The sequence below is a fragment of the Quercus robur genome, chromosome 12, assembly GCF_932294415.1.
Source record: "Quercus robur chromosome 12, dhQueRobu3.1, whole genome shotgun sequence".
NCBI classification, from domain to species: Eukaryota; Viridiplantae; Streptophyta; class Magnoliopsida; order Fagales; family Fagaceae; genus Quercus; species Quercus robur.
In genome coordinates, this window is record NC_065545.1 from 33,340,789 (window position 1) to 33,484,967 (window position 144,179).

The following is a 144,179-nucleotide window of genomic DNA, read 5'->3' on the forward strand; positions in this document are numbered from 1 at the left end:
CCAGAAAAAAAAAAAAAAAAATGCCGCTGTTTGACTAAACTTCCTATGTAATCAAAAGACAAAGGTACAATTCTCAACAAAACTGGAGCAAAAGGAGCAGTCATAGCCTAGCTCATGCTGCCTTGACTGGCTTGGTGTGTGGCTTTTCCATCCACCATTTTGGTAGACCCTATGGCCAGTTTCTTCATTCCGTCCAGCATTACCAGGAGTTCGATTTGAGAAATCACCTCGCCTCTCAAAGTCATTTCTCCCATAGCCCCGGCCTCCGCTAAAATTCCCACTACTAAAGTTTCCACAGCCCCTAAAGCTATCATTTCAATAACCAGCCCGTCCTGAAAACCTCCCTCTGTCATTGTTAGCTGCAAGAAACAGCAGACCATGAATTCCAACTATATGAAAAAAACAGCACAAAGGTAGCCATGGCCCATCCAGCAGGCACTCAAAGACTCCAGACTCTCATCACATTAAATAACCGAATCCATGAGACAAAAACACATAAGTTACTTCACAACATTAAGTTAACATGCATACCACACATATCCACAAAGTACGAAAAGTTAATCATGACAGCCATACAAAAAACAGAGGATGAAGTTTTGTGTGTCCTCGCTTGGTGAAAAATGTGAGAATGAAGCTTAGACTGTACAATGGTAGTTTAGACTGGTAAGTTATTGTTGATTAAAAGGTTAATCCCCAATATACAAGATAACAACAAATTAGGTGGCGAAGAATATAAAACAGAAAAGCCAATACCTCAATAGCACTTTGCATCAAACTGGCAGATTCGAATTCCACAAAACCAAAACATGTCCCCTGTTGCTGGATAGAAGATAGCAAAATAAAAAACATGTGAACATCATTATAAATAAGAAATCTAAATGGAGTTAACGAGGTTAAATATGAAACATACCTTGCTACTTCTAACTTGAATACCATTATGCTTAATAGGCCCAAAATTGTTGAAAACCGCTTCAAGTTGTTCAACAGTTGCATTCATAGGCAGATATGGTACAAATATGGCATGAGTCTTAGTCAGTTCATTATTTTCTATGCTTTGTTGTCATAGAGCATAATGCAAAGAGTCAAGAATGAATACTAATTCAACAAAATGAAATATCTACTACTAAAGTTCAGTGCAATGTATCTTCGTTGTGCTGTTGCCCTGTTTAAAGAAATATCTACTACTTTTAGGAATATTAGCAAGTCCAGTTGGTACAGCTCCAGAAATTTTATTTTAGGAGAGGTAACTGTGAGTACCAAAATAATCAACAGTCAGAACCTCATACATGTAGCTAAGATAATATTCTAATATATGATTTACAATGATGAGCAACGTTCTTATCAACCACACGCACACGCACACGGGGAGGGAGGGAGAGAAGCAATACTTGCAAGATTTCCAAGTTAGTCAAATTTGCAAGCTGTGCTGGTATTCCTCCCGTTAAATAGCTATTATTTAAATAACTACATTACGGATTCACAAGGAGAATTATTAAAAATTATCATTTCACTGAAGCCCATAGTTGATTAACTCAGACCCTTGGATTATTTTAGCTAATGCTTTGGTTAGTGTAAAATATAAACAACAGCCTTTAATCCAAGGAACAAAGTGCAAACATGGCCTCGAAGGGAATCAAACATTGAATTCATATCAGATCTGCTACTTTAAATTCTAACAAGGAATCTTGGATCTCAAACATATATCATAAACTAGTATACAATAATTTCATCACAAAATATCATAATGCCACACATAAACAAAACCCCCCGAAAAAAACCCAGATCTGAAAATCATAAACCCTAACTCATATCAAACAACCAATGTCAAAATCATCAAAAAATAAAAAATAAATCTCACACTACCAAATCAACACCGAAAAACCCATATGAAAAATGATAAAAAAAATCAAATATGTGTAAAACTTATGATTCATAAAAAATAAAACCTGAAACTTTGAGGTGTTTTTCTAGCAAGTAGTAGAACTCGAACCTAAGAAAAACTAGAGATGGGTTAGAGATGAAGAAAAACGAAAAGAAAAGGAGAAATCTAATCTAAAAAGGCAGAAAAGTACCTGGTTTTGCCGCCGATGGGCGGCGCCGGTGGAAGTTGGAGCTGGCCGGTGGTGCCTTGGACCTTGGAGCCGGAGGTGGCTGGTTTTTTGGAGAGAAATATGAGAGGGAGAGTTTAAGCACAAAAGTAATTGCGGGAGTGATAAGTATTAGGGTGTGAGAGAGTGAGCAAATGTAAAATGTTTTACCAAAATTTTAAGTGTAAAATCTTTTACATAAATTTGCTTAGATTGATTTAGTTGACTGAAAATATTTTACTGCAAAACAAACACCATAAAATTGGAAAATATTTTTCTGAAAATATTTTACATCGAAACAAACGGAGCGTTAGTAATGCTTGGATTTCACATGACCCAAAATTTAATCTGAGTTGACAATTAAATTGGATGTCAGTAATGTGACTGATATGATAACATGATAGGGGTTAAGATTAATGTAAAGAATAGGTAGAATAAGATTACCCTGGAAGAAATTTTTATGTTTATTATATCCACTCACATATTATTTTAATGATTATTCATTTGATAAATCATTGTTCAATTGGCTAACCCATTACTAAATTTGATACTATTATCATTGGTAAGGGTAGGAGCAATGACAGAATCTTTGTCGGGTAAGTGAATGAGGGGGAGACTTTGGTAGGAAGATGTAGTATCTGGGTGACTGCTAAAGCAGGGCATGTGAGTTTGAGGTAAATCAACTAATATAGTTTTTAGTTAGTGTTGTTGTGAGTGCCTATTGAAAGAAAACTCTTATTATCAGCTCTCTCTTGAAGGGCATGTGTAAATTTAATGGTGTGTGATGGATGAGATATCAACATTTGTTGTTCTTTCTAAGTTAGACCTTTCTTCTCCATGATTTATGTGCTCCAGGCTTGAGCCCATGGATGGGAATGGTTGGATTATTTCTTGTTGGTGAAAGCTATTTGTACTTGGTTTTCATTGCTTGGAGGAGGAAACATGGAGTAGATTTGAAAATGATCATTGGTGTTCTGTGCGTGAGGAAGTTGTGAATTGTATGTTATTTTCAGGGTGTAGAATCTTCAATTGAAGTGATTGCCAAATGATTTATTAATACTGAATTTTTAGATTGAAATATCCAAGGAATATGTGAGATCTTAGCAGATGTTTTAGTTTACTACATCCCCCCTGGCTCTTTTATGTCTTTGTCTGCTTAGAATTTCATGAGTGAAATATTCTTTTTCTTACGCTTAAATTGTTTCAGACATGAAATGAGCTGAGAGATGAAGCAAATATCTAGTTTTTGTTTTAGACCTATATATTAATCAATTCTAAACAAATTTTTTAATTAATGTCTATGTTTGGTCATGATATTATACTCTTTTGAGTGAAATCTTATGTCTCTTTGCTGTTGTATTTTAGGTTCTCAATATTTAATTGTCTGTATGCCCAATCCAAGTATATATTATATGAGGGACAAAAATCTGTTTGCATGCATCAGATATATGAACTAATTTATTGTTTGTTTCTGGCTTTTAGAGCTTTTATAGGAGGTGCATTGCAGGAGGCTTTCAGTTGTACGGATGCTCATGGATCCTTTCTTCCAGATGTTTCAGATGAAAAGTTTCTGTGTTCCCATGTTTCTCTCTATAATAAAATGTCATTGTCATATTTATTAAAAGAATAAAGGATTGTTGTCACTGAAACATAGCCATCTCTTCACGTTGTTATGCCTGTTTTCAGTAGGACTTGCAGTTAATGTGTGTTGTAACTTATCTTCAGAGATTAGTGTTGATTTAAATTTGGTATATCAACTTAGAAGCTTGTTTCCCTGAACACTTTTTGATCTCCTGCAAGAAAGGCAACAAGGAATCTTTGCATGTGAGATTTTGGTTGCTCCAATTTCGTTATGTATCATTGTGCACTATGCAATTTCAAATTTCAATGAAGATTGTCAAATTGCTTTTCTTTTTCTTTTTTAATTTTATAAAAAGGTTTATGCCCTATAAAAGTATAAATTATAAAGGCAAAAGGCAAGTCCTGAGTCATTTTATGATCTTGGTTTTTATCCATTGTTCAATTCTGTATTCAGAAAAGGAGAAAAGAACATAAATCCATAGGCCAATGCTATAGCTTTTAATAATCTCAGTCTTAGATATACATTTCATTTTCATCATTGGTGGGGGAAAGTTTTTCGGTCTAAGATTCACCACATTTAGAACACATTTTGGATAGCCATTGGATCAAAAGAATGATTATCATCCATAATATGCTACTGCAAACTTTCATTTAGGAATGGCTGTCAATGAAGCCTTCTGTCAACAACTCGAGGCCATTACATTCCCACTTCTATTCACTATAGTGATTATGAAGTTTACACAGAACCGCATACTCGTTAATTCTTACCAGATTGTCATAATTGCATGGTTCATAACCATTTCAACTAGTTCAAAGCTTGCCAATGTTCAGGAAGTATTCCGATGTGATATAGGAAGGGTGGGGATTGGATACTAGTGGAATGGACTGGAACCATTAGGGGCTTATCATGTGTAGTGTGCCTCTACAACGATAAATTACCTTCACTACGAGGACTCTTAAGGTGTTGTGTGACCAAGTTTATCTTTCGACGACCCATCAGATAGTTGGGACTGCTTGTGTAAACAGGATTTGTCTCGGGCGGGCTCTCACTTAGACGGATGGTTTTTGTTGGTATCTAGAAGACCACAAGCTGTGGCTATTGGCCTTGTACTGTAAGCTAAGCTGTTCACCTTGTAGGATGGTTTTTCTTACCGTATGGAGCCATCATCGTGTATCCAGCATGTGTCCGGGGGCACGTACTATGAACAACATGTGGTCTAACCAACCCCAAGCCCTCCTTGGAGGGCTCACGACGATGTTCCTTTCCCCTTCCGGACCATGTTCCATTTCTAGAACAATCACTGCCTTCTTGTCTTATTGCATAAATACTGGATATAACCAAGAAAGATTTAGGGGCAAGCTATCCCTGGTGTACTGGTTTTTGAATAAAAATGCTAGAGAGAGAGAGAGAGAGGGGGAGGGAATTTCCAAGAAACCTTTATTATTTTGGCATGGCGCTTCAATCAGTGGTCATGTCTGGGAATTTTATAAGTTTGAAGAAATGATTAGTGTTGAAAATTGAGTAAAGTTATCAACAGTTGTGCGTGATTTGCGGAGGTCACTTTGAAGATAAAGTTAGTGTGGAAACTCACTGGAAACCACCACATGGTAACTTTTGTGGAAAGATTTTAGGACTCTTTTTTTTCCTCTATTTCTATTCGCCAATTCCAATCACAATGTACAATAATCTAACGAAAAAGCCTTGTTTTCAACATAGAATTTATTAACGTGCTCTTTTTAAGGCATATATTAGTAAAAAAAAATATTAAAAATTTTTTTATAGAAATTTTAAAAAGCTGACAAATTTTTTTGTTAATTTTTTTTTAAATTTTTAAACTTTTTAAAAATGAATGGTTAATGTGTACTCTAAGAATATTCATCAACCAGATCCAACTATTAACATTATGAGAGTGACAAAAGTAAAAGAAAGGGGGTCATTGGCGCAACTCCTAATAAATTTATGAGGCATTTGTTCTTTTTAGGTTACTTTTTGGCCAGCTAGAAAAGTTTCTTCTTAAGTTTTTATATTGTTTTTTACCAATATAATTTTTTTTTCATTACCATTACTTTTTGGGAAAAAATTATATATATATATATATATAAATAAATTTACTAACGTATGCTCTTAGGGTATATATGTAAATTATTTTATAAATTTTTTTTATGAAAAACGAAAAAGTAATTCACTGCTTTGACTAATTTTTTCAATTTTTCATATAATGCAAAATTGACCCTCTAAGTTTCTTCAGATTTCATTTCAATACTCAATTTTGCTTTTGTTCATTTCAATCCTTTAATTTTCAAGTTTATTCAATTAAGACTTTTTCATCAACTGTTGTTATATGTTGTGGTTAATTTTTTAATTTTATAAATTTTTCTTCCAATTTTTTAAATTAAAAAAATTCAATTAATGATTAAAAAATATTTTTCAAATTTTTTTTTAAAAAAAAAAATTTAACAAAAGTTAACGAAAATGCCTTAATTGAATAAATCTGAAACTTAGAAAATTGAAATTAAACGAAAGTAAAATTAGAGGACTAAAATAAAATTTGAAGATAATTAAAAAGTCAATTTTACATTTTAACCAAAATTAAATGATCTTAAAATTATAATAATCAACTCGATTCAGTTTGGTACAATTACAACCTGTCTTACAAAACCCAAGAATACCGGGTTGTTCTCTACATACCGCGTTGAGAAGGGGGTGTTTGGTAGAGGAGTTTGAGTAATGTTGTTTGAGTGTTTTTGATATACATGTGGGTGAAAAAGTGTGAAAATATGTGTAATGTTATTTAAAATACTCAAAAGTGTGTTCAAACGCACTTACCAAACAAGGCCTCATGAAAATTACTAACCCGAATTTCTTTTTTCCCCCAAACAGTGCTAATGTCAGAGAATCTCAGTCCACCAAAGCATTGTGTTGTGTTAATTTCAAAGAGAGACTGAGAGAGAGTAGATTAGCATAACTTTTGAGGAGAACACTGTAGTTGTGGAAATTTCCAACCAATCCAATTCTTTGCCCCACCAAACACTCAGAGAGAGGGAGAAGACAAACAAGTTTGGCATGGTGTAGGAAATTTCCAACCCTTCTTTTGACGTTTGAGGAGCAAGTTGCAGATCACGTACATGTAGGAAATTTCCCAGAAACCTTCGTTAGAGCATAAAAAAGGATAAACAACTTCTTATCATATTGCTCTGTGACCGGTTTTTTTCTTTTTGCTGAATATTGTAACCCATTCATTATAAAGTTCTTTTTACATTGCTTTTCATAAGCTTTTTAAGTGAATTTTAAATTACTTTTTGACTAGATATAAAGGTTTTTATTTTACATTACTTTTTGACTAGCAATAACGATTTACATCATTTAATAAAGAATTAAATAAATCTTAACTCAAACTCAACTCGGGTTTCATATAAGATAGAAAATTAAATGATCTTAGAATTTTAATAATCAGCTTGATTCAGTTTAGCACAATTACAACCTATCTCACAAAACCCAAGAATACTTTATTATTGCCCATGTTATTCAAACAAATTTAAACATATTTTGAGGAGGACCTGAGTTTTAGAGGGTGTTTGGTATTATTGATTAAAAAATAGCTTTCACTGCCTTCTCTCTAGGATGGCCTCATATTTCACGATAGTGTTTTGTTTCTTAATCTTCGGATTTCTACTCGTGAAGACAAAGCTTGTGTGAAATTTTAGTCTTGTTAGTTACGGCCATTGCATGGCATTGACTTGCACCACACCTTGCTTGCAGTGTTATGGTAAATAAAGGAATGAGGTTTAGTTCGATAAAAAGAAAGCCAAAACCACTCGGAAGGAAGCCACAAAACCACAAAGTGAATCCCCCAACCTCCTCAAAGCCTCCACTGAAGTCTGATTGTAAGAAATTTTATGTATCAAAAGGAAGGGATGTCTACTCACTATTGGACGTGTGACAATTGACAACCTCACGTCCCCAATAAGTTGAGGGAAGTTACATGTGGGTGATTGTAAAATAATAACACATGTCTGTTATGAATATCTTATGCACACCACTTTTGTACATAAATCGTGACTTGAAAGTGTATGTATACAATGTGTGTAAGAGATATTTCCCTTGTAAAATAATAGCACACATATATGTTACAAATATCTTACACACAACACTTTTGCACATAAATCGTGACTTGAAAATGCATGTGTATCATGTGTAAAAGATATTTCCCTCATAAAATAGCATATAATGCATGACAGTTGTATCCATGAAATCCTTAATTGCGAGGGTCATGTCATTCTGCTGATTGATTGTTAATCCAAAATTACTTTAATTAGGTTGATAATGGAAATGGGCCTTTCTACATTTATTTAGTAAGACTGTTTTGTCCGAGAGGAGCCTTTTAGGTTAGCAAGGGCTTCTTTGTTGTACCTAGCATAGAGCGTGACAAGGTCAATAATTACAGTAAACTTTGCAATGGTGAATGTTTGTAAGTCAAAAGGTTTGATTGGCAATGAGCCGCTATCTATATCGGGTTTATGGGCCTACTGACCTATCTAAGCTTGGTCATGGGCTCATGATCATGGGTCCCTCACACACATGACCAAATTAATCTTATATAAATGAATGTATCCTAATCGATGATAACTGAAACAAGTGTTGTTCTTATTTTTTATATTTTATTTGGATAGAAAATCCATCAATGTGAATCACATGGAGTATTTTTTTGGCACTAAAAAGTTAATGGAAAAAAAAAAATTCATAAAGATGCCATGGTTTTATGAGTCCCTCATACTAAAATTCTTATCGTTATTCATGTGACATGTCTTTTAATATCCAAATAAGTTTTAAACATAATTTACATGATTTTTTATTACTTTTAATTAGTTCATAATCTCCCCTAAAAAAAAAAAAAGTTCATAATCACTCATCGCAAGAGCAAATTGAAACACTTTAAAAAGTAAAAAAATAAAAAAATAAAAATAAAAAAAAAAGTAAAAAGAAAAAATTCTTAAATTTTTTTAGAAGTCTAGGACATACTATTTGAAAACACCCCTGGGAGAATTATGTAACTTATCTAATCATTATAACTGAAGTTTGCAATCTAACACAAATGGTGATAAGCCATAAAGGGTCGAATTCAAATCCTTCAATTATTGAAATATTATTCTGCTTTACGGCCATTGCAAAAGAAGAATTAAATGACACCAGAAAGAGAATTGCGGGATGCCAAGTGGTTGGACTTGGATCTAGTTCATTTTATCTTCTTTTTTTTTTTGAGAAAATAGTTCATCTTGATGGGCATGTTATGTCATTAGAGACTGTCAAGGTGTAGATCATTTTTGTCTATTGTCATTAATTAATGTTGACTAGCCAGTTATATTAACTTGATTGGAATTAGACTAAGCGTGCATTTGGGAGTTGATTATTAGTTGGTTTATTGCTTCTTCTTTTTTGGGTATTATTTGTGAGTCTCACAATATTATTTGTGGTTATCATATGACTATTTTCAAATGGCTTTTTCCTTTTGTCTATAAAAAAGTACATGGTAAATTTTCATAAATTAAAGGCTATAAAAAAATAATTTTACGAGGAAAACCAACCCATAAATTAAACTCAAATAGACTTCTCACACCCTCATTTCATTCTCTGAATTTATTTGCTATAGGACTCTTTACAACCACTAACTATGATACTCCCTTTAAAATAATAACTTGGATGATAAATAATTGTTCAAAAACAATCAAGATAACAATGAAAGCAACAAATAAAATTTCAGTGAATAAACAAGATACTTGATAGCTTAGAGGCACGTTAAAATCGCTTTCTTCAAGATAATACTTTTCCCCAGTCAAAGTTGCTAAAGGGTTATAGTTCTATGATCGAACTAAGCCAATAATTCTTTGTATTGGAACTTGAGAATTCTTGTGAATTTCTATTACGGTGAAAAATTATATAAAGTATTGAAAATGGAATAATAACTATTTATATACAATGTGGTGTGGCACTTTAATAGGCACCTTTGTAGAGTCACATTGGTTGATTCAACACTAAAGATAATTAAAAAGACTTTTACTATCGTTTGAGACAACAAAATTGTTTTTCTACAAAATTTTGCAAAAAACCTTCCTTACAAAATTTTAACCAACATATTTTTTTTAACCTTGATAAGGTTTTTTTTTTTTTTTTTTTTTTTTTTTTTTTAATTTGATGAAATTACCTTGATAAGCTAATGAATATAAAGTATAAACTTTAATTTATTGTTTAAATTTAGATAAGTAGACAAACTGTCACAAACAAACTAATCAATCCCGTCTACTATCACTCTATCTTGGACTCATCCAATTCAGCATTGTCAACCTCGCCTCACATGGGAACTTAACATAGATTTCTAACAAGTGAATATATAGGAAGGGTAAGAAGTTGGTAGACTTCTGGATAGGTTATTAACATCGAGCATCTATGGTGTTTACGTAGAGTGGCTAAGGTTGGTAGATGCTGGCGAATGGTAGTGAGCTTGCCTTAAAGCAATGGAGTTGAATGCCTGGGAACACAACTCAAGGCTAGAGGTTTAGTGATGTTTTGTGGAATTGGATTGGAGAGTTTTTCAATAATATTGATTGATTTGAGCCTGAGGTCAACCAATCTCCTGGAAGGATAGAGAGGCTGAGCGGGGGAAGAGACGGAGAGAAAATTATGGAAAATGCCAACGGATACTCTTCCTAATCCTACCCAATCAAATTGATTGTTAAGATGAGCATCCTCATCAACTCCTAAACCTAAGGCAATGACACCACTACTCCTAAATTTAACCAAACTACCCTCATTTGAAAACATCAATCGTTATCAACTTAATCACATTACTACCATAAAACTTAACCACTACTCCTAAACTTAAGCATTGATAAGTTAACATCAACTATTATGAACTTTTGAACTTAATCACATTATTATCATAAAACTTAAATCACTACTACTAAACTTAAAGCAAACCATTAGCATAAGAAAGCACGTATTGTGTGCCTGAGAAAGAGAGCGACACAGAAATGGTGGCAGACAGGTGGTTAAATTTCCACAAGAAGAAGAAGAAGAAGAAGAAGAAGATTGGCAAGCATTTATTATTAAAAGAAAAATGTAAATGTCATTATTATAAATTGTAAATCAAGCTTAAAAGCTTAAATACAAGGCTCGAAGGATTTCCAATAACACAGAGTGGGTGTTACTGTTACCATCTATATATATATCCCATCCCCCCCATCATGTTCCCATTTACAGTAACATTGAGAATACCCAAATAGGGGAGAGGTAAAAGGAGAGAGACGGAGACACAGAGCCTTTGCCCTCAACAGCCAGCCAGAGTAGAAGAAGCTCAGCTCAAGCACCAATGACGTGGACTCGCTTGGCTAGCTATGCCTCTCTCTCTCATTATATTTGTTCCCCATTTCAACTTTAGCCAGCTGCTCCAACCATAATCCATCTCATCTATGTTTGCTCCGTTCCCGTTCTCTTGAACCTCTGGAAGGCCTAGCGTCCTCCTCCCACTCCACAGGTGGAGGCGGTGACGGCTCGTACCTCGAAGGCTTCCTCTTGAAATGCCTATCATCGTCACTGGACTCATAATCTACAGCACTACTACTCTTCCTTCCACTGCCGCTAGTCACAGAAGCTGCTACTTTTGTAGACCCGGATTTATAGTCATCATGATGATGATACCCATTTGCCAATGCCTTGGAGGACGCAGGGACACCGGGGGCTTCTGTTGAGGAGGAGGAGGACAGCTTTCTCTTCTTGTTCGCTTCTTCTGCAGGGAAGCTTATGCGGGAGAACACGCTAGCCTTTTGTTTACGCTCCGCAGCGGCGGCGGCAGCAGCAGCCGCAGCCGCAGCTGAAGTTTCAGAAGAGGGTGGTTGTGGCGGTCTGGCGGAGGAAGACTCAGAACGGTGGCGTTGGTGGTTGCGGTGGTCATGGTCGTGGTAGTCGTAGTCACGATCACGGTCGCGATCATAGTCACGGTCACGATCGTATTCATGATGGTGCTCTGAAGATTTCCTCTTGGCCGGGCGTGGAGCGTCTGGGGATCTCTCGGAACGGTGACGCTGGGGATGGTGCTCCGCGTTTGATACAGGGTGAGGAGGAATAGGCTTCTGCACCAACCAAGTAAACGGCACACATCAATATTTTCATTGTTTTTTTAATTCTTAAAAAGACTCTTGTTGACACTAGTGCGCGCAATAAATAAAATTATAAAACTACTAGATCCATTTATTTTTCCTTTTTTTTAGGCCTCAGGTCTCCAACACGTGTGTCATTAAATAACAATATAAATAGATAAAAGGGTTTTTTTTCCCCCCTTTTTTCAAAAGGCAGACCTCAGTAAAATTTTAGATGCAACAACAGTGTATGAACAATGTTTTCTTTTAAATGCAAATATCCCCTCCAAAAAAAAAAGTGCAAATATATTTTTCGGGGCTTAAATCCTGCAGGGTGGTTCTGACTTAAATTAGATGAATGGTACAAATCCAATACCAGATTTTTTTTTTTTTTTTTTTTGAGAATAAGGTCAGTAATCTTTATAAGTTCAAAACCAGAATAATTTTTCACGTGATATAACATGTCATGATGAGTGTTGACAGGTATATAGTGATGAAAGTTACTTAAAAAATAAACCCATAAAAAATAAGAATTTTATTAACACGAGTTAAGGTAGGTTTAATATTTTATTAAAAAATATTTTTATACATTTAAAAAAAAATTCAAATTGCGCACAAGCATTAAAAAAAAAAAAAAAAAAGCACACAAGCACATTCCTCAATCTATGCTCTTAGAGCACTCTTAATAAAAAAAAATTTTAAAAAAAAACCCCTAAAATTAATATTACATTAATCACAACTTGCCACTTTTGTCATGAAAACATTTGTAATTTTTTCTATCTCACAAGAAAATTAAATCTTAATTGACAAAAAAGATATTCCTCAAATACCATCCACTCGATTAAAATAATCTATGAACACAAATAAATGAAAAAATTTATATTTTAAACCCTACAGTTTAGGGAACATGAAATAAATTGGATATCAAATTAAGTCCCTCATCATTACACTCAACTGGACTAAAGTTTTTGATACTGTATAAAACCTCATTAGTTAATTAATTACTTTTGAAACTATATAATTTAATAAAGTGTTTAAAATACAATTTTCCCTCATTAATTTCATTTCATTATCTCATGAGCTAATTTCCAGTTCCTGGAGGAAAAAATTTCAACGCTTTCTGATTAAAAAAAAAACAAATGCTTGGAACGAAAATGAAAAGTAAGTTAAGGCAGGGGAATAGTGCCACCCTGCCACAGAACCAAGGCATATCATCCATCCTACTCTTCCACACCGAACTCAGTTAAACAACAAAATATAAAAATGGAACAATATGAGTTCAGAATCCATTACCACCATCAATTATTATAATTATCAAAATCTCATCTTCAGAGGAAATGCAAATACCATTGGAAGAACGAAAATAATTTTTACTTTACCCAGCTTGAACTGGTACCATTCATCCACAAAGTCAAATTTCAAAGCCTATTGCATTAAAAAATCCTCATGATAAATATTATTTAATATAAACAAATTCATGTCTTATTACTAATATTATTACTATTAATTTGGGTGCACATACAGGTAGAACAAACCTCAAAACCAATGCACAAGTCAAGCATGATCTTAAGCAAGATACAGAATCAGAAAGACTTGGTTCTGTGCAATTACCAATGCTTAAGGGCCAAAGGAACTTAACAGTATTGTCAATGTCCCCAGAATGATTTTTAAGTATTTAGTTATTCAGCCAAAAAAAAAAGTATTTCAATATAATAGCAAATGAAAAAAGAAAAACTAAACCACTGCAAAAGATTATATGGTGGGAGAGTAGGTGACTAAATTCTGATTCCTGGCAGGATAAGTTGAAATGAATTCCCTCATGTCAACGATAGACTCAGGATTTTAAGCCAACGGAGGCTGGAGTATAAAGAAGAAGAAAAAAAAACTCCAAATAGGATTATAAATACTCAAAATCATTATTTCTAAATACATTAAGATGCAATCATTTACCTACAAAAACACAAACAAAATAATGTTTTTTTTTTTTTTTTTAATACTAAGCTAACTATGATTTAAAAAAAAAAATTAGAGCATTCATAATGGTGGTACTAAAATTTTTAGTTTTTACAACATCACTTTACAATACACCCAATATCAATTTTTTTTAATTACTTCATTTAAAATAATATAAACAACTCATTAAAATAATAAAAGAAGCAAGAGAATTTGAGTTTTTTAATTAAAGGAAGAGATATAATTTTAATAAAATATTGTATTTTATTTTTTACAACTTGCTTCATTTAAGTTATATTTATACCAGTTTACTTTAATTGCAAAAAATTTAGCTTTAACTTCTCCAATAATACATAATTTTTTAGTTCTTTGGTAGTAAAATATATATATATATATATATTTTTTTGCTAAAATACAATCACTATTGTAAATGTTTTTATTAAGTTTTTGGATTGAATGGTTGCTAGTTGAGTGAGGCTAGTTAGACTTACTGAGAAAAAAGAGTGCCTAAGGTTTTTGAAGGTGCCCATTACATAAAAGAAATATATTATAACTATAACTATAACTATGTATATATATATATATATATATAAAATAAAATAATTTGACCCAGGGGGGCCGAGCCCCCTTGGGCCCCACCTGGGTCCGTCCTCATGAACACTACAGGACCGAACACATGTACAGTGACTACAGTCATGCAAGTCTACAAAGCTTCGACTTTCGACCATTTTTCCTCAATATCCACTTTAGACCCATTTGATTGCCAGACGGAAAGAAAGACAAAAACTTGAAAATGTTCTTGCCCGCTTTTCCCATGATATCTCCCAAAATTAGATGGAGCATCACAAGAAAATATATATTAAAAAAAAAAAAAAAAAAAAAAAAAAAAAACCTATATCTGCAGAACAAAACAGTCTCTCTTCCTTTCCTTGTGAAAAAAGAAAAAGGCAAAAATTGCCAAATTGGTGATTTCTTGCCAAAATGTTGCCGGTGGTGACCGTGGAAAGTACTGGCTGCAGTACAAAAATAATAAGCACAAACAGAAAATAGGAAAATAGAAAAGACATACAGATTTCAACTTCATTGATTGAACATCACCAAAATCCCGATCTTTGGAAAACTCCCTGCTCAAGATAGAGAAAATCATTAGACAAATAATAACTCTAGTTTTGTGGTATAAAAAAATATTTAAAAAGCAAGAATTACCATGTAGTGCAAACAACAAAAGAACATAATGAGGAGAGCGAGGGAATTGAATGATTAAACAGTTGTACCAAATGATTTAAAAAGATAACCAACTAGAATTATTGAGGAAGTCCACTAATAGGCATGGTTCAACTCCCCACTTATTTATAAAGCATAATTTATAAACATCCATTGTATCCCAACACTTGAGAAATATTTTGATACATCTTACTAACAGTTTTTCTTTTATAATTCAATAGTTGGGGGATTTGAAACCTATACGTCTCCATTAAAAACACTACGAAGTGTCAGTTGAGCTACAAGACTCTTGACATGGTTTCTTACTAACAATAAAAAGAGAATTTATGAAAAAAATTAAACAAAATGTTCTAGACCACTAAATTGACTTCTCCATTACCAACCAAAATATTTTTAAAATAAATTTTTTTTTTTTTAAAAAAACCCATGCATGGGCATGTGCACACACATATACACGTTTTTTTTTTTTTTTTTTATTAATAAGTTTGATTTACACATAACATGTTATATATTACACATGTTATGAGCAATATACAACGTGAATCACATGGTACTAGGTAGTAGGTACCATACTAACCTTTCAGGAAAAAAAAAAAAAAAAAAAAAGGAAAAGGTACTATACTAACCAGCACACACATGGAAATTATGTGCAACATGCAACATGAATTGCAATCCAATCACCATTAAAATTTCAAAACAAAACACAGCCATAAGATCAAACAAGATTTGTAACCATATCATGTTATAAAAGATACAGATGCACCGTATATCGAAAGGAGTATAAAATTTTCTGTTTACCTTTCACCTCGTCTCTCATTTTCACGTTTCCTCTTCAAATCAGCTTTTCGTGCTTCAAATTCCTCTCTGCTCATGATTGGAGGTGGAACATTCATACCCATACTGAAATCTGCAAGATCCCTACATATGTCCAAAAAATTTATAACATTAAGCTTACTGGGCAGACAAACAGGCATTGCACAACAAAAGTCACATGACCACCTTACTATTAGACACTAAACCACCCCCACATAGAGAGAGAGAGAGAGAGAGAACTAGATTTACAAAGGACACAGCTCATAAATACCTTTGAGGTGGAACAGGAGGGAACATATAGCCCTGTGCAGCAAATGGGTCCTGAGGAGGAATTCCTCCAAAAGGCATGTCAAAGGGGCCTAGTCCATAACCTGAATAAGGCATGGCACCAGGATAATGTGCCATATACCCATCCATACCAGGCTGCATGCCGTTCCAATATGGATTAAAGGCAGAGGGAGCAAAAGGCATCATATAATTCTCAGCTGCAAAGTCTTGAGAGGGTTTCCACTGCAAATCTACAAGGCAAATATGAATAAATAAGCCTAATACCATTAAGGGGTGGCAACAGTCCTATTACAATTTTTAATATTAAGGATATTTATATCAAAATACATTAAGATAAACCCTATTCTCAAAAGAATTTTCATCTAAGCATTAAGAAAAAAGCCAAAGAAGAGCACAAAAATACCATTTGTAGGCACACGGACTTTCTTCTTTTTCTTTTTCTTTCCTGAAAAATTAAAAAGTGTGAGATAGATCATCCAGAAACCTCATTAAGACAACCAACAAATAAGATATAGGACATGTTAATAGTTTCTACGATACTTCTTTTAATAATGCTTATAAGGTTTCAGTGTCTTATGACAAAAATTAACAGCTCCTAATGATACCACCAAAAAAAAAAAAAAAAAAAAAAAAAAAAAAAAAAAAAGAGAGAAATCCATGGGCTAAAGTATCTAAGATTCTAAGCAGCAGTGGACTCAATATGCATTGGGAGTGGACAAAAATACCATTAGAAAATACATTACCAGCATCACTGACAGCCAACCTCTGCTGCACTTCTTCCTCAGCCAAGGGGGCACTCCCCTGTGATGCTGCTGGTTCTTTCACACTCATTGACTCGTGTGTTGCTTCAGAGATATCAGTTGTTTTTGCAGTCCTTGCTCGCTCTGCTGTCTGTTGTGGGAGAATAGCAGCAGCCTTTCCCTCAACTGCAGTATCCTGTATCTTTGGGGTCTCTTCATTAATGGTTGATCGCTTTTGTTCACCCTTTGATGCAGCAGATAAAGTTGGGGATGGAATTCTGGGCTGTGGACAACGAGCAGACTCCATATCTGAATGTTAAAAGTCAAAAAGTCATTAATAAAATGTATTATATGACACAATTATGATTAATATAAAGGCTATTAACTAAAACACATACCTTGAACTTGAAAAGTACTTCCAGCATTTTCAGCACTGCTGTTACCAGCCTCCAATATCCGATTGATTGTATCCCTAAGTGTCTTATTTGGCAGAAGATCATCTGCAAGTATATTTGTTGCCCCACATATACACATTGACTTCGAGATTATGTGGTCCCTGATACCTGAGTAAAATTATACAAACAAAAATTTCAAAGACATGGCAGTTTAAGAACAAGGAGCAGTGAAGTGGTTGAAAGGGTGCTAAAATCACTGATGGATGAAGACAAGCAGATGAAACCATAGTACTGAAGTAAAGATTCTAATTATGTTCTAATGCTGGCAAAAAATAACTGCATTTAAAGGTTTTTTTTTTTTTTTTTTAATAAGTAAAAAGAGAGGATAATAATATTATAACTGCATTTAAAGGTTTAAAACATACATCTATCACAGAAGCTCTGAAAACAGCACTTGCTTGTCAGCACAGCATCTTTCATTACGTCCTTGCACAATGGGCAGTGGAGCTCTGGTGGTAGCTCACCAACAGAACGTGTGGATGGTAACCCTTCAATTTCTCTCTCAAAAGCAGCCCTGTTTTCAATTTAAATGTTATGATGAATTTTCAAGCCTACAATTAACAGTATGGATAGCCACTGTAAAAAACTTCGAATCATATCAGCTTACTCATTTGGTCTCAAGACAGCTACAGCACCACTTGGCAATGCATATGAGCCATCTGGGGTTGCCATCAGCATGGACTTCGGTATACCAGTTGGTGGCTTCACCTTTTTGATGTCAAAATTTGGATCACCGTTTGTAGGGCAGTGCTGAATGAAGTGCCCTGAACACAAAAAGTTTCACATAGTGAGCCTTTTTTTGCCACAAAGATAGACCTCTCAGCAAGTAATTTTATAAATAAAAAAGGGTGGAAAGACGAAAAAGGAGGAGGAAAAAGGCATAAAACCATGAACATACCAGGCACCTTGCACCTGTGACATACATAGCCCTGAGGAGGAGTTTTGCGCTCAAATCCTGCTCGACCTCAAAAAGAGATTAACAAATTTCAGCTTATCACAGAAATATATATTAGTAATGGTTGATGTGAAATATAAAACTAAATGCGGTATACGGACTCACCAAATCCACGCCCACCCATTCTACCTCCCATACCCCCCCTTCCAAAACCTCTACCATGGGCAAAGCCATCAGGACCTTGACTGCACCATCCAATACAAATTATGAATATATGTTTCCCACATTAGTGATTTAACATCATATAACACAACAAAAAGCAGAAAGCATCTCACCGTTGCCAGTCCAAGGCAGGAGTATCAATTAGAGCTTTAATCTTGCTGTCCTCATCAGCTTTGTTAGTTGGGAGAGCTTCCGGAACTGGATTGTTTGACTGAACAGGGAGAACTTCAGGGATTGCATACAAATCATTTCCAAACTCATCCCATTCCGAGTCTTCAGGCTGTAAAGTCAAATTAAACACATTATTACTTAGATGCATTACATCTAAGACAAAAGTCAAAGTTCAATAATAATGTGATTAAACCCAAGGGTAAGCTTACATATTTCATGGTAGAAGCATTAGAAACTGGAAAGCTACTCTTTTCTGGTTCAGGGTCATCCATCTTACTTTCCACCTTTGGTCTGCAAAACAAAACGCAGTCCAACTCAACCACACTTTCAGAGGTTGCTTCACTTTAAAAAGGGCATAATGAAGGAAGAAATCTGTTGCTGCACATATCACCACCATGATACGGCCTTGGTAGGAATATGACAATAACAGCCCATATCATGCTTGTGAGCCTCATGCTGCTAGCTCAGATTTTATAATTGGCTATTCCATAAAATAACTAAACTGAATCAAATGCAACTATGCAGCCAAAGATATTAAAGGTTTGAGATAGTACTCTTGTTCAGTAACAATTGTCATACGAGGCCGTCCAGGAACACGACGAATTAAAACTGAGGTATTTTTAGGTATCAACATTGCTTCATCAAGATACTCTGAAATTCAAAAACAGAGAAACAGACCGACTGTAAAATACAGCTAATAGATATTAATCCATGAAACCAAACATACACAAGTTATCAAAATAGAATTCCCCCAACTCGGGGGATCTCTTCTTCCTAAAAGTATGCCTAAACATTCATCTAACTCCAACAATAATCTCACAATCCATCACCTATCAAGGTTCATGAACCAAATCCCCTTACAATTCAATGACAATTCGAAAATTCACCAATACACAAATTATGTCTTTATATATGCCAGGGCACGAGGAAGCACATGTCAATGGCATTGTAACAGTGCAACCCCAACCCTTTATAATTTCCTTTGGGTAAGTAATTAAAAAAAAGAATTTAAATGAAATTTAACCATTCACAGCATTAGACACCAATAATTATCAAGTGGAGAAGAAAGCCCCAAATGAAAACTATGATCCCAAAATTAATTGAAAAAAAAAAAAAAAAAAAGCACTCTCATCTCACCGCCCAAAACCCAAATTTTGTTGGAATATTGAAAAGGAATTAATTAATTAAGTAATGTCTAAGAATCAGAACCAACCTTCATTGGTCTGGGCATTTGTGACCACAAGGTCGAAATCAGTGCCCCTGCCCAAATGCTTGGATTCAAATATTTTTTCTTTCAAAGTACCAACTGAGAGGAAAGGACCATCCATGGGAATTGAATCATAATCTTTTGCACTCTTAAATTTATAATACACCGCCATGCTATTTTTCTTCAAAAAAATATAACAATAATACCAAGAATAAGAACAAGTAATAAAGCCCTACTAAAGAGCAATAACCAAAGGCCTTAAAAATAAAAGGGCCTGATATTTAACTTGAACAAAATCAAACAGTACAAAATCCAAGCTTTTTTTTGTTTTTGTGTTTTTTTTTCTATGACTCAAATAAGATGAACAATTCGAACCACAGAAGGAGAGCTCTTTAATTCTTCTTCGTGCGCCGCTGATCACAGAAATCTCTTCGCGATCAAAATCTTCAAACAAAAAGTGTAAAATCAGATAGCGTCTGAACGAGAAAAATCAGATCGCAGTGATTATTCTTCTCTTCCGATTGCCACAGTTGCCGTGGAATTACACAGATCTCAGCAAAAATCGAAGAATCCCCCTTATCTTCAAGGCGAAGCAAAAGCCGGTTCTTTGAATAGTGAGAAAACCTCACAAACCCTAATTCTTCCACAATAGGTCCGATGAGGGATGCATCAGAATGAAACGAGACCCGATCAGAGGAGCGAGATCTCCGATTAGCCGAACGTGTCTTCAAAATCGCGTACTCGAAGAAAGCGTCTGAAATCGAAACCTTTCAGAGAATCGCCGGAAAAAAATCGAGGGCTTGCGAGAGAAGATACGTATATGAGAATTCTTCGATGAATCGCAAGCCCTAGATCGAGTATATAGAAGCCGAAGATTGAAGATCACGATGTGGAGCTAGGGTTAGGGTTTGAGAAACATGGAGAGGAGATGAGAGGAGAGGAGAGAAGAGAGACAGCGAGAGCAAAAGGAGAACTAAAGAGAAAAACAGGTGAATTTGGAATTTGGTAGATTTTTTTGTTTTTTCCTGTGTGAGAGTTTTAGTCATCTGTTACCGATGTGGAAAGAGTTGGGAAGTAAATATAGAGATCGATCGGATTGGGGTTTTCGGCCTTTCTTTCCTTGCTCACGAGTGGCTGCGATGCTGCGTCCACACGCTTTTAACAAGCGCGTCTAAAACAGTTGCGCTGTCAACTTACGCTATGTTTCGCAATTCGACTACTGCTCGGAGTCGGACTAGTCCAATTAAAATAAATAAATAAATCATGTTTTTAGAAACATTAAAATCGTGTTTTATATCCTTTCAAAAATCGTGTTTTATATATATAAAATAAAATAAGTTGCTAGGTTCTCTAATATTTTGAACAATAATAATTATTTTGCAAATTTTGCCATCTAATCTCTTTAGTTTAATTCCCTACCAAAAAAAAAAAAATCTTTAGTTTAAGACACAATCTTTTTTTTTTCTTTTTTTGTACAATTTGCTAATGTGATAAATAATGATTGGAGAATCAATTCCAAATCGACTCGTCATTGATACCATTTTATTATAAACCAATTATAACAATGTATGTTAGCAGTTGTCCAAAATTTGTCAATATTTTTTTTTTTTTGAAAAATAAAATGGCTCTATGATTCTTTTTAGTAACTACTAGGTGTAAAGATATTGCAATATAAATTGTTAATACTTGCAATACAAAATAATATTGATATCTCAAAATATTATTTACAATCACCAAAATATAAATAAAAAAACACCAAGAGAAAAATAATATAAATTAAAATTTATTGAGTTTTCAAATTAATGTATTAAAAATATTAGAATTTTATTATGTAGGATACTATGCTAATAAAATAAACAAATCTGTGCATAGAACTTTAAAAATCTTATCTATAACTATGGTGGCGGGCCCAAAGAAAAACTGGTGAATTGGGCCTGGACCTTCAATTTATTTGTCATTCGGTGATGTTCTTGGCCACATTGGGAGATCCCAAAAATAGTTGGCTACTACGATGGATCGAGCCTTTAAGCTAATCCTTGTTGGTCCACTAGAGGTCGAGTAGAGGATATTATCCTCTTGTCGAGCTCACCCTTCTAGGTCTCGAGTTGGGCCTCAATTCCCTAGTGTTTTAATCTCTCCTTTCTCTCGTGCTTCACACCCCAATTTTTCCAACCCCTCTCACCTTGACCTCCTTTCCCTTTTATACTCTCTCATTGGTGGAGTCCTCATGATGAAAGAATCGCTCACCAGTGTGTGGGACCTACTGAATCAGGGGTTCAAATGGTTATCTAGATTTGTGACATTGTTCCCGCCTATCAAATTAATTATCAACGATGGAACCCATCCTTCTAATGTTGGGAGATTGCTTGGTAACTGTGCCTGACATCAATTTAGGTGCTCGGGCGCATGTTAGTCTTCGGATGGGGCCATAGGTCTGAACGTCGGGCCTTTTCATAGCTTGCTCATCCTCGAGCCGAGTGTATTCTCTATAATGGGCCTCTCAACATCTTCGGCCCAACTCTGGAATGGGCCAAAGACCTATACCACTACAATAGCTATATTTTTATTTATTTATTCTATATTTGTATAATAATTTAAAATTAAAGTCTTTGACATTTTGATAACTTCTAATATTGTCATATAAACTTTTAAAAATCTAAAATTTTTTTTTTTTGGTCATCATCCTAATATATTTCTTTTAACAATACTAAATTATGTAAGTTTAAGCTAATTATAACTCACCATCTTTTGTATAAAGCAACCAACAATAAACAAATTCTAACGAACTTGGATTAATATTCTCTAAACAAATTCTAATTAAATTAGGTATGTTCATTTATAATTTTTTTTTCAATTTTTCTTTTTATTTATTAGTCCCTATTAATTTAATCTCTCTCTCTCTCTCTCTCTCTCTCTCTCTCTCTCTCTCTCTCTCTCTCTCTCTCTCTCTCTCTCTCTCTCTCTCTATATATATATATATATATATATTAATAGGTAAAGCTTAGAGAAAGTTCAATTAGAACTTGAATTTTTTTTTTTTTTTTTTTTTTTTGAGAAACAAAAACACACATACACACAAAGAAGAGAGAAAGAAGTTATAACACAAAGACACATCACAAACTCCACTCAAAAGCCATTGTAACTTTTAAGAGAGTGTGGAGCAAGTTATACTACATACAACACACTCTCTTAAGTAATGTAGGACAATTATCTTTTTTTTTTTTTTTTTGAGAAACAAACTCACACAAGGGAGAGGAAAAGAAGTTCTAATACAAAGACACATCATAAACTCCACTCAAAAGCCATGTTGCAAAATTGGATTCTAATTAGAACTTAAAATTAGAATCCAATTTTGCACCATGTGTCTAAATTTATGTGGGGCCACACCATAATTATCCACATAAGTTTTTTAATTTTTGTGTCAAGTGAGTTAATGAGTGCAAAATACTAAGAATCTAATATTAATGAACTATAAAATTTAAATTTATAAAAAATAAAAAATAAAAAAAACCAATCACATATACTCAATAAAAATCACTGCACAGCAAAAATCACTACATATTCTATCTTATTAAAAATTAGAAAAAAAAAATTATCATAAGTAGTGTAGGGACACGATTCTCAATCGGCCCAACAATGACGTTGGGCTCGCACGTGAAGGATCCCTCACAATAAGATTTGTAGAGAGTGGGCTTAAAAGGCTAGCGTCTGGTCACGGGGCGTTGGTCCAAACCGGACTTTAGGGAAACTCAGATAAGAAAAGGCTTCAGCCTGGATATCCAAGCCCTACAACTTTGTAACTTGAGGGATTGGACTCCTCGGATCATGTCCGAGGAGCACTAATGTCTTTCTCCGGTTACCCGGCGGGGGGTTTTTCGTGGTGGTGTACATATATTGTCCGGTCATTCTTATCCCTGGAGTTTTTCCCAGGAAGTGAGATGGGGGGATCCCTTTCTGATTAGTTTATCTTCTATTTTATACTAGCCTACGTTCGTTATCCCTCGTCCACGTGTAGGGTCAACTTTTCCAGGACTGATATTTGTCCCGTCAGTCTAATCCCGGAATTGTGGGGATGGTTAATAAAGCCTAAGAATCAGGTTCTGTCAGGTGTAGAGTCTTATCAGTGAAGGGTATTAAGGACAACTTCCCTGAGATATTTTCTGATCCTTAAAGTTTGCTCGTATACCACTTTCATCAATGAGACTTTGGTCTGCCGAGGACTAAGCTGTCCTCGGCTGTATCTCCGGGCCATTTTGTGCTTCTTATTTTGAGCTTGGGCCATGGCCTTCTTCGGCTTGGGCCTGTGGACTCCCCATGAGCAAGGCGGGTCGGGCCCATAAATCATTGGGCCCCACAATAGCCCCTCAAAACCCTGCTGTCCAATATCTTGGTTGGAAAGGTGGGTTTTGGTAATACCGAGCCTTTATTATGGCTCATTTATTTCAGCCCTTGACCGACGCTGGTGGCTCTTCACCTCCCCAGGGAATGTGCCGGCCTACAAGACGTTTCCCTCAATTTGCGCTCTACGCGTTTATGCCGTTTGGTTATCCGAAGCATGCCCTTAATATCTTTCTTTTACGAGACCTCCCAAATTCAACGGTTTTGATGGCGTGGGGGAATGAAACGGGCGTATCCATGTTTGCAGATCTCCTTGGAGATCTGCAAACACTAAGTACTCTCCTCTTCGTCCCCTATATAAAGAGAGAAGACAAAAGCTGATTTTCTCATACCTGAGTCCCTTAGATTCCTCCCAGAGTCCACTTCCTCTCTCTGGTTATACCTTATCCGATAATACGTTCAGCACAGTTGTCAGCCATGAATAAACCATCCCATTCCCAAAAACACCATGTCTTAATAAAGCTCGAGATGGCTCGGTCAGGGTAAGGATGGCGGAGACTCAAGATTTGTCTCCCCTTCCTTTTAGCCAAAATCCGAAGCAGGGACTAGTCACATCTCACTTTCGGTGTGACTGAGTCAAAGCCATCCATTATCACCACCACCCGCTCTCTCATGAGCATATCTAACATGGCCCCAGTGTGTTAGGAGTCAGGGTTGGGGCATGGACTAAATGCCCCTGCTTCTTCCTCTCTTCGTTCACTGGCGCCACCCTTTACCTCTCTTTCTTTCTTCTCACCTTTTCCCTCTTCTTCTCCTCATTCTTACTCATGTCCTCCATCTTCTTCATTCATCTCCTCCATCTTCCTCATTCATCTCCTCCATCCTCTTCTTCCTTTGCGCTCCTTGATGACAAGAGCTTGCTGAAGTGCTTCCATGTGTTCCAATTCTTCTTCCTTCTCCTTCATCTTTTTCTAAAGAAGGTTCTTCTCCTGATATGAGCAGTACTGAGGCAGAGATTGGAGAGACTTTGAAGGCGAGTTTGAAAGACATCTGACTGTTTATTTATCTGTATTGCGGATGCTATTGTTGCTTTGGCAATTCATTTTTGTATAAGCTTGTTTAAGCCCTTCTTTGTACGTTGTAGTGATTTTTCATATTAATAAAAGTTGCTGTTACTTTACTTCGCATGTTCTGTTTTTATGTTTTTACAAGTTTACAAGCGCTGCTCGGCACAATAATATAGCATTTGAATCAATGACAACTAAGGCTAAAATATTTGCTAATAAAAAGATGTCATCATAACTTTAATAAAATTATTTGACATAGCAATGCCGACCAGTGAGGGACGAAACTCACCTTAAAATTAGCCGAGATGGGGACTAAGTGCTCGATACGGTATAGGAAGTAACTACCCGAGGACATGTCACCCGCCAAATGAGCAGTTTCCTTAAGCTAATGAACATTGGGTCATTTCGCCATCTTCTTAACACACTGGCCTTAACCTTTTACAGTATTTAAGCCGAGAACCCTCCCCATCCGAGTAGTTAGTTTCCTCATAGCTTGAGTCCGAGGACCATGCAAGTCTTAGGTTCTGTCCAAAACTTATGTTTTTTCTTTTGTGTACTTGGTTTCCCCATAGGCTTGAGTCCGAGGATCATGCAAGTCCTAGGTTCTGTCCAAAACTTATGTTTTTTCTTTTGTGTACTTGGTTTCCCCATAGGCTTGAGTCCGAGGACCATGCAAGTCCTAGGTTCTGTCCAAAACTTATTATTATTATTATTATTATTATTTTTTGTGTACTTGGTTTCCCCATAGGTTTGAGTTCGAGGACCATGCAAGTCCTAGGTTCTGTCCAAAACTTTTTGAGTTCAGATTCTCCCTTTCTTCAGATATTTCACGAGGCGCCGAGCAGGGGTTGTCCTCGGCAACAGCTATTTCTTGGCGTGGGCTATAGCCCCTGGGCCCTCATGCAGAGCGGGCCTGGGCCGCGAAATCACTAAGCCCACGAATTAAGAGGTATCTCCACAACCTTTGGCCACGTGGTACTCTCCGACGTCCCAATGTTCGAGGTGCGCCTTTACGAGGCTTCTTTAATCTTGTGGTTGCAGTTGACGTTGGAAGTTGAGCCAGAGTCATTTTGTCTGTAGCGTTCCTTGGGATGCTGCGAGAATTAAATGCCACCACCTTACCTTTTAAATAAATAGGAGAGAAAGGTGTTTTTCCTTCGCATAAGTCCTTCAGTTTCCTCCCTTAGTATATCATGTTTGAGGCGAGGGTTGAGGAAAAAGAATTCTTTCCGCCACGGAGGCGCCGTGTCCTCCTGAGACTCAAAGTAGTGAGGTACGGGCACAAGAAGCATAAACTCAAGAGAATACTCCGCTTCGACAGAGGGGAAAGGGTGTTTCTCCCCCTTTTAGTCAAAATCCGAAGCATGTTCTGTTCATGCCTGAATTTTGGTGTGTCAGAAGAAAGATTCTCCGCCATCAGCGCCTCTGCCTTGTGGCAGGCAAATATTTAGAGAAAACCCCTCAACTTCCGGCTCCCTGCACCTTTCCTTCAGCGGTGTCAGGCTCAAGTTGGGTTCTCTCTGCACTCTAAAGCTTCGAGGTTGCGGGCCCCAGGCTGGGTTCTTTTGCTGCCTGAGTTATGGGCATGTAAAAGCACTGAGGAAGAACGAGGTCTTGAAGCAGTAGCCAACCTCTTTTCTGTGCCACCTCCTCGGCTTTGTTTTATATATTTTTTCTTGTATCTTCCTATTCAGTTACGTAGTGAGCTTTAACATAAGCTGATTCCAGCTTTTCATTGTACGCTGTACTATTTCTTTGTTTTAGTAAAAATAGAAATTTATTTACATGTTTTGAGTACTGATCTTTTGGCAACACTACTTTGTGAATGGGTGTGCTTCATGGGTGTGTTTCTTCAAGAATATTTAGAGCAAGATACCTTGAAACATAATCTAACTAGCTCTAATTTACCAATACTACCAGGCATTATATCGATAATTCATAGTAAATCAAACTTAGGAAACTAACCGGGGTAACAGTTGAATATGCTGTGATAAGCGCGTGAATACCGTCCAAGACTGATAATCTCTAAATAATCCATGCGAGCAGTCGACTGGGAAGTAGGGAACTTCGATTGTGCTTTTGTGTACTTGGTTTCCCCATAGGCTTGAGTCCGAGGACCATGCAAGTCCTTGGTTCTGTCCAAAACTTGTAAGATTTCTTTTTTGTACTTGGTTTCCCCATAGGCTTGGGTCCGAGGACCATATAAGGCCTTGGTTCTGTCCAGAACTTGTAAGATATCTTTTTTGTACTTGGTTTCCCCATAGGCTTGGGTCCGAGGACCATACAAGGCCTTGGTTCTGTCCAGAACTTGTAAGATATCTTTTTTGTACTTGGTTTCCCCATAGGCTTGGGTCTGAGGACCATACAAGGCCTTGGTTCTGTCCAGAACTTGTAAGATATCTTTTTTGTACTTGGTTTCCCCATAGGCTTGGGTCCGAGGACCATACAAGGCCTTGGTTCTGTCCAGAACTTGTAAGATATCTTTTTTGTACTTGGTTTCCCCATAGGCTTGGGTCCGAGGACCATACAAGGCCTTGGTTCTGTCCAGAACTTGTAAGATATCTTTTTTGTACTTGGTTTCCCCATAGGCTTGGGTCCGAGGACCATACAAGGCCTTGGTTCTGTCCAGAACTTGTAAGATATCTTTTTAAGTAATTTTTTCTCTATATTTATTTATTTTTCGAAGGTTAACCCCTAGGCCAGGGAAGGGAGAATTGGCTTGGGGCCGGAAGCCCCTAGAGCTGCCCGCGCCGTTAGCAGTGCAAGGCGTAGCCCCTAGCAGAAACTTATGTCAGAGCAACAACTGCACGTCGCCGGAGATGGGAAAAACTCGCGAATCTCTGCTTGCTAGAGAGTTGACTCATGCGCCACCCGTGCCAACGCGCAAGCCTTCCCACAGACGGCGCCAATTGTAGGGACACGATTCTCAATCGGCCCAACAATGACGTTGGGCTCGCACGTGAAGGATCCCTCACAATAAGATTTGTAGAGAGTGGGCTTAAAAGGCTAGCGTCTGGTCACGGGGCGTTGGTCCAAACCGGACTTTAGGGAAACTCAGATAAGAAAAGGCTTCAGCCTGGATATCCAAGCCCTACAACTTTGTAACTTGAAGGATTGGACTCCTCGGATCATGTCCGAGGAGCACTAATGTCTTTCTCCGGTTACCCGGCGGTGGGTTTTTCGTGGTGGTGTACATATATTGTCCGGTCATTCTCATCCCTGGAGTTTTTCCCAGGAAGTGAGATGGGGGGATCCCTTTCTGATTAGTTTATCTTCTATTTTATACTAGCCTACGTTCGTTATCCCTCGTCCACGTGTAGGGTCAACTTTTCCAGGACTGATATTTGTCCCGTCAGTCTAATCCCGGAATTGTGGGGATGGTTAATAAAGCCTAAGAATCAGGTGCTGTCAGGTGTAGAGTCTTATCAGTGAAGGGTATTAAGGACAACTTCCCTGAGATATTTTCTGATCCTTAAAGTTTGCTCGTATACCACTTTCATCAATGAGACTTTGGGTCTGCCGAGGACCAAGCTGTCCTCGGCTGTATCTCCGGGCCATTTTGTGCTTCTTATTTTGAGCTTGGGCCATGGCCTTCTTCGGCTTGGGCCTGTGGACTCCCCATGAGCAAGGCGGGCCGGGCCCATAAATCATTGGGCCCCACAAGTAGTATTAAATTTATGTAAGAATTTTAATATATGACTAATTTCATTTACTTTTAAAAAAAAATAATTTGACTAATTATTTATATTTTTATGAAAAAAATTTGTGTTTAATTTTAAATGTATTTATACATATGCATGTGTTACATGCTGTAGGGTTAAGAGCCTAAAGTGTATATTGGGCCTCGGGCTTGGTCCAAGGACACGAATGGTTCGAGAAGGAATAAATAGCTATGGATAATTCCAGTTTAAAGCCTCATAAGTGGGGAATGAGTGGAAGGTGGTTTGAGGAGAAACATCTCCACGGATAAACTAGGAACAACTCCAGTATGTATCATGATAATTAAGGTGACCTTCCAGGAAGCTCCAGCGACAGGAACGTGCATCATAAATGTACCAGGGTGATGGGAACTCAAAAATATCTAAGGGAAAGTTGTTACCACCGCATTAAACGCACTACAACTACTCTTTTAGTCGCATTTATGTGGAGAAGACCCCTGAACAGTGCTACCTTGGCAATCACAACTTAGAGAAAGTCAAAGAGGGTGTCTGATGGGACAGGTACTCAAGTAAGGGCTCAAATGATCAACAAATGTAGGATTAAGATGGTCCAAAGGGAGCTATATAATGTAAGAGACCTCCCATGAGGAAGGGATCGGAAAAATCAGGAAAAAACATTGTAGCAATCTAGAACTAGGCTTGTAACATTACCTAAGAACATTATATATAAAAACTAGTGTCATTGGACTTCGCCGATGACGTTTTTTCTTTAGTTTACACTTGTGTATTTTCATTCTTTTGTCATCAAACCTACCTAACTTGTTGTTTGGTTAACTAAAACCCAGTTTTCTAACTCATTCTCTATAAATTCATTGTTTTGGGCTTTTTGGGCCTAAGTCCATTCATACCTTGGGCCAAGATCCCAAATCTGGTCCTTACACATGCTATTTTTAAAATTAAAAAAAAAAAAATTGACTAATTATTTATATTATTATAATAAAATTTGTGTTTAATTTTAAATGCACCCATGCGTTTGCATGGGTTGTATGCCAGTATATATAAAACAAAGCAATTTTAATTTTAATTAACTTTATAATATTGTGCCACATAAACTTTTGGGGACTCATAATTTTACATATCATTATTTTAATATATATTTTTAATTATATTCTATATTTAAACTCTCCATCAAAATCTTGGAAAATTATACCCTTTAAATAGTAGAATAATATAGTTTCATATACAAACAAAATCATAAGAGCATTCTCATCAAACATGTCAAAAAATATAGCATTTAGCATCTCAAAACTCAATTTTATAACATTTAACACACCACTTTACAATACCACCTATATCAAAACTTCTATTTTTTTTACCATTTCATTTAAATAATGTTTCTTTATTATTTTTTAATAATTTTTTATTTCTCCTCTCTCTCCTCTATTTCTTCTCAGTGGACCCCACTGAATAAAAAAATAATATATGGTTTACCATTGGTGAACAGTGCAGTCTCAAATATGAGATTGCACTGTTCATCAATTGCAAAAATTATACCATTTAGAACATTTGATGGAGCAAGCTTTTGGGTTAAAAATGCTAAAAAAATAAGATTTTTAGCATTTGAAAGGTTTGATAAGAATGCTCTAATAAATGTATATTAATAACTATTAGAATTATCAAATTTCATAGATAGACAAAAATAATAATAAAAAATGAAGAAATCAAATTATGTTATATTTTCTTGTGTATTACTAAGGGTCGTCAATGAGCCGGGCTAGTATAGATAAAATGAAGCAATTTGAATTTTAGTTGACTTTATAATATTGTGCCACATAAGAGGCCTCATAATTTTACATATCATTATTTTAAATTTATTTATTTTAATTATATTCTATATTTAAATTCTCCATTAAAATCTTGGACAATTATACCCTTTAAATAGTAGAATAATATAGTTTCGTATACAAACACAATCATAATAAATGTATATTAACAACTATTAGAATTATCAAATTTTATGGTTAGACAAAAATAATAATAAAATATGAAGAAATCGTATTATGTCATATTTTTTCGTGCATTAATATTATACGGGTTGTCGACTAGTATGTATCACATGTTACATATTGTCATTGGTTTGGATAGAATATTGATCATATATTAGATCCAAGCAATAAAATTAGATTTGAGTTAAAGGTTGCAGCTTTAAGCTATGGTTGGGTATAATAAGAGTTGGGTAGAGGAAATCAAGGCCATCAAAAAAAGGTGGCTGAGATGAGGCATATAATTGAAGATTTTATTGTGAGTTTTACAAATTCTTTTGTTAACGTGTATTGTGTTATGGGCTTTAGGTCTAGCTAGATTACTTGTATAGCACACATTCTTATACTACACTCTTATTTGTACAGCACACATATTTACTTGTACCGCACACATATGTCTTCTATATAAAGGCACTCATGTATATTCTTTGATTATGAAATACATTACAATCATTCAATATTTCTAACATGGTATCAAAGCCACTGCTCTAACCTTTTCTTAGCAGTCTTGTCTTTATTGGTGTTACTCCATTCTCAACATCGCTTCCGCCATCACAACAGTCGCCGCAACCTCTCGCCGTTGAACCTCTGACGTCTTCCAGCCGTTGTCTTTGGGTTCCGGACCTACAACCGCTGTCGTTGAGGAGTCCTACACCGCACAGATCACTGCACGTGTCATCACCGCCGCAAATATTGCTCCGATCACATTTCTGGAGGTATCACTGAGATCGTCTTGCGCCGATCTACACTTCGGTGGAAGCCTCGCAATCATCGGAGACCACATGCACCCTCACGCGCCACCCCAAGCTTCTACGTCAAATCCCATGCGCCCCACGCGCCTCACGCACCGTCCTCAGCTCCAGCTAACGTCACCAATGCCATATCAACCCTAGCTTACGTCAGCATCCAGTCATCTGCTGACGTCATCTCCACGTCATCTTGCTAACGTCATCCACTAACCGTTGACTGCCTTGACTTTTGACTGTTGACTTTGACCAGTCGTTGACTTTGGCTGTTAACTTTTCTCCAGGGTTGACTTTTGCAGTCCAGGTTCTCCTTATCCAGTTTTTCGCGTAGATTTCATTTTTGCAATCTGTTTTTGCAAATTGTGTCTCTAAATGGATAAAAATGATATTTTTCTTTCTCGCCCCATCAATACTATATTGGAGGGGAATAAGAATTACTTATCTTGGTCTCAAGCTATGCGCAGTTTTCTTAAGGGTCGCATGCTCTAGCATTATTGTACTGGTGCAATCACTATTCCTGTCAAGGGAGCAAGTGAAGAAGATGCCGCCTTCCTTGGTCGCATGATTGAATGGGATAGTCACAACCATATGATCTTCACATGGATTCGGAATACTTCCATTCCCTCCATCTCCAATCTGTTGGGCAGCTTTAATGATGCAAAATCAGCATGGGATATGTTGGCCAAAAGGTAGTCCACTACTCACGGATCCAGTTAATAGTTGAATTGCATCAACTCAGGCAAGAACCAGGGCAATCCATCAATGACTACTATGATCAACTTCGCTTCATTTGGGACTAAATTGACCTTTCTGATCCAACTTGGGCATGCTCAAAGGATGCTCAGCAATATGCTTCCATTAGAGATGAATTTCGCCTCTATGAATTCCTGATGTCACTTCACAAGGACTTTGAGCCCATTCGAGGTCAGTTTCTAAATCACTGTCCTACTCCCTCTCTTGATACTGTTGTGAATGAGTTGGTTAGAGATGAAGCTCATCTTGCAACCCTTTAAGCCCAGAATAAGTTCAATGTTTTGGCTATTACTCCTTCTGCTCCACCCATAGAGCAACCTCAGCAATTAGGTGATTCCTCTGGCTCTAGTAATCGTCGCAAGCAGACCAACAAAAAGTTTTGCAACTATTACAAGCGTCTTGGCCACACCATTGAGATTTGTTACTGCCACAACAAATCTACTGTTGCTGTTGCTAATACTGAGCCTACTCCACTGATGGCTTCCATTTCAGCTGAGTCCCAGTCTTCTGGATCCACTATCAACCTCTCCCCCATTGAACTACAGGAGTTCATAGCTCAAGCTGTTCGTATGGCTGGTAATGCATATCTTTCCACTACTCTTTCAGTTCTTCCCGGTAAGTCTCAAACTTGGCTTTTTGATTCTGCCTGTTGCAATCACATGACACCTTACTCGTCCTTATTCTCCAAACTTGACCCTACACCACATCCTCTAAATATTCATATAGTTGATGGCTCCACCATGCATGGGAATAGTATAGGTTTTGTTTCGACCTTCAACCTCTCTGTTCCTGGAGTCTTCCATGTACCTGACCTATCCTATAATTTGTGCTATGTGGGACAATTAGATGAACTAGGTTATTGCCTTATTTTTTACTATTCCGGGTGTATTGTGCAGGATTCAAGGACGGGGCAAGAGCTTGGGCCCAGTCTTAGAGTTAGGCGTATGTTTCCCGTGGACAATCTTCATCTTCCACCTGTTGCTCATATTTCTGTTGCTACTGCAATTTCTTCCTTACCATCTCTCGCACTTTGGCATTCTCGTCTTGGTCATACACCATCTTCTCGGGTACAACAGTTAGCTTTTAAGGGTCTGTTGGGCTCTGTGTCCAAAGACAATTTTGATTGTAATTCATGTCAGTTAGGAAAACAGCTAGTTTTGCCTTTCAATGACAGTGAATCCATTTCTAATAGTATTTTTGAGTTAATTCATTCTGATGGTTGGGGACCTTCTCCTGTTGCTAGTATTGGTGGATCTCGTTATTTTGTTGTTTTTATTGATGATTATTCTCGTTATAGTTGGATCTTTCCTATGAAATCTCGTTCTGAAATTTTACCAATATACAGCAACTTTGCAAAAATGGTTGAAACACAATTCTCTAAACGTATCAAAACTTTTCGATCTGATAATGCTCTTGAATGTACTCAATATGCGTTTCAAGCTCTGTTACATTCCTATGGCACTGTACATCATCTAACTTGTCTAGGTACCTCTCAGCAAAATGGTCGAGCCGAAAGAAAACTTCGTCATATTCTTGACACTGTTCGTACTCTTCTTCTTTCTATCAAAGTTCCTGCCCCATTTGGGGTGAAACTTCTCTTCATGTTGTTCATGCGATTAATCGCATTCCAAGCGCTGTCATTCATAATCAGACTCTGTATGAGCGTCTCTTTGGGTCACCCCCTGACTATCATCACCTTCGCTTCTTTGGATCTACTTGTTTCGTTCTTCTTCAGCCTCATGAGCACAACAAACTTGAGTCTCGATCTAGACTTTGTTCTTTCCTTGGTTATGGTGAAACTCAAAAAATGTATAAGTGTTATGATCCTATCTCTCATCGTCTTCGTGTTTCTTGTAATGTTGTCTTTTGGGAACATCGATTGTTTGTTGAACTCTCTCACTTTTGTTCTTCCTTGACTACCTCCTTTGTTTTAGAAGCCTTTCTAGATAAGTCTCTTGTTCCTTCTACAAATACTTTTGATCCTCCTTTGGACTTCTCTATTCAACCTCAAGATATTTTTTATGCTTCTCCTAAACAGGTTGAAGATGAACAGGTTGATGATAAGCTACCCCACCTTAAGCCTGGGTCCCCGGCTCCTGCTCCACCTAAAGATCCTCCACAAGACATTCCACCTCGCCATTCCACCCGGGTAAGATCCATTCCTACTCATTTACTTAACTATCATTGTTACACTGCCTTTGCCACACTTCACGAGCCTCACACCTATCGTGAGGCCTCCACTGACCCTTTATGACAGATTGCAATGAAAGAGGAACTTAATGCATTAACCAAAAACCATACTTGGGATCTGGTCACTCTCCCTCCTGGATAGTCAATGGTTGGTTATAAGTAGATCTATAAGATCAAGACTCGCTCTGATGGGTTCGTTGGGCACTACAAGGCTCGTCTTGTTGCAAAAGGTTTTACACAGGAGTATGAGATTAATTATGAAGAGACCTTTGCTCCAGTTGCTTGTATCTCATCTGTTCATGCCCTCTTAGTTGTTGCTGCTGCTAGTAAATGGGATCTTTTTTCAGATGGATGTTAAAAATGCCTTCCTTAATGGGGATCTGAGTGAAGAAGTCTATATACAACCTCCTCCTAGTCTCTCTGTTGAATCAAACAAGGTTTGTTGCCTTCGACGTGAACTTTATGGTCTTAAACAAGCTCTACGAGCTTGGTTTGCCAAGTTCAGCTCCACTATCTATCGCTTGGATTACACTGCCAGTTCGTATGATTCTGTCTTATTTCTTTGTTGCACTGAAAAAGGCACCATTTTGCTTCTCCTATATGTGGATGATATAATCATAACTGGTGATGACCTCAGTGGCAGTCAAGAACTCAATGATTTTCTCAGTCAGCAGTTTGAGATGAAAGATCTTGGACATCTCAGCTATTTCTTAGGTCTTGAAATTACTCATTCCACAGATGGCCTTTATATTACTCAAGTCAAGTATGCTTCAGACCTTTTGTCTCGAGCTGGACTCACTGACAGCAAGACTGTTGACACTCCAGTTGAACTTAATGTGCATCTGACACCCTCAGAGGGGAAACCATTGTCTAATCCTTCTCTTTACAGATGATTGGTTGGCAGCCTAATTTATCCCACAGTTACTCGTCCAGACATATCCTATGCTGTTCATCAGGTGAGCCAGTATCTGTCTGCTCCACAATCAACTCACTATGTTGTTGTTCTGCACATTCTTCGATACTTGAAGGGCACTCTCTTCCATGGCCTTTTCTACTCAGCTCAGTCTCCTCTTGTACTCCGTGCATTCTCTGATGCTGATTGGGTAGGAGATCCCACTGATTGCAGGTCCACTACGGGTTATTGCTTTAAACTTTTGTGGTCCGCTCTAGTACTGAAGCAGAATATCGTGCCCTTGTTGATACCACATCTGAGTTCCTTTGGCTACGATGGTTTCTTAAGAATTTAGGTGTGTCTACATCCTCTGCTACTCCTCTTTATTATGACAACCAGAGTGTCATTCATATTACTCACAATGATGTCTTCCATGAACAGACTAAACACATCGAGATTGATAGTCATTTTATCTGTTATCATCTTGTCCATGGTGCTCTCAAGCTTTTCTCAGTCTCCTCCAAAGATCAACTTGCAGATATCTTCACCAAGTCACTTCCTAAGGGATGCACTCGTGATTTGGTTGACAACCTCAAGCTGGTCTCACATCCACCTTGAGTTTGAGGGGGGCTGTTAACGTATATTGTGTTATGGGTTTTAGGCCCAGCTAGATTACTTGTATAGCACACATTCTTGTACTACGCTTTTACTTGTAATGCACACATATTTACTTGTATCGCACACATATGCCTCCTATATAAAGGCACTCATGTATATTCTTTGATTATGAAATACAATACAATCATTCAATATTTCTAACATCTTTAATGACAGGAACTAACGATAGCATGTATAGAGACGCCTAGAGGAGACTACAAAGCTTCAGACATGCTGAAAGATGGACTTAACGATAAAATCGATGATGTAGAATATAAAACTCCTTTCATGATGTCAAACTCGTAAAACACAAGGCAGATTAGATAATCAATCAATGTGCACAATTGAATGGAATGATGAATTTTGTGTCATAAACTAGGATTCTCCACAAATTTATGATAACTATCCCAAAGAGCATAGCCAACGAGACAAGATGGCCTTGATTAATATTATATGCATACAAAGTGAGCACATAACCTACACTGTTGATGAGACTTCCTTTGTTCAAGAAATGTTTTCTTTTTTAAATGGAGTTTCAATCAAATATTGAATACATTATACCTTCAACGTTATGATTATATTGGGGTTGATGAATTTCCCACAAATTTCTCTAGTGATAAAGTTAATCTTATTCTAGAAAGATTTAAAGAATGTTCTTAATCTTTGTAAAGATTTTGTTGAACAAGAATTAATAAAACTGAACAAGAAGCATGCAAGAGTGATGTTGGGTAAACTAGGAGGAAGAGGCACTATGAAATGTATGCATAGATTCCTTTTAGTATTTGCTTCACGTATCCCACCTCGGTGAAAGAGGTCAAGAATAAAAAATTTGTTCAATAAGATTTAGCATATTGATTTGTCTTGTCTTGCTTGGGAGATTAGGATGTAAAGGATTAGTTGGACATCCGAGAGATTGAGATAGGACAGTTTGAAGTTTGAAATCGAAGATGAGTTCTTCTCCAACCTGGAGAGAATTTAAGCCCAATAAATAAATATAAAAAAGGCTCATTAATCTATTCTCTTATATTTTTACTCTATTTTATGTTTCATTTATTATGTGAGATGAGTTCAAGTTACACCTTTTTTAAACCATTGGATTTAAGTAAATCCAACGATCATGGCTTTTGAGTGGAGTTGTGGTGTGCCTTTGTGTTAGAACCCCTTTCCCTCTCCCTTGTGTGTGTGTGTGTTTGTTTCTCAAAAAAAAAAAAAAAAGTAGATCCAACGATAAAAAAAAAGACCCTCATTAATGCTAATATTCCGATTAGGATCTCATTAATTATCTCTTATTTATTATATTTTATATCTAACTCTAAACCCAAAAAAAGTGTTATATTTGACTCTCTCTCTCTACGTTTCTCTCTCTATCTCTTTCTCCTCCACCGTTTTTCCACCTCCACGGATAGATTGCCAGCAAAAGAAGGAAAAAACTAAATAAAAAAATAATTGCGGAACACTAACATCAGAGGTTTGTGAGAAGGAAAACAAAAATGAAAATCATTTTGGAACAACGGTGGAATGGTCATTGCATAGGACACAGTGGAGATAAAGCCACACCACACCAAAAATCAGATGAGCATTTTGGAGAAATTACTTTTCCCATTGCTTCAATTCGAGGTGCAAAACGAAGGGCTTCATAACAGGCATGGCAGCGCAGTTTCTGAATGTCTAGAGGTAAATAGTTATTTGCTAAATGAGAATCAGATTTGGAAGCTTGAATAATCTGAAAAGAAATATAATATAATAAGATAGCATTAAAGGGGGAAAAAACTGAAGAGATATGTAAATAATAAGATGTTGAATTTAGAAAAAGAAAACCAACAAATGCATGGACCAGAAGCAGTCAAATAAACATACCTAATGACAGGGGCGTAGCCAGGAATAATTACTTGGGGGGGGGGGGGGGGCGGGTTGTAGTTGAGATATACTAAAATATAATTCAACCAATTTTCATGTGATTCAAAACTACGACGATAATTTTTCGGTCCTTTATATGAATAGTCTATGTTTCTAACCTGTTATGAGATAAGCAAATCGAATTACATCTTGTTCGTTGATAGGGAATTCATATATTTATTTATGTGATCCTAGATCATGATCTATCCCTTTAGATTAAATTTTTGTGCATTTGGAGGGACGCTCAACAGACATTGAAGCATCAACATTTGTTTCTATAGATTACCTAAGTTTTGAATGACATACAACTTTTTCTTAAAAAAATGCATTAATTGTTTGTCATTTGCTCATTATTTGGCACCTAATTTCAATCCCAAAAAAAAAAAAAAATCAATTCAAAAAATGATAAACTAACTTGGAAGAGAGATATAATAAATTATCATATAAAATTCATTCTTACACAGTCTTATAGCCCTCACCCCACCCGGACCCACTCAAGAGACAAACAACACAAAAGCCAAAAAGGCTGAGTCATAGAGTTAGTGAGTCAAGAATAAAGAATCCAATAACAATAAACACAAAAAGATAAAGTCAAATAAATATAAATTGCTTTACTAGCAAAAGATATCACATACACATACTTGATATTTCTATTATGCTATTTAGTATTTAGTTTAGTTCTAGAGAAAAAGAGAGAGAATTGAGATGAGAATAATTGAATGAGATACCTTGAGGAATTGAGGTGATGGCTTTAGGACTTGAGGTTGAGCAATGAAGGCTAGGTGAGGTCAGTGACTAGTGGAGCTACAACATCACAGCGAGTCGGAGAGGTGTGATCGCATGACGTGAGGACTGGGAATTCAGGCAGCATGAACTGAGGCCGTCAAGCAGAGTGCAGAGGCATGACTGCATGAAGACTAGGAATTTAGGCAGAAGCGTGAGGTGATTTTTGTTTGATTAGGATTAGGGATTTCAAATTTGGGGTTGGGCTGGGCTAGAAGTGTCTTTAGTTTAGAGGAGAAGAATTTTGTATGATTAAGGATTTTGGGTTGGCTGGCTGGGCTGAATGTAAACAAATATTTTTGTTTTATTTGAAGTTGTATTGGACTAGTTGTTGAAAATAATTTGGGGGGGCCGGATCTAAATCTTGGAGGGGCCCATGTCTTTTTTTTATATACTCTAAGGGAAAATTTAAAAATTTTGGGGGGGCCGTGCTAATTAGCTCCACCCCTGCCTGATCATTTAACCAGGAGTTAGTAATCTCCTCCTCATAGTATTCTACGCTAGACTAGCTTCTGAAATCTTTCTTTGATTTAGACACATTTGCCAATTCCTTTGGAAGTTTTTTTACAACTCTTACATCATTAGCCAGAACATTAATAAATTGATCTTCATCAAAAACATCCGAGAAGTGACTGCAAATCGAACAAAATGATTTTCATTTTTGTTTTCCTTCTCACAAACCTCCAATGTCAGTGTTCCGCAGTTATTTTTATTTTATTTTTTTCCTTCTTCTGCCAACAATCTATCCATGGAGATGGAACAACGGTGGAGGAGGAAGAGATAGAGAGAGAGTCAAATATAACACTTTATTGGGTTTAGAGATAGATATAAAATATAATAAATGAAGAATAATTAATGAGATCCTAATCAGAATATTAGCATTAATGAGGGTCTTTTTTTTACCGTTGGATCTACTTAAATCCAATGGTTTAAAAAATGTGTTAACTTGAACTCTTCTCTTATTATGTATATAGTATTTTAAAAAGTCACATGACTAGCATGTGAGTTTTAATGAAGTTGGATGGGTAAGATTTAGTTGTTATATCTTTTTTCTCTTTTTTTTTGAGAAAAATCCCCTCAGGGGTAGAGATCTTATTATTGCATCCTCAATAAATCAAGTTGGTACACCTCAAGAATGTCTGGTGGAACAAACTTCATCCAGACCAAAAAAGGATAACTGGCAACTCACCTAGCAAGCTTATGTGCCACATAGTTTCCTTCTTTATTAATATGCTTAACTGAAATGTAAGAAAAACAAGAAAATAATCGTTTGATATCCAACAATACATGACCCAAAGCTGAGTGATCCATGTGACCTCCATTGATAGAGGTAATAGTGTTTGCAGAATCTCCTTCCACAATCACCCTGTCAAAACCGAGTTCCTTAGCAAAAACCAAAGCCTGGCGAGCCGCTAACACTTCCACCATCTCCACCGAAGTAGGTAGTGGAATTTGTTGTGAGAGAGCAGCCATAACTAATTCTTGTTCATTCCGGATTATAATGCCGATGCCAGCTAGTCCATCCTGTGAGAAAACCGCTCCGTCGGGGTTCGCCTTGACACAGGTTTCAGGTGGTGGCCTCCAACGCACTACACGAGTTGTCCTCGGTATTGTGGCATGCGTAGGACGTAGCTGCTGAAACTCCTGAAGAGCATCATAAGCAGAGGAAGGAATCTACCCCAGTGGAAGTGCTGTTTCACCCAGACGGACTTTATTGCGCCGCATCCAAACTGCAGAGACCATCATTGCAAAAAGCTCGAAGGAGGTTTTTACAAGTGAAGCACTATCAATGACTTCAAGAAAGGAGGCACAGTGTACTGTGTCTGCCTTCAGTTGAATATAATAGCTAGTCTTTTCTTATATTTTCCAAAAAAAAAATCAAATTTGAATATATCTTAAGCTATTTGAGTCCAACCATTGATATTTAATTGTTCTAGCTTCAATCCTATTGTGTTTTTCTTTGCTTTAATCCTGTTTGTTGTCGGGGCAGCCCAACAAACTTTAAGGCCTAAAGCGATATATTTAAATGCGGCTTTTTTGTTATTACTTAAATAATATTTAACTAGTTTTTGATATCATAATTTTTTTTATAACAAAAATCCATTCTTTTTATCTTGTAATATGCTTTTTTTTTTTTTTTGTTGGTTGAAATGCTAAAGCTATAATAAATTTAACTACAAAAAACTTACAAACGATGTATCAATGAATGTGATTAGTGACACTTCAAAAAAATAATAAACAATTATATGAATGAATGATGTTAGAGATATTATAAATTTTACAACATGAGACTTATAAAGATGTATCACCAATCATAAAAATTAATTAAAAATGCATTTAGTTTGTTGATGTTCACAAATCATATTAATTGTCACATCAATTTGTAAAGGTTTTGAAGTAAAATTTATAGTATTTATAGCATTTTCCCATCTAAATTATTTCTTGTGATTAGTGACACATATTTGTAAGCCCTATGTATTTAAATTTGTATTATCCCTAGCATTATTAAATTCTTTGGAACTTCTTAAAAGTAGAGAAAAAATGTAAAACTATTTTTTTTCCCCTATATCTCAAAATATATATATTTCAATTTTTACCCCAAAATTTGGGGGTCTTTCTCTTGTATGGGCCCTAAGCGATGGCCTAAATGGCCTAGGCCTAAGGCCGGCCCTATTTGTTGTTTAATTTTCTTCTTAAATCCTTGTTACAAATTAAATACAAGTTCTCCCCATCACATTATAATTTTTTTTGTTTGTTGCTCAAATTTCTTCTTAAATCCTTGTTACTTATAATTTTTTTTATCGATGATATAAATAGAAGTTTTGAAGATTGAAGGTAAAAATTACAATTGTGAAAGCCAAGGGCTAATTTAGAATAGACGCTAGACTTAGGGTGTGTAAAGTGTTTTTTTTAAAGATAGAGTAGATAATAAGGGAAGGGAAAATATGGTCTATCTACAAACATAAGACACCACCAAAAAATGCTATTACACCAGAAGTGTCACTTTAACCTCCATGTAAAGTGCACTCTAACCCAATTATTTTATGGCTTCCCCCTTGAGAAATTTTGAGCCTTTCTTAAAAAAAAAACAAAAGAAGATCACATACAAAAATAGACAATCACAACTTCTTTCATAACTTGTTGAAGTGACAAATTGGGATTAGGGCAACATTATTTCCATTAAGACCACCCCTGTCATCACTTTTATTATACACAAATCACAACTTGCCACCTTGACAAATGTAAAAAATATTGTGAAATTTAATTGTTCCTCAAGACCTATCATATTAGGAGTATCCACTAAAATTTCAAGAAATTTTGTTTCATTTTATGCCATTTGTGCCCCATGTTCCCTCGTGGTTAAATGCAGGAAAAGGGATCTATGTTGTGCATGGGCAGGACCATGAACCAGGTAAAGGGATCTATGTTCACAGGCAGGACCATGAATAATATGGGGGTAAGATCTGTCCATTGAATCCTCCAATTCCCTCAAATTTTTATTCCCTCCAAATTAGTTTTAGATATAAGATGCATGACATTTAAAAATCAAATAAATATCATGATTCACATCTACCTAAGAATTGAAAAAAATGGGAGGATTCAATAATAATATATTAGCTTCCCCATCAACATATGGAGGCCACCATTCCAACATGACCTTTATGCAAGCTTTTGACAGAACATGCATTATAGATATAAGATAATCAAACAGCAAGAAAGCCTCTCCTTTTTTTCCTATATTGAAATCAAACTAACCGAGCCCATCATTTAAAAAACAGGGGATATATAATATTGGTTTTTAGAAGAAATTGATTAAAAAAAGAAGAAGAAAGACAACTATAATTCATACATCAGTTAAGATTAATGAAGATACAATCACAACATATGCCAGAAAAAAGAAAATGGCTATCTGAATGAAGAACTTTGGATTCTCCCTCATGTTAGGGGATGTAACAGCCCTGTAAACCAGAAAAACTTTCATTTAGTTAGGATCAAAATAAAAGGAAATGTCTTTTTGGGAGAAAAGAATTTACAGATATAAAGTGAAATCTAATACTCCGAGTTTTACTGATGGAATTGAATTCAGGCTGCAAGAAGCCAATACCTGGCAATGCGCTGAGAGAATCGGTGAAAGGGTAAACTCTGGATAAAGACAATGCCTGGGCCCGTTAGAGTAGCTGTTACTAGATTGTCACCCTGCAAGTTGACAAACACAATTAAGAAAAACTACCTTCTTGGAAAGTAGAAACAAAATAATTGATGTGGTATTAGGACAGTTATGGGTATCAGTGAAGATGAGGTAATTTTGGGCACCAAACTGGCTGGACCCAACAAATGAGACCCTATTTGTTGGGTATAAAACGACACAAAATTAGCTCTTCCAAGATAATGCAACTACAGAAAAGCTGGGTCAACCTTATCTCTAAGGTCCCAGAACCACCTAATTTTTCACCATTGGAGGCAGCAACATATACCTAAGGTGCTACTTATCAAAAACATATATACCTAAGGTGCTAAACTTGCCCAGCTTCAATATTACCATTTGAAAAACAATGCATACGTAGAATTTTTCTTTGCTAACAAGGTTAATTGAAAATATGAAGAACAATGCACTTTATTTTAAAGGTTTTCCGGAATCAGCATCTCCAAAATAATTGAGAGTAAGGTTGCCTATCAATCACCACTCTCAAACCCTGGGGAGGTGTCTCAGAATATCTTACGGTTACTACTACACATGGTGTAAACACCAATGACATCATACAAATGGGTGGAGTTGATGAAAAACCGCAAGGAAACAAAAAGTAAGATGGATAATCAAAGCTCACCCCAAACACTGCTCTTCTCATAGGACCATTGTACTTTACTTGAACATTGACTGCGGTTGTCAGGGCAACAATACAAGATACATCAACAACTAATAACTCACCCACTTCAAGATTTTTCTGCACAACTAGCAAACAGAGAAACCCACAGAGGATTAGTCTAAAGGGTGAACATTGAAGCTTGATTTTGGTACTCTGAACTAAAGATATACCTATCCAGGAAGTAAGATAATCATCCAAGAAACACACACACAAAAAGAAGAAGAAGAAGAAGCATTTAAGGGTTTTTTTTCCCCCTCTTGGGGGGGGGGGGGGGGGGTGTACCTATCCAGGAAGTAAGATAATCAACAAAGAAGCACAAAAAAAGGAAAAAAGAAAAGGGTTTTTTTCCCCTTGTTGGGGGGGGGGGGGGGGGGGGTTGTTTGTTAAAAAATAAAGGAAGAAAACAGAAACAAAACAAATTTTATAAGAATGTATATTTGAGTCAGAAAGTTCATACCTGATCCACCCGCAAGTATGAATGCAAGCCCCTGGCCTGATAGCTTCTGTCTCAGAAATCCCTATAATTACATTAACATATTATTTACCCTAAATAGAAACATTTACATGCCACCCTAATACATACACACAGCAAAATTGGGAGACCAGAGAAAAAATGCAGAGTGATAGAACATTCCCCCCAAAAGGGGAGGAAAATGAAGAAGAAGAAGAAGAAGAAGAAGAAGAGGAGAGAATGAAGAAAGAAACAAGACTCAACTGCTAGAAGGAGCAATGGCAAGAGGCCAGTCAAACCAAAAAATAAAAAGAAGAGAGAGGAGAGGAGGCAAATCTTAAACTACCAAATATCTCACCTCAGCACCAGCGATGACATTACGTGCTCGTTGATCAACTGTATTACTGACCTTCACATCATTGACTGAGCAAAGGAATGCATCTGGCTACAATCAATTTCAACTAAGTCACATAAAAATCTAGATGACAGAGAAAGAGAAAGACAAGGTGATAGCAGAAGACAACCACAGTACATTGGTCACAGCAGACTGGGAAAATACATGAAAAGGATTGTAAACTTAGAAGAACAAATGGACAATTAAAGCAAATAATTTAGCTCTACCTGACATAAAATTTCTCCATTAAACATAGCCAAATCAATCTGTAAAATAATGTCCATCCAGAAACATAAATAAGACTATAGTTAGCTATATCCAATAAAAGTATGGATCGTCAGCCATGCCCACTTAAAATGAGCAAGAAATGAAGTATTCATAGATATGTGGTATGTCTGAAAAGCACTAACCGGGAGAATCCTTGCAAGAGAAGGTGCAGCAATCCCAACAAATCCATCAGTTGGACCAGGATTACGAAGAATTATGCTACTCAAACTCTTCCCAAAAAGCCATTGCCACATACCTACTTCATTTTCAGGGACAAAAACATTTTCCATTTCGATGAACCCAGACATGAAGCACATGGAACCTACAATTTTTTGCAACACATTAAAAAACACAAGGACATTTTATGATCTGTAACTCAAAAAAAAAAACGTAATACGACTTTGGTCAAGTATGGAATGTCAAATTAAATCTATAATCCACTTTATAAAATAGAAGATAACTATTTGAGATTACGACAATCCCATAAAGATTCCGACAAGTAATTTTCAATGAGCTCTCCATGTCTTTTCCCTGACATTAATAAAATTCCATCACTTAGGGAGCCAACAAACCAGCAACAACCCCCTTCTAAATGTATATAACTGCGTTGGCTAGATTGAGGATTCAAGAAGATGATCTTCTGGCCAATGAATGTGGACTATTAAGAATTGCACAGAAAAATAAAAATTGCATCCAGTAGCCTTTCCTGAATAATGTGTATCTGGGTGTGGATATGCAAGCCAAAATAGCAAAGGAATTAAGGAACTAAGAACAGAAGTAAGGAGCAGTATTTGCTCTACAAAAGTAAGAGCAGGTCATTCCTAAGAACAACAATAACTCAAAGGCAGTGCAATGCATGTGGAGCACAACCAGACATCCAGATTGAAGTCAAAGTAGAGGAAATCCATTTCTGAGTAAGTTGACATGAACTAGCATCCAAACGACAAAAATCCTTAGCATATTATACATAAAATTTGATTAACTAATTAATTGATCCCTTTTCCTTTCTCAGTATCCAAAGTGTGTACAATGCAAAGATTTAACAGTATTAATTCAAAGGTAGTGCAGTGCATGTGGAATACAACCAGACATCCAGTTTGAAGTGTAAAGGAAATCTATTTCTGGGCAACTCGACATAAATTAGCATTCAAACAATAACAATCCTTAGCATAGTATACATAAAGTTTAATTAACTAATTAATTGATCCCTTCTCCTTTTCTCAGTATCCAAAGTATGTACAATGAAAAGATTTACTAACACAACATCCTTCCAAAATAAAAAGGAAAAGAAAAGATGCATTCCATACAAAGTAATGTCAATCAAACAGCTTCCAAATTAAAAGTAAGGCTAAAATAGTAAAATGCAATCTTAGGCAAACCACACTTCAAGTGAAACCAGTTTGTTATTAAAATCAATCAAGCAAGTTAAAAGCTCTTGGCATGCCTCAAATGGATAGATAGGCCCCTAATCTACGCATAGCCATGATTGGCAATGAGAAACATCATAGGATAAGATTATCTATGTCATCCATCACCCCAAAAAAAGTCTCTGACACTATACTTCTTTAATCACTAAGATAATTTTCTCATTGACTACTTTAGTATCAACTGCAAGAATGTAATCCTCAATAGATAAGCAACAAAATTAAAAATTAGCATATAGATGTGCACTGACTAACCCAACTACACCCCCCCCCCCCCCAAAAAAAAAAAAAAAAAAAAAAAAAGCAGGAGAAAAATTAGAAAGAAAAAAAATGGCTGATAGGATAACAAATTGATATCATTTCTCTTTAGATAGACCATCAACTAAACCATCCATCAAAAACACAAACTTACCAGGCTTTGCAACAACCTTTTCTTGTGGCTTCAACATTATCTGAAAATGCAAAAACCATCCAATTAAATGTTTTAAGAGAAATAAAGATACAGGAGCTGAGGAATAAGGGGAAAAACATTATACACTTTGGAGCAATAAGGAATATACCTGAACCACCTGAGCTTCACCACCCAGAATCTGAAAAGGTATCACAGCATCTTGTGGGCTCTACAGTAGTAAAATATGAATATCAGTTAGAAAGACATCAAAATCCATCAAGTATTTGCACAATTCACTTAACACGAGCACACATACTCCTTACATCAAACCGACAAAAACCAAAAAAATGAGCTTAAACAAGGAATAACCACAAAATCACATGCAAATAAGTTCATAGCAGAGCATTGGATTCAAAGTAGATTTTATCATATCAGATTTCCATCCCTGACTAAGAAAGCAATGGATAAACTACAGAGAACCCACAAAACACAAAAATGACACTCTACAGATACTGTTTGCATACAAGAACATACACTACTCTATATAGAGTAGACTCATATTAAGTCTACAATATGATCATAATTCATACATGAGTATCCATTTTGTATGCTAGTTATGGTTGAAACTCATATTGAGTCTACAATTTGTCCAGACATTACATTTTGTATGCTAACTGTTGAAACTCATTTTCAACTAAGTAAGATGACCATTCACCATAACTTCCCAGCATTTTTGGTTATCATTTCTCTTTAGTTTGCTTTAGAGTTCTACATTTTCTATCCCCTTGAGAAAGAACTACAGAAGAGATACACATTTTTAGATTAATTAACTAGAAATAATTGCATTTTCTTTTTACAAGTAAAAGTTTTACTTAAAGGGAAAATGCATACAAAGGACGATTATTTTTTGATAGTTATAAATGGGGGAGAGGGTATTTGAACCCTGGACATCTCCATTAGAAAAACCAAGAGATGCCAGTTGAGTACAAGACTCTTGGCCATACAAAGGACTATAATAATACATCCTCATATAAAATTACATTTAAAAGCAATGAAATCTAAAAAAGTATCACAATCTAAATTTCCAAAAGCATGAATTCAATCATATAATGAGCATAAGACAATACTCTTCAAAGATTTTTTGCTTTACTCTATATTATTAAGGGTGCGACTATTCCTCACCAAATTTTCTACATTATGCAAAGAGGGACAGCACCTCAAATGTCACCCTTCTCACTACGGCAAAATCTCCCTTTCCATGAGGCAAATACATATATGAACTTGCAAGGCATTAATCAATGTACTCACATAAGGTTAACTAGGGAAATATGGAACCCTATATTAGAGAAAATGTAACTGAGGTTAGCGGGGTGGAAGAAGTTGTACTTTTCTAAGGGAGGTAAGCTCACTTTAATAAAGAGCACACTTCCAAGCATGCCTACATATTTTCTCTCTCTTTTTCCCTTCCCCTCTATTCATGCAAAACAGATTGAAAATTTTGCAGAAAGATTTTCTATGGGATAGTTTAAGAAATGAATTTAAACTCCATCTTGTTATCTGGAAGAAGATCTATGAATCAATTCAACATGGCAGATTGGGCAAAAGGAGTTCAGTATCTTTTAACCAAGTTCTATTGGGAAAATGGTTATTGAGGTTTGCCACGGAAAAAGATGTTTCTGGAGGAAGGTGGTGGACAAAAAATACATGAAGTGGCTGGAAGAAGGTGGTTGGTGTTTGATGGCAAGCAGGGACCCCTGCTTTATTTGTCTCTGGAAACATATCATACGGGGCTGGGGAAAGTTTTCTAACTGCATCACCTTTGAGGTTGGTAATGGTACCAATATTCATCTCTGGCATGATAGGTGGCTTGGGGATGGTTGTCTTAAAGACACTTTCCCAGAACCCAGATTGATATAGACATGCTCAAATAAGAAGGCTACTGTGGCAGACTATATGATCTGGAAAGCAGGTCATCTTCATTGTGATGTCACCTTTCTTAAAGCTATCCAAGACTGGAAGATGTATGTCTTAATAGATTTCCTTAATTTTATATCCTCCATAAAGGTCAATCAAGATGCTAAAGACTATATTGATTGGGGACCATCAAAGAGCAGGTCATTCGAGGTCAAATCCTTTTATAAAGAGCTATATGCGGGAGATGTGCAGTATTTCTTGTGGAAAGGTATTTGGAGGATCAAATCTCCTACTAAGGTATACTTTTTATTTGGACAGCAGCATTGGAGAAAACTCTGACTCTAGATAACCTACGAAGAAGAAACATAATTGGTTTTTTTTTTTTTTTTTGAAGAAGAAGAAGAAGAAGAAACATAATTGTTGTGTAATGGTGTTGCATGTATAAGAAGGATGGAGGATCAGTTGATCAGTTGCATCTACATTGAGATATGGCCAGATACTTATGGTCTTCATTGTTCTGTTTATTTGGGCTAAGTGGGTCAGCCTATGAGGGTATTTGATATGCTATTTTGTTGGAAGGTGAGGTTTGCTAGACATCGGAATGGTGATATTTAGAATGTGATCCCTTTGTACTTAATGTGGACTATCCAGAAAGAACACAGTCGTTGAATGTTTGAAGGATTCAAACATACTACAATTTATTTTAAGCAAATTTTTTATGTGCTTTGTACAAGTAGGTGGCCATACCTAGGAGCCATTCCTACTCTAATTTTCTCAAGTTCCTAGATTCTTGTACTTTCTATTGATTTCTTGCAAATTTTGTTGATTTCTCACTTTTAAGTACACCACCCATATACTTGTTTTTGTATTTTTTTTTTCTTAAGAAAATTTTTACTTACCTTAAATGAGGATGAACTACCAATTCCTCACAAATCATACACGTGCAGTATCTATGCACAATTATTCCCCTTCTCCTTAGGTTGCCAACTGTCAGTATTTTGCCAGAAGCAAACGTCTGCAGTCCATCCAAACAATGCTACTTTTCTTGGTAGAAATATTCTTTTTTGGAACTTCCCTTGTACAACTCTGTACTAGGTTGCACCTCTTTTCAATGTATCTATTACTTATCAGGGGAAAAAATTTGCATTTTCAACTGTAAAGGTTCATATTTCTTACTGATGTTGACAAGTATAACACCTAAAGATATTAGTTATGCCACAGAAAAAACTCCAAAAGATTCAGTGTCCATTTGGCATCAGCTTATTTTTCTTTTTGCTGAAAGTTGGTTAAAGTATACTAGTAATTGAAAAGGTGAGGCTATAAAAAGCTGTACATAACCAAAATAAGCTAAAAATAAACTAAAAAACTCATGGAAAATGTACACTCAATAACCAAATCTCAGCTGCAGCTTTAAGAAAAAGCATGAAGGGAAGAGAATGTATTATGCCATATTAATAATTTTCCTAAGACTTTTTTAGGTTCAATTCTCTATATCTATACCATTAGACATACTATGTGATTATTGAAACTTCAATATATCTATCCATAACAAGACTCAATATTTAGCATAAGTTTAATTCCTAAAAACATTAACTGGGAAAACCCAATCTAATTAATTCTCATTGAAGTCGACTTGCTTTTATTAGTTGTTTTACTCTCCCTAATCTAAATCTTGCATTGTTCACTGCCAATAGCCTTGTAGCTCAGCTAGCACTTCCTGGTGTTTCCAACGTAGACATCTACATTTCAAATCCCCCCTCCCCCATTATTCGAATTATTGAACTATCAAAAAAAATATGCAACCACCAGTCTAGTCATCCCTAAATTTACACAACTTACAAGATTAACAGATATGGTTTTTTTTTTGATAAGTACAGATATGATTAAATGTTATGATATGAAGTGCAACTAGTAATTAGACTTACTACTTCTGCTCTAAATAATTTGCCAAATTCTTGGCTGAATTCGCAAAACGATAGCTGTTGGCAATGCATTCTGAATTCAGTCATCCCAATCTATCAATAGTTTTCCTTAAGTAGCCTATTCAAGTTATAAAATTTATTGCTTATAAATAAATAAATAAATAAAATCAGTTGGATGCTTGTAATTTGTGTATTTGATTGTTTTGGTCCCTTGCTGTATACTTCCTGTATACTTGGGTGACTCCTTTTTATGATTTTGAATAGAATTTTCTTTACTTATCAAAAATAAATAAATAAATAAATAACAGTTTTGTGCCCTATAGTATTGAGTCCACAAATCAAAATCCTAAAAGCAATACGTGAATAATTAAAATGGCTACACCCTCAAGAATCCTATCTACTCTAGCTAGCCAAGGGATGCCCTCCATGTGGGAAGATCTAGGAGCAGTTGGTCCAGCCATTTAACTTGCAGTAAGCATGCTTCATAGACATCATGAGCAATACACCCTACTGTTAATGCCAACTTGAATTAGGAGAGGGCATATGAATCTTGCTCCAAGCACAACTCCTATGATGGCTTGGAGGAATCTAATTTTAAGTGGTTGAATTAATAGGCTAGCTGAGGATAATGGCTGTATGCCTGTACCGTAAATACAGCAGCAATGCCTTCTCCAACTTCAGGAATGATTAGTATTCTTGCTCCATGTCAAATTCTTGTTTCACCACTTGATGCACTAACAGCCTCTCCGAATATCATCTTTGTTGCTCCAGAAGATATATCCCAAACAATCTGCCTTCACTTAGAATTTCCCTTACTGTCATTTTCTTTCTTTGCACCTCTCTCACTACACTTTCCACTCTTTCCTATCAATACATAATTTACTTCTTTGTTAAAAAAAAAAAAAAATTATATGCCTAATGATCCTTATTTTCCTAGAAAACCTAATCATTGATTAATCTTTACCATTTAGAAAATTGCGATTCTCCTCCTCATTGAGATCAGCATGTGCTAGAAAATAGCATTTTGCTATTTTTCTTAAACCTCCATGAACTAACTACGTTAATAACTTGAAACCATTGATCAAACTTAGCTAATAGCGTAATTGTCTCACAAACTTGCCTCCGCCAAATGAAAACCTAAATACAAACTGAATAACAAAATCTCCAACAATGTACATAAAGCAAATCGGTAATCGGATCAAACGCCAAACCAAAAGCAAGTCACTAAATTCACATACAAAATTAAAAGAACCAACTCCATTCAGCTACCGCGAGATGTGTTCAAAAATAACAGAAATAAATAAATAAATAAAAACTTCAACTTTCTTCATTTTCCTAAGTTTTCTAGGCAACCAAACAGAGAGAAAAGAACAAAAACCAAAAATGCCATCGAATTGTGGAAGACACATAGTGTTGAAGTAGTGAGCACCTGATAGACGTAAGGTTGGAAAGGCGTTGAGAAAAACGGTGCGGCCATGGCGAAAACGCAGCGAATAGATTTGAATTCAGAGAGATCCAACAGAATGGAATCGTTCAATTTTTCCTTTTGAGATTTCAATAGACCTCCATTGTCGTGATCGGATCGAAAACGAGAGAAATTCAGTGAGGTTTGAATGATTTTGCTTAAAATGTAAAGGGGTTCTGGGGGTCTTCGTAAACTAAATGAAAGAGATTGAAGTTACCAAAATAACCTTGATTGTCAACGAATTTGCCTGTGGAATTGGCCGGGTTTGGTGTCTTTTTTGTCAGACTGAGCTTTCAATTACTGGTTCAGGTTTTTGTCTTTGATGTGGGATTCGTTGAATGGAGTACACGTGGTATTAATTGTGAAGTGGCGTCTTTCTATTGGTTATGCCTCAACTCTCGACGTGTTCATGTAAAAACAACTACGTCCCTCCTGCTCAGATGTGCTCACTTCTCCGTCGTTTCACATGAACCCATCGTCGTTTTGGCCTTCCCAAATTTCTTACAGCTGTATTACTTCTTTTAGGACCATGGTAACTCTAACCAACTTTGTGACAATTTATAAGGAAATATTTAAACGAGTCACATAATCGTGTGATTACGAGTACATGTGAATAGTTTCTATAACTGTCACGTAGTACGGTAGTAGTGAGTTGGAAAAATTTTTTGGCTTGAAGGTAATTTTATTTTTACCTCTATAATGGGAAAGTGCATTAAGATCGCTTGAACTTTTATGTGGTTGAACTAAGACTTGTCTCTTTTTTTTCCTGCCAATTTAGTTATTAATTATTGGCATAAATTTTTGAAGGGGTAAAAAAATTTAATAATGGTTTTACTCAGAGATGAAGCTAAGAATTTATATTTGGGAGGCCAAACATAAAATTAGACAATTAATTTTTTCTCTGTATATATTAATTATAGGACAAAACTTAGGCACAGTATCTTAGGTGTTATTCCTTAAGTTCCTCTCTTAAAATTCTGTCATGTGGATTTTTTTCTCATAGGATGGAAATGTATTTTTTAATTAAGTAGCTACATGGCTGAATTTTAAAAGGGAAATATAAAGAACAGCACTTAAGTACTGTACTTAAATCTTGCCCTTAATTATATCCATACTAATAGTAACATACATACAGTTTAATAATCAGAACCCAAAGATGTATTATTTTTGAATTATCGTCTCCTAAACTTGTCCATGAACCTAGATTTTTCAAATTAAATTATCACCCATTAAATATAATGACTAAAATTTAAAAATTGCTAAATAAAAGACAAACAATCATTCAAATTTCAATATATAAGAAAATCTAATAACTACAACCAAATACATGTTATATTATTTTATATATAAATTAAATGATAAAAATAATATATTTTAATCATATACAATTATAATGTTATGATATATTGATTATTTTAATATTTTAAGAACAAATAAATATATGAGAAAAGTCAAATCAAATGAAATGAAAATAAAATAAAAAGTACATGGTAAAGTGGGATTAGCCTACACGGCTACACACTTGCTTTTGTAGTAAGGATTTTAACCACACACGTGGTTATCTAGTGGAGGATGATAATTGCTTGAGAAGTCCTACGTCCACAATAATTATATAATAATTTCACAACAAATTTTAAGTGATAAGTTGTTATTGGTTCTAATTTTAATCCACAACTTAAATAACTATTTTGTTCACGCGTAACAGTTAATAATAACTTGCCACTTAAGATTTGTTATAAAAATATTGTGAATATAACTTTTTTTTTTATTAAAATAACTCCACTATATATATACTAATTTTTTTTCCAAATATGTTGGGGGGGTGGGGGGGGGAAGGCCCCTTTGGTCCCAACGTGGCTCGGCCACTGGTTTTACTATTTTTGGGAGAGGAATAAGTTAATCAGTGGCTCATTAACAAACCCGAGCTTGATAGATAATAAAATGAACAAGTCTAAACTTTTACCTAAACTTTGATAGTTTACCAAATGAGAAATGATATGTCTACAATATTTTTACAACAAATCCTAAGTGGCAGGTTGTTACTGGTTGTTAATGTTGGGTTAAAAAAGTAATCTTAGTGTTAAATTCAAATTTGAACCAATAACAACTAACCACCTATGATTTGTTGTGAAAATATTGTAAAAATATTGTAGATGTAGCACTTCTCTTACCAAATAGACGCTTATGTTGTGAACATGTATTAGTGTATTGTACTATGTTTTGGCCTTCCCAAATTAAAAAAAAAATATATATATATACAATACAATACAATACAATACCTATTTATAGTGATAAGAATGAAGAGTAAATGCTAACCTGAAATTATGACCAACCCCTAAAGATCAAATACTTTGACCAAGTTTGCCCAAATGTTTACCAAAGGTCAAATGCTCCCTTTTATGGAAAAGACATCAAAATAGTAAATTCTATCTGTTTGTAACCAAAACCTTGAATTAACCTAATTTGATCGACTTTGATCGAGGTTTTGACCAAGCTTTGACTGAAAGTTTGACGGTCACATCGGAGCAAATTTGTCACCATAAATATTACAAAATACCTTAGAATTGACTACTCACAAATTGAAATTGGACTTGAAACAAGTAAGATGTCGCAAACTTAATGGAAAACGTCTCAAACACTTGGCAAATTTGGTTAAGTGTAGGAAGGATCGGATTTTGAGTTTCATTATGGTCAAACTAGGATCAAACGACATTGAATGAGGGTGTTATGTACTCGTGCTTGTAACTGTTCATTGAATGAAGATCGAATTTTGAGTTTCATTATGGTCAAACTAGCCTTTGTCTGTGAGGAGGGAATGGAGTGGAATAGAATAGAATGAAAAAAAAAAATTTAAATATTCTTCCCCCCCCCCCCCCCCCCTTGTTTTGGAGTTTTAACGGAGGAAATAAAAAATTCATTCCCTTGTTTACGAGTTTAGGTGGAAGGGAATTGAATGATTATGAGGGAACACTCATTCTCTCTTTTTTTCCTCAAAACCTCAAATTTCCATTCCTCCCAAATTGGGAGGAATAGGAGGAAATGGATTTAGGTTTAATGAAAATTTTATTGAAACTCCTAAATTATCCCTTGAATCTTAACCCTTTTTATTTTCAACCAACCATACAAATATGTTTGCTCTCTCTTTGCTGCTCTTTCTTTCTCACCCTGCTATTAATCTCAACCAACTATACCCAACTATGAGTTTTTCAATTGTTTTGATTTCATTGATTTATTTACTATTAAAAAGCTTTTGCTAATATATGTATTCTGTGAATGCTAGTGTATGCTATGAGATTTTCACTTGTATGAAATTTAAATCCTATTATTGTCTTTTGAGTAAATGCTAGTGTACTATACATATTCTGCAATTATTCATTGGTTTCTTCAAAACTGTATGATTACCTGCTTGCCTCAGTTAAGTCCAGCCGTACCCAACTATCCGAACCCAACTATTAAATTTTCACTTGTATGAAGTTTAATTCCTATCATTGTCTTTTGTGTGAACACTAGTGTATGTGTTCTGTAATTATCCACCAATTTCTTCAAAACTATGACTACCTGCTTGCCTCAAACCATTAGTTTTGAATGTTAAATTAAGTCCATTAGTTTTAATCAAGTAGACCTTAGAATCATTAGACAATAAAGCCTTAGTTTTTGAATTTAAAATTAAGTCCAAATACCTTTATAAAATGTCTTTGAGTTATTGGTCTACTGTGCAACAAGTTGTTTCTGTTATTGAATCCCAAACAAAATTAATGTTTATAGTTTAGCATTTTTATTTTTAGACTAGTTGTAACACATTCCTAATTAGTTAGACTATATCATCTCAAAGCATCTTTTATAAATACAAAGGTCCTGTGGAATACTCCAGTGAGAGGAATTATTTACACCATTTTATACAATTTCCATTCTCTTTATTATTATGGATAGAACGTGTGCCCATAATTTTTTTAAGTTGGACTTAAAACGTAACTATTTTTTTACTTAGATGAATTTGAATGATGAGGTACTGGAGACCATAATTTTTTTGGACTTTATGTGGAAACTAGCCTTGGTTCATGCTACATGCCATTATTTGTGCTATATTATCCATTGAAGGCAACGACTAAAAAGACTTATTTCCCACATTCATACACAATCAACCATAGAAAGACAAAACATTTGTGATGAAATAATGTCTCGACTTAGGACTAGTGAAAAAAGTTATGATGTAATACGCATGGGTCCACAAGCTCTTCAAGGTTTGTGTGACATTTTGCGAAGAAATGGTGATCTTCAAGACACACAACGTGTCACGGTTGAAGAGCAAGTTGCTAAGTTTCTTCACATTCTATCACATAATGTGAAGAATTGTACAATTTCCTTCTTTGTTTGTCGTTCCGATGAAACCATTAGTTGTCATTTTCATAACGTGTTAAGGTTAATAATTATGTTAGACGATTAGTTCCTTCAACAACCTGATGGAATCTAAGTGCCACTTGAAATACTACAGAGTAGTAGGTTCAACCCATATTTTAAGGAAAATATATCATGTTTATATTTTATATTTGATAGTAGTCTAGTATAAATATATTTTAAGATAAATGTCTTTGAGACATAATGTTAATCTTAGGATTGTTTTGAGGCACCTGATGGAACACATGTTCATGTCAAAGTGTCTAACGAAGATGCACCAAGATATTGGGGTAGGAAGGGTTACCTAACACAAAATGTGTTGACAGCATGCTCGTTTGATTTAAAATTCACATACGTATTACCAGATTGGGAAAGAACTGCTTCAGATTCAAGAATAATAAAGAGTGCTTTAACTAGAAATGATAACTTGAAAATCCCACAAGGTAAATTTAATTCAAATACGCATTAGGGTGTATTATTTATAATTAAAAAAATTGTAGTATATAATTAACGATTGTTATTGTTTATTAGGTAAATATTATCTTGTTGATACGGGATACATGAATAGAAGTCGTTTGATTACATCTTATAAGAGGGTGCGTCATCATTTAAAAGAATACTCTACTTGTCCCCTTGAAAATGCGAAAAAATTGTTTAATTTGCGACATGCGTCACTGCACAATGCTATTGAAAGAATATTTGGTGTACTGAAAAAGAGATTTCCAAGCATAGCAAGTACTACAAAGCCTTCTTATTGTGTTGACACACAAAATGAAATCATTTTATCATGTTGCATATTTCATAATTATTTAATGGGTGTCGATCTTGATGAAAGTCTTATTGCTGAAGTTGATGAAAAGGTTTTACATTCTCATCATGGACGTATGGCCCCCACTCCAAGAGAAGACGATGAGGATGCAAGGCAATGAGATATTATAAGAGATTCTATAGCATTAGCCATGTGACAAAACTATGTCCAAATGTGATAACTTTTGGGTTTATTGTTGTAATGTTGTTTAAGACTATTATGTTTCAATCACTTAGACCTAAATGTTATGTAAATTTTTCTTTTCAATTTGATATTGCTCTCTATTTTTTTATCATTAATGTTATGTCCGACAAAAGACACTGAAAAAGAATTTTCATAAATGCCATGACATATTTAAAGATGGATTGAATGGTTTTGGATGGAATGCTTCTTTAAATATATCAACAGTTGAACCAGAAGTTTGGGAGCCATTCATAGCGATAAATTATTATTATTTTTTTAATTTAATTTTGTATTACATAATTATATATATATATATATATATATTTGTTGTATTACCATTTTTCTTGATTTGTAATAGTCTATACCTGCGGCTAAGAAGTGGATGACAACACCTATGCCTAACTACTCTAAGATGACACAACTTTGGGCTAAAGATAGAGCAAAAGGTGATCATGCTGAAACTGCAAAGGAGAAATGTGCTAGGTATGCTGCATTGATCACTATTGATGAGATTGATATTATGGTATCCCAAAATGAAGCTTCTTTGGAGAACTTTGAAGTCGAAGATGATCAAAGGTCATCAAAAATTAATGTTGTATGTTCTTGAGCATCATCACAAGATGCAATTTCTTCTCAAAGCAAGAAAAGAATAGTAGCAAAAGATGATGAACTTGGGAATGTAATTTCTCAGTCATTTGATAATGTATCAGCAATTGATAGGGTGACTGAGGTTATGACAAATTGCTTTTCAAAGTCATATGGAGCAGAAGTTCACATAGCTTTGGGCGTATTGGACTTGGGATCCAATTTCAAAGACTGAGGCCTACATATTTTTTTATGGAAAATCCAATATATAAAGAGATGTTCTTTGGTTGCTCAGAACATGAGCACAAATGTGTCCTATTGACTAATGTCTAGGCCTAAAAATTAAAAAGTGTGGGATTTCTTGGCCAACTCTAGATTTCTTTATTTTTTTATTTCGTTTTGTTTTGGCAAGACTCATTACATAAGTTTTTTTATACCATGCATGGACGTTTAAAAGATAGTTGTTTGCATTTTTAGACAATGTTTATTTTTTTGACAATAAATATGTGATGCGTGAATTGCTTTACAACATAAAAATATACATAGCTTAATTTTTAGCTACAATAATTTTTTTACTCCCTATAGACTATAGAATATTTAAGCTTCAAATGTTATTATCTAGTGCTTTTTGCAAATCCAAAGTATGGGAATTTTACTATTACCCCACAACACCTATTTGTAGTTTACCATTATTGTTTTGGAAGCAAATAACAAGCAAATTCACATGGAGTTTAAACTAGAATCATTTTTATGTTCTTTAAAATGAGAGGTATAATAGTAATGTTAATATGTTATTATAAAATAATTCCATTTCATTCCTTCCAATGTCACTTCTAAACAATATTACTTACATTCCATTCATTTCTATTCCTTTTCATTCCTTTATTTTAATTCATCCAAACAAGATTTTTTAATTTCATTCCATTCCATTCCTTTCCCTACTAAATTCATTCCATTCCATTCTATTCCTTTGATAATCATTTCATTCCATTCCCTTATGAACTCCTAAAAAAAGAGAAGTGCAAGCTTTGTATGATTAGAACATAGGCACTGCAAGTTTTCCAATGGTTCTTCATTTGAGCCAAATCGATATTGAGAAATTGGTCAACTAAGGACACAAAAATGGAAAGATCCATGAAAAAATATGAATTTTTGGTGCAAAGGCTAATTGTGGTGCAATATTTGAACCCAAAATTGCACCAAACCACAAACCGATGTTGCAAAATAGAAAGTCTTCAAGGTTTAAGAAAGTGCCTCATCAACCACGTCACCTAACTTCTAGAGGGTGTAACTTTCTAATTGTTTAGCTAAATTGCATAAATTTTGTAACATTATACTTCATTATCTTTTCAATGACAACAAGATTAATTAAAGCATAAATCGACAAGGTGCCCAAATATGTAGGGGTGTACATGGTGCTGTTTTAGGTTATATTTAGCATCGCACTACATGGTGCGGATTTTCCAGAACCCTCATTGCACCTCACCTTAATAAATCGGTCACCATGTGGTGTGGTGCGGTTTGGTCGGTTTTCATATATATTAAATATGTTAACATATATTTAATATATATTATAAAACTTATATTTTAATAGGTGTGGTGTGTTGCGGTTTCCTAAAAACAATAAAACTGCAAACCGCATCACACTTGCACCTACAAGTGCGGTTTTTGCACCTTCACTATAGCAAGTGATTTGATGACCATATTTTGTGGTCGGAGTATTTTTTGTACAGCCTTACTAATATTTCCTTAAAATAAGGTGACCGAATTGGTGAAATTCTACTACTAACAAGGAAATAAGAGAACTCACTCTACCTTGGACTATGATGATCAGCATGATGCTTGGTTAAATCAGCCTAAGGCTACATGAATTTGAGTTCCCCCCCCCCCCCACCCCCCCCCACAACCTCTATAATATACCCACACCTTCCCTAACTTCATTCACACGCATTTTGAGAAAGATCTTCATCCCCCTATAGTTAGGGCCTTTTAGGCCTTAGTGGTGCTCTCAAATTTTGTTGAAACTCTGAAAAAAGTTCTATTACGACCAAGGGATAGGAAGAGAGTGTGGAGTTCCATCAGAGGTAGTAGTCTTAAAGACAAAACGCGAAAGCTCTATTAGAAATGGCTGCCGCAAAGTTGAAGGAGCTAAGGCTCTAAAGGAGAAAGGAGTGGCGGTTTATCAGAATAGTAGTAGTTTTGAAAAAAGAAATAGTAGAGCGATGATCAATTACCAACCTGAGTTTTTGTCGAGCAAGGTCGTCTCTCTCTCTCTCTCTCTCTCTCTCTCTCTCTCTCTCTCTCTCTCTCTCTCTCTCTCTCTCTCTCAATTATGCAATTAAATACTATGTTATAATGCTTTAATAAATCTTTAAAAGCTTCCTAGTTAAGTGTGCATTTGGCATTGGCTTAAAAAACCAGTTTTTTTTACTATTTAGCTTAATTTTGCTATTATTCATGGGTCTCATTGCACTTTTTTGTACTATTCATGAGTCTCACTGTACTATTTCAGCTACCTTTTAACTTTATCTATAGTACTTTTAGCAAAAAAAAATTTTGTTTCAGCTAAATAAGCTGTTCCCAAATGGACAGTGATATAAATATTATAACACATGCATTATGGAATAGTGATATTCCTAACCTAAAGGGTTGGAGCCTCCAAGCCAAGATATTAGGACAACAGGTCCTTTGCATGCAAAATTGGCTTAAGCCATGGACCCATGCCAGGGGTTATGAGGCTTATGGCACTTATAAAGGAGGAGAAATTTCAGCAACTAGTGTGATATATTTCCTTTTGCTCATGTAATAATTAGTTATGTGATCGTTCACTTAATGCTTAAATTATTTCATTGTTGGGAAATTTCACGATTTGAATATTTAACTCATGCTTTCATTGTTAGATGTGTGGATTAATATGTTTAAGTTAGTCCCTCTATTTAGATTCATTATACTTAGGGTCTCAATCATTAAAAAAAACTAGTATGTAACCCGTGCTTATGCGCAACATTATACTAAAGTCCATGAACCGCTCAAACCATGGGTGAACCGTACAGTTTTTAGAGAACCAAACAGGGTTCAAACACGGTTCAATTCAAGGTCATTAAGTTGCCTCATTAAGTAGCAAATGGTAGGAATGGAACACGGGAGCACAACAAAATGAAAGCATATTGTTTTTAACTTAACTTTCAAAAACTTAGATATATTAAAAAAGAATCCAATAGTCTGATTATAAAATATATATTTTGATATATAATTAAAATCATAAATATTTTATTGTGACTAATATACTTAATTGTAGGGACACGATTTTAGTTGACCCGATCCTGGATGGTCAAGCCTTGGCCCAAAAAGTCCCGCACGATGAATTTTTGTAGAGTATGGGCTGAAGAACTTGGTTTCAGTTGGCTTAAACGGTTCGTTGCATGGGCTCAGGAGATATAGAAACAAGAATGAAGAAAGTGGATGTGAAGGGGAGAATTTTATTCATGGTCATGCATTCGTACAGTGAAATTTTGCTCCTCTGTTCCTTCTCTCCTTTTTTCCTCCGTCCCCTTCTCTTGGGGGACTCTTACATATTATATAGGCCCTCTTTTATCATCTGGGCCTTACCCTTGTTGATCATCCAAACCCCTACTTAAGCATCTGTCCCATCAGACACTCTTATCAGTTCTTTGTGAGTTGCAGTGACCAAGGTAGCACTGTTCAGGGGTCTTCTTTTCATTAATGCGGCCAGGAGAGTAGCTGTGGTGCATTTAATGTGGTGGTGACAGCCTTTGCTGGGATATTTTGGGACTCCTTTCTTTTTACGTGCTTGGAGGGAGGACTACAGTAGTTGGGGTGCACCTTTGACCTGGATTTTGGGACGTCCGAGGAGGAATTACTCCTCGGACGTGTTCTCTTTGCTCCAGTGGGCCTAAGCAAGGATTCTGGGCCGCGACGTCTCCTCGGACAGAATGGTCCTCGGACAGGCCCAGGGCCCAGCCAACCTATTATTCTGGGTCGGTCCCCACATTAATATTATTGTATGTGAAACATCAAAATTATTTTATTGTTTAAGCACTATTTTTTACTCTAAAAAAAGAAATATTTTTATATTTGAAGGATTAAGTGTAATTGTACTTTTATTTTTGTGTTGTATTTTTTTATATATAAGTTGTGAAAATGTACTTGAAAATTATTTAATTTCTCTATATCTTTTTTTTTATTTTATTATAATCAAAATTACTCATTTTTACAAATATGTTATATTATTTTGTATTTATTAAATTAATTATGACATCATCACGGTCTGACCTTAAAAATTTTGAACCTCTCTCTTTTACGGTTCTATGAATGGTCCGAATTTGAAAACCATGATAAATTGTAGTGGTGCCATTGATGTTAGCTTATGTTATAAAACATATAGGATATTAGTTCGATCAAGACATTTGGAAGTACTAAAATAGTTTTTTCTTACCATTTTCATGATATTGGCTACATCAAGTTTCCCATTACACTGTTAAATTCACTATTGGATACTACATATACAATATTAATTTACAATCATTATCTGTGATATTCTACTAAATACAATACAAAATAAAAGAATAAATTGGTCCAATAGTATCTCCTAAATTGAATGGGGATAGGTACATGGAATCGTTCAGCTCAATTACAATTTGTTACGTTCAAGATCCTGGCATATAAAATATCTAAATAGAAACAGTATAAAAAAATATGCTCATTAGTTCAAAAAAAAAAAAAAATCTAAACAATTTAATCTGTATGGAAAGCTAACAAAAGCAAAATTCAAATTTGAATCTAATCAAATTTCTCTAAGCATTGATTATATATAAATATATTTATATATATATGATTAGCTTTTTTACAGTTTATTTATATTGAACTTCCTGTTTTCTACATTGAATTAACTCATTTGGCACAAATTTTTTTTTAAAAAAAAAACTTACATTAGATAAGACACATAGCGCAAAATTAACTCTAATTGAATTTCAATTTTTACATTGAATTAATTAACTTAGCACAAAAATTTAAAAACTTAGATTGGATGAGACACGTGATACAAAATTAGACTCTAATTGAATTCCAATTTGAAATCTAATTGGAATTATGCCCATGCATCACCTAGGATTCACATCTAGGGATTACATATTGACATGCTTATGGATTCATATATAATTTCATTATGACCCATCTTAGATTAGACTGCATTGTGTGCTTTGATTTCTTGTTTATATTTTATTAACATGGCTAAACATTTCGTGTCCTTGATTATTTGGTAATTACTTTTAATTATGCAAACATTACGTGAATGGATTTCTTTTATTTTCATTTTGATGTTTGTTATTCTTTCATTATACGATTGTGCGACGAATAGGTGAACTATTTGACCAATGTACCCTCGGAGTCCAATTTATGTTGGACAAAGTGGGTATCTAACACTTTTTCACCCATTAACTTAGGCACGCAAGTTTTTGTATTTTTTGTGTAATTTTTTCCTTCTATGTTCTTTTTAGAAAGTCACTAGAAAATGTAACGATATAATCTTCTTTTCTCATATTGTATCTATAATCAATGCCTTCAATTTATTTAACATTATTTAAAGAGAGGTTTTACGTTCACAACATTTTTACAACAAATCATGGGTGGTTAGTTATTATTGGTTCAAATTTGAATTTAGCACTGAAATTACTTTTTTAACCTAACAATAACAACCAGTAACAACCTGCCACTTAGAATTTGTTATAAAAATGTTGTAAAATTGTTGTAGACATATCATTTCTCTTATTTAAATAATATGTATTTTTAAACTTTATCATTTGTTTTTCTTTTAACTATTTTTCTTGTTTTTTAAGAGGCAAAATTATTAGTCAAGTTTTGGTATTCAAGTTCCGTTAACACTTTTCAATTTATAACATGATTAATGATTAATGATTAATCCACTTACCCTTCGTTTGTTTCGAAGTAAAATATTTTACATGTAAATATTTTACTGTAAAATATTTTCATTTTCAAGTGTTTGGAAGTGTTTGATGTATCCTAAACATTTGAAAATGCAAACATAAACCAACGGACCACTAACCATTGTAAAGCACAAACCCAACCACCACATTCATAGCCACCACCACTAACCATTGCAAAGCCAACCACCACTAACCCAACCAACACAGTTACCGTCATCCACCAACCATTGCAAAGCTAGCAGCCACCACCCACCCCAAATCCAGCCACCACAGTCACCGTCATCCACCTACCCACCATAATCTCATCTAATCGGCCACCATCATCCACCTACCCACTGTTATCCCATCCAATCAGCCACCGTCATCAACAACCCAAACACCCAAGACCGACGAAACAAACCCAAACACCGTCATCGAATTTCTATTTCAGGAAAAAAAAAAAAAAAAAAAAAAAAACCCAATTCAGAACCAACCCACAAAGACCCAAATCTCCACCGCAACACCTCCTTTGACCGTCACTACCAAATCATGCCAAAAGGCTACCTTGACCACCACCAGCATCACACCTCTCAAGAAGCCTCTTTGTGACTTTCTTTGTCTATTCGAGATGGGTAAGAGAGAATGGTAAGAGCCCCGACGAACCTGAGAGTGATGAGCTCCTTGGTGGCTTGGTGGCTCTGGTTTGTGGGAAGACAAAACTTGAGAGTGAAAGGGAGAGTTATCGTTGGCGATGGGTAGTGCTGGCGGAAGCTGGAGCTGGCCGGTGGTGCTACAGACCTGGAGCCTGGGATTGATGGGAGAGGAGAACGGAGGTGGCTGGTTTTTTTTTGGAGAGAAATCTGATTTGGGAGTGTTTGAGCGTAAAGTGACTAGGGGAGTAAATGGAGTGATAAGTGTCGGGGTACGAGAGAGTAAGCAAATGTAAAATGTTTTACCAAAATTTTAAGTGTAAAATATTTTACATAAATTTTCCTTAAGTTGATTTGATTGACTGAAAATATTTTACTGCAAAACAAACACTGTAAAATTGGAAAATATTTTCCTGAAAATATTTTACATCGAAACAAACAAAGCGTTAATCTTTCTTATGACATAGTCAATATTAAATAGGATTTCATCAAAAAGAGAGCGAGAGTGTGTTTTATATATATTTTTTCACTTTTTTTTTAGAGCACGGGAATTGAACCTCAGATCTCTTATTCAACCACCAGAGATTTTACCAGTTGAGGTAACTGGAACCCACATAAAATTTTCACTTTTGATTGTCTAAATAGAGCAAAACACATTAACATAGTGCACAACATTCAAAGAAAGGACAATTTCTTAAAAATAACTTTTACTTACTAAATTTTTTGGGACTTAAGAAAATTTTGGCATTGTGAGACATATAGATAATATAATCTATATTTCTATTGCCCAATAGAGGGGGGGGGGTCTTGTTATTATTATTTTTTGCTAGACGAGATATCTTAATTTTTTTGGTTAATACTGTAGGGACTCAAAAAATAAAGGTCCAAGCCCACTTAGATCAGTGGTATCTTGTCTCTCGAATCAAGCCCAAACAATAGAATTTTTAAGAGAGTGGGTAATTAACTCAAGTGCAATACAAGGTTAAGCCCAAATTTAGGACTGAAAAATCTTAAGTAGTAGATAAGTGCAAATTGAACATCAATTAGGGATAATATTCTCCTTGGGCAAATCTGAGGATTAACTTCTTATGGATAAATTTAGTTCTGGTTCTTTACAGGGTAATCCTAAATTCTTCTTGTTGTTCTCTTGTTACTTAGAAATTGTCCATCCCCTTTTTTTGAGGGGTTCCCTTCCTTTTATATCCCTTTACCATGCATCTCAGCCCTCCACCTATATGTCTCAGGGTATTTTTTAGGATACTTGTCCCATCAAGACCCTTTTAAAGGTGGTAAAAGGAGTTGTTAGCTGTGAAGTTACTGTTTAGGAGTCATTTCCACATTAATGCAGCTGATAAGGTTGGTGCAGGGCATTGAATGCGGAGGTGAGAGGTATATCCTTCAGGAAACTTCTTCCCACCATTCTTGCCCCCATTGCTATCTCTTGTCTTTTCCTTGGGCCTTTAAGGGATATCAACTGTCCTACTTCTCTTACTCTCCTTGGGCAGGCAAAGTCCTTGAAATTTGCTTACCCTTCTTGGCCTGGATTGAGCAAATTAATCCTCAGCTAGGACTTCTTGGTCCTTGGACCCCACATAACTACACTAAAAGATAGATAGATATAATATATTTTATGGGTTAATAAAGGGCCTTCTTCCATTTGAGGCCCTAAGCAGTTTCCTTAAATGACTTAGTGTCCATTTGGCATGATTAAGTTTGTTAACTTATTTTATTATTCATGAGTCTCGCCGTACTTTTTAGTACTATTCATGGGTCCTACTATACTATTTCAGCTAATTTTTATATTTTTCTATAGTACTTTCAGCAAAATAAGCGGATTTCAAACAGACTTTAGAGGTTCAGTCGACCTTATTAATAGTTAAAATACTTTATTCTCATCATTCTATATACATACATATATATATATATATATATATAGATTTTGTGTAAATTTGCTTCAAGAAAATGACTTTGAAATATTATAAAAGAGGTCATTATTAAAAACCACATATTATAAAAGAGGTTAATTTAAATATTCACCTTCTTGTTTTCTCTTGATTTCAACTTTATTAAACCAAAAAAAAAAAAACTTTGACAACTAGAATTGTTGGGAGACTTTCATAATTTTATAGAATTTGATAAGGGCTAGTAATTGATTAAGATGAGAATAATACAAAAATCTTTAAACTTAACATGAACAAAGTTTCCTCCGAATTGGGTTGGAAGAATTTTCTTCAATTTTTACGTGACGGTTCATATCATTCATGTATTAAATCACATTATTTATTAAATTATTCTAAAAAGTCAACCTACCCTCTTTTTAATTCTTAGGTACTCTCAGAGTATAGAAAATGGTAGTCTCTCTTATCACATTCATGGTGGGGTAGAGAATATGATTATGAAAACAACTTATCCTCTTTTATAGAGTAATTCTTAGGTATTCTCGGAGTACAGTGAATGATGATCCTTCTTCTCACATTTATGGTGGGGTTCACCATAAATGTGAGAGGAAAGAACATAATTTCTCTGTGCTCTACGAGTACCTAAGAATTTTTCCATTTTATATGAAGTAAAATGTAGCTGTTTCTGTTTTTATTTATTTTAATTTATTTTATATAATATACATTGGTTAGACACATATATGTTCATATTATGTTTCTTTTCTCAGATTGTATATGTAATCAATGCCTTTAATTTATTTAACATTATTTAAATAATATGTATTTTAAACTTTATCTTTTGTTTTTCTTTTAACTATTTTTCTTGTTTTTTGAGAAGCAAAATTATTAATCAAGTTTTTGTATTCAAGTTTCGTTAACACTTTTCAATTGATAACATGATTAACTATTTAATCTTTCATATGACATAGTCAATATTAAATAAGATTTCATCAAAAAGATAGCAGCAAGTAGAGTAGGGAAAAAAATATTGAGTTTTAAATTTTAATTTTTTCAAAAATCAAGAGTGAGAGAGTGAATATATATATATATATATATATTCCTTTTGTTTTTAGTGATGGCCATCTCTCTCTTGACAACGTTAGATTTTAAGTAATAAACGTTTGGACTTCAATAATAAATTTGACTAGAAAACTATTGATTTTAATCATAATTTGGAGAGAGAGATAATGGAAGAATCTACTGGAAAATTTTCACTTTTGAATTATCTAAATAGAGCAAAACACATTAACATAGTGCACATCATTCAAAGGAAGGACAACTTCTTAAAAATAACTTTTACTTACTAAAATTTTCGGGCCTATTAATGAAAATTTTGGCATTGTGAGACATATAGATAATATATTCTATATTCTATTGCCCAATAGAGAGAGAGGGGGGGGGGGGGGGTCTTATTTTTATTATTTTTTGCTAGATGAGGTGTCTTAATTTTTTTGGTTACTACACTGAAGGGTAGATAGATATAATATATTTTGAGCAAGACTTAAATAGAGTACTTAGATACTGTTGGTTAGGTTCCCCTCTTTAGACTATGCCATGTAGATTTTTTTCTCATAGGATTGAACTTTATCTTTTAGTTAAGTATCCACATGTCAAAATTTTAAGAGAGAAACCTAAGGAACTGCACCTAAGGTATTGTATCTAAGTTTTGTCCATATATTTTATAGGTTAATAAAGGGCCTTCTTCCATTTGAGGCTGTAAGCCGTTTCCTTAAATGACTTAGAGGTTCAGTTGACCTTGTTAATAGTTAAAATACTTTATAATCATCATTCTATACATATATAGATTTTGCGTAAATTTGCTTCAAGAAAATAACTTTTTTTTTTTTGGGAGTAAATTCAAGAAAATGACTTTGAAATATTATAAAAGAGGTCATTATTAAAAACCACATATTATAAAAGAGGTTAGTTTAAATATTCACCTTCTTGTTTTCTCTTGATTTCAACTTTATTTAAAAAATAAAAAATAAAAAAACTTTGACAACTACGATTGAATGGAGACTTTCATAATTTTCTAGAATTTGATAAGGGCTAGCCTTTGATTACGATGAGAATAATACGAAAACCGTTAAACTTAACATGAACAAAGTTTCCTATGAATTAGGTTGAAAGAATTTTCTTCAATTTTTACGTGACAATTCATACCATTCATGTATTAAATCACATTATTTATTAAATTATTTTAAAAAGTCACATGATTTTTAAGTAAGTTTACATATGAAAGCAAATTTGATTTTTCACATAATAGGTTGAGGGAACTTTACTCTAATCCAATTGTAATGAAAATTCTATCCATCTAAAAAAAGGAAAAAAATGGAAGGATGCACATACATGTTCCAAATCACATGTTGACAGCTCATTGACAGATAGTGCATGGAGAATATGATTATGAAAACAACCTACGTTTTTATAGAGTAATTCTTAGGTATTCTCAGAGCACGGAGAATGGTAGTTTCTCTTCTCACATTCATGGTAGGGTCCACCATAAATGTGAGAGAGAGAACATAATTTCTCTGTACTCCGGGAGTACCTAATAATTTTTCCTTTTTATATGGAGTAAAATGTAGCTATTTGTGTTTTTATTTATTTCAATTTATTTTATATAATATACATTGGTTAGACACATATATATTCGGATTATCTTTTTCTTAGAATTATTAGCTAATTTGTTTATGTACAAATTTTCACTTTTTAAAAAATACAATTTTGGTTTTTTCCCCACTTTTTACAAATCAACAAATTAATTAGTAAAAAATTAATCCAAACACCCACTAAATCTGATAAAGATAAAATTGTAAAGTTAACACTCACCGATGGAAAGGCATAAGGCATTGTTCCAAACAAACCCGTCAGTCTTACTCGTGTCCATTGATAAGTGTCGACAGTAGGAAGTCTACGGGTTTACCTCTATTGATGGCCATTTTGGAAGCCCAAGTGGAAAGGAGAAGCCCAGCAACACGGACAAAAAAGAGTTGGCAAATGGATAGAAAACCCATTAAGTCCAAGAAGCAAGAATAATGGATCATAGGCCCATGAGATAAACAAATGGGCCTTGAGGAGGTAAATGGACTTAAAGGAGCCCAGAAAGAGAGAAAAAACAAACTATTGGCAGTATATGATGTGGAAAAGTGAGAATGGGCTATGGTAGATCCAAAGTAATGAAAGCATAGAAAGTAAGGGGTTGATAGCAAGCCCATGAACCCCAAGGATGAGGAATAATGTAATTAGGTCGGGGAAGCCCAAAGAATTCAATAAAAACCCATGGGAATGCAAAGTTAAGAAAAGGGCCGAGGAAGCCCAAGGAAAGTAAACGGGCCCAGGACGCTTAAGGGAAAACAAATGGGACACAGGAGCCCGCCAGTGATGTAATAAAAAAACTAATGGCTGTATTGGGCCATTGGGAGAATAATAAACAGTAGGTCCAAAGAGGCCCAACAAGATTGAGGCAAACAATTTCGCAGTAGGAATGATAGAATGGTATGGCAGGAGATGGTAGCAGGAAAAAGGGTGGGCTGAAGAAAAGCAAAGTCCACCGTCAAGCAAGGCCCAGCCCCTAAGTAGGGCAAGCCATAAAGGAAAGGGGAACTAGAAAATAGTCAAAAACGGACGGCAGACTGTGCAGGCCAACCACGACAAACGCATGAGCAGTAGGCAAATTTTGGACATACATGGAAGAGAGGCATGCGCAAAGCCCAGACCTCACTAGCCTGTACCCAGCCAATACAAGATACGGTGAGGTCATGGATCAAAGGTAAGAGGACATGGTTTGGCGGTGGGGAGAGGGGAAAAACCTATTTTGAGATTCTTACTATGGCTCTTTTGGGAGAAGTGTCCTGCTCGGATGACATACCACCCAAAGAAGCAAAGCTAAGCTGGAACCACTAGGTGCATGCCATGAAGGATAGGGAGAGAGAAGGCACTCATACCATAGCAAGAAAGGGTGCGACGGCAGACAAACAAACAAAATAGTTTTCTTTTGTCTGGCGATGAGGAGTGGCACACAGACAGATTAGTGGTGGTCGGCAGGTACACCTAGACTAGACAAAGGTGGTTAAGGGCTAAAATAGTAAAATTTGGTCACGGCAGACACTATAAAGAGGCCCCTGCTGTGTACAGGAACAGGGGGCAAGAAAGGACGACAAGCACCAGGGTATTAGAAATTTGAAAACCAGGAAATAGAAAACAAGTATTAAGAAAAATAAGTAGAAAGAAAAAAGATAAGAAAGGGAAACATTAGAAGAGAAGGAAAGAAAAAGATAGAGAGTTAGAGTGGCAGACATGCACCAATAGGTTGATTCCCTTTCTCCCTCTCAAAGTCCTACTCTCTGCTAGAAACAAAAGGGTTCTTTTGTGCACCAACTATTCAGATCTGCTTCCCTCAAAGTGATTAATTTCCACGGCAGGATCTCCCTGGAAGATTATTCACTTTGAGAAGAGGTGTTCTTCCCTCATTGGTTTGGTCCTGCGGATCAGATTTAATCTAATTTCTTTCATTTTTCAATCAACCCATATACTACCCACTTGTTTCCTTTACTTTTTTTATAAAATAATTGTTGTTAAATTGTGATTATCTTTTCTTAAGTATGGATTATCTATTTACTTTAATAAAGAAGTCAAAGTAATTTCTTTTATCTTATTATTATAATTATATCTGTCTGCCATAACTCATCTGAAACAGTTATACCTGCCGTAAGCGTGCCCCTGGCAAACGAGACATAGTTTGCGCACAAACCGGACCAAATTGAGTTACAGTTGGATCAGTCTTAACTCCCTTACTCGGAATATTTGGGCCCAGTACTGCAGGAGGCAGCCCAACCCGATTTAACCAAAAAAGGCCCACTACAACCTCAAAGCTGATGAGAGCACCTTTGGTGAGGAGGATGGAAAGCTGACGCCAATAGGCTGAAGGGGGTATGCGAGACTGACGATTCTGACTTGTCCCTATTTGGTCTCCACACATGATGCATATGGAAAAATCTTGTGCCCCACGCTCAGTGCTAATCAAAATGACTCTTACTAGAAAAGGGTTCCGCAAAATATGTTCATGGAGACTCCTATAAGGAAAAGACTTATAAACTAAGGAAGAGTTGTCAACCCTCTTCTATTATAAAAACCCAAAACCCTCATAAACTAAGGTATGCACAATTCATCACAGCTCTAACACTCTAGAGTTGTGAGAAGTTTTCTAACTTGACCTTCGAAAGGGTTTTTGGCCGCTCTCTGTTAGGTCTTTTCTATTGTCGTGCAGGTATTGTTGCAAGCGCGTAAGGGCTATGTGGCTCATTGGTGATTTTTCGACATCATCAAAATCTAACTTAAAAGTGAATTTCTCATGAAATATTAATTAAAATAAACTCACTTTATTTGGAGGAGCCAAATTTTATTCTAATCATAAGTTAGAATATCATGTGCTAAACTTTCATACAATATATTTTTTAATGACTCATGTGTGAAGTGTTAGCCCTTATTTAGGAGGAGGGAATTGAATGGAATGGAAATGAATGAAGAGAATAATTTTAGAATATTATTCCCTTCCTTTGTTTGAGAGTTTATGTAAGAATGAATGAAATAGGTAGGAGAGAATACTTATTTCTCTCGATTATCTTTAAACCTCAAATTTTATTCCCTTGAAATTCTGAGGAATTGGACAAAATGATGTTAGATTTAATGAGTTTTTTTTACTAAAATTCTCAAAATACTCCTATATATTCAACAATTTATTTTAAAACAATGATCTAATAGTAATATTGTTATAAAATAATTTCATTTATTTCCCTCTATATTAATCTTAAACAAGATTACTTATATTCCATTCATTTGCATTCTTTTTTATTCATTTATTTTAAAACATCCAAATAAAGTAACATAATTCTATTCCGTTCTTTTCTATTCTATTCATTTTCCTTGCGTAAATACATTCCATTCTTTTTATTTATTTTTATAACAAGCATTCTATTTCTTTTCAATCCTCTATAATCATTCAATTCCATCACAATGTTTGTTGTAATCCTAACTTTACAATTACTTATAACCAAAACAATTCTTCAATATGTTCTCAAAAAAACAGAAAAAAAAAAACTTTAATATGTAATGATTGACTGCTTACCCAAATTTAAGCACGAATCTTTTTAATTACTACAGGCTGTACAAATCATCATACAAGTTCTGAGGTGTTCCAATCAGTCTGAAACAGAAGTCAACCTTAGCATATCTCATCACACAAGTTATGGGCGGCTTTGTTTTCTTTGTTCTAACTTCTATACAGATTGGTTTACAATTACTTATAACCAAAACAATTTTTTTTTGAAAGGTAACCAAAACAATTTTTCAATATGTTCTCAAAAAAAAAAAAAAAAAAAAAAAACTTTAATATGTAATCACTGACTGCTGACCCAAATTTAAGCACGAATCTTTTTAATTACTACAGGCTGTACAAATCATCATACAAGTTCTGAGGTGTTCCAATCAGCCTGTAACAGTAGTCAACCTTAGCATATGTCATCACACAAGTCATGGGCGGCTTTGTTTTTGCTTTTGTGAAGTGGGCGGGTTTGTTTTCTTTGTTCTAACTTCTATACAGATTGGTTATACCGACTAACAAAATAACAAAAAAAGTCCACGGGTCCTGTAGTGTTCCTTTCTGAAAAAAAAAAAATTAATGGGTTTTCTGGATAGCAATACTAAGACCACATAATTAGTCATAATTTTATTCACAACTTGTCACGTATTGAGTGTGAGTGGTAAAAATGTGGTTGTAGGTTTATGTAGGTCTACACATTTACCATTCATAACTCGTCAAATGTCGAGTTGTGGCCAAAGTTATGGTCAATTATGTGATCCTAGCATTGCTCTTTTCTCAATAATTCAATTATATCACTCAATTGCCAAATCAATCTCAGCACCTTCGTGAGTTCCAGTTAGCTTAACTGGTAAAGTTTCTGATAGTTGTGTAAGAGATCTGGGGTTCAATTTCCGCTTACACCAAAAACTGATTAGTATCTTGATTTGATGATAAAGAGTTATTATTAAGAGCGGACGTCATAGATTGAAACTCTCTAAAAAAAAAAAAAAAAAAAAAATCTCAATGCCTTCGGTCATCAATTTGAGTAATTTTTTTTGGTGCTTAAATGATTAATTGTATCAATGTGGTCCCTTGACATTTAAATAAACTCTTTGTCATCTTTATGTTTTTTCTACGTAATTAAAGAACTAAATTAGTAATTTAACTATTTTGTATTGCTTGATTTGGGTTTATTTTGTTCGCTCACCCATATAGAAAATTAGAATACTCAAGTGTATAATAAACATGTACTTTCTCATCTCCCATAAAAAATAGGTCATATTATGATTTTTTTAGGAAAGTCATGTTTGAATTTAATTATAAGATTTACTGTAAGGACATAATTTGGTTTTTAAGCCCAAAAGGTAATAAGATCTAGGTCCAAAGAGCCCAATACAATAAATTTGTACAAAATGAGTTAGAAAACTAGGTTCTAATGAGTTGGCCAACAATTATGGTGATTCAGATGACGAGAAAGCAAAGAAAATCCAGTTTTATCCAAAGAAAACCTTCCTCGGCACAATCCGAGGAGATTAGTTCTTCTATATATATCTTTTGAATTTGATTACAAGTCTAGTTCTTATTGTTACAGTGTTTTTCCCTCAATTCTCTGATCCCCTCATGTAGTGGGATCCTTCTCCTTTATATTGCCCCCCTCTTTTCTATCTAGCTTTTGTCCTTGTCCCATCAACACATTCCTGAAACTTTTAGTGGTAGCTGTAAGGTTGAACATCACTGTTCAGGCATCACTTCTACATTAATGTGACCAGAAAGTTAGCTACAAAGCATTTAATGCAGTGGTAACAGCTTTCCCTCAGATATTTCTCACTTTTTTTTTTACCTTATCCCTTCCTAATGCTTATCCCTGCTAGCAGAATCGCCCAGAACGTTGTCCCTGATGTCAGACCAACCCTTTTGACCTCTGCCCTGTTAAGCCGAGGTGAAATCTGTCCTCGGACATGCTTCTTGGAATCTTAAAACTAGACCCCTTCGCCCATTCATTAGCTTGCATTCCCACACTAGCGTCTACTCGTCCTCGGACTATTGAATATTCTCGAACAGGGCCCATGGCTCAATATACCCTTCTGGGTTTGCCATCCCTACATTTACCATTATATGAGAGAAGAAAGTAGATATTTATTATACTTTAGAGTGTTATATAATAACCCCAATCAAATAATTCTATGATGTGAACATTTATTAAATGAGGATAGTATAATTAATATATTATTTAATTTAATGAGTTATCATCATAATATGTTATTAAGAATTTTTACTAATTATATGAAATGAGATATAAGTGTTAAAAAAAACATACATGATATCTCATTTTTAGGGATATAATTATGCTAATTTGTCCAACAAAAAAAAGAAAGAAAAAAGAAAAGAAAGAAAAAGATATACATACTAGAAGTTGGTACATGTAATTTGCTCTTTTTAGCCGAAGAACATGTTTTTGGATCTCATTACCTGTATTGTGAAAAAAACCAAAACAAAGCTTAGCAAGAAAAAAAAAAAAGCCAGTTGAGTTTTTATTTTTGGATAATTCATAGTTAGAGGATAATATTAAGAAATGTTAGTTAGTTATAAGTTGACAAAAATTTAGCTACAAAATTAGGCTACAACCTTATCTAATATCTTTTTATTAAAGATAAATTTTGACAAATTCACTATTAGATTACATTTTCTTCTTATATCCTCCATGCTTACAAAATTTCCAGAAAATTAAAGATCAATAGCTATATCATTAATAAATTTTTTTAGATTGCAAGTTTTGTAATTTAAAATTATGCATAAAATATAATTTTATAAATTACATAGTAAATAATATTTGATTGACACAAAATTTAACATGTGTATTAAGAACATAAATAACATGCAATCTAACCATTAAAATTTTAAAATATATAATAATGTTAATAATATTAAATAAAATTATAGAACAATTTTATAGTTAAATTTTTTTCTAAAAAATAACGATAAAATACAGTTGAGTTATGAATATCTTTGTCCTAATTTAGTTAATTTTGTACAAATGAAAAAGTCAATAGAGCCTATATATTCCATAGACGTTACCAATTACCCACCGTCTCGCCAGCCTAGCCCATTCCTCTGTTTTCTACTTTTCTTCCCTCCATTCAAATCTTGACGTTCACTCTCTCTCTCCCTGGAAATTGCTGATTCATTATGTTCTTCAATTTCATTTCGTAATTCGGTACCTCTACCTACAATTCAAATCTCTTCGCTCTCGCTGGATCAAGGTATGGTTATTTTGTTCACTTTTCATTTTCATTCTGTCATTCATAATATTTAGCTTTTCTCTTTGCTTTACAATTCTCTTTCAGGTTCTATATTTCAAAATTTACTTGATATTTCATATATTTTATATTTGTGATTAGTCTCGAATTTATTTTTCTAAACTCAACAAGTTAAATCCCATATATAATTAGATCATAAGCCTACTAATCGAAACATGCTAATTTTGAATTCCAATATAAATTGAATTCAAAGAATCAGATTTATACGCCTAATTACATTAGTTATGTGAGCGCATATTTTCCACCAGCTTTGCTCAGTAATTATCAAAAATATGTTCTGTAAATTATATTCGATGTTTTGTATTTTGGTGAATGGTGATGATAATTGATGCTTGACAAGGTTAATTCGAATGGTATGAACTCAAGTCGTTTCACAGGCAAGTTGATATTATTTGAAATGGAGTACATGTTCTGCTCTTTAGCAATAAATAAATTCTTGAGGATTTAAGCATTACCTTTTCTTGTAATGGTGTTTTAAAATAAAATAAAAAAATATTCAAGAAAGAATTGAGTTAATAATGATTGAGTGCTGAAAGTAAATATCATATTTTCATGGAAGATAACTTTTCCTGTGTTAGTGCCTAGTGTCATAAATTGACGCGCCCAACTTGTGTGTTGAAGATCCATAGTTCACCTCATAGTTTTGCGACTGAGGGTTTTTTAGTGAATAGCTTTCTTTCAGCCTCATTAATGTTTTCACTCAATCTAACACAGAAAGCAAGTGGGATCTGCTCTATTTTGGAACCCTTTCACCACATTGATTTTCTTATCCTTTTTAAAGAGAAATGTTATGTAGGAAGTTGCGTAAAATAATTATTTTCTTAAGTTGCATAAACACATGCTATCACACTGCATGTATGGAAATTGATATGTCTCCAGATTATGAACATACTTCATAAGCGTGGACAAAAAAAAGGGTTTTCTTTTCAATTTTCCTCTCTTTTTCCTCCCTCATGTTTTCATGAAGTCATAATTTACAAATCAATTCTCTCTCTTGTTTCCACCTTTTGGTTTTTTATTTCGTTTATGTCTATCAAGTCCTTTATGATGTGGTGACCATAATTTTTGGCTTTGATCATGACAGAAATTTGATGAAAAACATTTTAATTAATCTTGTCATTTTTATGTGAACAGGTTTAAAAATGATCTTTAATGTATTTATTTTTTGGGCTTCAGGTGTCAGTCTCTTATTAAGCAGCTGGAATTGAAAGCCTTTGGTGAGATGGAATCATGTTTTAGATTTTCAAGAACAGAAATACGTACCAATTTGAGTTGGTGTTTTTAGGTGCAATCATATGTTAATACTTTTGATTTTTGGAGCCCTGTCCCATTGAGGAGTATTATAGAATGATATGTTCATGTTATGGTCAATGGGACTTGTTCTTTTTGCTGTTTTATAGATGGGCAAGGTTGAAACTCATAGTACAATGACATGAACAAATCAATGTGGCACATTGGTGTTATCCTGATGAAAAAACTCGTCCACTGTTGCATAGGGTATAGAGTTGATTGGAGAAAACTGCTTTTTGTTGGGGTCATTTTGACAATATTTGGCATCGTGTTTCAAATGTTTATACTTCCTTATCCACTGCACATGTTGTTTCTGTCACCTCCTGTTAAATTTTCATCATATGAATCTTTGAATGGTACAATTCCATTGAGGGAGGCCTTAACTGAGGCAAGGGCTGAACAGTTTCAACTTGTTCAAGCTGGCCCCATTGTTTCAGTGAATTCTTCTATTAAGTTGATTGAATCAGTGCCAGTTGAGCAGATGAGGACGGCCACTCCTCTAAGGAGAAACTCTACATCTAGAAGGAGAAAAAAGATTAAACCAGAAGGCAATCCAAAAGTTCTACCTCCTCCTCCTCCTCCTCCCCCTCCTCGTAAAACCATTCCATCTCACTTGCAGGTAGAATTATTGAGAGTTGTACTTTTGTTTTCTTTTTTGAAATTTAACAAAGGGAGTTATTACCAATGGTTTAACCTTCATGTCTATATTTTCAGAGATACATTTGGTCCTTGTCACCAAATGAGGCGCTTGTGTATGCCAAAAAAGAGATTGAACATGCCCCTATGGTTGTTGATGATCCTGATCTGTTTACTCCCTTATTTCAGAACGTCTCTGTTTTCAAAAGGTATATTTTATAGAAAGGTTTTCATGCTTGCTGCGTCATGCTTACTGTTGTTTATATGACTTTCTTGTTATCTTAAGTAATGCTCTGAATTATGATTGACATTTATTTTTCTTATCAAAAAATGATTGATATTTATTTTCCATTGGTTTGACTGATAAGGTTTATTTTCTCACATATTACTTACTTGAACAAATGTAAAAGTAATGATTCAGAATGTCAGGTTGGATTTTGAATTTTTAGAGAATTTATCATTTGCTATCTTGCATGGTATGAGAAACATTACCAAGCAAACCTCAAACTAGGTCATTTATTTTTGAAATTCTGCATCTTCCTGATTGGTTTATCTATTATTATTGTTGGATTGTATGTTGAGATTTAAGTTGCAAGTCTTTTGAAGACAGTTTAGAGATAGTTTGGATTTAAGTTGAACTCACGATCCCACCCTACACCCATTCTTTTCAGAGGACAAAATGCCATTTGAGCCAAAGCTCATTGGCCAAATGATTACATAAGTTATTAAATATGTGTATAAAGTAGTGCATTGCCTGCTTGAAATTATTAACATGAAGGGTGACTTGTGGAACAGGAGGAAATCCAGGATTAAAAAAAAAATGTAATCACAGTTTTGGTACACATTAGGCAGTAGGTTGGGATTTAATTCTTTTAGTTGATCCTCTCCCTCCCACTTCCAAAAAAAAAGAAAAAGTCTCAAAGATTTAAGCGGGTTCTGTGTGATAGACAATGTTAAAACATTAGAGCAAACCACTGCATTCCCACCTCCATTATGCCCATTGTATATATTGATTGCTACACACACTCAGTTTCAGTTGTTCTGGCTAAGGATCTCTCATCCAAATAAGAGGTGGAGCCAGTGGGGGTGGGGGATTGCTTGCACTGAACAAGATTCCAACTTTGAGAGAGAAGAAAACTAAAGAAATGACTTCAGTATGGAAAATTGTCCCCCTCTGATCAATAGTAGGCACCAGATACAGAAATTGGAGATGAAAGATGGATTTATATAGATGCTATGTTAGACACTGACATTCATTAGTGTGAATTAAAGGATAAAGCCATGCAACTCAAAAGATGAAAGTCTTTGTTGGGGAGTGAATAAATTTTTACAAAATATTGATTAAGCTGATAGTTTGTCTTCAGAGAAAAAAGGTAGTAGTTGGTTGGTAACAATGAATAGGTGAAAGTTGGTACATTGGAAATATGATAGGTTTACGGGAAAGGCAGTCTTTCTTGAGAAATCAAGATAATTTGCATGTCATGTATGAGAATAAGATTTAGTTTTTTCAGCTATGAATACAATTAGCCAGTACATTTTCATTTAACTAGTTCCCCCAGCAACCAACCAAGCCAGCCACATTACACACATCTACATGAAGGATAATGCTTGAAGGATATTGTTTATGTTGGAGTGAAGAACAGCACTTAGAGATAGGATAGGATAGGATGGTTTCAATGTCACTTTGCAATGGTAAACAATGGTTCATGAGAACATGACCCAAAGTTCCACGGGAAGAATTTATGAGAGCATTATGTGTAGGCTCAGGTCCCTTTGAGTATGAAGACTTCGACAAGGTACTTTCCAAATTGGAGAAGACTGGAATGGTACGGTAAAAACAAGCTAGTTTTGAGCAATTAGCAGCACACACACAAAACTGGCCCGAGTGAGCTTGATTGGGAGTTTTTTTGGAGGGTTACAAGACGAAATAATAGCAAATGTGAAATTATTCAGACCCATGACTATGATTTATGCCATGAGTCTTGAACTGGCCACGAGAGGAAAAATTGCAGAAGTTACATTGAGCAACTCCAAAACTGAAACTTCTACTTGCACCAAATAATGTTGGCACCATCTTGACAGCATGACTGCCATTCAGGAACTTGAGTTGGGTGGAGATGCAAGCCCAACAGGACAAAGGCTTGTATTACAACTGTGACAAAAAATTTGCTGGGACATCATTGCAAGGTACAGCATGTATTCTTATTGGAAACCATGGAAAATATGGAGGAAGAAGGAAATCCAATAGAAGCCAATCCAGAAGAGGAATTGGTGGGGACCCTTGAGAAATCCTTACATGCTTTCTTCGAAATGATCTCCCCCCAATCTGTTTGAGTAACCGACATCATATATGGCTGATGGGTGTGCATCATAATTGCTATAGGCTACACGCATAATTTTGTGAATTCTAAGCTTGCACAGAAATTAAAGTGCTGCTTGGATTCATGGTAGCCAATGGTAGTAGGCAACAATGTGAACAGATATTTCAGGCTGTGCCTATTGAAATCCAAGGGTATTAATTTCATATTATTAAAGATGAGAATAAATAATATAGATAAGCATAAGCAATAAAGAGAGAAGAACACGAGGGATTACGTGGTTTGGCCAACGGCCAACATTTACGGGATAGAGCCCTAGCGGCTACATCTTTACTGTATGATCAAGTCAACAATTACAGTGAAACCTTTATAGGGTATATATAGGGACTAGAAGCTAGGGTTAGCCCTACATGGGCTTACAACATAACTAGGCCTCTTAGGCCATTATGTCAATATGAACCCAATATCTTTAACACATACAATTATGTACCCTTGGACTTATAGGTGTCAAATGTGGTGTTAGGAATTTTGTGGCTACAAAGCCTTAGATAGACTCTTCATGAGTAGAACAATTTTACTATGGATTTCTTAGTATATAAACAGAAGTATATCCTACGAGAGTAAGCCACTAGCAAGGCAGGGCATGGATCTTCGCATTCTATGCAATGATTGGCTTGCCAAGGGTTAGAAGCCTATCTAATGAAGATGGTGGAGGCCCGAGAAAAGGGGTTGGAGGATGAACTGACACATGAACAGGCTGTAGTATTGGACTATTTGTCAACAGATTATCAATTGGTGTTCCATGTGCCAACGACAATTCCACCTCCATGCTCACATGATCATTGCATTAATTTGGAATCAGGTTTAGGGACCATTAACGTACAACCATACCACTATGGACATGTTCAAAGGCCAAGATCAAAAAAGTAGTTAAAGAAATGCTTGATATAGAAGTTATAAGGCTTAGTACTAGTCCTTTTTCTTCACTAGTCCTTTTAGTTAAAAAGAAGGATGGATCATGGAGTTTTTCTGTGGATTATTGTGCATTGAATCGAGTAATAATGAAAGCCTTTACCCTATACCTATGATTGATGAATAACTAGATGAGCTTCATGGGGCTGTCTACTTCTCCAAATTGGACCTTAAATCTAGTTACTATCAAACAAGAGTACAACCAGGGATAAGATGGCGTTCCACATACATGAACATGATGGTCATTAAGAATTTTTAGTGATGTCCTTTGGCATCACCAACACCCTTGCCACCTTTCAATCATTGACGATTGACATCTTCTGGGCGGCATTGAAGTTGTATGTGCTGGTATTCTTTGATGATATCATGGTGTATTGCAAGAATTGGTCCGAACATGCATGCCACATAAACATCATTTTTCAAACTTTGACGGAACACTAGTTATATGCTAATTGTGCCAAATGTTTAATAGGGTGATTAGAAGTATTCAGGGTGTATTATTAATACAAAGGAGTACTTACAAAATAATAATAATAATGCTCATGTGGCTGGCCGAAGTAGAATTTTCCTTCCAAACACTTAAGCAGGCCATGACCTAAACCCTAGTCTTGGCCTCATCCAAATTCACAAAAAAATTCTTGGTGGAAGTTGATGCTGATAGGCCAAAAACGTATTGACCTCTTGTGATGAATTAATTGATTAATTAGCCAAATTTGTTAATTAATCAAATTAACATGCAAACGCATGGTAGCACAAACAAATCACTAAATAACTAAATGCAGCGGAAATTAAATTTGATACGGGTGATTTATTTACAAATGGGGAAAACCACCGAGGCAAAACCCCACCGGGTGATTTTAAGGTTACCACTCCTGAGAATCTACTATTATCACAATAAGCGGTTACAAGTAAAAGAATCCCAGTACCTTATACCAACCTACAGTTGAACTCTTACCCCAATACCCAATTGGACTTGTTCTGTAATGACAATCTCTTATTTCAATGCATGGCTCCCAGTACGTGACTAACCAATTTGATGCGCGGATTCTAGTACGCGGCTTACTCTTTTGCATGAATCCAAGTACGTGACTAACTGATGCAGATTGGTTAAGGAAAAATAAAATATTTTAATACTTTATGTTGTTTTCTTTTTTCTAGTTGAATTAGGATTTTAATTGTTTTTTTTTTTCTAGTTAAATTGTTTTTCCTTTCTCAAGTAGAAGTAGGTTTTATAATATCTTTTCCTAAAAGGAGTAGGAGAAATTCTATTCCTATAAATACTCTTTATAGAGAGGTTATTGTTATGTGTGTTTTTGAATAAAAGTTTGCTAAAGTGGTTTTCTCTATTATTTTACCTACTAGCCTAGTGTTCTTGTAGAACTTAGGTTTCGTGGAAGAGTTGTAGTAATTGTGTGTTACAGATTCTGCTTCTACACGCTCTACGTTGCATCAGTTGATATCAGAGTCAGGCAGGTTCCTACTATAGCACAAAGAGGAGTACGTGGGGGAAAACCTGTTGCCATAGATGACGTGTATGAATGCGATGAGGTTGCACGCGATGCACAATTAGAGGCGTTCTTTCAACGAATAAAGGAGTGGTTTGATGCGCTTTCAAAGCAGCTTATCGCCTTAGTTGTTGGAAGTCAACCTCAAAACTACCATCCAAATCCATGTTTTGTAGAGGAGGAGGAGGATCTTGATATCGAGTAGGAGGCCTGCAATATCAAAGAGGATGATGAATATATTGAAAGAGTTTGTCTAGTAGATTGGAATTCTCCACCAATTTATGATGACTATCCTGAAGATTTTAGTCAAGGAGAAAAGATTGAGCTTAATAAAAATAAAGTCGTATACATACGAGATGAGCCCATAACTCACATCGTTGATGAGACTTTCGACATTCAAAAACAAAAGGTTATTGATCCCTTCTGGGAGGATTTTATTGAACAAGAATTGATAGAGGTCAACAAGAGGCGTGAACGAATGATTTTAAGTAATCTTTGTCGAGGAGGAAATATGAAGTTTATGGATGTGTGCATGGATTCTTTTTTAGTACTTGCTTCATATATCTCGCCGTGGCAAAAGAAGTCAAGAATAAAAATTCGTATATCAAGATTTATTATGAGTGAGAAAAGATTGATAAGTAGTATACTGATTCGTCTTGTCTTGCACAGGAGAATAGGATGAAGAGGATTATTCGGGGTTCCAATTGATTGTGGAAGATTGCCACAAAACTCGAGGATGATTTTTCCCCAACCCCGAGAGAATGATGCAGATTGGTTAAGGAAGAATAAAATATTTTAATATTTTATGTTGTTTTCTTTTTTCTAGTTGAATTAGGATTTTAATTGTTTTTCTTTTTCTAGTTAAATTGTTTTTCCTTTCTCAAGTAGAAGTAGGTTTTATAATATCTTTTCCTACAAGGAGTAGGAGAAATTCTTTTCCTATAAATACTCTTTATAGAGAGGTTATTGTTATGTGTGTTTTTGAATAAAAGTTTGCTAGAGAGGTTTTTTCTATTATTTTGCCTACTAGCCTAGTGTTCTTGTAGAACTTAGGTTTCGTGGAAGAGTTGTAGTAATTGTGTGTTACAAATTCTGTTTCTACACGCCTACGCTGCATCACTAACTCCACAGCAACCCTTTGATTGTTGTAGTTGATTTGCAGCAGCTTCACAATGAAACACCAGTAAGATCTTCAATTTTGGTGCAAGAGACTTTGCTTAGTTACAGAACCTAACGGCGTACAAGAAACGCAGTAAAAACTCTTTCTTCTGTAGGAGAAGGCTAGGGTTTCAAAAAGAAAACCTTATGAAACTCTCTAGGGTTAGGGTTAGGGTTTTTCTTTTTCTTCCTCCTTTAAATAGGAGCTTAATGGGCTCTCCTATTCCAAATAGGTTTACACCAACCTTGGGCTTTCTTAATCCAATAAGGATTATACAAACCCACAAATCTTGAGTTTTCCTAGTCCTATAAGGATTATACAAAACCCATAAACAAATAGCTTTTTAGAATAAAAATGTTGCTGGCTATAATCTAAATCCCGAAAGCTCGATAGATCGAGACATCTATCAAGTTTTAATGAATCTCGACAAATCAAGCTTCTGTCGAGGAGATATCGAGACCTGCAGATTGCATTTTTCTTAAGTAGTTCTTGAGTAATCTTCATGTCTTTAATTTAATCACTTGTAATGATCATCTTGAACCTACTTAAATTTACCCAATTACAAGTAAAATGCATTTTGTCAAAAGATATGCCAATTACATAAAAATATGTCCCTAACAGACGCTTGAGAAAGGGTCTTGAAGTACATGATGGATTCGTTAAAGTGGAAACATGAAGTTTGCAGCAAGATTTTATGGACCATTTTAGGTGGTAGAATGAGAGGGAAGGTGACTTACAAATTAGACTTACCCACAGGGACATGTCTCCATCCTGTGTACCATGTTTCTCAACTGAAGAAACAGCTTGTGCAAAGGGTCCAAGCTATGTTGGAACTACCATAGATAAGCAATGAAGGGGAAGTGGTTCTGGAGGCACAGTGGATAATCAATTTCCATTGGGTTAAGTTGGGATGGAAAGTTACTTAGGAAGCTTTAATCCAATGGCGAGGATTGTTGGTTGAAGATTCCATGTGGGAGCCAAATGATTAATTAGAACTTCAAGATTTGTCTTCAAGAAGGTGGGAATTATATGGGCCAGCAACCAACCAAGCTGGCCATGTTACCCATACACGAAGGATAATGTTGATGTTGAGTGAAGAATGGTGCTTAGAGATAGGATAGGATGGTTGAAAGTTGATTAGGTTATCTTATCTTGGATGATCAGTCGATGATCATTAGATAATAAGAGTTATACTTAGTTACAATTAAATGAAGTTATGACTTAGGTCAAGATGAGTATAACCATGGTGCTGTCCATAGTGACCGGGATTATCTCTGATTAGGAGTCATCTCTTAAATCTTTATCTTTATCTAGTTTCTTGTTTATCCTTCTCTTTATTAGTAGAAGGGGAGTATGATACTTATGTAAGGGAAATGTGCAATAAAATGAGAAAATCATTTTTCCAAACTTCTTCCTTTTCCCTTTAGTAGTATTGGCCGGCCTCAAACTCGACCATATGTACACTTGCACCTTATATCATTGACAGAATCACTAGGTTTTATCATACTGATATGAGCTGAATATATTAGTTGCAGAGGTTAGGGGCATGTCATCAAGGTAATGGAATGATATAAAAAATCAGAAACTGCAATGATGGTTGAGTTATTTTTGAGATTTTGGACCTTTATGCCATTGTCTTCACTTGTATTCTCCAATATTTAGCAACAGTTGCCAGCAGAACCATTGGAGCACAAGCTTGCCCTTAAGTATACCAGGCTTTCTATTCATCTTTTACCGACATAAAATATTATATATATATCTACATGCTATTGTTTTTGCTCTTTTATATATATATATATATATATATATGTATATATATTGTACTCGGTAAAAATTATATTTTTGCGTCAATTACAGGAGCTATGAATTGATGGAAATGATACTTAAAGTGTTCATTTACCGTGATGGAGCAAGGCCTATTTTTCACCAACCTCATCTCAGAGGAATTTATGCTTCTGAAGGATGGTTCATGAGGTTGATGGAGGCAAACAGGCAGTTTGTGACAAGAGACCCTGAAAAGGCTCACTTATTTTATCTGCCATACAGTGCACGCCAGCTGGAGACAGCACTCTATGTACCTGATTCACATGATATGAAACCGCTATCAATCTTCCTGAGGGACTATGTGAACATGATTGCAGCAAAGTATCCCTTCTGGAATCGCACACATGGGTCAGATCATTTCCTTGTTGCTTGCCATGACTGGGTACAGTATCCTGTTTCTTTTAATCATGGAAATGCTTGGATGTGTCTGTCTAATTTTGCTAATGTTGATAGCTCTTTTAAGACTCGAAGAGCTGATTTCTCCTTTCTTTATATATGTATCAGGCTGGTTTAAATCCTTTGTGAAAAAATAAAATGCAATTGAACTTTAAAGTTTCTTGGGCTTAAACAGGTGCAACATGTGTAGATGAACGGGGGAATGACCTTAGAAAAAAAATGATGGGATGAAGGCTGAGGTTTATTTTCTTTGAAAAATATAAGAACCAACTTGATGAAATTTTCTCAAAGCGTTTAGGAAAACTTGGTTGCTCTCATCATACATTGAATTATGCACTATTTGTACTTCCATATTATGCCATTGGTGTATTGTATGCAGGGTGTAATTCAACCCGTAAGGCTTTCTTAACTTTATATTTTCTACATTTGAAAATTCTGGCAATACAATTTCAATTTGTCATTACTATTGACATATTAGAAGTTCCTCCTCTTCTGACACATGCATCCCATTATTTATGGAGGCTGGAGTGTTAAATTTTGTTTTTAGATCAACCGGGCGCCGTGCATAAAATGCTAGTTTTAACTTCAATCTGCAAAATTGTTAAGTACTAATTTGTAGTTTTGGTTTGAGATGAGGCTACCTCAATTATGATGGCTAGTAATGTCGGTGGTTCTGTGCCAAATTGTCTACCCGAGGTCACAATCATACCAGCCTTGCAAAATTCGAGAATTCCTGTAATACAGGCATCTTTTTTTTTTTTTTTTTTTTGGAGTATAGGCATCCACTATCATGATAATCTGTCAAGATATTGCTATCATATTTACTCACCTAACTTTCCTCTTCTTATTTTTAAACTTTGTAGGGCCCTTATACAGTTACTGAGCACGAGGAACTATGCAAAAACACCATTAAAGCTCTATGCAACGCTGACCAATCGGAAGGAATCTTTATTGGGAGCAAGGATGTTTCCCTTCCAGAAACTACCATAAGGACTCCTAGAAAACCTCTTAGAAATGTAGGTGGGAATAGAGTATCACAACGTCCAATCCTTGCGTTTTTTGCAGGAAACATGCATGGTAGGGTCCGGCCCACACTTCTTAAGTACTGGAGTGACAAGGATGAAGACATGAAAGTTTATGGACCTTTACCAATTAGAGTCTCCAGAAAGATGTCTTATGTTCAACACATGAAAAGTAGTAAATACTGTATATGCCCAATGGGTCATGAAGTGAACAGCCCTAGAATTGTTGAGGCAATTTATTATGAGTGTGTTCCAGTAATTATTGCAGATAATTTTGTCCTTCCTTTTAGTGAAGTACTAGACTGGAGTGCATTCTCTGTGGTTGTGGCTGAGAAAGACATTCCCAAGCTGAAGGAGATTTTATTAGCTATACCAATGAGAAGATATCTTAAAATGCAAATTAATGTGAAGATGGTGCAGAAGCATTTTCTTTGGAACCCAAGACCAATTAGATATGATTTGTTTCATATGATTCTGCATTCGATATGGTTTAGCAGGCTGAACCAGATTCAGATCCCAAGTTCATAGTAAATTTTTTAAGTGTTCCTATGAATTCATATTGGTTTTCATAGTATGGTGTAGAAGTTGAATGGATCCAAAACTAGCAAGCGCGCTACATCCAAGAATGTAGGTGCTTAGCTACTGAGATTGAGAAGGAATCCAGAAACACCTTGTTGCCTCAGAGCTGGTTTGATTTTCACTAATTTTAAGTGCTTTGAAATGCAAGCTCGAATGCATATTTGATGGGAGGAGCACAAAGCCAGAATGGGGATTCATGATGAAGGTATGGTATGATTAATAATAAGTCAACATATGAAGACATGTGAATGTCATTTTGCGCAAGGATTTTGACTATTAGTTGCATCCACTTGCCTAAAATTAATGTTCACTATTTTTTTTGCTTGGTAAATAATGTTCACTCACTATTACTAATTTACCATTCCATACATTAATAATTAATTCCCCAATCAATTCCTATTTCTCCTTTGCCTTTTATTTTTTGGCCTACAGTCATCAATTGCCGTAGTTGAAAGCTCAGTTATTACTGGTTTAAGTACATCACTTTGTACGTAACTTTATTTGATGTGCTAAATCACCCATTCACCAATAATTGAACAAAGCAGGAGGGGCTGCCACAAGTGTTTTACTAGGAAGTTTACCACCCCATCCATCATTTCTCCTTTTGATATCAAATTATGTTCAATTACGAGAATGACTAAAAATTTTACATAGCCGAAAATGAAAAAGACTACAAAAGTCTTTTACAGTTTTACTGTGGATAATTTTCTATTTTCGAATTCACTATTACTTTGTCCTTTTTTGTGCACATTTATCACGAGTCTAAGCTTTTTGTTCATGCTGTACAGGAAAGACAAAAGAAAAAGAGGAGTCGTCATAATTATGGTAATGAGTAATGACCGTGCAATTTTTTTTTTGGCTGAATAGTAATAACGTGTACTTGTCACTTGACCTCATTGATAACGGGATGGGGTAAATTTATTTCGTTGTACAATCATATTTATATCTAGGGAGAGAAGGTTATAGACTTATAGGGATTAGGGAGAGAGAGTGATCATTTACAGCTTCTTTTATTTAAGGAAGCGACTTTACGATCTTATAAAGCAATTCATAATTTCTACACATTAATTAGGTCATTCAGAAATTTGTATACTAGCTCCTCAAAAAAAAAAAAAAAAAAAAAAAAAAAAAAATTGTATACTGAGCATATGTTTGATAGTTTCCATGTGTACATTCCAGTGTTAACTCCTAATTAATGAAATCAAAGTTTCGCTTTTGTATTTCTCAAAAAAAAAAAAAAAAGTTTCGCTTTTGTGATGGCTTATTAATATATATATATATATATATATTTATTTATTTATTTCGGATTAATGAGTAGTTTTAAAGTATTTGTTAATTGACTTTAAAAAAAAAAAATTTAATACTATTTTTATAAAAAATATAAAAAGTTGTCTAAAAAATTAATTATTATTTTTTTAATAAATTTTTAATAATCATTACTCATTTTGAGGTAAGGTATAGAAATCTCTCCCACCAAAAAATTTGTACATATACAAAAATTAGAATATTTTATATTTTACCATCCTAGGCTATACCTCAATTTACCTTGAACTTTTAAAATGCACAATTACCACCATAAACTATAACCCATGTTTCATTATAAGAATTCTTTTTGGAAAGTATCAAATTGCCCATCTTCAATTTCTTAAAGCAAGATCGTTTAACAAATTTTAACCAATGTAATGCAACGTAGTCTTTGTTTTAAGGGATTAAAAAGAAGCAATTTGGTCATTTCATGTGGTGCCACGTATATAAAAGTCATGTGAGTTGCATGTGATTTTTTTATTTTTTTTTATTTTTATCCAAGTTAACAACTCAATTAATGGTAGAGTACAAAATGAAACACAAGTTATAATTTAGGGTGGTAATCATAACGGGGAATAGATTATGGTGGTAAAATACTAACCAACTTGGTCCCTAAGCCTAACTTAGACTCTAAACCATTACTCATTTTTCTCCTCTCTCTTACAGTGATTAGGGATCAAGTTGGTTAGCTTTTAAATTTTTTAGACCTGGCTAATATTAGTCCAAACCTCAGGGGTGTTACTGTATTTTACCCAATTTTTTTTTATAATTTAAGAATGAAAAATACACTAAGATCCAAACTAAATAAATTATGAAAAAAATTATAGTATCCATTCAACATTAACCAAATATAAAAGGAAAAAAACACAATAATTGTTTCTTGATAAATTTAAACCAATCAATTTATAAAAACAAAATTTGGCGTTCATTTAAATTCTAAAATTAATTTATATTTGATTATGTACTAAATTTGTAGTAATTTTTCTTTCAATTATATAAAATTAAATATTCATTTAGAAAAAAATATTCCTCCTCTTTGCTCAGATCTCCTACCATCCTTATCAAAATTTTGATTAAAAAAAAAGAATTTTACATACATTTAAGAGTAAGAAACTACCTTCGAAATTAAATAAAAGAGTAATTTGTTTTATTTCTCAATTTGCCCTTAGATTTTTTTGCTGATTAAGAAAATATTTTTTATTTACTAAACAATTTTAGCTGCATAAGAAAACAAAAAGGTAAGGTACTATTTAAAATATATATATATATATATATATATATGTGTTAGGATTTTTTTAAAAAAAATTTAGAGGATAGAGGGGATCCCATCGCTCTTGGAACAGATGATATCCCATCAGTTAATTGAATTTTTTAGAAGGCACATTTAATTATTTATTACAATTAAAAAAAAAAATTGGAGAGGGGTGGGTGTTTTGGGGCCATGGGCCTGGCCCCATGGTCCCAACATTTATCTGACAAACCCATGGTCCCAACATTTGTCTGTCATTGTTTTTTCTGTTTATAGTTGTAGTCTTTATAGATGACAAAGACAGCAAATTAAGAGTTAGGACCCAGTGTAAGATATAATATATAATTTAATAAAATAGCAAAACAGGAAAAGACAACAGGTTATCAAAAAAGAATAAGAAGGAAAAGATCAACATTTTTAATGTTATTAAAGATAAGGCTATTTAAGACACCTATTTTTAATGTTCTTTTGTAAATAGTATCTTTGATAATTTAAATAAATGTTAGTTAAGATTTTTTCTTTTTTTTTTGGGGGGGGGGGGGGGTGTGGGGTGGGAAACGAGTGGTTAACTTAAGTAATTTGGGAAGAATTCATATTTTAATAGAAGAAATTTTTTTAAAAGCTATGAAGCCATGACTCCCCTCCTCCACCACAACATTATCAAAAAAAAAAAAAAGTAATTATAGTAACACATATTTTTATATGCACTTTATCATAACAGTTTTATGTGACCGATGATAATTGACAATTTATTAGAATTACATGCATCTACTTCTTTTTTTTTTTTTGTGGCGGCTATTCAGTGGCTAAGTGAGTGGTGCTAATATTATTGGCATAAGGTTGGAGTGTTCACATTTAACTAACTCCCGGGTCAAATCTATAAAGGTCAAGCTTTTTACGTTGACTTCATATAAACCGAGCATTCTTGGAGTTGGAAACTTGGAGAAAAGGAACCGCAGCACCACTCCGTGTGCAGTGTTTAACTTTAATTAACTCATCTAATTATTTTTGCAAAACAGGTTTTTTTGGTTGACTCGTAAATCCTTGGCTAAATTAAAAGTCCATTTAAAGTTGGGCACAAACCAGTGCAGGTAACTTGCAGAGATTTACCACCATACATCTAGTGCGGTGGTCACTTTAAAAATATAAAATGTTTGTAGAGTGTGGAGGTAAGGACTGAAGTTCAAGTTTTTAGGAGGAAACTTCACATGTATATACAACTAGATTAGGTTAGAGTAAAAATTCTATATTTTAAAAAAAAAAAAAAAAAAAAAAAAAAATCTTGCAAAGATTTGATCATATTATTATACTTAATAATATATTATGGTCTTTTTTGGAAGTTAATTAAGGTGCTCTTGTAGGACATTTTTTTTTTGGGGTAAAACTCTTATAGGACATTAATTACTCGTGAAAAGCTAAACAGAAGTTAGTACTCCAGCTGAATCAAGCAATAGGCAGCACTATTATAATCTGCTAGCCTTTGCTATGAGTTTCAGTTTTTAACTTCTAGCCGGTTTGCCTTGTTAGTGAACAACCCTTAACTGTGGCTTTACATAGCCACATCAATTAACCATATACTACAAATACGTGGCCAGATTTATGGTACAATAAGAAAATTTTATTTTTATGTTACATAAAAATTACATTGTCTTATACAATGTACTCAATTTAAAAAAATAAAAGGAGAAAACAATTATTATTATTACAAGGCTCACTTTTTCTCGGTGAGCCAAGAATCTTCATCAAGCTCAAGAAATTTGTTTACCCAATCTAACCCGTAGGACCCTTCGGTTGTGAAGTCAAAGAACTCATTTACATCAAAATTGAATTCAGAGTTCCCAGTTCCTCTAGCACCCTCCTTGTCCACTTGAGCAAGGTCACAAGTTTTTTGATGCATGGTTTTTTGTGTGGTTGAAGCCTCAGGTGTTTTCTCCTTTTGATTTATTTTCTTGCTCAAATGAGAATTCCAGTAATTCTTTATCTCATTGTCTGTTCGTCCTGGAAGCCTCCCAGCAATCAAAGACCACCTGTAGAAACATGTCAAATATTAAGCTGCTTGATTTGCTTCTCTCTGGATAATTCTGGTGCAATAACAATGTTTTCTTTTAATTATAATATATTCACTAACCTGTTGCCAAGTAGCCTATGAAGCCTAAGTATCAAGTCCTCTTCATCATCAGATATATTGCCCCTCTTGATGTTGGGCCTCAAGTAATTCAACCATCTCAATCTGCAACTCTTCCCGCATCGATTTAACCCTGTGAAAACATGAAAACCCATTAGGTCTCTGATTAAATAAAAAGGCCATACCCAGTATACAAGCTCCTACTTTACAAAAATGTAGTTAGTGTACTGGGTTTAGGCTTTCTTCTTCTGTATTAGTATATTAAGTACTATTTTTTTTTTCCACTTTTCCCCTTCTGTACTGATATTGGGTAAAAACATATAAGATATGTAACCTGATTTGGCTGCAACTGTTTTCCACCTCTTTGCACCATGGATTTCAATGTACTCGGACAGTTTACGATCCTCCTCCGATGTCCATGCTCCTTTGTTCATTACTTTTTTTGCTGCTCCATCATTCTTTGGTGCCATTTGTGTGTGTATGTGTGTGTGAGAGAGTGAGAGAGAGAGAGAGAGAGAGATGGTCTTTCTGTAAGGGACAGTGATGAGAGAGGTAATGTCCGTTGATGAGAAAGCGAGGGATAGGGAGAGAAGTAAGAATTTAAAAACGATGGAGGATTGGGCATAGTTGCCCAAAGAATGTTTGAAGAGTCAGTGAGTCATTTCAGCTACCCTTCCTAGGGAGAGGCAAAGAAAAATAGACAACGCCAACAACCAGTTATAGCAATTTCTATGAGTATGTGAGAATGGGAAGCAGAAATAATACTATTCTCCTAGTATCCTAGTAGCATCATAAAGTTAATTTTCTCATTAAAAAAAAAAAAAAATCATAAAGTTAATTTATTCATTCAGGTGATGCAATACATCAACAACGCTAATTATTGTTTTACGTCATATCCGCGCTTTAATACCACATAAATGTTCGCTTATCATATTTAGTTGAAAATTTTGGTTGATAAAGGCCTTACCCTCCATAATAAGGATATGTTTGATACATTGAATGTAAATTATATTAAGAATAGTAATTTTTATTATTGAGAATAAATGATATTGTAATAAAATAATTATTACTATTCATAAGTTTGGTTGTTACATATGAAAAACTTGTAAAAGATGATGTATAAGGAAAGTTTATATTTTTAGAAAGCTAACGGTACTTAGCTTGAAAAATTTTTTTTACATTTGTTGATGTGGCAGATTGATAGTGGTAAGTAAAAGAGTGATGTTAGTAGTGAATCTAGATGAAAATTAGTAAAAGTTTGTTAACTCGAATATGGTGAAAAATGTATTGAATTTTTGTGTGTTTTACTTTCACAATATTTATCATAAAAAATCTTAGGTATTAAGTTGCTTCTTGTTTTTTATTTGAACTTACCACTAAAATTATTTTTTTACTATCAATAATAGCCTGTAATAACTGCTATTTAGGATTTGTTGTAAAAGTGTTGTAAAAAATGTGGTGGACATAGCATTTCTTTCTTTCTTTTTATTTGTTTTTCATATGATCAAAAATATTATTTTATTTATTAGTTAATATTTTAACTTAATTAATATTATTGGTTAAAACTTGGGACCCTTTTTTTTACTCAGGCCTCATCAATGGCTTATAAGTTATAACATTGAGCCGGCACTGGTTGTGATGGCAACATGATTGGATGTGAATCAAAGCTCCAATGCTATATTTTTTCTCCCAACCAAAATTAGCAAGTCCATTTCATAATAAAGTGATCTGATGATATATACAATGTCACATAAAAAAAAAAAATCACTTTATTAAATAAAATTAATAATTGTTTTAAACAATATAGACCGTGTATATTCTTAAATTCATTAAAAAAAAAAAAAACTATCTTTATTAAGAAATGGTCTTCCACCACTTCAAAAACACAACTGAAAGGAACTTACCTAATTTTTTAAGGCAAACTTTATCGAAGTGTAATACATTAAGTTCTCGAATTAAATTCAAATATATAGAAACACTAAATTTAAATTGTTTTGAAAAAGTTAACATTTTTATTTAAGATAGAATTAAAAAGATAACATTGTTTGCGCATTATTAGTCAATGTAACCATGTGTTTTAATTTAATTGAGAAAATTAATGTACAACTAAGATAGTCAATATTGTACTAGTATTGGTCATACCCGTAATATATAATATGTATTTGTCAGCCATTAAACCAGTATATGTATTCTTTCGAAATATATTGGATAAAATACTAAATTGTAACGATTTGTACCGGGGATTTTTCAAGTGTTTCAATTGGTTTTGATGTTTCAGCCAGTACAATAAAAAATAAATAAATAATATGTATATAGAGGGAGCAATAACTTTGAAACGATATACTGGTATGGAGTGGGTTCCAGTTAACTCAACTGGTAAAGTCTCTGATGGTTGAATAAGAGATCTGTGATTCAATCCCTGTATACACAAAAAATCGATTGGTATCTTGGTCTAATGATAAAGAACGCAATTATCAGAAGCGGACGTTGTAGGTTGAAATTCTATAAAATAAAAAAGATATACTAGTATGGAAATATTAGGTTAAAATTCTATATAATAATAAAAAGAAAAAGAAAGATATACTGGTAGGAAATATTTAGTTCCCCTAACCAAACAAAAAAAACTTTTGAAATGTTATTAACTCCCTTATACACAACACTTGAAAGTATGTATTTAAGTTTTGTTTTTTGTTTTTAACTAATTCATTTTTTAAATACAGTAAAACTTAAGTGCATTTCCTTAGATGCAACATATTAAAATCTCCTATTAAATTCAATTACATGGTTGCATTGATCAATAAAATACAAAAAAAAAATATTATCTTTTCCAAGAACAATTAAATTGAATGTAACTATATTTTTGAATTTAGTTAAATAACCTAATATACTAAACTTATGGAATTGTATATAGAATTTTAATTCCATTTAAATATATTTTTTATTAGACCTGAATTTTCCTGAATTTGGAGAAAAAGAGACTTTACCTCATCTATTAAATGCCCATAAGTTTCTGAGTTTCTTTTTAATTTATCATGCTATCAAATGTCAATCATGAAATCCATCATATCACCCAATATATTTTAGTTTTATTTATTTATTTATTTCGCATTTTTATATATTTTGAGATATTTTAAATATTTCCAATATCTTGGCCAATATATTTTTGAAAAGTATTTTGAGATATACTTATGACGAAATTTCACAAGATTTTAAATTAATGATATCGTCAATGTTTGTTTAGTTTTCTTACATTTTCGCATACTTTTCAATTTGCTTTAGACATGTAATTTTGAGACAGCACCTATTCGTGCGATATCAAGTCTAGAAGACATAATTTATTCAGTATATGACTAATAATCAAAGCGTTGCACTTTACTCAAAAGACAGTATGTCAAAAGACAATATGTTTTATCCTTAAACTCATGTCTCTTTGGGTAAGTGACTCAAAATGTATATATGACAAGATGGCATATTGAAAAAAAGAAAAACTGAAGAAATGGTGGGCTGCTTCTTCTCTCTCTCTTCTTTTTTTTTTTTGTTTTTTTTTTAAACCTTTTTATAAATCATATTTTTTTAATATGCAGTCAAAATCTTTCTAGAGCGACCGTTAGGTTCTGTTCTTTTTTTATTTTTTATTTTTTTTAAGTAAGCTTTTTGGTGTTTTGAAAGGTGGTTGGACAGAGCCATGAATGACGAGGGCATCACATCACATCATAAAAGATGATTGGAGAGAGCTATGAAAAAGTTATCCACTTTTTTTTTTACAGTTTTTTTAATTTTCGATAAAAAGTTTTTTAAACGATTAATTTGTGTCTTAAAAACGTACATTAACCAGACTTTTTTATATATATATATATATATATATATATCCCTCTCAAAAAAAAAAAATATATATATATATATCTCTTCTTTTTTATATGAATGTACTAATAACTGTCCTGGGTTTTTATTATTTATTTTTTAAAAGGTATCTAGATTCTTGAACCCGCATGTGTCTAGATTGCAATGAGGTAAGGCGGCTGGTAATATGAGACAAATTGACATTAATATTCTTTTTTTTTAATAATAATTTTAACTTCATCTTATCTAAAGAAAAATGTTTTTTTTTTTAATTTTTTTATAATAGTTATTAGTATGTTACAGAATTCCATGCAAATTTCTAATAGAAATTCGTACAATTACTTCTTTTTAATTCCAAGGAAAATATTATTGATTTTCGGCTGACCAGAATTTTTTTATAATTAGCAGTTATGAAAATGGCATCATTTCGATTCTTGACTTGTAATAAAGGACAATAGTAGCTACATTATTTTAATATGCATTGTATGGAGTGAAAATTTTATAAACCATAAAATAACTTTGGGATAAGGAGCTGTACTGGTACAACACCAAAGATAATTGCTGTGTATAAATAGTTTCAGCCAATAAAATATATTTGCGTCTACTTTTTGTTGCTTTGTTCTGTATTGGTTGTACTTTTTTTTGTTTTGAATGGAGCGTGAGTTTGAGAAGAGCTATATTTTCACTTTCAGTTTATTTTTGTTAATATTTAGAGATTTATTATACTTTTTGATATTATTTATGAGTTTTATTGTACTTTTTGATATTATTCATAAGTCCTATTATACAATTCAGTTTATTTTTTAACTTTTATTTTTCTACATTTTCAATAAAAAAATTACAATTTCAATTTAATAAGTTGTTCCAAACAGACAGGAAATGAATGTTTCAATTTCCAAACCAAAAAAAAAAAAAAAAAAAAACTTTGGGATCCCAACCCTCACCCAAAATAAGTGAATATCTGGTTAGTTTTAGTTTTAGATTTTTTTTTTTTTTTTTTTCTTTCCTTGAATGAATTTCTGGTTTGTTAACAAGCTGTAAGATAAGGTTTTATATAATGCTCCCAAACAAATAAACATTTTCACTGCAGTTCCAAAGAGTGCGACATGTACGAATATCTATACTTTTCTTGACAGATAGTAGTGCTATTTTGTGTTTGTATGCATAAAAATGTTGTGCACAATTTAAACTAGGAAAGTGACCAGAATATTATGCAGCAAAATATCTGAATAGTATTTTCCCAAAAAGAAATTTATGAATAATGCATATACTTTATCTTTATTTTCACTTTATATAAGTAGATGGCAACTAGCAAGGGAAGGGAAAGTGGAGTTTGAACCACAAATAAGGAGCTCAGTAAAAGATGTTATTATTATTGAGTTATCTCTTGAATTGATCTCAATACGTATACTTGATCTTAGCTAGTTAAAAAGTTGAGAAAGGTATATGAGTAACACATACTTTTATTTTTGGCTAAATGAATAATACATATACATAACAATATAAGTATGCATATATATTTTATTTCTAAAAAAAATGGGAACTTTAGATTAGTTTTTTTTTTTTTTTTTTAAATCTCGATAATCATTAAGATTTTTTAAAGTATACAAAAATCATCTATGAGATTTGGGCTTATTCTAGATTTGGATTCTATTAAAACTTCTCAAAAAATCCAATTTACTCTCTCTAGGCACAAACATTATTTGAAAGTTTATTACTCTCTCTGACTCTAAGTCCTTTGCTTCTTTTCAACTTGTCTTAACTGTACAAATCTCACAATAATTGCATTATAAAAATTACATGCAAGGAATGTCTGAGTAACTTATGGTAAATAAATAGTTAAATACTTCAAAGCTGGAGAAGTAAGCAAGACTCATGAAGAGTAGATGGCTTTTCAAATAGTGTTACGCGACTTTTGTGCTTAGAAAATAAATTAAATATTTTTGAACAGTTTTGATACTATCTGATATTTGCTTAAATTTGAGGCCCGTTTGATAATGTTGTTCTAGTAACATTGTTAGTATTTTTTGAAAATATATGTGGATGAAAAAATGTGTGAAAATACGTGTAATGTTGTTTAAAAACTGAAAATATGTGTTTAAACATATGTACCAAAATGGGCCCATAATATTTATATTTTAATTTTTACCATTTTTTTTTTCATCAGGCATTTTTTTTTTTTTTTTTTTAAATAAAGGCTAATTTGACTCACGTGTGGGCCCATTTTCTCATGGAATGTGGCATGAATAATTGATTAGTCACCGAGGCCCAATAGGGATTTTTCTTTTTGGACAAAAAATTAAATTGCAAAAGAAAAAGAGCTTGGGGGGCCAGCCCATCTGGACCTCACAAAAAAAAAAGAAAAAAAGAAAAAGAAGGAATGAAAGTAAGTCCAAAAATACAGAGGATATTTTTTTATGGGATTTTTTATGATGGGATAAAATACAAACGATTTTCAACTCAGGATTTCAGTTTAAAAAATATGTGTAACAATCATTACTTAATAATGTTGCATAAACAATTGATTAGTTACAGAGGGTTGAAAAGGAATATCTTTTTGGACAAAAAATTAAGTTGGGAAAGAAAAAGAACTTAGGGGCTAGCTCATCTCCTCCTCAAAAAAAAAAAAAAAAAAAAAAAAAAAAAAAAAAAAAAAAAAAAGAGAGAGAGAAATGAGAGAAAGTCCGAAAAAGCCAAAGGAGGACGAGAAACTTTTATATATATGGCTTTTCTTATACAATATTCCATCTATTTACCAGTGATTATCAAAAGAGACTTCAAGGATTGATGAAATTAGTAGTTGGGAGCTACCTTAAAAAAATAACGCATAGGAAGACTTTAATGGAACGGCGATTGTCACTAGAGCGGCCTTGGCTTCGACCCATACCTAAGTGATAAGACACTCCTCAATTCATTGTTGACTTGTGGCGACGAAGTTGATTCTGATTTCTGACCCAAACTTACTATAAGAAAACAAGCACGTAATTCCAGGATCTTGTATGCATATCTTCAAAATAAATTTATCCAAAAAAAATTTAAAAAATTATGACACTAGACAAAAAAAAAAAAAAAAAAAATCTCATTGCATGCGTAAAGTGCGTGTGATGAAAGTAGTTAATTATAATCATATAGATTAAATCTTAGTTTGCAATAATGCTTCTTTTCCGTTAAAACCTGATGCCAAAGCTATCTAGGATTGTTTCAAACTCCATCTTTTATTTGTTGTGATTTATTTGCTAATGTAGAACTCTTTTTGAATTATGAATGAAAGCCTAATAATTTTCATTCAAAAAAATTAACCTTTAGATAATTATTATAATATTGAATTAACACTATTTTATTTTATTTTTAAATTTTCTTGCATACCATTAGAATTTATTTTAGAACTACTATTGAATTCGAAATTGTACTATAAGAGTCCGTTTGGTTGGAGGAGTGGAAAAGTGAGAAGATAAAAAATAACGAGAGAATGGAAAAGTGGAAAGATAGAAAATATTTTAATTTCTCACATTTTTATTTAATTAAAAGTGAAAAAATGGAAGGATGGAAAAAATAAGTTTGAATAAATTTACTCATATACTCTTGTTGAATAATGATACCCTATTAAAACAAAAAAGTGGCAAATAACCACAAAAAAAAAAAGTACAATCACCCAAATTTACTATAAAAAAAAATCATGTAAAAAAAAAAAAAAAATCACATCATTTTATTGGATGCAAGCAATCACCCTCTTCTCTTCTCTTTTCTTTTCCCCTTCTCTCCTTATTTCCAAACATAGATAAGAGATCTAATTTCTTTCCTTTTCTTTCTCATTTCCTTTCTATTATTCATTTCTTTTCTCTTCTCTTTCCTTATTTGTAACCAAACAAAGCATAGAGTCTGTCACACTTACTATGGGATGCCCAACCAGTATGGTTGTGTGCAAATTAAAGTAGTTAATGCCACTAATCTCTATGACCACACAAAAAAAAAAAAAAAAAAAAAATCCCACATACAAGTGAACCTAAAGAAGACCCTTTGGGGCACTCGTTAACAACCTCTCCACAGAATAGGATGATAATAACACTATAATTTAATAATACATTATAGAATGGACAAAATTTAGGTACAGTACCTTAATTGCTGTTCCTTAGATTCCTCTCTCAAAATTTAGGCATGTGACTACTTAATTAAAACATATACTTCTATCTCATAAGAAAAAATCTACATGATAGAATTTTAATAGGAAAACCTAAAAAACAGCACCTAAGTACTATACATTAGTCTTACTCTTATAGAATTATAGTGTAATTATCATTCTATTTATTGCCATCAGAAATTTTTATTTAATATTATAAATTTATCTAATCGTACCCTCCACAAATCACGCATACTCCAATAATATCCCTCGACATATTTTTTTATTTCCACTAAAATAAAGACTTTTTTTTTTTTTTGAACGCAGGATACTTTTAATCTTTTATTAAAACATATCTATCAACACGTGTCCTCCGTTAGAGCTTGAACACGTATCCGTCCACATGCAACTCCACATAGAAGACAATCTTTCTCTTCATGACGAGTATCATTATTATTAAATAAAATAGAAATTATAAAAGTAACATCTTAAATAAAACCAACTTTGATGGCAATAAATTAGTATAAAAATAATATCTTAAATAAATATAAAAACTTTGATGGCAATAATAAAATTAAGATCTATATCTCTACGGTAAGGATCAGATTTGAGTTCCTAACCTAAAAGATGGGTGGACTTAGGCTCAAAAAATCCAAAACAGTGAATTTGTAGAGAGGGAGTTGGAAAAACTGGACTTTAATGAGCTTTAATGAATCAAACAATCACTAAAGTGCATTCAAATCACAAGAGACTAAAAAATAAACAAGTTTATACTAAAGAAAATCGTCCTCACCACAGTCCGAGGAGATCAGTTCTATATTTCTTTCAGGTTTGATTACAAAGTCAGTTCTTGATGCTACAATGTTTTTCTTTTAGTTTCTCGATCTCTCTCTCTCTCATTGCCTCCTTCTTCTTTTATACTATCTTCCCCTTTCATCTCTACCCTCCACGTGTAGGGTAGATGGTCGGTGTTGATACTTGTCCCATTAGCACCTTCCTAAAGTTTTTGGGATAGTTGTAAGGTTGAAAAACACTGTTCAAAGATCACTTCTTCATTAATGCGGTGATAGTAACTTTCTCTTAGATATTTTTGAGTTTTCATCCCTCCTGTACATTCCTAATACACATCCCTATCAGTGGAATTTCCTGAAAAGTCACTTTGAACGATAGGATATACATCTGATCTGTGCCTCGTCTGTCTGAGGAGATACTACTCATCGGACCACCTCTCCCAACCTTTCCATTTGCAACATACTCATGGAACTCTAAGCTTAACACACTCACTACTGTTTATTCTTCCTCGGACCAATCAACGTCCTCGACCAAAGCCCAAGACTCAATATATAGTTTTGAGCCCTTATCCCTACATATACTGTATATATAAGAGGATTACCCTCTTTCATCTAGACTTTTATGTGGTTCAAAAATACCCTCATTAATGAATGATAACTTTATTTAGAAACAAATTCATAAATGTCAAATAATAAATTTCATTTTGAATTCATAAAGAGAACTCCTAAAATTTAAGATTTTTTTTTCCCTTCACATTCAAAAGAGAAAAAGTAATACTACAGATGGATTCAGATTCTCTAAATTTCCTAGGGTACTCTATTAATGATTTAATGATTTGAATTCTACCATGTTAGCATTCCATTAACTATATTTTTAAAATAATAAAATAATGTTGCAACCAAAATAATTAAGATTATTGTTAGTGGAATGTTAACATGACAAAATTTAGACCATTAAATCATTAAAGAATGGTTAAGATTTAAGGAAATTTATTTGGTAGAGTACCCTAAGAAATCTAGACGATCTGAATCCATTACAGACAAAAACTAATTTATAATATTTTTATAAACTGCTGATGTGGTTTTAGTAATTTTCAAATAATTATTGGTAAACATAAATGTGATATTAGTGGGGGATCCATATTAGAACTAATAAGAATTTGTCACATCAATAGTTTGTGACTGTAGCATTACTCAAAAAGAAATTACAGTTACTGCTTATCTCTAAAATTTATCATTTTTATTTATTTGAAAAATAAAAATATATATTTCTAAATTATAATAGATGCTGTGGGGACAATTTTTGCCTAGACCAAGTGTTGCACTTGTAGACAATGACATCCAAAGAAGAAAAGAGATATATGTTCCTTTTCATTCACAATTCATTTAATTTTTTTTTTTCTATTCCTTAATGATCTCTCAAATTGACCGTAGGTGGGAATCAAATTTGGATATTTTAAGGAGAATAAAATGAACTTTCAACTATTTTATTTCTTCTTTTAACAGCTTTTACTCTCATGTTTTGTAGTTTTATAAGAAGAAATAAAATAGTTGATAGTTCATTCCATTCTCCTTAAAATATCCAAATTTGATTCCCTCCTATGGTCAATTTGAGAGGTCATTAAGGAATAGAAAAAAAAAAGGGGTCATGTTAATGAGCGCCCTTAAAGTAATGGTTAATAATCTATTTTAAAAAAATTTTGACATCAAAAAAATATTATTTTTTTTTAAGAGCATCCGTTAGCATTTCTCATACACATATATATATAGCATATATATATATAGTGTGTATAGTGAAATTGTTCTTTAATCAGATGCATAAGAAAATAAAGAGTGAGATATATGGTATATTAAAAAAAATATTATTATTATTATTTTTTAAAGAGAATAAATGTATGAAATAGAAATAAGAAAAAATGACTTTTTATTTTAAAATTTGTTTAGGGTTTGCAAAAATAGATGTAGATACTCTTTATTGGAGGAAGTCCATGCTGTTAAATTGTGAGCGGCCATGTTGGCATTTCCAAACTTCCAATAACATAAAGAAGTGCAAAAAATACTAAAGGAAGAAACTACACTGAAAATAATGGTGCTAGCCAAGTTGCTCTGATATTTTTGCTGAAAATAATGGTGCTAGTCAAGTTGTTCTGATCTTGAACTTTGAAATGCCATGAAAATGATGCAGCAAATAGATTAGCAAATTCAAGTTATCCATGACGACAAAATCCTAGAACCAACAACATCGATACGCACAATATTCTAAATCCATCAAAACCCAAAGTCCGTGCAACCCACAATATTTCTATAAATTAGCATAAACAGTTGTATGAAATTCTTTGGAGTAAGTTTAAAAAGATACATCAAAATATTACAATATTTTTATTTTTAGTTATGATAAGTCTCAATCTACTATTTTATTATTTTATGCAAAATAGATACATCAAAATATTATAATATTTTTATTTTTAGTTATGATAAGTCTCAGTCTATTATTTTATTATTTTATGCAAAATTAATACTTTAATTATTATAAAAATATTGTAACAATTTATTGTATTGGTAACACCACTCATTTATTTGTTTGTTGGGTAGGTAGCCACTTATTTATTTGTATTCCAATGTTGCTAACTTGCTATCAACTTTCTAATTTTTCTTGCTCATGATGTTCTTTTATTTTTACGTGTAAAAAACTATTACTTCTTCCAATCCTTGATTTTGAAATCCCGTGAAATGATGGGAAAAACAATAATTTTTTTTTTTTTTTTATGGGACAGACAATAATTTAGCTAACTAGCCAATCCTCTAGTCATACATTATGACAATAGTATTCTAGAACAACAACATCAACACACTAAATTCAAAGACTTCAAACTCTTTTTGATTATCCAAAGACTTCAAACTCAAACCCCATTAGTCACCTCAACCTTAAATCTGTAAAAAAAATTATAAAACTAATCTTTATACGACATGTAACATCTTTTCCAAGATGGTACGATGTTTCAGGTAAAAGTTGAGGTGACAATGAAGGCAGGGCCGGCCCGGCTCTTCCCTAGACAATTGTCCAATGCCTTCAAATATCTAGTAATTTGATTTTATATAGACTTATTAAGTCGTGTTAGGCTTTGAAATATTGTCTTATGATTGTTTTCACGAATTTGATATTTACTTTGATATTGATAGTTTGATTAATTTTCAGAATTAAATAGTTCTAAATAAGTTTTACTTGTAGACAAAAACACTCCAATTAGTATATTAAATTATTTATTATATAACTCAAATATATATATATATAAAATAAAATTTGGGTTCAAGAAATTGTTGTTGTATTAAGTAATTATCTTCTCTTTACAACGTTCCTAAAAAAAAAAAAAAAAAAAAAATCTTCACTTTACTATAAATGACTAAATTATTTTTGAGCCATGTGGCTTCATTTTATCAAAGGTTTGTGTTTATTATATTACATAACTAGTTGTACGGTTTTATGAAAAAACTTATAAAATAAATGTATAAATAATTATATGTTTTAATAGATTCAATAAAGATAAAAGAAAAAATTATCAAGTGTAAATAACTATTTCACTAAAATAAGGGGTAAGATTTCTTCCTAAAACTAAATTAAATTGATAATTCCAAATTGAATTTTAAATTGATAATTTTAAAAAATACTAAACAATTGATAAATCTAAAATTAATATAATCTTGATAATATTATAAATTAAAATTAAAGTTGATAATTCAAGAATACTCATGTTGAACATCTTGATAATTTGATGTAACACAAAAATAAAATAAGAAAATTTGTTAAAATTAATCTATTAATTCTAACCATATTTAATCATTAATTCTCAGACCCTAACCCTAAGCATATAAATTCGATCAAAGCTAAGAAAATTAGTTTAAACAAAAGGCAACTAATACACAAAACTTAATCAATTTAATAAAAACAAAATACAAAAACAAAGAAGGAGCCTTTAGAAACTTGACAATGTTTTCGAATGTTTTGAATTTATTAATTAAAATCACATGAAGACAAAAAACCAATAATAACACTAAAGAAAATAAACAAAATGAAAATAATAATAATAAAAGAAGAAAAAATACATACCTGCATTGGATTTAGGCATTCACGTATTGAAATAAGCTTCACTCCAAAAAGGATATATAGGGTTATATATATTGGTAGAATTCCATTTGAAATATAATTCATTTAAATCTTATTGAAATTAAAGATATCTAATCAATATGTTTGTTTTTTTTTTTTTTTTTTGGTAAACAATCAATATGTTTGTTTTTATCCCATAAAAATTGGAATTAAAAAAAGGTTATATGAATAAAATGAAAAAAAAAAAAAAAAATTGATTCAGCATAACGTAACATATAAAAAATTAAAAATTAAAAAGAGAGAGAGAGAAAGAGAACGTGGTTGATAGCTATAAGGAATTTTGATATATATATATATATATATATTTTAAATGTCATCAACGTAGAAATTATCAAATTAATGGAGATATATACTGTTTTTTGGGATAGATAGAGATTATCAAATTATTGAAGATATATACTGTTTCTTGAGATAGATTTATATTAATCACCACTTGAAGAATTTGGATTGTGCTTATCCCTTAATAATCAAGTTTTGTATAGCTTGATATTCTTATAAAATAATATTAATTTAATAATATTAAAATTTTGAAAATTTAGATGATAAATATTATCTAAATTAAATTTTTGTATGTTAAATATTATCCCTTAATTTAAGAAATATTTCCTAACAAATAAAAAATAATTTTAATCTAATTTTATTTAATGATAAGAATAAATTAAAGTCTTGGTAGTATACTATTCTTTTTTTAGTTCTTTAAAAATCTTATCTAAATTAAATTTTTGTATGTTAAATATTATCCCTTAATTTAAGAAATATATCCTAACAAATTAAAAAATAATGTTAATATAATTTTATTTAAAGATAAGAATGAATTAGAATCCTAGTAGTACACTATTCCTTTTTAGTTCTTTAAAAATTTAAAAATTTAATAAAATTTATGCAATTTGGTGAAGACATGTGGCGCAACCACGACGTCTAAGCCCAACTTTTATTATATATAATAATATGATTCCCTTATAGTTTGGGATGGTCTCAAATTTAACCATTAATTTATAAAAGTTTCAATTAAACCGTGAACTACTCTTAAAGCATTTCAATTTGTGCCAACAATGAGCCACTATAAATAAAAATGATAGAAACTAACATAAGTTAGGACTAAAACCTATCTAAGCATGAAACTTCATTCAATATGAAATTATATGACCTTCTGGTACACTATATATGTCATAGCCCTAAGAAAGTGGTAACCGCATCTACAGTTATATCTTCAAAAGGAATAGTCAAGTTCCAATGAGTTCATCATAAACACTTATATACCCAAAATCTACCTAGTAAATATCAAATATAGGAATCAACATATGCTGACATAACACCACACAATTTGGGATTGCACAATATTAAAATGCTCCAATAACATGTAAAATTACTTTAGTTAGATTTGGCTTGCTTTCTTGAAGTATGGACAAGCAAAATTGAAGCCTTGCTTTCTTGTTCTCCATAGTTAGATTTGGCTTCAAAGCATTTGTGTGTGGCTAAATAGCACCTTCTTTAATCCGTCTGTGGAGTTTTGATTTAGCCACTTTCATAATAGCAGCTATCGATCGGATATTATTATGTCAACGAAAAAGAGTTTATGAATCCGTGTTGTAAGCTATTTGGACTCGTTTTCGAATATCATGTTTTGGGAACTTATAAGACACATCAACAACCAATTTATCACGTTGAGAGGCTTTTCCTTGTTGCCAAAATTTTCTAATGGTTTTGGGGTTGGCAGACAATAGTGGCAATGTGACTGATGCAATATATCCTCAACTTGTTGGGCTATGTGAAGCCTAGTTTGTGTTTGATATGAATTATAATCTAATCTGATATAAAAGGGTTATGATTTTTAATAGGAGATTTTTTGGCCAGAAAAATTTTTTTGGCCCGTTTTTAGCCCATTGTTGATCCTTGCTTCATGTTAGGATTTGGTGTGTTGTTTTAGAGAGAAAAATTGTACTACTACATCTTGTATATTTTTCCCAAAAATAGTGAAATCACTTTAACTTTATGGATGTAGGAAAATCGTCGAACCACATAATTTCTTATGTTTTGTGATATATGTGTTATTTTTCTTTATATTTTCCACATCTCACAAATTTGAAAATTCATGTATATTCCCAACACAAATTTCTATTCTCACTTCGTTACTTTGCTTCAGCAATACTTCAAATATTACTTAATGTTCTGTTCTTGCTAGTCAATCATTCTTTGTTTGGAAAGATAAGAATGGAAGACTTGATAAGAATTGAAGAGACAAGGCAAGTTACGTGTAGAATTTTATGTTTGCAAGGAAATAACATAAGTTATAAAAAAAAATTAAAAAATTGGAAGAATTTGTATTGGCCTAGGGTTAGGAATGCAGTTGTTCTTAAATTTATAGGCAATGAGATACCGCCGATGTTTTTGCCTAAAACCTTGCTTAGCGCCAGTAAAGCACACAAACTGTTGTTTGACACCAACAAAATTTGTGTTGTACTCCTATTTGAAAATTTTGATTGGAAGATAGGTTTAAATTTGGATTTGGGTTCTGAAAATATTATCAAAAAATTGCTTGGTGCCAATTATAGGAAGAGGGAATTTTTTTTTACATTGTGGGAATTTCAAATTTTTGATAAATTTGTTCAAGTGCAGTTTTGAAATTTTCTATCTTTTTATTTAAGAGACAGGAAATTAAATGATGGCCTCTTAAAAAGTTGGGTTTTTGAAAATTAAACAAATTGAGATGAAGAGAGTACAATAAAAATCATGATATTAAAATAACTTATTGCAATAAAAACCGTAAAACAATAATCTATTGTCGTGATATTCTTTGCAATAAGTTGTTTACAACATCATATATTATTGCATCAAATCAAAGTTTTTGTTACAATTTACTCATAAAAAAAAAGTTTTTGTTACATAAAACTAGGGATGACAAAAAATCTGTCTTGCTTGTCCCGGTCTAACCCTCACAATTTTCTCTGCCCATTGCCCAAAGAGATAGTGGGGCGAGGAATGGGATTTGATCACCTCACCCTGCGCAGTATGTCCGACCCACTCCCGCAGTGAGTGCAACATTAGACTTGATCCGACCCTATATTCTACAGAGCCGACCCTCCTCGGATCCCATCATTTGGTGAATGGTAGTTGGCCTTCTCCCCTTGGAGCATTCATTTAATTGAGTTCCTCGTAATGGGACCCACTAGGAAAAAGTACAACCTTTAAAATATAATATATCTCAATTATTGCAAAGTTTCATGGTGAATGGCAAATTAAGTTACGACTTTCTGTTGGGATACCTTGCACGTAGCCTCCTCCTTGTATATCAAACTAAAAAACTATATTTTCACGAAATAAATCTTCTCTTTTGATTAAAATAATAAAAGTTATCATCAAAAAAAAAAAAAAGTTATCATCTTTTTACAAGCTAATGTAAGAGCATTTGTACCTGTACAATAGAAAAATGCGTCAAATTTACACATTAAAGCTCCAACATCACCTGTATCAGTTAAGCTAAAACTATTTATTTTATTATGTTCATTTTTTTTTCTCTCATATCTTGTCTCATCAAGTTCCCCCCCTCCCCCCCTCTCTCTCCCTCCTTATGAAGAAGATAATAATAAACAAAGAATACAAAATGATTATTTAAATAAAATAGAAATATAGAAATTAGAATAGATAATCCGATAGGAGTGTTTTTGAAAAATGATTGTATAAAATAAATAAAAAAGTAGATTTTTATTTTAAAATAGACAAAAACTTTTATATGAGCGAATGTAAATGCTCTAAAAAAAGTTAAAGCAATACTTTTATTTGCAATTTGGCTCAAGTTTTCCGTTTACGAACAAAGGAAAAACAACAAAGAAAAACAGACAACCCACAATCAAGGTTAAAAAAGGTCGAGTCCTTTCATTCTTTTTCCTTACGGATGAAACTTGAAAGTTATCATGAGTAATGAATATAAGTTTAGAATTAAGATTTTTCTATCACGTCAAAAAAAAAAAAAAAAAAAAAAAAAAAAACCCTAAATCTAGAACTTTCGAGCTGGGAAAATTGGGGTGTACCTTGGTCATAAGTCAATTTGTAATACAATGTATAGAAAGTTGAAATAATATAACAATAATTAGTGAGTAGTGGGGCCTTAATTTGAGCTAAGGTCCGTGGGAAGCTAAAGTCAAGAGTTTTCAAAGAAGTAGAAATTAGTCATACATCTTGAATTAAAAACGTACTTTAGGTTATTATTAGGTAGGCAGTGGTAAGAATTTACCTAATGATTAGAATAATCGCAGCTGGCATGGTATATACCATATTTTGCCAAGATTTACCATTTTAGCATAAAAAAATTGTCAACAATTGGTTGCAATTGGCATGATCAAGCTAAAAAAAATTTGCAATACTACTACAATACTGTCACAAATTTGCAATGGTACTGTAGTAGTATTGCAAATCCAAAAATTATTATTTTATTCTACCTACAACTTTTACACGGTCTCATATCCTCTCTCCATTGTCTCATTTTCTCTCTCTTTCTCTCCAGAATATATTATTATTTTATTATATAGATTTATTATTTTAATGTGTAGTGTGATAAAATAAAAATAAAAATATTAAATGTATTATAAAATGGTATTATATAATTAATAAAATAACTTTTTAAAATGATAAAATAAAATACAATAGAATTTTGGTGAATGATTTGATGACGCTTGATTATTTTCCCGAGGATTAAACATCTGCATCTAATGCGTAGGTAGAACTAGAAACGTGTCACTCGTCTCAGCCCAAAAAAAAAAAAAAACGACGCGTCGCACGTTTGTGCGACTATTAGTTGCAAGGAAGTTTGAATTGGGGTTACCACTTAACCAATATACATCTACTATTATTTGGTACGGTCAGCCGGCCTCACATGACAGATCGATCACAAATTGCATCATTTGCGCTTTTGCGTTGGTCCACAAATTTTGTGCAGGTACAAACAATATTGCCTATTCCTATTTATGGCACTTACTACGCATACATGTTTTTTTTTTTTTGGGTTAAATCTACACATTCTTGTTTTTTTACTTAGAAAACACATTATTAATTACATAATTTATATAAGAACGCGCACAGGGACCACAACCGATTGCTACAGCCCATGTGTTATATATGATGGCCTGAAAATAGTGGGGCCAGTGCCTTGGGCAGCACTAGCCAATTAGCCTATCCGAAACACTATTGTACGAAAACTGCAAGACCGCATAACTGCAAGACCGCATAACTGAGTAAAGAAAGAATTATGAATTTATATAAAAGTGAAACTCAATCATAGTATGCAATCTATATATATATATATATATATATATATATTAATAACCAAAATATAGAGAAAAATTTAATTAAATTTTAATTAAATTCTCAATTTTAAGTCACGTGTTTCATTTAGTTTTTTATTTTGTATCAAGTAAATTATTAAGTGTAAAAATCAAAAAGTCCAAATCTAATTAGATTCAAAATTGGATTTCAATTGGAGTCCAATTTTTAGCCATATGTCCATCTAAGTTTTTAATTTTTGTGACAAGTAAATTATTAGGTGCAAAAATCAAAGAATATAAAGCCAATTATTTTTAAGTCATATTCTCTCAATCCCAATTTGTTTGTTCTATTTCAAAAATCCAACTTTTTAAGGGAACATTATTTATTGTCTTGTCAGATGTATAAAAATGTATAAATTTCTAAAACTTCCCCCTAAATAAATTTATTAAAAATGGTTTTGGAAATAAAGTAGAAGCATAACAAGAATATTAGTAAATTAATAGTTTTAATTTTAAAAGCAAGACAATATTTTAGGATATCCCAAAATAGAATAGAGGACAAATAAATTGGGACAGAGAGAGTATATATATATATAATATAAGTTATTACTATGTATAATTTGAACATCTTATAAAAAAATTGTATAATTTGAATCGTAAAATTGTAATTATTTTTAATTATACCTGTGTATATGCATGAGACTACATACTAATATAAGATAATTGTGAAAATATGCATGATAAAAATTGTGATCTTAGAATTACTCTTATTCTTCTTTTGAGAGATGATTTCAATTCATGAGTGATAATTGTTTTTTATTTCCATATCAAGACGTCTCCTAAAAAAAAAGACACGGATGTTAAAAAAGGAAAATAAAAATAATGGTCCCCGCCCAAAATGACAATAGGCTAGGCTAGGTTTGATCAAGTTGGGCCCATTTTAGATTTGCAGAAGACATTGAGTTGGAGCAATGCTCGTAGCTTCACAGCTCACCTGCCCCTGGCCAATAGCGCCCATTTGAGCTTTTCCCGCACAAGTTGATATTTTGCTACAGTGTTTCACCAACTTCGGATAACACTGTAGTTTTTTTTTTTTTAAATAAAAAAAATTATTTTCTTTCTCTTGCCCGACCCACACCCACTCTCTCTGTTCTTTCCTAATCATTCACTCTTTCAGCCAAAATGATAAATGTATTGTCTTCACTGGTAACGCGGAGTCTCGTTGGCAATCCCACAATTCTGCAAGCATTCTCCCCATCTTCATTACTTGTTCATGGTTCCTAGCCATGATTCACCCAATGGCACCTATGTATTAATCAAAGTCGATGGTCACCGAGATAATATATTGAGTTTTGGGCTATATATAGTCTCAAGTCCCGATCCACTAGCTCTTGGATTTTTTTAGAAAATAACAATAAAATTCAAACAATATCATTAGTTAGGAAACGTTTGAAACTAATTTGGAATATAACAACTTGAGTTCAGAATCCACGATTTGTATGCTATAAAATCGAGTATGGTTTACTCGATTTTCCTATTTTGCACTGTCTCCCAGGTGGGTCTGATATGCCAGAAATCGAGTTCGTAGGAGTCGTTTTGTAAGACTAGAAAACGAGTTCAATTAACTCGTTTTGTATGATTGGAACCCAAACACACAAAAAAAAAAACTAAGTTCAAACTCTCATTCCCTCTCACTCCTGACTGCACTCTCAGTCTCTGCCCTCTCTCACTCTCAGTCTCTCTCTCTCACGAGATGTCCCTCTCTCACTCTCACACGAGATTCCGAGCCTGTCGCTCCTTCGCCGGCACCGTCGCCGTCATTCTCTCTCTCACTCTCAGAAGGGGATGCATTATATGAGTTCTGTTGTACAAATTCTGCTTCGCCTGTGGGATGGGAGTGAGAATTGGACTGGTTTTGCATACAAAGAAATCGAGTTGAAAGAACTCGACTTCTAAGCCTGGAAAACGAGTACAGTGTACTCGTTTTCCAGGCTTAGAAGTCGAGTTCTTTCAACTCGATTTCTCGCAATAATAAAATAAAAACCCAGGAAATCGTCCTCTCTGAACTCGAGTTGTTATATTCCAAATTAGTTTCAAACGTTTCCTAACTAATGATATTGTTTGGGTTTTGTAGTTATTTTCTGAAAAATCCCCTAGCTCTTCATGGGGAGTCCGTTATCGTAATCGTTAGAGTCCACGAGGTGATGCATTTCAGAATAGGACAAGTTTGATTTTCAGCAATAGAGGAAGAAGAGTAGAAGACTGAAGGCAGTGCAAACTGCGGAGAATCACTTGTAGAGGTTTTGTAGAAGAATGAGTTCATGATCCAAATTAGATTTTGCAATGTATATATTCTTGATCTAGAAAATAAAATCTGAACCATAAAATGAATAGTTTTTGAAATGGACAAATTCTCTTAGCCCTGGTTTGGGAGGTGAGTGAAAAGAATAATTTTAGAATACTTTTTCATTCCCAATTTTGGAGTTTAAGTGGGAGTAAATGGAATAGGTAGGAAGGAACTCTCATACCTTTCTATTCCTTTAAAATCTCAAATTTTCATTCCTCCCGAAATACACCTATATATTCAACCCTTTAGTTTAAAATAGAGATCTAATAATAATATTGTCATAAAATGATTCAATTTCATTCTTTCTATATTACTCCCAAATAATATTACTTACATTTTATTCATTTTCATTCCTTTTTATTCATTTATTTTAAAACATCCAATTAAGGTTACTTAATTCTATTCCATTCCATTCTTTTCCTTTGCTTAAATACATTCAATTTCATTCCCTTATGATCATTCCATTCCCTTATGAATTCTCAAACGAAGCCTTAGGCAATCTACTATATCTAGGGTGTTGAGGTTAGAATGGACAAACAAATGAACAAAATATAACTCCAAACAAGTTTGGAATTATCTTCCTCCAACTCATTACATAGCGATTTAAATAAGACAAGCGATTTATTAAAAAAGTTCGTAACTAAGGGTGCGTTTGTTTAGGGTGTAAATAGAATTAGGAAATTATTTTACACCATCATGTGTGTTTGGGTGCACATGCAAATAAGGTCAAACTGAAAATCATTTTCGGTTGACTGTAAAATACCCCCAGTTGACCCGTAAAACCTTTTACACATTTATTTTACCTTTATTCTATTTCCAAACTTACACACCCGAAGAGAGAGAGCTCAAAAAGGACTCCACTTGAAGACAACCCAAGCACATTCGCTAGTCGAATCGCCGTCCTTGTCCCCTCCACACGACAATGAGTAGTATTTTCCTCTTCTTCCTTTCTTTTCTGTCTTTGTCGTCGGCTTTTCTTCTCTCCCTATCCATCCTCATCCCCTCCATCTTGCTTAAACCCAACTCCGATGAAGCAAGCCTAGATCGAGTAATGCCCAAACCCAATCTACCCACTACAGCTAACCCACACCGATTTGAGTATCCCAACACCCCATCTATCCCACTTCGACGAACTCCTCAAACCCACCCTAAAATTTCCCACTTAAACCCATCCCTCAAACCCACCACTCCCCATCCCTGTACTAGATCCGCTATATATATATATATATATTTATTTATTTATAGTTATTATTAAATTTATTTGTATATAAATATATGTGCATAATGTTATTTGCAATAGTGTTTGTGAAGGTATATGGCAGCTTGTGAAATTTTTTGGTAAACTGAATTTAGCATTGTTCTTGAATTGGGCTTGTTACAATATTTATGTGAATATGGATGGTTTAACAAAAACTAAGCATGGTTGTATATACTGATTGTGTTAGAGATTACATTATTGTGTTGGTTGATAAGGTGTGTTGTGCTGTTTTGTCATTGTGTTATTCTATACACTGCGTAATATCTTAAGTAGCATGCTTGTTTATGTACATCTTATAGCATAGTGTTTGTTATTTTTAGATGAAGAGATAAACCAAAGCAAAAATTCTTGCCTCAGTTGCATTTGTCCTCCTTGTAGGAGTTGCATTGTTGAGGAAATTGCTGCGTAATTGACTACGTAGGGCACCTTATGTTAATCATGAAGCCAAAAGAGAGCATTACATAAATAGTATTCTGCATTGAAGTGAGAGACATTGTGTAAGTCAAATTAGGATGAAGTCTATAACTTTCCACCAATTATGTGACATCCTTACTCAAGGGGAGCATATACGGCTGACTGTTCACGTGTCCATTAGGGAGCAAGTGCTAATCTTCTTACACATAATTGGTCATAATGTGAGGTTTCGTGTAATTGGTTATCAGTTCCATAGATCAACTGAACTGTTCATAGATATTTTAGGGTCGTCCTTAGGGGGATTCCGAAATTATATAGAGCTCTAATATGATTGCTTAGTGAAGATAGACCCCGAGATATAAGGGATAGCAGAAGATTATACCCATATTTTAAAGTAAATATTGGAACTTTTGTGTATTTTTTGTAATTGTGAAGATTTTGTGTATTTTTTAAACCATTATATCTGTCGAAAATTAGGATTGTGTTGGAGTAATAGATGATACACATGTTCGTGCATCTGTCCCACTTGAAATACAAGGAAGGTTTCGTGGTCGCAAAAATGGAACCACTCAAAATGTGTTAGCTTCCATTAGTTATGACTTGAAGTTCAATTATGTATTGGCTAGATGGGAAGGCAGTGCACGTGATTCACATGTGTTAAATGATGCATTTGCTAGGCCATGGGGATTTTCAATTCTTGAAGGTATTATAGGATTACTTCATCTTTTGGGTTTTAGTTTTAATAAATTTTGTTCGTTTTACTAAAGAATAGTAGTGATTTCAGTTTATTTTTCAATATATGTAGGTAAATATTATCTTGGTGATGCTGGGTATGGTAATAAAATTGGAATTTTGTCACCTTATTGAAGTGTTCGATATCACTTAAAAGAGTTTAGTGATCGTCCTCCTGAGAATGAATGTGAATTTTTCAACCTCCATCACTTATCCTTGAGAACTACCATTGAGTGAGGGTTTGGAGTATTGAAGAAACGTTTTTGAGTCTTAGATGCAGAACCATTTTGGTCTTTTGAAACCTAAGTGGAAGTAGTGTTAACATGTTGTGTGATTCATAATCACATTTATAGGGGTTGATCCTACTAACTATATTATGGAAGTTGCAATGAACCAAGTAGAGTCTAGCGATAGAGAACTGGAAACACGTTCACGTCGGACTCCACCGAAGAAAGTAGAGTGTGGAATGTTAAGAGAGATGAGATATGCCAAGCCATGTGGTCTGATTATACCAGGAGTAGAGAGTAGTACTTTAAATATGTATGATTTAGATTTCTATAGTTGTAATATGTAATGTTTTTTTCTATGATTGATGACACTGAGAATTATAACTATTTGTTGTGTAAGAGCACTCACAATAGTGGAACTAAAAAGCTATATAGCTATTTTAGCTCCATCAAAACACAAAAATCCACACTGCAGCAATGTAGCTAAAGGTAAAATTTTTACCTTCATTGCTACAGTGCACATCTATAGATAAATGTGCACTGTAGCTGAAAGCTAAAAAGTAATAATTTTTTATTTTCCGTTCACATTACTTTTTTTTATTTTTTATTCTTTCTGCGTTTCATTCTCCTTTCTCCGTATCTCTCTCCTCACTGCCTCTCCATCTCTTCTTTCTTCCTCCACAATTCCTTCTGTTGCTTCTCTTCAGTTCAGCTTAGACCCAGATAACTTTTTACAGTGCAAAACAAAAACAAAAACAAAAACAAAAAGTTTAATTCCGATCTAGGTTCTAAAAAAAACAAAAATTTACATAAAAATAAGAGCTTTAAGTTATCAAATTTTAGCTTAAAAAAAAAAAACTGTATTTATTGCAATATAAATTATAGATTTGTTGGGTTTTTGAGGAAAAATGCAATAAAATAATTTTTCTTGATCTGGGTTGTTCTTATTTTGAGTTTTTGGATAAGGGAGATGGGGAAAAAGCTTGGGCTTTTGGTGTGGGTATGGTTTATGCTATGTGGGTTTTGTGTTGGAAGGTTTGTGGTAGAGAAGAACAACTTGAAAGTGACTTCACCAAGCTCTTTGAGCGGTGTCCATGAATGTGCACTGTGCTTGTGTTTCGGCATTGATTTTTCTGCTTTCTTTTTTTTTTTTTTTGTTCTTCTTCACTGGTTTTGATGGGCACGGTGGGGTTGTGGCTGTGCAGTGATTTTTATGTGTTTTATGGTGGTTGTGGTTGTGTGTTGGTGGTTGAATGAAATATTATTTTATTGTAGTGTTTGCATTATTTTATTGTATAAAAAACTAAAATAGCTCCACTGCTGTAGGATGTGAGAAGGTAAAATAAATAAAGTGACTTTTTGTGTAGCTAAAAAGCTAAAATTTTAGCTCCACTGCTGTGGATGCTCTAAGGATAATGTATTTACTATAGACTTGTGGTGGTGTAAGGATAATTATTTTCAGTATTACATTATTATTTCCAATAGTTGTTTTGTTTTTAGTGCACATCTGTAGGTTCATTGATGTTAATGCATTTTTTCCTCAAATAAGCATGGTTGTATGTGTGTTTGTTTTGTTATTCATATGCACAATAATTATTAAATATTACTCTCACTATACAATTTTTATATGTAGCAGTGTCGAAAGAGAAAGAGAAGGAGAAGGTGGGCTCTAATCAGTTCAGGTGGTTACCCCCAATGCACACTACCATGCTTACCATACTTGTCGAAAAGGCTATGAAGGGCAACAAGCTCTCAAAAAATTTCAAGGCAGGCTCCTTTGCCATTGTAGCGAAGGCCATCTTTACTCAATTTGGGGTACAGTGCTACCCCTCGTTAGTGAAAAATTGGCTACGTACGTTGAGGACTATGTGGAGTACCATCCAACTCTTCGGAAGAAGAGTGGATTTAGATGGGACGACAACTTCAAGATGATCACATGCAATGCCAAGACCTATCAGGAGGAAGTTATGGTATGGCTTCCAACAATATTTTGTTAATATAGTCTTGTTTGGATGCTCTTGAGATGTGTACTAAGTTATGTTAGAAAATATTGATTAATATGAGTGAATATGGCATCTATATGAGTCAATTCTGATTATTGAAGTGAATATTGAATTTTTTACGCTCCTTTCTCCCTTACAGGAGCATTGTAAGCATTCCAAGTTTTTGAACAAGAGGATAGAGATGTACGATGAGTTGGCCATTGTAGTGGGTAAGGATATAGCCACAGGCAGCTTTGCTAAGTCATACGTTGATCTTGACATACAGCAAGAGAATGGTAATGACACTGAGATTGTGGCTGACAATGGCGAGGGTGTGGTGGATAAGGGGGAGAAGAGGAAGAATGTGGTAAAATCATCCACCACCGGGTCCACAACTTCAAAGTCCCACAAGAGAGGCTGTGCACCTCCCAGTGATGATAGTGTTCTCACTGATCTGTCTGATCAGCTTAAGGAAATTGTTGTGGCCTTGAAAGAAATCAACCGGAGGCCTGTTGATTACACTAGTCTTTACTCTGAGGTGATGGCCATTGCGTCGGATAGGTATTGTGAAGATATGCTGGCAACTGCCTTTGACCATTTGTGTGAAAATAAGAAGGCTGCTAAGGGATTTCTGGCAAAGAATGCTAAGTTGAGGAAGTTTTGGATGGATAGTTATTTTTTTACTCGACTCTGATGACTCTGTTCGGTGTTTACTATGATGGTAGTTTTTGGATTTGGTAATATGTCGTAGTACTAGTATTCACCTCTGATTATACCATATATGTGACAATATTGTATTATCTGTAAACATCGGCTAGTATAAGCAGGCTATGTATGTATTTTTAACCTTGGACATACGATGATGGTACGTATGTTTTGTGGATTGTTATGCTCTAAAGGATAACAATTACGTACCTTGACTATAGGATGTAGTATTTTGTGTGCTTGAAATGATACAATTACCCAAGTTATGTATGTTCAGTGTAAACATGTAGGGCACACACATACTATTTGTAGTGGGCCTTTTTTGGTTGTATTAGGCTGGGCTGCCTCCTACAATATTGGGCCCAAATATTCTGAGTAAGTTAAGACCGTTCCAATTGTAACTCAATTTGGTCTGGCTGGTGCGCAAACTATGTCTCGTCTACTAGGAGCACGCTTACGGCGGGCAGAACGTGGTGTTTATCCTCTGTTTCTACCGCAGAAGTAACTTTTCCCCAGTTTCTGCCGGAAAAAGGAGCTTTTTTCCAGTTTCTGCCGCAAAAGGAACTTTTCTCCAGTTTCTGACGCAGGATTGACTTTTTTGCTATGTAGCAAAACTTTTTGCTGTGCGATAAAGCTTCCTGCTGTGCGATAAAACTTCTTGCTGTGCATTGAAGTTGTCTGCTGTGCATTAAAGCTTTCTACCGTAAAGCATTCTACTGTGCAATAAAGCCGTCTGCTGTGCATTAAAGCTGTCTACTGTGCTTTAAAGCCTTCTACCGTGCAGTAAAACCTTTTGTAATGTGAATGACTACTTTTCATTTTTACTACAGAAATACTTTTCTACTTCCTGCATATAAACAAATCTAAAGCCCAAAGAAAATACCCATCAAACAAATGTTAGTTTAAATGGGTTAGCATATTCTCAAATATATACATACATATATGAGTATATATACTTATACATATTCACATATACATATATAAAATATATTTTGCAGAACATGAGAAACAAGATATATGTATATATATATATATACTTATGGTAGGATAATGATTAGTTTGTATCAAAAGTAAAACACGTAATAACAAATAAAGAAGAAAGCTTCCGCAGAAAAGGTTTAGCTAGTATAATAGCTAACACAGTACATATAATGAAAATGTGCTACAGTAGAATAACTAGTACAAAAAGTAAAGATACCACAACAGGACAACCGATGTAGCAAATGTGATAAAAAACGCGCTACAGCAGAATAACTAAATATAGCAGATATAATTTATAATGAGACAAATCAAATATATTTGCAATCAAAATCAAGTATTGAATTTACCCATAGGATAAGTAAACCAAGAAAGAACCCAAACCCCAACTTGAACAACCTTGTTATAAGCTTTTGCCATCAAAATTGTGCATTTTGGAGAATAGGCCTAAATGGCTACTAGCTATTTTTTTGGGGACATCAAAGAGTGGGTTTGCTAAAAGGGAGGGAAAAGATGGTCTATTGATGCATGCTCCTATTCCTGCCGTATTTTCTGTCTTTGTTTTACCACTTTCTTTCTTTCTCTCCGTTCTTTCTTTACTCTTAGTTTCTTATTACTCTCCTGCCGTGGGTTGTTCCCCCTTTTTGGTCTTTCCTTTTCCTGGGTACCTCTCTCTGGGTGCTTACTACTCTCTTACCATGAGTTTTCCCCCTTAAGTGCTTCCCCCCCGTTGGGTCTCTCTCTTTCGGTGTTTTTCTCTCCTCCATGTTTTTCCTTCTTTCATCCGGTCCCCTTTTTTCTGCCATGGTTACCTTCCTTTTATAGCAAACTGATTCAATGGGATTTCTCCCTTTTACCCCTAGGGCTTCACCAACTGTTTTTGGTTTGTTGTGGGCATCCTTTCAAGATTACCCATTCACCCATTGGTTGCCCCTGCCATTGCTCAGTACATGTCTGCTGCAACGCTACTCATTTCACGACAAAACTCCTTTTTGTTTGTTCCTGTTGTATACCTCTACCTTTAGGTGACTAAATAAGGATTGGGCTACCTCACTACTTAGCTCTATGGCATGCATCAGATGGTCTCAAGTCCCAACCATTTATTACTTCTTTTGGGTAAGATACCATCCCAGCAAGATATATTCCCAAAAGAAGTCACGACAGGAAACCAAATATAGACCCCTTTTTCCCTCCACCACCAAACCACACCCTCTGAATCCCCTTGACTGTGGGCCCACCTCCCTTGTATTGGCTGGGTACAGGTTGGTGGTTCTCTGGTCCTTCTGTGCTTGCTCTACTATCTTCTGTGTTTACCTCCCACACCGTTTCTGCCGTAGCAGATTAGCTTTGTTTTGGTCTACTGCGTGTTTTGTCTTATTTCTTCACGCGTTTCTTACTACGTTTGTCATTTTCCTTTGGTTTGGCTTTTCTTTCCTTCACGTGATTCCTGCTGCTGACACTTCCTGCCGTTCCTTGTTTCTTTTCATCGTGCTTCTTTATATCAATTTTCACGCCTATCCTTTTATACAAAAGAATTTGGGCATTTGTGGGCCAGATAATGTTGACTGGATCAAAAGGGTCTTGGGCCTAATTTGTCTTTGTCTACCGAAGCCATTCTGCCAAAGAACTGTATTCTGCGGCAGATTTGTATTTTGCTGCAGATCCCTTTCCCTTGCGCTTCTTTCTTTGGACCTTTCTTACTCTTCGGTCTTCTTGGTGGGTCTTTAGGCCTTGCTTTTCATTGGGTTTTTCTCCGTATGGGCCTTTGGGCATGGATTCAAAAAATGGGCATCAACACTATTCAGATACCACGTGTAGGTATCATTTTTGTAGACCATGGAGGCTCTCCTCCAATGGTGAATGCTACGTTATGTGCTTATTAATATGAATATTATGAAACTATTTATCAGATTCTCTTTGTTCATGTTGAAGTGGATGAGTACAATATTTGTGTAGATTGTTATAGGAATGTAGGTTTTTATTTGCTGTTCATTTCATATTTTCCGTGAATTTTTTGAACAAACTAAACATAAGAAAATGAATACAGTAAAACTATTTCCACAACAGCCAAATACTGGAAATTGTTTTCTGCCCTGTTTTCCATGGTGCATCTAAACACATTGAAAGCATTTTCCTTACTGAAAAATATTTTCCCCTGAACCCATTTTACACTCGAAAATTCATTTACATTGAGCCAAACACAGCCTAAGTGTGTGTTTGGATACAACTTATTTTGCTAAAAACTGAAAACAATAAAATAATATTTTTTTAAATATTGTTTATTAGAGAGAACACTATGCGTTTGCCTTGGTGCACTGTTCATGTCTCATGAACAGTGCACCAGGCACTGGACTTAAAAAAAAAAAAAAACCTTGAAACACGAATGCGCAATTCAAACAGACCTTAAAAGTCACACTATAAAGTGGTTTCTAGCTGAACTTTTTTCAAACATAAATATAATTTTTCCCGCCTAGAATAATAATGGTTCAAGTTTAATCAAGTTGGGCCCTCTAGATTGCACAAGACATTGGTTGGAACGATGCACACGGCCAACCTGACCGTGGCCGATTGTGTTTACCCTTTTCAGCTTTTCCAGCCTAAGTTGTGCCTTTCCTTTTCCGGTATAGTTTTAAGTCCATTTTGGTGTTTCTCTTGTCCTTGAAGATCGAACCCATCAAATCAGAGGCTCGATTCTTCAAAATAGAAGAAAATGACATAATTGGAAATGCCAACCGTGGACGCTTCAATAATCTTTGACTAAAGAACAATTTTTGAAAAAAAAAAAGAAAAAAGAAAACCGAAAAATCGATAGTATATAGACTCTAAAAATGATGGCCCAATAATAAAAAGAACATCAACAGCAGTACCAACAACAAGGAAAAGAAATAGAGCACAAAGCCAGGCACAGGCCCTGATGTCAATGTCATCGAAAGACAAACGTCAAAAACACTGTCGAATTTTTCTGCACATCTCGAACTTTACAAAAGGGAAAAACAAGTCAATGTCGCAAACCTTGTAAGGAAAAACTTTACATTTTCTTATACTTTTTTTCCTTGTATTTTTGTTCTTCTCATCTACACCCTGTGAAACAGTCCAAAAGCTTTCTTCACTACACTAAATACAGCAGACAAAAGCAAAACCATCACAACCTTTTTTGAAGCTAACATCCTAAGGTTCACCCTCAGACCATGACTTTTCATCAGCCTCAGCACCACTGCAGCCAAAGTAAGAAGCCAAGAACTGATAGCACACAACACCGCCCTCATTGTCTCCGTAGGCCCACACACATTGGCCACATCAGTTGACACCTCCACATAAGACCATGCTGGGCTGCTCTCTGCTTGGTTCAACCCAAGACTCTCATTCAGCCAAGCAGAAAACCTGACGAGCAGTTTCGCAAGCCATGCAACCTCATCGTCAGAGATTGGGCGCTTCATCCAGTCACCCCTGTATTTGATTTCTGAAGATGCATGGTTGCCAACTCTTCTGGGCTTGAATATATCATCACGGGATTGTGAATACTGTTTTGGTTCTGGGGAAAATGACAATGTCCTTACAGTATGGCCACCAAACAAGCAGCTCACCTGTGCTTTCAATGAATCTAGACATTTAAGGTTGTCCGCAAGGTTATCACCAGAAATGGCTTGTAACTCTGCTTCTGCACGCAATATAAACAACTGCAAACAAGATCATGAAAAATTAGATGAGATCATCTAATATAGATAATTATATGATTTGTGTAGTAATTATAAGCATAAACAAATGAATGTTAAAAACCTGAAGTAGCTGTTGTCCACCATCTTCACCATTACTAAAGAGTTGTAAATCTTTATTCCAGTTCTCATGCAAGAACGATCCATCAGCATCACTCTCACATAAGCCATCCTCCCAGTCCTAGTGTCAAGATTAGATAACAAAAAGAGAATCAATCATAATATTTAATAGTACACAATAAAATACTCTAGTAATATACAGGTTATGAGGGATAGAAACATAGGCCCCTGAGCAGATCCATCATAGAATACATCAAACATCAACAAGATTTAAGAAACACATCAAAGGAGCAGTTCAACTCCCCATTTAGGTATTTACTTTTAAGATGGAGAAGATTTGCCTTAGACTCAAGAACAGCTTTATATTAGAAGAATGGTTGCGATATAAAGTTCTTACTGCTCATTTGGTTACTTCATAAGTGAATCACAATGGCATATAGTACAGATGTACATGAGGTACAGGTGATTCTACCTGCAGCTGTTCACGAATTGAAGGAACAAATCTAGATAAGCTGTTAAGCATTGATTTGCCTGATCCAGCTTGTTTGGAATGAAAGACAGTATCCACATTCTTTATAAGGTCAACAAACTCTTTAGATGATGTCAATATATTAATCACCTGTCAATAAAAAGAAAAGAAAAAGGCAGTTAATAAACCATGCAGCTATTTGCACATCGTTGCAAAAAGTATTATACATTGAAGTCAGTGCACAAATGCACTGTTCTTATGTGGAAATTCTACTATATGAACTTCAAAATACTTCAATAAAATTTATATTATATTATTATTAAGTATAGCTACGGGTTACAAGTACAACTAAACCTCACAAACCACACTCAAAAACTCTCATGACCACTCACAAGCTCTCCCAAAATCACAAACTAACCCAAATCTCATTAGACCCAAAACAAACTTGAAACTCGCCCAAGCCCAAAACCCCAATCCACCCAATGGTGCTCTGATATTAACCTAAAAAACAAACTCTCAAGTTCTCAACTCACTTATGTGGGTATCTTTCAAAACTAACTATCAAACTATTCTTTGAAGAATCCCTCTCCATATTCTATGCTCTCTCTCTCCAAATGGGTGACCAACTTGAGCCAAAACCACTAGACCCTTTACAATACTAAGGTTTTAACTCCTACTCGTTGATTAACAAGGAATACAAAATTATAGCCAGGAAAATGCTTCCTTACACACCCAAAAAAAAAAAAAAAAAAAAAAAAACCACAAAGTAGGCAATGACGTCAAAACATGAATTTAAGGAGATTTCCAACAAATCTCCACATTGATTCAAATTCTACAAAGAAATATTCCTTCTTTCATAACAACTCTACCTTAATCCAACCAGGCTCTCCCTAAACAAGACAACCATTATTTCCACAACAAAGCTAAACTTGCAAACACCTTTATCAAAACAATTTGCAAACATGCACCAAGCATTATCTTCTCTTGAATTACGCCAAAATTAATCTCGAGAGAATTTCAGGCAAGTAGAAGCATATTAACAAAAACAAGAAACAAACAACATGTACACAATACAACAAAATTTAATGTAATTCGGCTAACTCCATGCCTAAATCGACTAGAATTGCCAAATAAAATTTACTATCACTAATATGGATTACAATTACACTCAACCAAACCATACTCACGAATTCATACAAGCAACACTCACAAACACAAACTTAATACCACTCATAAACATACACAAACTAATCCATATACCATTACATCCAAAACAAACTCTAAATACTAAAGGTCTGTTTAGGATCCACTTATTTTGCTGAAACTAAAAACTTTTTATTGAAAGTATTATAGATAAAGGTAAAAGTTAGTTAAAATAGTACAGTGAGACCTATGAATAGTACTAAAAAGTGCAATGGGCTCATAAATAGTAACGAAAATAAGCTGAATAGTAAAATAAGCTGGCTTTTTAATTTAGATCCAAACGCACACTAACTCACAAACTTGATTCTCACAATCCTAAAAGCCCAATATCCTCAATGATACTCTCATACTAACACAATAGACAAACTCTCAACTCATATACATTGGTATTTTTCAATCTCAAAATAACTATCAAACTACTTTACAAAGAAACCTGCTCTAAGTTCTAAGAATTTTTTCATTTCTCCATATGAATGGACCCTTAGGCTAAAACAACCAATCACTTTACAATAATGCCTACATATAAGGCTCCTAAGTCCTAACTCCTATTAGTAGCCAAAGAATGCAAAATTACTTCTTTGACAAGGAAACACTTTCCTTCCACATAAAGAAAAACCCTAACCAAGTCAAAATAGGAATTTTACTTCTTAGGGATTGCAATGGCTTGGGATTTTTACAACCACATCTACCCTGAGAGCACCCCCCCCCCCCCCAAAAAAAAACATAATCCTTGCCACTGACCAATAACATGCCCAAAGAAAAAAAAAAAAAAAAACACACCTTAAATCAAATTTTAAGAATACAAATAAAGTGTTTTCATGCATCAAATTGCTGCAAAATCCAGTAGATCAACCAAATCTAGGAACTTAATCATAAAATAAAAACATTTGAAACACCTGGCTGCCATGTGTGGGTTTACATCTCCCAAAGTACCCACCCACTTGGGAAGTGGGGCAAAAGGGTAGAAATCTGTAAACTGTAAAATATGTAAGGGCATATTTGGCAGAAGAAGAAGCGGGAAGAAGATCGGCTGATCAGCTCTCCCACAGAAGAAGAAGAAGAGGAGATCAGTGTGAGAGAGACAAAACTGATTTGGGGTGCAAGGGATGCTCTCAAGAGATTTTCCATAATTTTTATTAAAAAAAATTAAAACTTATTTTCTATATAAAAATAAAATAAAAAAATAAAAACTGCCTAATTGATACAATATCATAATAAGACTCATTTAACTAGATAAGCCTTAAAAGTACTATAATATACTCACTCTTAAAAATCCCATTTCCCAACATTACATAAAGATATAAAACATTAACAAACAATAAAGATTAACCTCCACATTAGGTCCTGGTCCTACATCAGATGCCTTAACTTGAATTAAACTCATCCTCGACTTTAACTTGGAAATGAAAATCTTCTGCTCCAAATATATAGATATTTTGAATGATGCAATTTCTTCACCCCAGTTTTTCTTCACACCAATCCTTAACTGATTCGCAAGTTCAATCGAATTAGGAATGATAATCAGATTGAACTTTTCAAATTGAATGAAGTGAACAAACTGAAATGCCTTGTTCTCCCCAAAATCACTGAGATCTTCGTAATTTTGAGATATGGACCCATGAAATTTCTATTTAAATTTCATCTTCTGTAGATACTCCATCAAATCTCTTCAGTGACTCAATCTTCTCATCTTTGGCCTCTTCAATTTCTTGAAAGGTGTCAACCAATAATCTTGCTCTGTTTTATGATAATATTACAACATCATCTTGGGGGGGGGGGGGGGGTGTGGAATTCAATTGCATGAATCTTTTTCATCCTTGGCCACGATTTTTTTCTTAAGTAACCAAATCCATATTAAGAATTAGCAGAAAATCTAAACATTTTATATTAATTAGATTATATATTTAGGTATCTGCAGCATCCCTAATTGTATCTGTCTATAACTAATGGGCGTAGTTATCTACTTTAGGCCATGCCAAGCCAAAAGATGAGCTACGACAGCCACCAAGCAAAACACAACCTTGATCCTGAAATTTAAACACAAGCTTAACACCATGGAAAACATGGCCCAACTCACTCATGCAGTCATGCTGTTGCTCAAAGTTCAAGCTTTGACGACCTGATTCCTTATTGCCCCACTAATTTGGTACCAAAACAATTTTTAAAGCCTGCCGAGTCCTAGAGCACTTTAATTAGTATTCCCTTGAATTAAATCTCCATCTAGAAGAATGCATTGTTTGTTCCAAACTTTATTTCACACTAGCACGTAGCCTGATTCCAAATATGTGGAATACAATCCTATCTCATGGCTCATGCAGGGACTTCTCATCAAGGTGTTCACCATGTAGTATTAGAGAACAGAAACTAAATTGTTAGAATTTTCCCATTCCAGCTGGAATAATACATCACTAAGTACAAGCTAAATGATAATAACTAATCCTTCACAATTCACAAAAGAAAACGCATTTCCATTGCATGCCATAGTTAGAACTTCTGTAAGTCAACATTAATTGTCCATATTAAGCACTCAAATAGTTATAACAAACCTACATAAGCCAAATAATAAAAATAAAACGCAAGCAAATTCAATTAACAAAGGCAGATAGACAGTGGAGTAAAGAAGACAATGATCAAGAAACATACCTTCGATACCATCCGGACTATAATTTCGACATCCGAGTGAAGAAACTTGTGTGCAAACCCAATGAAATGCATAACCAATGAACTGTAATACAGGTAATTGGACAAGACATATCCCTGCCAAGAAGGGCTATATCCATTGTTACTACCTTGAGACCGAAAATCTTCCTTCCTCTCACTCTTATTCGCACCATCCACAATCGCGTCGAGCCCTGTGAAATCATTCCAGGTTATAGTCCAAGGCTCCATATATGTAATCCAAACATCAAACACCTCGGATGCATTCTTAATGGAAGATCCCACAGGGCAAAACAAGAACGTCCTCAGTATAAACCGATACAACGGCCTCTGAATCCACGCGTTCCACGACCCGGCCTGCCGCACCGGCGCTGCAACATCTCTCGACTTCGCACCACTGCCGCCGCCATCGAAAGAACCTGAATTCAAAACTCTCCACCTCGGGTTCCCACAATTCTCGGTCCCACCGTCTTCCGTGACGGCCACAGAGCTCAAATTCAAGTACTTGACGAACAGCTTCACCACCTCTCCTAACCCGGAGGCCGGCGGCGGCGTATCCCCTATCACCGATCGAAACGGAAACGACACGCCGTGCGATTTCAAGACATTGACTGGCAAAGGCGAGAAGTCGTTGTCAACCAACCAGAAGTGTACGAAAGTGTTGACGACGAACTCGGCACGCATTGTGACCGATCCATCGTAACCGGAGGCGTAGTGAAGCAACGAGCTACGGTACGGTTGGTGCGCATTCAAATCGTGAATCGGCACAAAGGCGCGAAGATAGGCATAGAGAAGACGGAGATAAAGGTTGCACTCGATCCTCTGCTCGTTTCCACGCTTGGAATTTGAAAATCCGGGAATGGAGGAAGTCCAATTCTCTAGCCTGAATTTCCTCGCTCTTTTGATGGAAATGGAATCGGAATTCTCGGAATTGGATTTACAGATAGGGTAATAGGCGAACCAGAAGAGATAGTATTCGAAAACGTTGAGCTGGATTTGAAGGGCGGAGGGTTTGATAGGGTCGTGTTTGAGTTTCGAATTGAATAATGGAGAAAGATCGGAGAGAGCTTGAGCGAATTTATTGGAGGAAAGGGCGAACCGGGACCACTCCGGGAGCCGTTCGATTGGGAAGACGTATTTGACGAGGGAGAGGCGATCGACGGCGGAGATTGAGTGGAAGAGGATGCTGGAAGGGGAGAGGAGGGAGAAGACTGCGTTGGCGGAATCTGGATCGTTGGATGAGAGGACGGAGTCGATCCAGCCGTTGGATGGGTTGGGTTTGGAAGAGGAGGAGGAGGAGGAGTCGGTGAGGCCGAAGAAGAGCTTGGAAATGAGAGGAGGGAAAGCGAGGGAGAAGAAGTGGCGGGTTTGGTCAGGTGAGTGAGAGAGCAGGAAAGAGTCGATGGAGGAGCAGGTGGAGATGATTTGGGATGATGAGGTGGAGGAGAGGATGGAGGAAGCGAGGTCTTGGGATTTTGATTGGGAATCGACGGTGTAGGAGTGGGGGAGCATGGTATGGGTCAGTGAGGGTGAGAGAGTCAGTCAGTAGAGACTAGAGAGTAGATGGTAAAGGCTAGGGTTTTTGCTTTTTATTCAGAGAGAGAGAGGGGTTTTTGAAAGTTTTAAATGAGAGAGTGAGGCAAATGGCGCCCTTTTATGGGGGAAGAGGTGGAAGTGTCACTGTGACTGTATGTTGCGTGAGAATGGGGCTCCGTGTAGTGCTTGTGGGGCCCTGCACAAAACGCGGATAATTATTCCTGTTTTTATTTATTTTTTAAATTTTGCTAGCAATTTTTTTTTTTTTTTGGTTAAAAAATTTTGCTAGCAATTACTTGTACGTAAAAAGTAATTTTTTTTTTTTTTTTAACAAACTGACTGCCAAAAAGTATCTGAATTTAGATAAAATTTAGGCCAGTTTAGTACACACACTTAAATATATGTTTTTAGTTTTTAAATAACATTATATGTATTTTTATATATTTTTTTATCTAAACGTATTTTCACACATGTTTTCAAACACATATTTTCAGTTTTTAAGTGTATGTATCAAACATCCATTTAGTTTTTTTTTTTTAAGAAAGTTTTAATTTATGGTGTCTGTTTCTGATAATCCAGATATTTTATTTAACTATTAGAGACTTTACTAGTAAGAATTAGTAAAAGTTTGAGAGTTTTTTTTTAGAAATGTTTTGTTTACAGTATATTTACAATAAATTTTTATTGACAGTGAACAGGTTGTTATTAGTTGTTATGAGTGGACAAAAAAGTAATCTAAGTGATGAATTCGAATAACATTACTCATGGTTTTGAAGTAGTGTTTTTACAATTTACACATACAACAATTGTCACATATTTTTCTTTAACAGATAACTTTACAAGTTCTTATTGATTCTTATGTGAAATCATCACTGTCAATTTTTATTTTTATTTTACATACTAATAACAAATTGACATGTCCATAATTTTTTAAAAATTTTGATGATATCTTATAAAAAATAAAAAGAAAAATCAAAATTTTAGTACAATGAAGTCTGATATTATAAACATTGAAGAATTTAAGAACCAAAGACCCTTAATAGGGAAAAAAAAAACTTTGTGTTTTTATTTTATATATTTAATTTTTATTTTGCAAATTTAATTTATGAGTGAATAAAGCAATTTGAAAATTAACATGAGAGTAGTCCTATTTTTAGGCAATGTTTTAGTGAGAGTTAGAGTTGCATTTTTATCAAATTATCTTTTTGTTTTGTCTCTACTTAAATATACGAGTGTATGAGTATTTTTGAATTAAAAAATGAGAAATCCAAATAGGAAAAGTGTCTTAAATAGTAGTAAAGATGATAGGTGAACAGGAGAGAAGTCAAACATGGCATTGGCTTAACCGCTTAAGGATAGATTGTCTCGTTTTCCATTCAATCCTGGGAATTGATTTTTGGATTCTAGTACCATATTTAATAAAAGAGCCCACGTTATGCACTAAAAAGTAAAAACCACCTCCCAAAATACAAGCTTTGAGTACCTTCTCATAATTTACCCAAGATAGTGACATATCAATTTTTGGACAAGTGACAAAGCACCATATTACGAAAGGGGGAAAATTGATGTTAAAGAAGATTATAGTTTGGAAGAATATATCAAAACAACAAATTACAAGTGTCAAGATTATAGGTTAGAAGTTCTCAAAGAAAAAAGATTAGAGGTTAGGAGAATATGAATTTATGAATAAGTGTCTTTTTATATCTGAAAGTTCTAATTTACAAGCACCTCTTTGAATTGACATTGACATTATATACTTTCAATTCTTAATTTTATATTTAGCATTAATCATGAGTTATAATAACATTGGTTGTTTTGCGTGTAAATTCATGGCTTTCTTTCTTTTTCTTTTCCTTTTTCTTTTTCTTTTTCTTTTTTCTTTTTTCTCTTTTCTCTTTATCGAAGAAAACATTAAATATGTTGTTCAATTTATCTTCCCATACTAATGTTTTATAAGTTATACCCATTAAAAAAAAAAACACAGTTGCTTCATTTTAAGTACCTTTTAGATGTTTCATTAAAAAAAAAAATTACCTTTTATAGAAGAATCACTTTTTTTTTCTACTTTTTTTTCTTTCTAAAAAGATTTTTTTTTTTTTTTTTTTTGAGAAGATTATAGAAGAATCACTTAGAGCATCCGCACCTAGCATTGTAAATGCCATATCTAAAGGGTATTTAGTATATTTTTCTCAAAATCCTCCTCTGGAATGCTATATACCAAGTATTGCAAAATCCTCTACCTTTAGAATTGCACTGTAGCAGTATTGTAAAAAAAAAAAAAAAAAAAAATTCTACTTTTCCCCCGAAATTTCTCTCTCTTCTCTCTTGTTATTTATGTTCTCTTCTCTCTCTTCCTTCTCTGTATCTCCATCGGTGGGTTCTGTGGTTTTTTTTCTTTTTGCTGTGACCGGTGCTTAAAGGAAGGCGTGGACATGGGAGGAAGGCATGACTAGTGCCCAAAACACATTTTCTCAAACCCAAAATCCCGTCTGGTGGTGGCAACGACAGAGGCAGGTGTGGGCGTAGGTTGTCATCGATGGTGGTGGCATGGGTTTCCCTCTTCGTCTCCCTCTTCATCTTCCTCTCTCTTTCTCTAATCTCTCATCCCTTTCTTTCTCTCTCACCTCTTTTATTCTTTTTTTCTCTCTATCTTCCCTTGAATCAACCCTGCATGGTGGAGATGTGGCGTGGGACTCATGGATCGATGGCTGGTTTCATCATCCCTGACGTGGGTTTCATTTTTGAAGGTATGGGTTTCATGGATCAATGGATGGGTTTTATTTTTGGTGGTATGGGCGGCCGGATTTCTTTGTTCCTTGGTTTGGTGGTTGTGGTTTTTGTGGCTTGGTGGTGGGTAATTTGATGGTGGTGTGGGTAGTGGGTTGATAGTGGTGGTTGGATGAGAGTTTTAATTTTGGTTGGGTTGATGGTGGTGGTGGGTTGGGTTGGGTTTGGCTTGGTGGTGGTGGTGGTGGTAGTGGGTTGTGTGGGTAATTTATTGGGTAGTATAAATTATATTATTTTATTGTGTAGAAATATTATTTTAATGAGTAGAATAGGAAAATAAAAGTTGGAATGTTGAGAGTGACGTAAAATGGTATGGTATAAATGATAAAGTAGGTTTTAAGATGATAAAATAGAATAGTTTGAAGAAACCTTATGTGAATGCTCTTAGATACCAAACAAATGTAATTATTGGACCATATTCATTAACTTAAATTACACCCCTATAATTATTGCATACTTCTTTTACAGTCGTACAACTACAAATAGGCACGACCTTTGCAAGAAACCTCTAATCAAATTATCAAAATATATTTCAACACTAGTGAAAAGCTGCTTGCATTGATAGACAAGGGCCTTGGACAACAACTGCTTGGCTAAACTGAGTAGTTTTAACTTTTGAGTGAGAAATTAAGTTCATTGAAAATTATAAATTTATCATTTCTTAGCATCTTCATTGATTGGGACATTCGATAATGATAATAGCTTAAGTTTGTATATTTTAATCATTATTGGAGAGCATTATTTTACTTATTTTGAATTAATTCATGCACTTTATATTTGGTTTTGAAATAATATTGATTAATTAATTATGTCCTTAAAATGAATTGTAATGCATGAATATATATTTTTTGTAAAAGAATGAAATTAATTATAGCAAGATTTATCAAGAAATAAAGGATTGAATTTGTGTGATGAAGAGCACTAATAGACTAAATGTTGACAAGGGCTATAATGAAGTTAAAGAAGGTCGGCCCAACTAAATTTGGGTCCAATTGGTGCCAAGAATCAAAAGAAACTCGCACTAAGTCAAAGTCAAAATCGGATTAAGATTCCAACCTATGCAAGTCTTATTGTTTTGGGCATAACTTTCGGCTCCAATATTGGATTGAGAATATTCAAATTGGGCTAGAAAGATAACTCAAATGGCTACAACTTTGTAGTTTATGAAAATTCCAAATTCTAATGTTTAATGTGTCAAAACAAACGGTTAAATAGATTGTGAAAATCAAATATTTTTTTCAAACTGATAATTCTACTTGTAATGGGATTTCTTGGCCTATTTAAAGGATCTTTAAATCAAATTCAAGGGAGAGCAGCCTTAGAACAAAATTAAGTATTTTTTTTTTAAGATTTTTTTTTTATAGAGTTTTCTTTGATGTATTGGTTTGCTAGAAGCCATGCTAAGTGTTATGATCCTAGTGTCCCACATGGATTAAGTATAAGTTTAACCATGTGTTTATAAGTTCTTGTATACTCTCCCCTTGGAAGCCGGTTTTCAAGGGCGAGTTCTACCCATGGGTTCCTAACATTTGGTATTAGAGCCAACCACCACATCGAGTAATCGAACGTAGCTCTTAGGTCAATGTCGCTAGAGTGAGCTGTTATGGACGTCAGTTGCAAAGCGTGGTGGTATGTTATGATCCCAGTGTCCCACGTGGATTAAGTATAAGTTTAACCATGTGTTTATAAGCTCTTGGGCACTCTCCCCTTTTAAACCGGTTTTCAATAGGTGAGTTCTACCTATGGGTTCCTAACACAAAGATATGGTTAAAGCCTAACATTATATTTGTATGTTCTTAACAATATTTTAATGATTTTAATGCTTAAGTTTTTTGTATTTTTTTTTATTGATTTATCTATCTAGAAAAGTTTTTTATTCAATATAATTCTTTGATTTAATGTAGACTCCTGGCACGTCAAACACTTGGGATTTCCTGTGAATTAATTCACTAGTTTTGTTTTACCTAAAATCATTTAAATGCATTTTGTGTTTTTATTGCTAAATCATCCGACTAAAATCATAATTCATATGAATTTTAGTTATGCTATAAAATAAAGTTGAGTTATAAAGTAAACAAATTTAGTTAACTTTTGGGATGATTAAGTTATCCAACTAACCAATAGCTGATCTTTGCAGAGCCACTCTTCATATGCAGGATTTGGCTTTGAAACCTTGACAGATTCATCGGCCTACTTTTGACGAGAAATTGAAGCCGTTCTCTAGGATCATGACCTGAGGTTAGAGCTTTTCCTAACGAGTGTCCACGGTCACCAAAGAAGCCCCAATAAGCATCAAACATTTTCGATGAGACCCATGGAACAATTCTTTGATAGCAAGCACTAGCTCCTAGTGCAACTTCGTAAAAAGCAATCAAAGATAAGATCAAAGAGAATGAAATGCAGTAGTGGTCATTATAGCGCTTCCTTTTGATCTGATCCTAGTTATTAGCCCTATCTGATTGTTATTTCACAAATTCAAGGGATATTTTACTATAAGGTACTCAAATTGTAATCTTAATGCAGATGATGGCAGATAGAAAATAGTGCTTTTAAGCAATCCTTCTATCATGTTTGGTTGCCATTCATAATGGGCTGTAAATGAACCAAGCCAATCAACTCAGGCTCGGCTTGATAAAAAGGTCGTTCATGTTTGTTTGTTTATAAATAAGTCTTTAGGCTCGTTTAATAAACAAGCTGAGCCCAAGCAAAAAAATTTGTTCACGAACAAGCTCGTGAGCTATTAGGCTTGGTACAAAACAATCCAAGCATAGGTTCATTTATAAGTTTATATGTGTTAGCTGAATATACTCATTACATATATCTTAATAATGACATGGTCAACATAAAACCACTACCCATTACCTACATTTAAAAATTAATTAATTAATTAAGTGAGCCACATATGATCCTTCCTTATCAATCATTTAAAGTAAAGTTACGAAACATGTTAGTATTTTCCCATTCATAATAGTTACAAATAAGTATTTTTCTAGTTCATCACCATCTAACGAGAATGTAAGAATTGTATTTTGAACAATTTCTGAAGCTATAGACAACGAATAATGAATGAATGAATTTAATTATGTAAATTTTTAATTTGAATAATGGCTAATTATAAGTAGGACTAGGTGCATGATAAAATGAGTATGCTATTTTTTTTCCTTAATTTTAAATATTTAAGCATTTAATAATGTAATTTTTTTTAGATCTCAAGCTCAAAAGCTTGACTTGAGCTCAAGTTTGAGCTTGATATTAAGTTTGAGTTTGGCTTGACTAATTAATCAAGCCAAGCCAAGCTCAAGCTTTTGGCTTACCCATGAGCTCAAACTCAAATACTATTTTTAGACTTGTCACGAACTTGAGCCAAGCTTGAGCTTTTGTATTTTCCTGACGAGCCAAGCTTGAACATGCATTGCTCAACTCGTTTACAACCCTAAATATCTCCAATATTCATGACATCAAGATGGATGTTATCAACAATCCTAGATAAATAATTATTTTATCAATTTGTATCCAAAATTAATAGATATGTGTCACATGTAATTTTAATATGCTTAAGATAAAAATAAATGTAATAGAATTGCTTAATTTATCATTAACAATATTTAACGATATTACCATATGTACTATGTTTTGCATGAAACCCATAAGATTTTAATATATTAAATAAGCACAAAAATTTTAAGCGTGAATTAGTGTAATAATAAAAAAGTTAGATGACAAAAACACCAATTTTTAAGAGAAACTTACAATGGGTTGTAGTATCACACAAAATAAATTTTAATTTTGAAAGGTAGAATAAGGACAACTTCTTCCTTTTTAGAATTTGACTAGAGCTTCGTGCTGATAACCTTTTACTTACAGTGGGTTGTAGTATCACACAAAATAAATTTTAATTTTGAAATGTAGTATAAGGACAACTTCTTCCTTTTTAGAATTTGACTAGAGCTTCGTGCTGATAACCTTTTGTGATAAAGAGCTATTAACAGCAACGGACGCCATAAGTTGTAACTCTCTCTCTCTCTTAAAAAAAAAAAAAAAGACAAGAGAAAGAAAGATGAGAATGAGATTATATATGAGTTTCTTCTTTTCTAGTGATCATCCACGACATTATATTATTTATTATACTATACATATATCTCTATCTTCTCTTTGTCTCTTGGTGTGTTTTATAATAAAAGATCACACACATATATAGGAGAAGGGAGGGAAAGGCTTTAACAACTAAAGGGGACAAAGTCCCTTAGATTGGGTGGCTAAATTTCCACTAGCATGTCAACTAGCCGTGAAAATGAAGTAGGAATTCAACAATGGTTAGGAATGACATAGTTTTAGCTAGGAGTGTTTACCAAACCGCCCTCAAAATAGCATAACCGCACCGCATGGTGCAATGCGGTTTGTGGTTTTATTATAAGAAAACCGCACAAACTGCACCGCACTACACCCTCTCTATAATTAATATATTTATTTATTTTTAATATTAAATATATTATTAATAGTTTAATAACCCTAGTTTTCAAATAATAATAATAATTTGATAACCATAGCAAGTGTTGACTAGGAAAGTCGGTCCAAAATAAAGAAAAACTAGCACAATAGTTTAAAACTTGGCCCAAAATAAAGGAAATAATTAGTTTTGAGTTAGGTAGGAAAAACCCAAAATTTGAAAAATATACCGATTTCAAACCATTCAAATATATCTTATACACCGCACCGCACATGTAACTGCAAAAATGAAATGCGGTGTGGTTATAGTTTTTGCTAAACTCAACCACACCGCACATATGATTGCATAAATAAGGTGCGGTACAGTTATGGTTTTGTCTAAACCGCACTGCAAAGTACAGTGCTAAAAATGGCTTAAAACCGCACCACACTATACCACGAATGCCTCTAGTTTTAGCCCACTAGAATCTAGCCAAGTATCCATTTTATCAATCTTCAGACGTGCAGGATTTTCGTTGTCCTATCTTCAAGCTCCAACTAAAAAAAAAAAAAAAAACCTTCAAGCTCCAACCAAAGAAAAAAGAGAGGTCAGAATTAATAATAACAGCTACTACCAACTTGTAAAAACATAATTTTATACTTTTTATAATAAAAATTATCATAGCTTGTGCTTATCATGTCAACAAACTGAAAGTGATATCTTATGCGCGAATAGATGAAATATCTCTCTTATATATGTAGAAATCATGAAATGAATTTCAAGTACATATGAGAGGAGTATACATACATGTTACATCTATTATATAAAATACTTTCTTCTATAGTATTTAAATACAATCTTCCTCTTCTTCTGTCTTATTTTTTAAGTTTTAACATGTGAAATAGGTTTTAGTTAGTACAATTGGTAAAAAATAAAATCTTTTGTCATTGAATAAGGGACTTAGATTTGAATCCCGCTTCATTAAAAACTAATTGGTGTATTGATTTGATGATTAAAAGCAATAATTATGAAGTGAGTATATAAGTTCAAATCTACCATATATATTAATAAAATAAAATAAAAATAACACTCCGAAGAAGTGATGAGTTATAGTTACACTAAAAACCAATTGGTGTATTGGTTTGATGATTAAAAGCAATAATTATGAAGTGAGCACACAAGTTCAAATCTACCGTATATATTATTAAAATAAAATAAAAATAACACTTGAAAAAAGTGATGAGTTCTAGTTAGTTTACCTAATAAAATTTTTTGAGTCTTATCGTTGAATATGAGATCTTAGTTAAAAGAAAATGAATCTTATCAGTATTTTGACATGATACTAAATAGTAATCATCATACAATATACATCATATGTTCAAATTCTATTGTATCCATTAAAATAACATACAACAAGAATGAAAATGTGTATAGTATTAGGATCCTAATCCTTGGATTACCATTGAACATTAATTGATTTAAAAACTTTCCAAGTTTTCTTTTCATTGTGAACACAACAAATGCAACCCTGATCTTGGCATCATCACCTACCTTGAAGTTGGTTAAAATGGCCCCCTCAATGTTGGCAACAAAAGAAATGTTTTCTCCTTAGCCCATTATAAGTAAAATAAGTAAGGGTCATGCTAACGAGTGCCTTTAGGGCATTAGTTAATCACCAATTTTAGGAAAGTTTTGATATCACTTTTATGAGAAATGAAAAAAACTATCAAAATATTAATTGATTTTTTTTTTCTTTTCCAATAAAAACTTTCTTTGAATAGATTATTAACGAATGCCCTAAGGACATTCGTTAGCATTTTCCAATAGGTAATTATCAAATCAAATAATGAAAACTTTATCAATCATTCAATTGATATTCATCTCCCCCATGGGAAATAGATTCTAACCACGATTAAATCATTGTTGTAATAAAGAATACCATGCCTCTGGGAATGCAATATTCAACATACATTGTTAGAAAATGTATTATGTTGAAAATTTGTGTTTGATATTGTCGGGGACATTTTTGCGACAAGGGCTGAAAATGCAAGAACGACCCAAATCCCCCCTTGGGTTCTTTAGAGGTGTTTATTGTGGAGAATCAAGCCCAAAATTCCAAATGTATAATGAAAAAAAATGCTAATGGTGCTTTGACAAGAAAGAATCAAAATGCTAATAACAAAAGTGCAGAAAAAACATAAAAACATAACAGGTCTAAAATTTCGGACCACAGTCACCGAGAAGAGAGAATTAAGAAAGGTTGTGAGGAAGAGAGGGAAGGCTTCCCTGTACCTATATTTCCACCCCTAAAGTTCAGAATTGTGAGAATGTTTCATGGCTTAGTGGGTTTTTTGCTCTCAAGCTTTAGCTATATGGGGAAAACGTGGTTCAACAGGTTTGAAACTTCGACCCACAGTCATCGAGAAGAGAAAATTGAGAGAGGTTGTGAGGAAGAGAGGGAAGGTTCCCCTATACCCATATTTCCACCCCTAAATTTCGGAATTGTGAGATTGTTGATTGGTTGAATGGGGTTTTGCTCTAAAGTTTCAAGTATGTGGGTAGAACGTGGCTAGTTCATTTTGAATTTGATTGGGGCCTTTTGTTTGAACTTGGGGTGCTCTAAGTGACTGTTTTTGGTCAATAGAAGAGGCTTTGAACCCTAAGGTATGAATCAAAGAAGTTATGGTCAGATTTGATTTAATTGGGTAAGAAGGATGCCTTACTTTTTGCATAATTTGGGAAATAAAGTAGCCTAAATTCATGGGCTGATGTTTCTTAGACATGGCAGGTCCTTGAAGATTGCATTTGGTGGTTGCAGCAAACTAGGCTAGCCACTTAGGGTCAGCTATGTGTTTTAGGCAAAAAATGGTATAACAGAGAAGTTAGGCCACAGTCACCTAGAGCATAAAAGTTGTTTTGGGGTGGAAATTTCGAGTACAAGACCTCCTCCATGAGCCTAAGGTGCTACCAGTGTCCCTTGTCCACTTGATAGCACGTATGTGTTTGGCTCATGCAAAAGGTCTGAAAGGAACCGACTCATACCTTCCAAACCACACTTCCTCAATTTTCCCCAATAAGTCGCATGGGCTTAGGTCATGCTTAAAATAATAAAAAATAATATAATACATAAATTGAGCCTACAAGGAATTTAGGCTTGGTTGAATCGGGCTCGTAGAAAATGTGTCGCGAAAACGAGTATCAACATTAGCCCCCCGAGCACACATAGCGCTTGCGTGTTAACACCTTATTTTGCAACCCGTATTTAACCTCACATGGAGGGTAAAAGGGTAATTTCACATTGGAAATATGCATCTTGATTCTGGTCATTATATCCTTAATCTCATTTCACCAAAATGATCTTGATATTGTAACGATCAAATTGACTGGTTATGAGCCCTAATTGGACCATCAGATTGAAAGTTATCATCAAATCAAGTTTTAATAACTAAGATGTACTATCACAAATTGAGTCCGACTATATGTGATTATGAACAATTGATTTCAATTGATTATAAGTATAATCAATTTGAGATCGATGATGTGTCATAATTTGATTGGTTAGAACTACATTTTATGGTAATGTTGCATACACCTAATTAACTAGATTGTTGAATATTAATTATTCAATGAGTAATTTGTGCAATTATCTTTTAATTAGAGTAAATTTAGATCTAATTAAGTCTAAAATGGGAGTGATTGGAGCCATTTAATATTAATTGGGAGCTAATTTGGGACCTATTAATGTTAATTGTGCTGAAACCTTTTTTAAACAAATGATCTCTGCTCACCATTTCATTGATATCTCTCATGATATTTTAAATCTATGAATGAGATTAATTTTCCCAGAAACTAGACATCCGGAGCTTCAATTTGAGCATAAGAATGAGACAATTCCGATAAAAATTGAGTCAGATATGATTTTTCGAAGTTGGCTCTACAGGCTGTTACAGCAGCTACGGGAAAACTGAATTTTGCTTGCTCCTCACTCTCATCAATCTTCATATTTAATGTACCAGATTTCCCAAAGGCTAAAATGAGGTCTAGGTTCATGATTCTTTGTCAACCCTCATTAAATGGCCTTCCATTCATATTTCCTCCACCACTACTATATAAACCCCCCATCTCCTTCATTCCAGAACACACAAAAAATCCCCTTCTCTTCTCCTCTCTATAGTTCTAGGAAGTTGAGTAGTCTTGTCATATCTTGGTCTTCCTGAGACTCAAGGTATTGAGTGAGACTCACTCTTTCTCTCCTAACTCTTCTTTTCCTCCACCCTTAGGACCTCTACCAAGAGTCTCCTCTTCCACCATATGGATCTTGCATGAAGGTATAATCCCCTTCCCTAACTGTTTGTTTATGTTGCCATGATGAGAATTTAAGATTAAAGTATGATAATTCCCTTGAATATGTTTGAATGTTCTTAATTGTTCTTATGTGTTATTCACATGTTCTTGGTTGTTCATCACATGTTCATGCATATCACTAAATTTAATCTTAGATCCACATCAAAAATATGAAAAACATGTTTGTTTAATAATTCTTTCAAATCCTTGAATCTAGGTTATCACTATCTACACACATTCACTAGAATTTATTTTTTAATCTAAATGCAATGCTTAATAAATAAAATTAGGATTTATCACATGCACACACATTAAATTCAACATGCAAATTGATTGATAACATATTGGATGATGTGATATGAATGTTGGTCACCATAATCTAGAAGACCGGTTTCACCAGGTAAGATGGGTGCCTAACACCTTCCCATCTTGTAACATAGCCTCCGAGTTTAGATCAATGGTTAGTAGATCAAATGCTTATTCATGTAATTTTTTATTTTTAGATTGTAACTAGGAAACAAAACCATGTACTTTATCTTAGATTGTATGTAGGACCAAAGCCATGTAATTTTCCTACGATCAATATAAATTCAATTATAAATTAATAAAATGAGGAATTTTTCAGTTTCAATTTTCTTATTTATTCAAATAACTAGTTGCTAACCCGTGCGATGCACGGGATAGTTAAACAAAATTTATACACATTCACCTTTATTGGTACAATCATTTGAAGACAATTCTAACTAATACCTAAATGTAAGAGACACATTGACTTACTATTTAAAGTAGCATTTTGAAGAATTTACACATATTGTGCAACTGAGCCTTAATTTCTCATCAACAGTTAGAAATATAAACTGCAAATATATAAATAAAGACCATGACTTGAGAAGGACATTAAACTTCAAATTAGAGTAGTAATGTTACTTTCTCAATCTTTGCTCAGTTGTAATAATAATATAGAGGAAATTCAAAACATGGAAATAAAATAAAAATTACAACAATTAATTCCATTATCTTTCATGCTATACTTTGTAATTGTACGGAATTAAGTCAACTCAATTTAAGTAGTTGTAATAAAATTGGCTTCTACTATTCTCTATTCTATAGAGATATGAACATATTGGATTTCTCAAACCCGGTATTGCAATAAAATGATTTATTATTGAAAATAAGAAACAATTAAGCTCATCCCTTAAAGATTTACCTTTTGTACTTGGTAATTTCCATTCAAACTTTAAAATAGATTATTTGCCTTACCTAGATGTTTTTCTTGTGGGAAGGAAAAATAAAATGAGACAGGTGCTGCATGACCTTCAAAGCAAAAAAGCTTTCTTCTAGTCAAAAACAAAACTCGTCAAGAGGAGTAAGAGAGAAAGAAATTACTCAATGAAAAACCATGGTGAATGGAGAAAAAATTTTTGAACTTCCAAAGATCCACACAAATTTTAGCCATAGGTACAAAATGCCAAGTTAAGAAATATAAATATTGATCTACAGGTGCAATTTTTAAATAGAAAATAGCAATTTCATGAACAAAAACCCTAGCAACCAAATAGAAAAACTATAACCTTGATTTGATTTCTCATTTATCAATGATGGTGACTGGAGAATAAGTTAATTTTGTCCATAAGAGTGGCCCTGAGTAATTGCCGATGGCAAGTGCCAAAGATAGTAAGTAAATCAAATCAAAGAAGGGGAGAGTATAAATTATTTCACGAAATCAAAGATCTCTTTACATCCCATAAAATTTAAAATAAAGAAGAAAATCTCTTTATAGCTTAAGAAACACAATATAATAAAATTAAAGAGAGAAATTTTCGGAGGACAAAATATTATAGATAATTTAAAAGAATTTTGGTTTAATTCCTGAACACTGCAACTCCATAAAATTCATAATAATAATAATATTTTATGATTGCACAAACTATTTTTTTAGAGTGTTTGATCTCAACATTGGTGTGCATTTAATCTTTCACTAAAAGCAAAGGGAAGTAGATTATGTGCATACATCTTTATGAGCAATTTTTGGCAGTCAGGCGTAACAAACGTGTAACCATTTTGTCCTATTCCTACCATCTAAGAACATATCCTCTCTTATAAGTTGATGATGCCAAGTTTTAACATATCCTCTCCTTTTTTTTTTTTCTTTTTTTTCCCCAAAGAAATAAAAGGACTTTAAAGACATGTCCAATTTGTTAAAATGCAAGTGCTTCAAGCCATAGAACGATTTAATGAAAATTGCAACTCCATGAATTGAATTTGCAAATGGTATTAATTATTGGCTATTAATGCGATTATTAAGCCATACCACATTGAACATGTTTCTCTATCAAAATATATAAACAAACTAACCTTACAAAAGTTGAACTTTATAAGCTAAAATCTATACCGTGAGTTGTAGATCTTGAATGCTATACCGTTCGTTTAGGGCTTCCTACATCTGGAGAGAGAGAGTTTGCAGAAACCAAAGAAAATCTCTCTATAGCTTAAGAAACACAATATACTAAAATCAAAGAGATAAAATTTTCAGAGGACAAAATATTATAGATAATTTAAAAGAATTTTGGTTTAATTCTTGAACACCGCAACTCTATAAAATTCATACTAATAATAATATTTTATGATAGCGCAGTCAGAATTTTGGTTTAATTCTTGAACATTGAATTGGAAATTGATTATATGAGTATTCAATGGTGAACAAAGTACTATATATTAATTAATATATAAACAAAACTAACCTTACAAAAGCTGAACTTTATAAGCTAAAATCTATACCGTGCACTGTAGATCTTGAATGCTTTAGGGCTTCCTACGTCTGGAGAGAGAGAGTTTGCAGAAACTGTGGCTTTATATTTCTTAACTTGAGAGAGGGGTAAGGTTGTTAGGGTTTTGTAGATCTTGGATGCTTTAGGGCTTCCTACATCTGGAGAGAGAGAGAGTTTGCAGAAATCGTGGCTTTATATTTCTTAACTTGAGAGAAGGGTAAGGTTGCTAGGGTTTTGAGGAGCTATATATATATATATATATATATATTTTTTTTTTTAAATATTGTGCTGACGTGGAAAATTGTGGTGCCAGCAAAGGTTTCGGTTTTATATAGATATATAAATTAAATAAGTGATGACTCTATTGTAAAACCCTTAATCTAAAGGGGAAAATATAACTAGTCGAACCTCCATTTTGAGAGGCAATAACATGACTCCACCCATTCATGTGGGTTTAGCCCAACATCCTATAAAAATGGGCCGGAGGTGCGGTCTCTCACATTGCGGCGTGCGTGTGAGTAGTTGATGTTTCCCATTGCTTATAGATGTTGCGGGTTTGGGAATTAGTCCATCCAAATGCTGAGAAAATATAGGTTGATAAAGTCTGTTAGTAGATATATTGTGGCTCGTGGAGACCACTTGTAGAAAACTCTCAATTCAAAGGAGCCCGCTTGTAAAAGTTTTGTGATCACAAACATGGGCACTTGATGGTTATTGGTTCCACTAAAGAACATCAATTGGTCAATACATGTAGCACCTTATGTGTAATATGATTCAAAACACCTCAAGAAAAGGCATAAGGCTTGACTTTCATGCTCACATGTAACTTTAGAATCTTTTCCTTGATGACTTTCGTGACCACCATGGTGATTTTAGCATCCCTTTCAATTGCATGGTATGTGACTTTAAGCCATCACATCAATTGCCTTGCAATCTATATTTTGGCTTTGGCTTTTCTTCAAAAAACTTGCTTTTTAGTTTACAATTGTAGCCTTATTCCTCTCGGCATATTACACGCCACTTTAGTCTCTTCTTTGGCCATTGTCATTTTTTTTTCTTTAGATTTGCTTCAAGTGTCTTTTGGGAGCATGGATTCAAGACTTGTAGTAGAGTTATTTAAACTTTTTTCTTTGATCTCAAATGTGTTTCTCATTCTTCCTCCTCTATTTTTTTTTTTTTGAACCCTCAAGCTTGATCAAATCTTGCAACACCCATCTTCAATTCTCCACCCATATCGTCAAAACTC

General features: G+C 34.1%; 8 protein-coding genes across 17 annotated transcripts in view; 3 read left to right on the top strand and 5 right to left on the bottom strand.

Annotated features, from left to right (window-relative positions):
- The window catches only part of LOC126710613 (uncharacterized), a 1,140-nt gene extending 129 nt beyond the window's left edge, over positions 1 to 1,011 (bottom strand). Inside the window, exons 1-3 of one of the 2 annotated variants that reach the window (XM_050411166.1) lie at positions 911 to 1,011; positions 754 to 819; positions 1 to 359 (exon numbers count right to left, since the gene is read on the bottom strand). The exon at positions 1 to 359 is cut by the window's left edge and continues 129 nt beyond it. In XM_050411166.1, coding sequence (XP_050267123.1) covers positions 108 to 359; positions 754 to 819; positions 911 to 997 — 405 coding nt within the window. In that variant the 5' untranslated portion in view covers positions 998 to 1,011 and the 3' untranslated portion in view covers positions 1 to 107. Of the gene's footprint in view, positions 360 to 753 lie in introns of both variants that reach the window. The other variant, XM_050411165.1, reaches the window with a different exon arrangement.
- The window catches only part of LOC126710612 (3-isopropylmalate dehydratase small subunit 1-like), a 6,218-nt gene extending 2,220 nt beyond the window's left edge, over positions 1 to 3,998 (top strand). Inside the window, exons 2-3 of one of the 4 annotated variants that reach the window (XR_007649698.1) lie at positions 2,655 to 2,761; positions 3,570 to 3,998. The gene's annotated coding sequence lies outside the window, so the exon portion shown is untranslated. The remainder of the gene's footprint in view (positions 1 to 2,654; positions 2,762 to 3,569) is intronic. The other 3 variants (XR_007649699.1, XM_050411164.1, XM_050411162.1) reach the window with 3 other exon arrangements.
- A 6,744-nt stretch (positions 3,999 to 10,742) lies between these two features.
- Positions 10,743 to 20,826, bottom strand: LOC126710275 (E3 ubiquitin ligase PQT3-like). Of its 2 annotated transcripts, XM_050410660.1 has the most exons (16): positions 20,142 to 20,826; positions 19,773 to 19,947; positions 19,114 to 19,210; positions 18,769 to 18,850; positions 18,502 to 18,668; positions 18,332 to 18,411; positions 18,170 to 18,235; positions 17,879 to 18,035; positions 17,637 to 17,785; positions 17,215 to 17,379; positions 16,820 to 17,125; positions 16,480 to 16,521; positions 16,060 to 16,306; positions 15,774 to 15,893; positions 14,821 to 14,875; positions 10,743 to 11,792 (listed from the first exon to the last, which is right to left on the bottom strand). In XM_050410660.1, the coding sequence occupies exons 2-16, from the start codon at positions 19,936 to 19,938 to the stop codon at positions 11,127 to 11,129; spliced, it is 2,565 nt and encodes an 854-aa protein (XP_050266617.1). In that variant the 5' UTR covers positions 19,939 to 19,947; positions 20,142 to 20,826; the 3' UTR covers positions 10,743 to 11,126. The 2 variants fall into 2 exon arrangements, with proteins under 2 accessions (XP_050266617.1, XP_050266618.1); XM_050410661.1 differs by having other exon boundaries at positions 18,170 to 18,226; positions 19,773 to 20,826.
- Positions 20,827 to 42,490: 21,664 nt separating this feature from the next.
- On the bottom strand, positions 42,491 to 52,062 carry LOC126709249 (uncharacterized). 2 transcript variants are annotated; one of them, XM_050409395.1, is made up of 10 exons: positions 51,847 to 52,062; positions 46,751 to 46,810; positions 46,603 to 46,642; positions 44,910 to 45,088; positions 44,727 to 44,765; positions 44,464 to 44,550; positions 44,112 to 44,172; positions 43,616 to 43,740; positions 42,895 to 42,986; positions 42,491 to 42,748 (listed from the first exon to the last, which is right to left on the bottom strand). In XM_050409395.1, the coding sequence occupies exons 1-10, from the start codon at positions 51,892 to 51,894 to the stop codon at positions 42,634 to 42,636; spliced, it is 846 nt and encodes a 281-aa protein (XP_050265352.1). In that variant the 5' UTR covers positions 51,895 to 52,062; the 3' UTR covers positions 42,491 to 42,633. The 2 variants fall into 2 exon arrangements, with proteins under 2 accessions (XP_050265352.1, XP_050265351.1); XM_050409394.1 differs by having other exon boundaries at positions 51,829 to 52,062.
- A 4,039-nt stretch (positions 52,063 to 56,101) lies between these two features.
- Positions 56,102 to 57,206, top strand: LOC126708401 (uncharacterized). The gene is made up of 3 exons (XM_050408194.1): positions 56,102 to 56,191; positions 56,495 to 56,720; positions 56,809 to 57,206. The coding sequence occupies exons 1-3, from the start codon at positions 56,102 to 56,104 to the stop codon at positions 57,204 to 57,206; spliced, it is 714 nt and encodes a 237-aa protein (XP_050264151.1).
- An 18,326-nt stretch (positions 57,207 to 75,532) lies between these two features.
- Positions 75,533 to 88,541, top strand: LOC126709115 (probable glycosyltransferase At5g03795). Of its 4 annotated transcripts, none has more exons than XR_007649320.1 (7): positions 75,534 to 75,721; positions 76,955 to 76,995; positions 77,542 to 77,687; positions 77,783 to 77,913; positions 85,516 to 85,864; positions 86,742 to 87,684; positions 88,268 to 88,541. XR_007649320.1 is itself a non-coding variant. In XM_050409210.1 (5 exons), exons 2-5 carry the CDS (start codon positions 77,211 to 77,213, stop codon positions 87,426 to 87,428), a joined length of 1,644 nt encoding a protein of 547 aa, XP_050265167.1. In that variant the 5' UTR covers positions 75,533 to 75,721; positions 76,955 to 77,210; the 3' UTR covers positions 87,429 to 87,868. The 4 variants fall into 4 exon arrangements, 1 of the variants encoding a protein (XP_050265167.1); XR_007649321.1 differs by having other exon boundaries at positions 77,550 to 77,687; XR_007649319.1 differs by having other exon boundaries at positions 75,533 to 75,721; positions 76,955 to 77,687.
- Positions 88,542 to 91,629: 3,088 nt separating this feature from the next.
- On the bottom strand, positions 91,630 to 92,745 carry LOC126709837 (transcription factor MYB114-like). The gene is made up of 3 exons (XM_050410184.1): positions 92,493 to 92,745; positions 92,162 to 92,291; positions 91,630 to 92,060 (listed from the first exon to the last, which is right to left on the bottom strand). Exons 1-3 carry the CDS (start codon positions 92,626 to 92,628, stop codon positions 91,745 to 91,747), a joined length of 582 nt encoding a protein of 193 aa, XP_050266141.1. The 5' UTR covers positions 92,629 to 92,745; the 3' UTR covers positions 91,630 to 91,744.
- Positions 92,746 to 121,761: 29,016 nt separating this feature from the next.
- On the bottom strand, positions 121,762 to 128,704 carry LOC126708871 (uncharacterized). Its single transcript, XM_050408860.1, has 4 exons — positions 127,058 to 128,704; positions 123,215 to 123,361; positions 122,747 to 122,863; positions 121,762 to 122,646 (listed from the first exon to the last, which is right to left on the bottom strand). Exons 1-4 carry the CDS (start codon positions 128,582 to 128,584, stop codon positions 122,044 to 122,046), a joined length of 2,394 nt encoding a protein of 797 aa, XP_050264817.1. The 5' UTR covers positions 128,585 to 128,704; the 3' UTR covers positions 121,762 to 122,043.
- Positions 128,705 to 144,179: the final 15,475 nt, after the last annotated feature.

Excerpts from the sequence above, each read along its gene's own strand:
- LOC126710275 (XM_050410660.1), bottom strand. The coding sequence starts at position 19,938 with ATGGCGGTGTATTATAAATTTAAGAGTGCAAAAGATTATGATTCAATT. Across the intron at positions 17,786-17,878 it reads GCTGTCTTGAGACCAAATGA|GGCTGCTTTTGAGAGAGAAA; the intron begins GTAAGCTGATAT and ends AATTGAAAACAG. Across the intron at positions 17,126-17,214 it reads AAGTACTTTTCAAGTTCAAG|ATATGGAGTCTGCTCGTTGT; the intron begins GTATGTGTTTTA and ends TTTAACATTCAG.
- LOC126709249 (XM_050409394.1), bottom strand. The coding sequence starts at position 51,894 with ATGGCCGCACCGTTTTTCTCAACGCCTTTCCAACCTTACGTCTATCAG. Across the intron at positions 46,643-46,750 it reads GTGAAGCTCAGGTGGTTCAG|ATAATGTTGAAGCCACAAGA; the intron begins GTATATTCCTTA and ends TTGCATTTTCAG. Across the intron at positions 43,741-44,111 it reads CATACTTGCGGGTGGATCAG|TTGTGCAGAAAAATCTTGAA; the intron begins GTATGAACTTTC and ends TCTGTTTGCTAG.
- LOC126708401 (XM_050408194.1), top strand. The coding sequence starts at position 56,102 with ATGGGTCCACAAGCTCTTCAAGGTTTGTGTGACATTTTGCGAAGAAAT. Across the intron at positions 56,192-56,494 it reads GTGTCACGGTTGAAGAGCAA|GATTGTTTTGAGGCACCTGA; the intron begins GTTGCTAAGTTT and ends TGTTAATCTTAG. Across the intron at positions 56,721-56,808 it reads TAACTTGAAAATCCCACAAG|GTAAATATTATCTTGTTGAT; the intron begins GTAAATTTAATT and ends ATTGTTTATTAG.
- LOC126709115 (XM_050409210.1), top strand. The coding sequence starts at position 77,211 with ATGAACAAATCAATGTGGCACATTGGTGTTATCCTGATGAAAAAACTC. Across the intron at positions 77,688-77,782 it reads CCATTCCATCTCACTTGCAG|AGATACATTTGGTCCTTGTC; the intron begins GTAGAATTATTG and ends CTATATTTTCAG. Across the intron at positions 85,865-86,741 it reads TTGTTGCTTGCCATGACTGG|GGCCCTTATACAGTTACTGA; the intron begins GTACAGTATCCT and ends TAAACTTTGTAG.
- LOC126709837 (XM_050410184.1), bottom strand. The coding sequence starts at position 92,628 with ATGGCACCAAAGAATGATGGAGCAGCAAAAAAAGTAATGAACAAAGGA. Across the intron at positions 92,292-92,492 it reads AACAGTTGCAGCCAAATCAG|GGTTAAATCGATGCGGGAAG; the intron begins GTTACATATCTT and ends ATGTTTTCACAG. Across the intron at positions 92,061-92,161 it reads CATAGGCTACTTGGCAACAG|GTGGTCTTTGATTGCTGGGA; the intron begins GTTAGTGAATAT and ends ATGTTTCTACAG.
- LOC126708871 (XM_050408860.1), bottom strand. The coding sequence starts at position 128,584 with ATGCTCCCCCACTCCTACACCGTCGATTCCCAATCAAAATCCCAAGAC. Across the intron at positions 122,864-123,214 it reads CAATTCGTGAACAGCTGCAG|GACTGGGAGGATGGCTTATG; the intron begins GTAGAATCACCT and ends TCTTGACACTAG. Across the intron at positions 122,647-122,746 it reads GTGGACAACAGCTACTTCAG|TTGTTTATATTGCGTGCAGA; the intron begins GTTTTTAACATT and ends TCTTGTTTGCAG.